Raw genomic sequence first — 139,964 nt, 5'->3', positions numbered from 1 at the left:
GCCTGACCACCCCACCCCTGACCCCCTCTCTCCTGCCTGCATCGCCCCAAGAGACGTGGAGGGTGATGGGGACTGGCACCGCAGGGGCCTCCTTGGCTGGTGCCTTTGCTGGTGGTCTCCGTGGCCTATTAGTGTCTTGCTATGGGCCTGTCAGACTGACAAAACAGGGGCCTGTCAAATTAAGCAGGGGCTGAATATCGGAGATATGTATTCAAACGCACCAAGGGGAGATGGTGGCAGGGAGGGGAGAAGAGAACCAGGATGAGGAAACCACCGGTGCTAATGTCGACACTAAGTGAGAGTGACAGGTTGAGAGCTGATCGGAGGGTGAGGATGGAGAGAGAGAACGAGAGAGAGAGAGAGAGAGAGAGAGAGAGAGAGAGAGAGAGAGAGAGAGAGAGAGAGAGAGAGAGAGAGAGAACAGTAACGGTAGATGATAATGGTGGTGTGGTTGTCCTGAGGAGACTTGTTAAGGGCCAGTCCAGACAGAGCCAGACAGCCACCATTCCCAAGGATCTGAACGCAGGTAAACTGCTCCAAGTTTGGCCCGAACAGCTTGGAGTTACAGCACTTCCACTTAATGAGATCAGACTGATGAGCTCCGTGTACAGGTGTATCTCTGTATGTGCGCCAGTGAAGCATCCCAAACCGCAGAAGTATTTACTGGAACAATAAGTACTTCCTCTGTTGGCCAAGCACATGTACCCAAGGCTCTGATGACTTTTTGTGAAAGACATGCACATGAAAAAAACAAGCATTTGTCAGGGCACCGAAGGCATCTTGCACGGTCTTTTCATATCACTGCACCGCAACTTAAACTTTTTGTCTCTTCACTGTTTGTGCTACCTTACCTCTGGAGACACACTGGCTCCACATGCTTCAGGCCAGGCCATTATGAAGCCATACATAGTTAGTGTACCTGCAATAAATCTCAACAAAAGTGTCAGAGTGTTACAAAACAGCTCAGCTCCGTCACTACACATGGAGTCATCCAGCTTCACTGAGAGCTGGGAATGCAGGTGTGCTTCATCTCTGGGCTTCATCTTGTGCTCAGCTCTGAGAAGAAGACACTGAAACACAGGAGCAGGTGAAAGCTCAGCAGTAGGGCCGAGTGTTATGGCAGTTGTATGACAAAGCCCCCGTGTGAGCATGCATGTGTGTGTCTTACGAGGGGAGCTGTGGCAGGGCCTGTGTGTTTCGGGGGAGAGCTGCGACTCTCCCTCTCATGTCGCTGCGCGTTGCTGAGACTGAGAGGCTGATGCACAGTGGCAGCTCCCCCCTCGCAGCCACAGGCCTGCCCAGAGCCACTGCAGATGATAGTTTTAATTGCTTTCAATCTTTCAGGCTAGTCCCTGCCCAGTGGCGCAGAGTGCTTGTGTGTGTTTGTGCATGTGTGAGATGGTGTTTCTGTGTGTGCACATGTGGTGTGTTTATGTTGAGCAGTTATTGTCTGTGAATGCTGTACACATATGTGGTGTGTGTTTGATGGATGTGTTTGTCCATTATGAGAGGAAAATTAACAGAGAATTAAGGCCTGGCAGTGATGCATCTGATGCACATTTCGGCAGAAGAAGACTGAGAAAAACATATGTTTATCAGACTGCCTCCGCTGTGAAGGCCGTGTAACTGAATGCACAAAAAAAGGTGAAAGGACAGAGTGGATGATTAAATAGATCCCCCTTTCCATAAAGGTTACATGCCTTAATAAATAATAAAGTTGAAGGTTTTCATGCAAAGACCTCAAAACACGCACTCACATCCTTAAAAGCATCTTAAACGCGGTGAACTACAAAACCATCCGATCAATAATTCAGGGCGAGCGACGAGATGGCAAAACAGATCACAGAAAACAGCCTGCAATTAAAACGGCAGTCGTTTATTCCATGTGTGAATTAAATCACTTCTTTACTACAACTAACACCCACAGTCAGTCACAGTGGATGTGGAGCAGCAATATTTGTTTGTCAGAGCGTGTGCACCGGAGACTGGTGGTAGCAGGTCACCCAAAATGTGGCAGCCAGAAAAAAACTGTGAACTGATCTTACCTTTCAGCTTCATCATTCTTCAACACAAGAGAATCAAGTTACCTTTTCATTTTGCTTTAGCTTTTTTACATTTCTGCAGATTTTTTTTGTTGAGCTTTTAGGAGAGGTTTTGTATGATCAGTCACATGTGACTGTCTTTGTGTGCATATGATATAACAGCTGTGTCTAATATGCAAACACAAAAAATGGTGCATAACTCAAGATTTTATTATATATTTATACGTGTATTGGTCTTCCATGTATCAATCTACCTCTCTGCAATATGATGAGATTTTACTGTCATCACAATTTTCTATTCATTCTTCCTGCACCATTTCTAAAGTTATCAACACTAACAATTTCAGCTTGTTGAAATTATGTCACTGAAATAAATTGCAGTATCAATTAGGCTTATTTTTATACTGAAGAAAAAAATTATTCTTTTTTTACATAAATTTAAATATATAATTTTTTTTATCTTCTTCTGTCGGTCTGTTTCAGCTTCTGTGATTCAACCGATCAAATAACATTTGATAAAATAATGCCCTGAATTGGTCAATTTTGGCCGACAAATATTCATAAAGAAGAGTGTGTGCCGCTGTATGAGAGAGCAGAAATGTAGGGAACATTGAGTGGTGCAGAGAAAAGATTGAGTACTGAGTGGAGTTAAAACATGTTCAAGCTTACTTCATAAGTCTATTGAAATGCTGTGTCTTCCTCTTCGGTTTGATGTCTTCAGTGTCTGAGGTTTAACAGCACAGCAGATTAATCAGATTCTGTCTTCTGGAAGTGAAATGTCGCTCATTGATCCTTTAAACCTGAAACATAACAAGGCTCTGTGTTATCACATCACAAATGATCTCATAATTCATCTCGCTAATGTTGAAATTTGAAAAATAAAATTTCAAACCTCTGAGCCGATTTAAAATCAAATGTGTCTGAACTGCCTCAGAAAATTCTCCCATATGAAACCACAATATCCTCCACTGACCTACTGCAGGAAACATGCAGTCCATTTACACTGGGGCACATGTACAACAACCCCTTTCCTCCCTGCATTTCCTTACACATCTACACACAGACACACACACATCTGGCCGGGGGGTAAATTAACTAACATTCCCACAGAGGCTAATCTCCATCCATTTAGGGGGCTGTAATATTTAATCAGGAGGCCCTGAACCGTCTCCCAGCGCCACACGCTGTGGCACGGCTCATATGTTCACAGCAGAGGCCAGCCCAGAGGCGACGGAGGGGAATTCACTGCTAAAAGCCACAGTGCATTTAACCACAGTGCCTCTCACTCCGTTTTGCGCTCCGATCCTGCGTTCCTGTGGGGTGGAGTAGACAGGAAAACAGTAAGATAGGTGAGTACCGGAATGGTAGATGTGGGAATTTCGGCTGCAATTTTGTTTTTTGCCGTGTTTTTTGTTAAATAAACTCATTTCACATACTGTTAAGATGAGTTCTTGACTTTTCATTTCAGTGTTTGTAAAACAACTATCCCCCGTGCTGTGATAACACTCTGCCAATCCATGTTATGAATATGACATGTAAAGAATCTTTTTTTATGTACTCACCACATCACATCCAAAACAATGAACAATGAAACTGAAGCTGCAACTGATGATTATTTCTACTATCACTTCCCTTCTATATTTCTTATGGTTTAATGTGTGTTGTCCAAAGAAGTTGTAAAGACTGTTCTTTGTAATTTAAAACTAAAGAAATTTTACAATGATATGGATCCAAAAAAAGAAGCTAATCTTCACATTTCAGAAGCTGGAACCAGTGAAAATGTTGCAGTTTTGCTCAATGAATGACTTAAACAATTATATCGAAAATAAAATGAAATCAATGGAAAGGGGTACTCCTGTGATTTTTTTTGTTGCACTTCCATAAAGTTTGGGGGACCCAGAAGAGACAGATTGGAAAAAAAGAGCAGTTAAAATCAACGCAGCAGACGCTGAGATATTCTGACTTTCATTCCCCAGTGTGAGTAAACCTCCAAAAACATCAGATCCTGTGCTTCCCATAATGCAATTCAGTGGTGTTTTTCAGATTAGATCCTCACTGCTCGGTAAATACATTTTTCAAACTCCACAGCCCACTTTGTAACACAGACTTTCTGCTAAAATTGTGAAGACACGGATCCACAAAAAAGATTGGAAAAGGGGCTCCCTAAACGGGTCAGTGGTGAAAAAGAAGAAAAGCGACTGAATGCAGAAAAAAATAAGGGAGCATAATCCAGAGTAGCTGCACCAAATGTGCCACTGAATGCCTGATACAACTGCTTTCACAGACTGTGTGGTACCACAGAGACTTCACACATAAAAATTTGTGTAATGCCCCTTTAATTTCCTGTCAGTTGACTCATCAATTAATTTAATAATCGTTTTAGCACTAAATGAAATGCAACAAAGCCACAAGTTTCAAGCTGTAAAATGATTTTTTCACATTTCATAAAGGTATTATTTACCACACACACACAGTGTTTCAGTGCTAGTCTTCCTGACACAGGACATGCAGTACAATACGGTGTTAGCCGTCCTGCCTGGAGGTATCGCACCGGACAGAGCCAACTGCTCCCACACTCACACACAGTAAAGGTCAGGTCTCGCACCATCAGCGTGAAAAGCCTGCACTGAAAAGGGTATCGTCCATCTGTTTTTAACAGTTCAGGACTGCTGATGATTGTGGGTGCGCATCTGTATGAACAGTACATACAGTGTGTGCTTGATCTGACCTGCAGCAAAAAAAAAAAAAAAAAAAAAAAATGCCGTCTGCTGTGATTTTGTGTTTTAGAAACATAATATTTGTGTTCTTAGGTGTCGAGTGATAAAAGTGCTATGTGTGTGGCCGTTGTAACGCCTGCTCCCTGATTCAGACTGACTCTAATGGGAAGGCCTGGTGAATTTTTCATACAGCCCAGAGGGGGAGGATGAGTGACCACACTGGAAGATTACAACCTCTAAGAGAGAGAGGGAAAGAAAGAGGGCAGTAGGGTGAAGGAGTAACCTGACATTCAGGTCGTAGCCTCACCCTCCATCAGGCTTTTGGTGAACGTTTGCTGAGAAAGAATTAATTGAACCAAACTTGAATAGATGTTAAAGTCATTTAACTTTTTTTTAAAATCACAATCCTCTAAAAATGCAGTCTTTATAAGTAACTGTAATTCTTTAGTTTAGTGAAGTTTCTAGTGTGACAAATGTTTTTATGACTCAGTTTGAAAAAAGGGACACAGTCTTCTGTACCCACTGCTGTGAGTATAGTACCCACTTTCTATGTCTATGCTGTGTAAATTTAAATTTGTAGATATTCTGTATTGTTCTTGATTAATCTGTGATCATCCATCATGTACTAAATCTAATAAACAAGAGCAACTTCATCCTGATGATCCTTTGTGGGCTTCATGAAGGAAAGCAGGCTGAATAATGCCCAAGATCCCAATTTAATGGGCTGAAATTTCTGCAAGAAAGCTCTAAAAAAATTATCCATCTGTTCAATGCACACATGCCACAGCTCAGTCAGATAGCTCGTAGCACTGTCTTGCGTATGCAAATATGTTTTGCCTGGAAATCTATTTGGAGTTGCTCGAAGGAATCCAGAACGGCCCTCCTTCTGTCTCCCCTCGCCGGCTCACGCGGGTCTCCCTCTTGCCGTCTATCTCCCCTCGCGTGGAAAACGCTTTTACCAGCTCCACACGCATGGACATACAGTCAGTGGCACAGCCTCACCTCAGACAGCTTAAACCACCACAGGCCAATATGCAGATCTCAGAGGCCCACACTGGCGGCCCTGTCCGCGAGCAGGACAAGGAGCCCTGCAAGTGTTTGCTCAGTTGGATAAAACATGCAATACTGGGCCACAGAGGGAATAATTATCCACTCTGTGAAGAGGCCACTGATTGTGTCCTTCTTTTAAGGACATGAAGTCTTTCTTTGGTGCAGAAACAGTAGAGTGTGAAGACCCAGAATACAACCTGTCTGCAAAAAAAAAAAAAAAGTTATTTAAAAGAGTTATTTGTCATGAAATGAAAAGGTTTCAAGTGTTAAAATATAATTTTATCCTGTGTTTACTTTCTACAAGATGTTAGTGTCTTTATTCATAAGGTGTTCTTTGATTTATAAAATACTACTTTTCATTCTTCTTAAATTGAAATTACTGAAACAGTGGAAGGACTCTAAATTAAACCTTTATACACAGACATTTTGCTTGCAGATGTACGTATGAAGAATTAGTACCCCTTTTGGGCAGAGATGCAAAAAGAAGGAAATAACAGACCGCGTGTGTGTGTGTGTGTACCAGAGGGCTGAGAAGCCAGGCTTGGGCAGATGGTCCACAAAGGTGTTACCACACAGTGAGTGGGCACTGCGATTGATGCATTGCAACATCCAAGAAGGTGGAACATTTGGCTGCTGACCCGCAGTCAGAACTCATTGGCCCTGCCTTCTCCTTATTTAGCTGCTGCGAGAGAGCCGACGGGTGATTTGGTCGGAATAAACACACTCTCGGAACGCGGCACTTTCCCACCCTCAAGGGAGCCTGCACGGGCTGTGCGCTGGAAACTTCCTCCCTCGTTCTCTGCAAGGAGGTCACGATGGTGGTGCAGGCAGGGAGGATGAGTGCACGGAGCCATGGAGACGGACAGAGACGGCACACAGGAACTTCGGGTTACTGTGTTACACTTGGATGGAGAAGATCTGACCTTGGGCTTTATTCTTAGGGGCCTTTGTTAGTGAAGCAGCTCCATATGACTTGATTTCTGCAAGAGACATGTAACACATCCATCTTATTATGTTTCTTTGCCATGTTTATCTCAAGAACAGAGCAGAAATGAGGAAAATCTGGAGACAAAGGCCCATGAGGACAGGGTGTAGAGGCTTTAAGTGACAGTCTCCTTCATTCGAGTTTAAAAAGGGTCTCCTGAAAATGGCATCACAAAATCAATAAAAATTACAAAGTGCATCCAAGAAACAGCTGGATAAGCCAAAATTAATTTGTGCTTTCTCAGTAAAGATTTGATTGATGGAAAGGTGGGAGCTTCCACCCCTTTCAGCCAAATGAGTGAAATTCTTTTTTAGAAAAAAATCTACAATTAAAATTCTATGAACAATAAAGTAAATCTAATTACTCGCTTGTTGGAATTATGTATACAAGTTATTATTTCTTTAAAATGTGTCCAAAAAAAGATGAGTATGAAAAGGAGGCTGCCAGAGCTCAAAGACAAAATATTCTCATTAATTACAAACAGTATTAGTCATGCACATGGCAAGATTTTATTTCAGACCCAAAAGCGTTCTTACATCAGTTGAAACATGGAAAATTCATGAGTGGGCCCAGTAACCAAAGGCAACATTATGGCAATGGATTCTAAACACAATAATTTCTATTTGTCTCTCAGTGCAGTTAAATCATTAAGTCTACTGTAGAAATAATACATCCCCCTGGTTTTTTGTTTAAATATCTCATTCATATTTTTATCATCAATATCACTGGGCAAACAACTAATGCTGAAACAAATGCTGACAAATGTCCAATGCATAACTGCAGGTTTTTGAAAAAGACTTGTTTTTGTTACAATATGATAGATTTCAACCAAAAAAAAATTTTTTTTAAGTGATAGTTTCATTGCAGTTCAATTTTATTTTAAATGCATCATATCAAGTCTATTGTGATTTGCTGTTAAACCACTGGTATCAACAGCAATGTGAGCTGATCACTTAGTTATTTGACATTATCTGCAAAATCTTAACCCTCTGCAAATAAAACCTAAATTAAATCTATTTGAACTGTAGCAATCAAACGTTTTTTCTTAACATTTTAATCTTTTATGCGTGGCCTCGGTTAATAAGCATAAGTATGTCACAACACGTCAGTGGATGCGTGTATGGCGCAGCTCTGTTCAACACGAGTTTCTGTTTGATGTGAACTAGTGCAGACTGCCACCCTATGGATGCATCCGGCACGTCAACATTTCGTGCTTGATCTTTAACCCGCCTGCTCTCACAACAATCAAAGGATAAAGCTTTGAGATACAAAGAAGGTTAGTATCACTTTTAAAAAAGGCAAAAAATAAAGGAATAACTGAGAGCATAAACTGAGTTACCATGTAGAAAAATATATGAGTGATGCATTAAAGATGTAAAACGACGGACAACAAAGTACTGGCTTTTGTTGTCAGTGTTAATTTGCAGTTGAAAATGGTTATAGCCTACTTTATAGACACAGCAGATAATGAATGTCCCAAACACTCCTGCTTTCTTCTGTTGGTCTTTTAGGGAGAACAGTTGAAGGGTTTTAACATAAAACAACCCTGAATCTAATAAAGGCAATCACACATATCAGTATCAGTCCAAGACAAATCTCTAAACCCTCATCCCTCCCTGCAGCCAACTCCTCTTCGAGTCAGTCATCATCCACCACCATCACATTCCCGTTCAGCTCATACTCTATAGTGGGCCAGTCAAAGATGTTTCCCTTGGGAACTTTGTGCCCATAGTGCCAGGCCTGGATCATACTCCTGGACAGCACAAAGTCCCACATATTCAGATCGGTCACCTCCCCTACAAAGCTCTGCGTGGCCTCTAAACCCCCCAGGTGCTTGTCCGGGTCCTGCCCCAGGAGGACTGTGCCTTTTGGACGGATGGTGTGCCCAGGTTTGTAGACCTGGTAGGTGCTGCGCTTCCCCTCCACCCAAAAAGCAGCCAGGCCAGTGCGAGACTCCCAGGTGAGACAGAGACTGGTGTGGAAGGTGGTGAGGGGCGGCAGGTTAAAGAAGGCGCCGTCACCGCTCAAGTAAAATGAGATACGCCCATCCTTCTCACGCCACACATTGAGTTCATCATAGTCAGCCGTGCGGTAGGCGAACAGGATGATCTGCCGGTCTTCTGGCAGCTCAGTGGCCACACGCATGCAGAGTGTGAAGGCTTTAAGCCCCATCTCTTTCTGAGGGATCAGGGCCACGAAACTGAAGTCTGTCTCATAAGGGAAGACCAGGACTTTGTCACTCAGACCCACTGAGGCAATACAGACAAAAAAAAAAGAAAGAAATAATAAGACACCAAATCTTGATCAGTGTGTGGAAAAACATAAAACACAAAGGTTTGAAAATCTGTGCAGAAATTCAAGTAAAATTATCATTTTCTCTAATGACATTTTGTTCTTGAAATCCTACCTTGTGTGCCAGTGGAGAGACTCAAAGACAATCCAAAGACACTAAGCAGAACCACAGCAAACATCTGCAAACACACACAAAATATCTGTGATCTTCTGAAAACCCCAAGGTGATATCGATCATCGGTCACTTCAGTCACATCAAAGATGAAATTAAGTCCAAAGTTACCACAGCAGACATCTTTTCTTACCATTTTGATGTTGTTTTGTTGTTCGTCAGTGTTGCTAACTCAGTCCCACTTTGCTAATGACCCGTGAACAGACCTCTTCCCTCCTAGCACCGGGCATGACGTCAGCTCTTCAGTGGATGCTCTGACAATAGGCCTGGTGTGCGAGGGCTGAGTGATGCTGTCCTGTGCATGTGACTGATGCAGACACACACACACACTATTCCACCTCCGTGAGTGTGTGTGTGTGTCCATATCACATGACAGGGCATTTACATCAGAAAACATTTGATCTGATCAAACGATGCAGAGATTTCTGGAATTTTTTTTTTTTTGTGATTAACAGCCTCTCGCTGAGATTGTTGAACATGGTGTTCACTTCTGAGCTTCACTTCTGTTGGTCAAAACTTTGAAAACTGACATTTGAAAAGTTCAGCAGAAGTATGTCTTACCAAAATCAATCTCCCTGGTTACTCTGGACATCCCTAGGAACAGTTTTCACAGGAAATACCTCCTTGAGTGAACAGACCTGACAAAGTCCTTGCATATTTAAAGAGTGCAAGTCCTGCTGACCCTTTACTTGCATCAGCGCCCATTATTTCATAAACATGTTAGGCGTTAAATATTTTAAGTTCAAGGTGACAGCTGCATTTGTTTAACATAACCTCATATCTTGTGACAGTGACACTTGATACACCTGCAATAATTACAACCTGTTTAACCTGAGTTTGTGGCTTTAGGCCTGACTAAGTGCTGGATTTTTGAGGTTGATAACAATAATATAATTTTTTTTTTTTTTATTTTGACAATCAGATGATATTTTCACATAAATGCATGAACAAGAATTACAGCGCAAGATACGGACTGAGTAGAACATTTTATGGCTGAAAAATAAACCATCTGGCAAACTACTGTGTATAATGGTGACACTTTCTAGTTACTTAGTCATTAACATATACACCAATAGCAAAATATCTGTGATAAGCTAATAACAGCCAGTAAATCAGCCTGGCTCATTTAATCGATCAGGCTCAGCTACAGAGGTCAATTCAAGTCTGAAAAGCAGTCACAGGAAAAAATTTGGTAAAATATCAGTTAACGGGACTTTTTGTTTTTACCAAACTACGGACTCAAAAAATAAGTCAAGTCAGATGACTCAGATTCTGAACAAATTACAACATTGCTTTTACCAAACTTATTATTTCTTGTTGGGCTCGTGTCATGAATTGTACTGCAAAGCTGTTATTTTGTTAGGTTCGAAACAACAAACAAACTCAAAGTTCACGGTTTAATTGGGAACAAATGAAAACTGAACCAGGCATTCATGTTATCAACATATCTACATTTAATACAGTTTCTCAAGCTCTAGGATTTCTCAAGAAAAAAAAAAAACCCTATTTTGTCAAGAAATAAAATCTGAGATACACAAGCAAATTATTTACACTGCCTGCTCCCCAACACGGACCACCGACAGGCCTAATTCACCACAGACGCAAATTCAGCAGAAAAACCTGTAAACTAACAGCACGGAACTGAAAATGTGTTTTATAGAGAATGCCAGCAAACCAGCATGCGAAAAACCTGGACTGAGGTATGGATGAGATAAGATGGTCGTAACTCTTCCAGCACTTCTAACGAAGAGGAGGTTGGTACAGGGGATGCTAGTGAACCTCAAATCCTTGTAACAGGATATTCCAAAACTTAAAGTCAGTTTAACACCGGTGAGTGGTTTATACAAACCGTGATACCCATTTACTTTCTTTCTTTTTTTCTAAGTGTGACACTGGGAGGAGAAGGTGCATAAAATGAACAGCAAAAAAAAGTGAGGAAAATGACAACCGACCTCTTGTTTTTTTGCAAAGCAACACTTCATGCTTGATGTGAGCATCCACTGCCATTCCAGGCAAACGGCACGAGCCAAACACAACGTCCGAGCACATTTTTGTTTCTATGAACGACACAGACAGCACAGACCATTCATCAAAGCAGATTTCAGCATCAGCCCGAACAGTTGATGTCATCTATCAAAATTCAAACATTTCAATATTTTCAATGAATATCCAGCAATGTGATAACTTTTTGTTTTTCCTGTGCAGCAGTCATTTTCATTCATTTTCTGTATCCAGTTCAAGGTTGTTTTTTCATGACAACCTTACATTGTCCTGTTAAAAAACATTTTGAATTACTGTAGGTCAAACCTAAAGAGTATAGTATGCATACATTCAACGTATTTCAATTGTCTGTATTAGGGTGTGATTGCAAAGATTTAAAGAAAAAAAAATACAACAATCTACTCAAAGTTGTACAGTATGGTGACACAGGTGGGTTTGTCTGGAGCGCCACATTCATGCCAGTTGACTCACAACAGGTTTAAATGCTAAGTGAAACAATTATCCTTGACTATTTTTCAGTTATCATCATGTAAAACTTGCATACAAACTAGTTACCCTAGTTGAAAACATGGTTTTGGCATTTTAGTTACCACTTCAGCAAATGTTCATTAAGAAGTCGGCAAATGCTCCATTCTTCAAAGAAAAAAAAATTATTACGAAACACTAGAGTTAACGCCAAATAGAAAGCCAATGTCTTAATAAATTCTGCAACCAAAACATAGATTTCTGTATAGTGGTGGTGTCTGCAAAACACTGGAGTGCAATGCTGATGCTTTCCAAAGGATTGTGGCACTCAAGAGAAAGAGAGAGACAGAGAAGAAGAAAGGAGGGAGCATGAAGAGACCTGAGAACATGGCCCCTTATTTGAGTAAAGAAAGGAGTCAGGGTTGAAAGACTAGAAACAGCATGACAGAGGAGAAGGGGAACTTAGGAGAGAAAGTATAGAAAAGGCAGAAGGAATAGGGTTTTTAAAGGGAGCAGCGGGCCATGAATGCCGAGCCTCAGAAAGTTGGAGCAGGAAGTTTTACAGCAAAGATAAAATGTGGGGAGGAGAGGCAGACCGAGATACACGGCTCCCATTTGGTAGTCCACAGTGTGGCTTCTCCCGCTTGTGTAAAGTACATATCCAGGCAAGGGGTGATCTGTTCTCTAAAGTCTTGTGTTGTCCAGGCTTTGTGTTGAGTATCGGGGTATGATGGAGAAATGGGAGGTGGGTGCCCCCTCAGTAGTCCTCCACCCAGCCGTTCTCCTGGATAAAGGCATCGATGACTTCCTTCATGGCCAGGTTCGGGATCAGCTGGTCCTGGGTCAGGGGACTCCTGGTGACGGGGTCAAAGTGACCCACCCGCTGTAGAGATTTTGGAATTTAACCACTACTTAGAAATTAATGTTGACATATAAATATCAATACAACCACACAATACCACACAAATCGAGATGGGAAAAAAAAAATCTGTATGACTAAATCAATGTTGTATGTAGGAATAAGAATTAGAATCATGTGCTTATGTGAAGGAGGCTCATGAACTAAAAACCTCTAAATTGCAAAATCAGCAGTCATAGGCAAAGTTATTAGACTCTGAGATAACGACAGTTCACCTGTAGGTGCTCTTCAATGTCCTTGCGATCATAGGTGATTCCACTGGGTGTGATGCAGGGCTCCCTCATCAGCTCGAAACTGATTTTCCCACAGAGATAATCTGGGATTTCCCGCTTCTGAACAGACAACAAAACACAGCAAGAGTCACACTGATGTAGTGCTAAGAGATATATCATAACTGCTACCGTGATGCTAAGACACAGCTTAAATCTCATCATTTCCTGGTCGTATAGGGTTTGATACAATCATATCCACATTAATGTTTTTTTTAATCTCCTGTAAAAACATCGCCCACTCCAAAAAGATCATAGATTAGATTAAACATTGCATGAAAGCACCAATGCTCACACTCAAAATATCATCAAACTGTTAAAATATCATATATCATATCATATCTATATAATGTCAGTATTTCTTTGATCAGGATTTACCAGCTCTACAGTTGAACCACCTTCTCACACATACAGAAGAGAAACACCCTGCACTCAGGATGGTGTCATTTCAACTCACAAATACATGACAACTAACTCAGTCAACAACTATCTATCGCAAGGATAATTAATCACCACAAGGCTTGGCAAACAAACAGCGACTGTTACTGTAGAAACAGCTTGGGCTGGAAATGAGACATAACTGTCTGCCTATAGTATAGGTGCATTTGTAAAGCATGCAGTCACAGGTGTTAGCAGTAGCGTGTAGGCTGAATGTACAACACAGGAACAAGGCAGAGAGAATGCACTTGCACCAAGGAAATACATTTGAGATGTGCCTCCATATCTGTACACAAATCTGAAAGTGTGTGTGTGTCTGTGAGAGTCTATTTCTGTTGTTGCTATGTCAACCATCAGAGAAGATAGTGTGAAGTAGGTGTGTGCTGTAAGCAAAGATGCATTCGTGTGGGTGAACGTGATTAATGCGAGCCTGTCTGTTTGTTAGCCATATAAATGGACTGGTGACCCAGCTTTTTGCTCACTGCATGATGGGATAGCCTCCAGCCCTTTCATAACAGGAATAAGTGGGTATGGCAAATGACTGAGTGACAGAATAAAATTTTCATACTTACTTTTCTTTTCTCATCCACTTGAGAGAAGAGCTCATCCATGTCCATTAGATACTTGTCCTAAGCAGGTCATATTTCTAAATGTTAGCAAAATGTTTCATGCAACCCGAATGTTCACATGTATTCATGAATATTCAACTTCTTATTAAAATATCAAATTATTTGTTAATTTAATGCATCACAGCTAAAACACATGCAAAGGCGTACATGTTTCGATGCAATCTTGGCAGCATCGCCTCCATTTTGATTGTCATCCTGTTTTTCTTTGTATTCTTCTAACTCCCTGCAAAAGCACAAAGTTATTAAAAATTCCATCTCCATCCAGAACAAAATGATAATGAAACCCACATGACAGACTCATTTCACTGATCAGCAATAATCATCAAGAGATCATTATCAGACAAATAACCATGCAGGGATTTTTGACTGCATCACCTTTCTTTCTCAGCCAGAATAAGTTTGGTCAAATAAGCATGTAACTCGTTCTCCTGGTTAATACGCTTCTCTTCAATGCTGTTCCAGCGTTTCTTCTTGGCAATGCGCAAGGCACTGGGGATGTCGTCTCCGAAATTCAGCCTCTGTTCTTTTGCCAGGTTATACGCTGTAAGAGAAAAACATCATTACAGCAACAGTGGTTTGCAGCTAAAATGTCTCCTTAACAATTTCTTTCTGACATCCCTGCAGATTTAAGAGGCGCTGTATTGTCAGTTTATTACAATAAGCACTTATTTGAAAAAGTTACAGCTGATTCTAAGATCAGCACATTAACTCTGAGACCATGGACAGCAGGAATGGGAAAATGAAAAAGGGCACATATGACATATTCAAGCTGCTATCGCAAACACAGCAATCGCAAACACAGCAAAAGTTTCATTTTTTAGGAGGGTGTTCTAACCTTTCTGCAGGTTGCCAATGGCCTCATCATAGTTTTCCAGCTCCAGGTGACACTGGCCCAAGAAGAAGTGGGCCTTGACTGACTGGCTGTCCAGCTCCAGCGCATGCTTACAATCTGCCAGAGCCTTGTCATGCTGCTGCAGCTTCACATGGCAGAGAGCCCTGTTGGTGTAGTACACTGCCACAGACGGATTACGGTTCTGGAAGACAGAACATACCAGACAATACACATACACAGCAGTATTACAGCACTGTGTACTAGACTTCACAATTACATTCAGGGGAAAATTCATCCATTCCATGTTTCTGACTAGGACGTAACAATTATTTAACGTGTGCTTTGGTGAAGATGTCTATGCATTATTGATGCTACTTCCTTTACAATGACAGTTACTTACAATAGCTTTGCTGTAGCATGTAGCAGCTTCCTGGTACTTGCGGCAGAGGAACAGCCGGTTCCCCTGCTCTTTCAGCTCCTGCGCTGTGGAACTCTTCTCCGGGCTGCCGGCCATTTTCTCCGCCGGCTCCGCGGGGCCCGCCTCGCCCTGCTTCCCTATCCTGTTCCCCGTCTCTTCGGCTGGCTAACTGACAGGTTCAAAAATGCCCTGTCCCTCCTGGATCTCGCACACTAAACCAGGGAAACAAAGCATGTAAAGTCAAGTCAACATTTACAAGCGTGCATTCGCTGCAATGCACCTGCAATGCGCGTCTTGGGTGAATTAGGTGCAGCCCTCGATTCAACACAAATGGGCATCCGTTTAATTCGCTGACTGTGCTCACAGCTGAAAAATACAGCGAGGTGGCTAGACGGCGAATTAACTATTCATGTGACGGACATCAGCGGTAACTAAATGAGCAGCACAGCTAGCTATACAGCCACCAGAAAACGTTAACACTCACGGTCCCTTCCGTTACTGCAAGGCTTTTAACAATGCTACAACACTGCTACACAGTGGTAGTTAAATGATGTAAACAAGCAACGTTCAAATGTTATTATCGTTTGGGTCACTAACATCTACCGAAGCCGCAAGACAAGAGTGACAATGTCGCTAAGTTTAGTTATCAGCAAACAAGAGATCGGTGCTCAGATGTTAGCCAGTTAGCTGAGTTAGCATGTTGTCGATTAACGCTTCGCCGGGCGGTTCGCTAATAAGAAGACAATTCTGCCCACTCTGCGGTCACAACATTACAAATCCAACCAGCAACTGAATTGGAATTTTGGGCTATAGCTATTATGGTCCAAAGTCTTTTCGCCCTTTATCTCAACATTTACTAATTTACTAATTTACTAGTGGCTAATGCTAGATTAGCTTGTGTGCTACACAGCCTATACTGCCTTCTGTTGTAACTATGCCAATGCAAGTTAGGGTTTGTTTCTGAGATCCAAGGTTTTCAGTCCTTACCTTATAGAGGTGATCTTACATACAGGTAAGATAGATTTAATATACTGTGATATCAAATCTTAACCGATTTTTTCTCCCCATACGAGCTGTCTTGACAGGTTGTTGTTATGCTGACGTCAAGCGCTTACGCGACGTCAACGGAAGCCGAAGGGACGTTTTTTTTTTTCCTTCACGGCAAATCGCCATTTACCACCTAGAATAAACTTTCTTCCGGAGAAAATATACATGGATTGAACATACAATGTATGGCAGTGTCCCTGAAATATGTGTAAAAAAATATGATTTGCTTAAAACTGTTGAGATTTGATTGTGATTTCCCCTTGTGAATAATTTTGTAAACTGAAAAAATATATATCCTTAACCTGCTCTTTATACTATATCTTTACAAATTATGTTACTGCCGCATACTGCCTTCTAGTTGCATCTACCACCACGTCTGACGGTAGGAGAGCAGAACACCGCAAAGTAACCACCAGCAGATGGTGCTCTATAATCAAAGTTTTATCCTAACACACTAAAGCAAATGTTCACTCAAAAAAACCTTTTGGTCTGATATTCCATGACAGTGATCTTTTCATCAGTGGGAGGCTTGCACAGAGAAACATCAGAATCAAGAATCATCAAGAATTTAGTATATATAACCAGGGCCATCCCACCCACAGAGAGATTCAGCCCCACACATACAGATCCGTAAATGAGCCCTGAGACCTTTAATAATAACATTCAAGTTTAGCCATGGAGGAATTAACAAGGCTGTGACAGTGGACAGGGTCACTTTCATCCCAGTGTGTTGGGGCTCTGTGAAGGCTCCACTAAAAGATGTGTGTGAAGATTAGGGCACATCCCCTGAGCAAACACACTGATAAATGCAAGAAGGGGGCCGCTGAGCTGCAGACCCACCAGCGTTGTGTGTCCCCAGCTGTGTTTACCTATCTCCACCAGTTTGGTCCCCTGATCCCCTTCTTAGAACACCCACCCACCAAACCAGCCCCCAGTCCAGGTTTTAGATCATAGATGCAGACTGATAAGGACAAACACACTAATACTGCAAGTTTTGATTCAAGGATGAGAAACTGTCATCAGTTTTTTTTTTTTTTTGTCTTTGTCAAACAATATTCCCATTCATCCCACCGTGCAACTGGAATTTAGATGTAACTATAATTCCATATTTTGCACAAGAAAAACACATCATGTCTGAATAGTCTTTTCATTAACCTCCCCATTTTGCTCATCATTTATGTGATTATTTCTTAAGTCTTATACCTTAGTTCCTCACATATGAAAGAAAAAAGTGATGAAAGTTAGACATAGATATAATTTCATTGCATTTCCCTGCCATAAAAAAAGGTTTTAAAAGCATACGAAATTCTACAACAAAATATTGTGTGAAGAAACTTGCATACCAGAAGTGGGGAGTAATTGGAGGGATTATGTGATTGTTTGATTAGGATTAGAAGAATTCGAAACAGAATACAAATATACACCCCACATTGTGATGGTTCATATGAATGCTGTTTGGAGAACTCCTTGCTTACATTTAAACTGCCTCTCCCTCTCTCATCAGCTCTCCGCCCACTCCAAGGTCCCAACCGTCACTCACCGCCATCCCCCCCATCAAACCCAACTGCTGCCCACTGCACCAGCTGGCTGAGCTTCCAGTCACCTTGGCAACAAGACCAGGAAGTTGCCTGGCTCCTCTGGCACAGCTGAAAAGCTGCCACTTCCTGATTGATTCTGGTCTTTCTTTCTGCCTGTGTAGTCGTTTTCCCATTTGGCAGTGGTCTCAGCTATTCAGCGCCAAAGTCCCTGAAAAGAGAAAAAGGGTGAACACACTCTCCTCTGCGTTAAGGGAAACCTCAGGTTCAAATGGGTAAAACAAAAGCAGTATTTACCCACAATGGTGGCCCTTTGTTTGGTGGGTTTGCTCATTTTGAGAAGGGGAAAGGCTCGTGGACTTACTGCATTTTGTTCAAGTGGCTCTGAATGCAACATGTACAAAAAAGTAAAAGAATAGTTCTGCTGTTTTAACTGAAAGACGATGGAAATGGAAGAAAAAGGGAGGTGTAAATCATTTATGTCACAAAAAAATGTTTGAAAATAGTTTCATACCCAATTCACACACAAAGACATATACGCTTCCCTACACACTCCGTAGTTAACCATCACACTGTGACACCAAAGAAAACTTCACACAAATGCGCACACATGCCGAGCTGTCAATCATGATTTTCACCCTTTACATTCACATGTTCACCCCTGTAATCTACTCTTGTGCCAAGTCACAGACACAAACTGAGACAAACTGGTATTTAAATGTCCCTCAAGGATTCAAAGCTGCTCTCTGTACTCATACAAAGTCCATCCAGGTGGGTCCACATGCACAAATCTTTTCATTTCTTCCAGTTTTTAATGATTAAACTCAACAAGACAAATACCAACCATGAAGAATTTAATTCCACCCGGTTGTGGTGTTTATTTTGGAACATTTTCAAATCACAAAAGGCTATTGATAATTACTATTAATGAGTTTTATTGTAAACTGCCCTACAGTTGTCCATTCATAAATGCTCACTGTTGACATTTGTACTCCCCACTATAAGCTATTTTAGCTCCAGTGAGGTACAGTCCTCCTTTCCTAATCGTTTCAACTAATAGGGATAAATGTTATGAGTGACCTGCACTGATTGTGACTGGAAGCGGCATCTGCTGCACACTCAACACTTTCAGTTTACATCTGATTATTCAGCAGAACTGTTTGTTCTGGTGTTTTTGCCCAGTCAGTTGTGGTTGCAAGTGTTTGGTAATTACAGTCTGTGCTGTGTAAATGAGCTTTTACATGCACATGCCTTAACTCTGAACAACTGATTGCTAAAGTGAACTTCTAGGTTAGGAGTTAAATGAGGATATCCTGAAGCTAACCTAAAGGCAAGTAAGAGATAGCCAAGAGGTCAAAGGTCATCCCCACACCTCTGCAGCCCTGATTAAGCTTCCTGACAAAAGAGAGGGGGCGGAATAACTCATCTTACCTCTTAAAGGATGCATCCATGTCCTTTATTCAGGCCTTATAGGCACATATACACAAACAGGGAGTCAACAAAATGAGGACTGTTATGGGGAGTTGAATATTCATTGCTCACATTTTAAAATGCAAATAAACAAAAATCCTGTGCAAAGGATCACAGAATTTGAGGAGATACTGTGATCAGCAACAACTCATACATGCACATTAAGTCATTTTAAGTAGTGGTTATATATTTTTTTTTTCTCAGACTGGAAGCAAATGGCACAGTATCCTAAGAGTCTTTCTCAACCTCTGCCAGTTTGAGACCTGAAGAAGCTTGAGTAAACTGAAATCAAAGAGTTTGTTTTTGAAACTCACAGTGTTAGTCCTGAAATCTTTTACACCCTGGGGGGTTAACAGCACTCTGGCCGAGACACCCCCACTTCCCAAAACACACACACCACCATGGATTGATGTGTGACGGCTGGGGGTGGAGGCGGCTGCTGAGTAGCTTGTATAAGTGGAGGAGGGAGAAGTGTTACAATAGAGTTTTTGGAGGGAAATCAAAACTCCTGCACTAACTGAGGGATGTGGAGGGAACCTCATCCTTCCCTCCTTCACCGCTGCATCTCTATTTATAAAATAGGGTTAACCATTAATACAAACATACCTACCTCCAGATGGAAACAACATTTGTTTACTGATTGTTATCAATTAAAGGCTGAAAAAGACAAGACTGAATTTTTTTTATAAACATACTGAGCTTTGTTTTAGTTCTGTCTCATCACATTAACAATTCAAAAGCAACTGTTCTGGTAAAGCTCATGCAATTTACTACTGATGACTAATCAGTGTGTTCTTCACTTAGAAAATCAATGGGGATCTTCACAGGAGAGAACTGAGCCAGCAGGGGCACCATGAAGTTACTTTCCCTCCCTGCATGTCGATGTCCCATCCCCCTGTCCTCACTGCTACTCCCCCCATAGATCCCCAAATGTCCCCTCGGGTCATGCTCTCCGGGGTCACCAAACCCCACCCAGCCACAACCCCAGACCCCTCCCCACCCCAATCCAAAGGAGCTAAAGCAGACATAATGAGCTATGGGCTAATTGTGTGTGTGTGTGTGTGTGTGTGTTGGCCAGACAGAGGCTTGTTTTGGGGGTGGAATGTGTGTGTGTGTGTGTGTGTGTATTTGTTTTTTAATTGTCCAAAATGATGATTTTTGTTTGTTCATAGAGCTTATAAGCACTTATTCCACACAAAGACCAAGTCACACTTCAATTAAAAAAAAATTAAATAAAAAAACCTATTAAATTAAACTGCCCAGTAGTAAGAAAAAAGAAAGAAGCTCTGAGACTCACTGGCTAGAACTTGCATGTTGTGGTTGGTTAGCTGCTATCTCACTAGTTGCCATAGTTCACCAACTCCCTGAGTCATCAAGCTGCCAGCTATTTCACCACGACCTGCAAATGACTTAAAATTGCACTGTAGGGTTTTCAGTAAAACCTAGTATCCTAGTAAGCAAAGAATCAACACCATGTTGATACTACAATTTTCACTCCATTTTTGGGGGCACCAAACAGTGAATGCATTTATACTCACATAAAATAACACGTTTAATTAGAGATGTGTTTTTGAAAACAGAAACTGTAGAGTTTTGGACATATATAAATATTGGCATACTTAAATGGTGAGCACAGAAGATTCTTGTGTCTGGATACTGTTAATCATTAGATTTGGACGGGATCAATCTGAGACATGTTTAGTTTGGATGATTCATTTGATGATTCATCTGTATATTATCCTCCTCTGTTTTGTGTCATCATCTTTTTTTTGTTGGCCCATGATTCAGTAGGAAATATGGCTATACTGTGTACACAAAACCTATTTGCGTCAGTTCATTAGCACGTACCAAGTTGGCGTGTATTCAAAGTTTTGTCCGTCTCACTCGCCTGAATAGAACAAATACTCGTCGCTTTACTCTTCCCACAACAATCCAGCTATTTGTTGTCATGTAAAGTTGCTGAAAGAAGCTCGTCTTGATCCTAAAAGTGTGTAGTCGGCAGATCCCAAATTGGACGGTAATCAGATCAGTGTGAGGAGTTTGACAAATGACCAATGACAAGCACTGGACCCTGGAGGATGGGAGGGGTTGCCAGGGGTCAAGGCTGGGGGTCAGAGGTTGGCTTTTCAAAACCGCTCAATCGAAGGGCCATTAAATCCCATCTTTGTGTGATTTCTCAGTGAGGCGCGGCGGTTCCATCGGATGCCCCTGATCTATGCAGTACATGCCCAGTTAAAGTTACATGTCCTGGGCTCCAGTAGTGAAGGAATGACCAGGGCGACGAGTTTCCTTCACCACTGGATCATATGCAATCAGTGGAATAGATTGCCTGTCCTTGCTTAATGTATATAGGTGGAAATAGAGTAACATGAACTGTTTAGGGCAAAGTGGAAGAGAGGAGACAGCCGATTTTGACCAGTTTACAGTCTAAAAAATAGTCAAGCATTCTGTGGTGCAACCCACGCCACACCGAGGATGAGCTCCATCCATAAGCTTGGGTATTTGTCTGTGCAGATTCCACTAACACTATTTCTGATCTTAGAACCTGATTTAAAAAAAGATGCTTTTCTGCACCAGTTCACAGAATTAAATCTACAGTCAAAATATTTTCTGAATCCAACTATTCTCTTATAATTTCTTGAAAGTGTCTGCAACAGAGTTCTTTATCAGTAATATGAATGAGAAAGGCTTTGTTATCCTATTTTAAGGTTTTTTTGGTAACTCCTCAATGTGTGTTATCTCATGTGTAAAGTATGTCGTCTCTGGGGCGTCTTGTCTCTAGCTTTGTTTTCCTACGCCTGCCGTCCAAATTTCCATCACAAACATCTCACCCTGAGTGACCCTTTGCTTTCTGTCTGTGAAGAGGCCCTGATTAGCCTGCATACATGTGCAGATAGGCCCAAAATCCTTGAGCTGGGGCTAGGTATGAAAGTGTGTTTTTGTGTGTGTGTGTCTGTGTGCAAGTGCAAGTGCAAGGAAAAGTATACGCTCATGCATATGTGTGCATGCATGAATGTGTCAGTGACAATTCAGGACTATACTCCATGCTCTAGTTATTCAGCAAGGTCCCTTGTCCGCTTTTACTTTGGTTTCTCACTCGTCTGCACTTCTCTGCAGAATGACACAGTTCACTGCAGAAAGAAACAACCTCTATTGAAGAGTCACTCAGTCAGAGGACAGACTCTGTTTTGTCTCTCCTCTTTTTTCCCCTCTATCAGCTTCCTCTGTTCATCAGTCTTGGGTCAGATGAAGAAAATAAAGCGAAACAACCACATGGAGCTGTGAGATAAATATTTATCGCCTCTGGTATGCTTTACAGAGTTCCTAATATCCTCAATGCATAAAAACAAGAGCTGCAGTAATGGCCACTTCCGCAGTGATGCCACAAAAGTCTTGTTTGAAACAAAAGGTTTAATAATAAAGATTGCTAAATGCTCATTAATTCCACTGCTTCATTAAATGAAAACTCATACAAAACAATGGTAAAGCCAACAAACAGCCACAGACTTCACTTTCAGCATTTATCCCACCTGTTGTATACATTCAAATACACCTGTTATCATGAGAACATCCAGCCTTGCACACCATTGTACCCCAAGGGATAGGTGATATGATACCCCTGAAGTAAAAGGAGTGTGTGTGTGTGTGTGTGTGTGTGTGTGTGTGTGTGTGTGTGTGTGTGTGTGTGTGTGTGTGTGTGTGTGTGTGTGTGTGTGTGTGTGTGTGTGTGTGTGAAGCTGGGGGTTGGGGTCTATTCAACGATGGAGCCAGGGAGACACCAAATTTTGGCGGTCCCCTCAAGGGTTCTCCCCCAAACAAAGGCTACCTCATTTGCAACATATGTATACATTTTCAAAAGACAGGTTCCACTGATGAGCCGGAGGACACTGAAGTGCAGGTGCTGAGAGAGCAAAGGGCTCGCGCGCAATGGCATTTTTAAAAAAATTGATCAAAAGGGGCCTCAGGGACGAGCTACAGGTCACCAAAAAGTCTGAATGGAGTTGATGAAAGATGGTGGGAGATAAAAGACGCTTTGGATTCAGATTTGGTGAGCAATTATGGTCCCACTGGGTCTCTATTCAGAGAGTTTAATTGTCATTTGGAGGCTGAAATGTAAAGATTTTTGGATTACTGCTAAAGTGGAAAGAAGGATCATTAAAGTGCATCTTATTATTCTTGTAGAATTACTCTTATGTGTATCATTTCATCTCTGTTAAACACTTTGCAACAATCGCAAATGAAACTTATTGCAAGTTGTGGTTTATGCCACAGTTTTACATTGTACTTGGAAAAGTAAGAAGCACTGACTTCAGATCATTACTTTACATTACAATGGTTTATGAAGCTCAGCTCCATCTTTGGTTACAAACTTCACAGCATCCAGCTTTGAAACCGTAACACATTATTAACTTTATCACTTGAAACTTAAGACATTGAGGCAACGCCGAGTGTAATTCCGACCACCGGCCAGATTTAAAAATCTCCACCATGACAGCTGAGATTCAGCACCTGTTAAGCTCTTCATTACTTCTATGATATGATGTGAAATGTGATATGTAAAAATGTAATCTGATCTGTCTTATTATTCTGCTGAGCGAGCAGGAGGGAGCAGGGTTTAAGGACAAACAGGGAGTTTTTTGTGCATGGAGAGATAGCCGTGGGGGTCATAGTATTGGCATGTGTCTATTGTGTGAGTGGGCTATTGTGTGTGTGTGTGGGGGGGGGGTTTAAAGTTTAAAGTCTGTGTATGTGTGTGCATGTGTATGTGTGGAGGCAGGCTAATTATATTCTGCACAGCCAAGGATGGCCTAGGCTGACCAAACTCATTTCACAGAGCAGGATGCCGTGCAGGGGAGGAGGAGGAGGAGGAGGGCAGTCAGGCAGCAAGAGAAAAAACTGACCATCCATTCTTGGTGTGAGTTTCTGATGTATGCGTGTCAGTTTTTAAAGACAAGCAAGAGAAATTTCTTATTATTTCTTAAGTTCTTATTAATAAGTTATACAGGATTATTGACGGAATATGACACAAAATTGTATCAGTATAAGACATTTTGTAATGTAACAGCAACAAGTGTGACCAGTGAATTAAAAGGATTCATCATTTTTTTTGTTAGTAATGAGAAAAAAGCAAAAAATTTGAAATGTTCATATTTCAAATTATTCCTTAATTCATTTTTTTCTCATTTTCACTCATTTTTTCCTCTTCTTCATTTTTTTTTTTTATATTTTTTTTTAGGCTGTGATTTTTTTCTATAAAAGGCTCTGTCCCCACCGTGGATGCTGAAGATTTTTGACAGACCTCTAAAATACTTCTTAAATGACTAAATTAAGCAATTTTGTCAGCTATAAGAAACTAATTCATCACAGCTGGAAGTGACAACATTGCATGTCCAGGATAACTTTTAGTTACTATCTTCTGTGTAACTGATGCAGTCAGTCGACACAGATGTTGACACTGAGTACACATCTGCATAGGCATTAAAGTTATGTTTCACTTGAATTCAAATCTATAAACTTCACAGCATCAAAAGTATGAGAAGTCTATCACAACAATTTCAAGAGCATGGACTCGACTTGGCCGCCAAACTTTTGCATCTTCCAAAGTTGACCGCCAAAACATAGTCCCTTTGTATTCTCTCCCATTGTATCCAAATAAGGGATATTCAAATGTGGATGTGGTTGAGAGCAACAACATCTGTCTTTCCTGTGGACATATGTAAAACACTATACCTATTGTCGGTTTTGGAGGGATCCTGCTTCTTGTTAAGTTTCCCTCCAAATTGATTCAGCCAATTAGAAGCAGTGCGGGGGGTGGGTGAGCAGCAAACAGCGGAGAACCTCTGTCTGGCCCCCAGCTGGGCTCCAACAACACTGCCTATCAAACTCACCAGGCCCGAGGCATTACTATAGCAACGCTGGGCTGCTGATGACAATACTCTCATCTGGATTACAAATAGTGGGATAGGGAGATGCAGCTAATTACAGCTAATGAGTGCCATAAACTTGAGGTGAAAGGAGCCGGAGATGTCGTCTTCTAAAGGGAAATTACCAAAGTGGGTTTCCCTCCAAAAACAAGACACACTAAACCATTCACAGGCCTAATTTTGCACACATTACCACACTCTAATGAGGGAATGCAGCATTTATAAAGGAGCACAACACATGCCTGTTTCAATCTGGCTACAATCAAAAGCCGCGGTGCTGACTGCAGATGCTTTGTACTCTAAATTTACCCTTAAACCTCATGTACCACAGGAAACTTCCAGGGCATTCTGCGGTGACTGCGATGTATTTTCAGTTGCTTTTTTTCATACTGCTCGCAATCAAGCACTGACTATCCTCTCAGTAAAATCCTCTCAGTTAGCAGTGGCAGCATTGTGTGAAGAACCACTTAAAAAGAGACTGGCCTGTTTACCCTTGAGCTAAACTATTCCCTTGTGTGCTTTTGAACGCTGAGGAATGTGAGAATCAACGCAAAGGACATCAAGGTTGGCTGCGCTGTTGACACTGTCCCTGTGTAAAGTCAGCCTCAGTTCAATGATACTGTCGTTATCTTCTCACTCTGATAAGAGATTGGATCTAAACGCTTTGTCAAGATAGGAGTACAATAATAATCAGGCTTTAAGGATGATCAGCACAGTGAGAGGGAAACGATTTAGAAGAGCTGTGAGGTTCGTAAACAGTGGAAATGAATTTTGACGTAAACTAAGTGAGTGAAGGAGAGCGGCAAAAGCTCAAGGGGAAACTGAATGTTTGCAGATGTATATGGAGAAGTTAGCTGAAAGAGAAACTGCAGTGTGGGATACTGGCATCTCGAGCTCTTTGCTGTGTAATCAGCGCTTCACTAAACTATTTCAAGGTTGAATCAGACCAGTCTTTTGCTCCAAATGCACAAACTGCTGTAGAACAAGTACTCAAATGTTGTAAAACCAACCAATAAAAACCTCTGCACTGAAGCGTACAGAAGTATAATTCAAAGGTAAAAGTACTTATTCTGCAGAAAACTGGACCCTATGAGTATTAAATTATTATGTATTTCATTAATGTATAATTACAACAGATGTATTAAGATGTAATTTTTATTTAGCTGTTGTAAGTAAGTTGAGGTTGATGCAGTGCATTTTATAGAATGAAAATTCTTAATCTGCATAGTAACAGGTAACTGTAGCTGTCGTTTTACTACATAGTAGAATATTTCCCTGTGAAACATGTTGGTGGTAGTCTGTAAATGTATAGTTCAACTCCACCCGTAGAGAAAAGATGTTTTAATGTTCCTCATTTTATATTGATAATTCAGTATATAACAAAGTATAATGCACAAATAATATATTTGGGGGGGCAAACAAGTAGAACTATTATAGGAAACAAGGCTAAAAAAAAAAGATGGACTTAAAAACTATTATTCATGATAAAGGACTTCCCGAATTTTGGCACAATAGATAGAGAAGTTCATTTTAGACACCTGCAGCCTCTTCCCTCCATTTTTCCTAATGAAAAGTCCCTAGGGCACCCAGCTGTGACCTCTGACCTCAGACACTATAATTAGGTTATATTTGGAGCTGCTGAATGCAAAAAAAAAAAAAAAAAGTGGATTGCTCAAGTGTTGAGCCATAAAGAAGATTGAAACAAACATCTTCAAAGCACTTCTAAAAACTAAATTTTTCCGAAAGTGCTTTAAAGAGACACAAACACAGTTGACAGCGATGGATGAGATAAAGCAAGGACAATAAACTACAGCAAGAGCATGTGATTGAGACTGTGAGTTGGAAAAGAGAGACAGAGAGGAAGAGAAGAGAGTTGTTGCAAATGTGTGAGGGATTACTGCAGAGCATGTGTAAACTGAACTGAGATTTGATCCCAGCTGCCACAAACAAATCTCTTGCGATTTGTATCATTCTGACCAAATCATGAGACAATTATTCTCAGCATAACGACACACAGGACAGAGCTTCATGCAAAATTTATGTGAGATCCCGACGGAGAAGATTAAAGCACACAAGGGCCGTATGAGAGTGTTGTGACAGTGCAGCTAAGTGATCTATTACATGTTTAGAAAAGCATTAGAGAGCATTCTCAGGGTGTCTGCGCGTTTCCAGCTGCGTTTGCTATCAACCCTCTCTGACTCTGTTTATCTGGTACGGGGCCCTCTTGTATTCAGTTTCCCACTGGGCTTTACACTAACACACACACACTCACACACACACTCACACACACACCCACACACACAGTCACACAAACTACACAAACCAAGTTGAGAGGCACAAAGAGAAATTTACTGTCATACAAACAAACACATACACAATCAGGATCCTGAGAAAGTGCAATGAGAGAGCAGGTGTCAATTTTCACATGAGGCTCTCATGGGGGCTCGGAGGGTAAATATCAGCAAGGAGTTTTTCCGAGCTTCTAGCGTTGGTTCTTCTCACAGCCTCTGGCCGCCATTCGACCAGGGACCCCTCTTCACCTGCACGGGGAGGTGGGAAAGTGTCAACCACACAGCTCTCACTGACTCATCACAACACAAAACTACAGTGGAGAACAGGAGTGGTTCAGATAGCCTTTTTCCTATAACTACATACACAACAATACAAAGGAAAAGGCAAGGATTGCACCTTCTTTTTATAGCCTCTGATGTTTTGCAGACCTTGTAGCTACACCGTAATTTTAGATAATGCCAAAAAATGTAAACAATGTAAAGGAATAGCCATCACGGCTACAGAATCCACGTGCTTTTAATATATTTGTATTTATTCAAACAGGTATCAGGTTTTCTTTTCCACTATTTTCAGCTCAAGTGTGTGTTAAAGAAAGATTGTCTTCAGTAAATGTATTCTATATTCCACCATTCAGAATATCAAGGTTTTTCTCATCTCACCCTAAGATAATTCTACAAGCAACTGCATTGTGTGATCCTGATTCCACAGCCACTTTAACATTGTTTTCCCATGACAGTCCTCAAACTAACCAGACAAAACATAGGACACAGCACAATCCTGTGACGGGAAGGGCATATTTTCTGCCACTGTGAACGCGGGCTGATTATCAGAATATCCTGTCAAGGTCTTAGATCTCATTACCAGCAGATAGATGACACTGTGCAGGAAAACAAACAGCAGCGATGTCAGATCAACTGGATTAGCACTGAGGTGCCATGGGAAGCGGCTGAAAAGTCTGGGAACGAGGACATCTCAACTTCTCAACTCAGATCAGGTCGTCCTCTGGTGTCATTTTAGATTTAGATTTTTAGATAACAAGCTGCTACACCGAGCTTGTTTGAATTATACAGAACCTCTAAACCCATTCAGCCTTGTATTTGGCACAGCACGTCATCTAAATGAGCAAAGCGTGATGCTCAGTCTTTAAATATCAGCCATGCTGGACTTATGTTGTGCTACAGGGACAGAAAATGTGAAATTCCTACAACTTTTTAACCAGGACGAAGCCAAAGAGATAATAAATCACTGGAATAGTTGAAGCATTTTGACCATTAATGTACTTTTAGCATGTTATTAGCCTCAAAATGTGTTTTTATCAATGCATCATCATTGTGTCTTTTCAAAATTAGTGAAATCTACTCCACTCCACAACTAGCAGGCTAAACTTTGACTGGATATTAGTTGTTGCATGGGTAACAATTAATATTCAACATAAAAGATTTGTCTTTCATGCGCCATCTATACAACTGTAAATTTCTCTGAACCCTGAAGGGATCAAACAGTGAATCTATATTAGGGTCATTGTTAGTACATATGAAAGACACTACCTGTTTAAAGAAAGTCTCTTGTATCTGAAGCAGCGAGAAGAGACGGCGAGAGAAAGTTTCACACAATGTCATGGTCCCATAAATACCAGTAACACCACACTGTCACTACATCCTCTCTGTGTTTGCACACACCCACACACGGAGGAACACAGTAGATCAAGTAAATAGACACAGCACTAACATATGCATGGAAACTCTCGTACGCGTACAGCAGCACCGTTTGAAGACGCTCTCATTGTCGGGCCAGTGAGAATGCGGAGAACACAGAGAGCCAACAACTTTACTGGAACCCGGTTCAGTGGTTAAAGTATGAGGACAAACAGAGCGTTTCATCACAGTCAATGCTGGCAATACAGAGCAGAAACAACAACCAGGTCAGAGAGTTCACACACTCGCACTGACCTTTAGCAGAAACAATGTTTGAATGTAGGTCAACACACTGACGTGTAAATTGTGATTTTTTTTTTTTTTTTAATGTGCACAGACTGACATGAAGGAGACACTGAGACACTAACCAGGCGGGCGAAGGATTCGAGTAATACCACAATTCCAATACCAATTCGCTAGTTATGCTGCTATAGGCCACGGCTGCTGGGGGAACTCCCATGATGCACTGAGCACTTCTTCTCTCTCTCCCCATTCATTTATATCACACTAATGAATATCATCAGCTTTAGCTTTTTTCTCATATGAACTGCAGACAATGTCCAGAGAATTGCTGGATTTCTCTCTCTCTCTGTAATATTCTAAGGTCTTGTTGTTACTCTGAAAAGAGCAGTAAGATAATGTATGTTGTGATTTTGGCATAAATAAAACTGAACCGAGAACTGAGAAATAACCACATTAAATAAGTCTAATCTCTCTGCGTTTGAACTGGAAGATCTAAAGTGCACTAAACAGCCACATGAAAGCATTGAATGCGATCCAGACTGGATAAGACTGTAGTTTGAGTCATACCAGGGTCGCAAAGAGTTTGTGCTATTGTTTCAATGGATACGTGTGTAAATACATGCACACTGACAGGTTTGACAAAGTATGTAAATTTGACTGTCCGCGTTTGACTTCACTGTGCACACGTGGACGCTATGACATAGCGTCTGAAGTCCATAACTAAGTTTAGGCATTAATGCATTCATTTTTCTGTGACTGGGTCACCCAGTCACCCACCCCACCCCTTGCTTGGCTCTTTAAACTCTGTTGCTTTGAAATGCCCTGCAGAAAACAAAGCTCTGTCCTGCTGCAGACAATAAAGCAGCTGGATTTCTGCACATGTGCCTTTGTGTTGGTCTGAGGCCTTGTCATAACTCCATCAGAGGGGCCTAGACCTTCATCGCACACAAACACACACACACACACACATACACGTATATCGAAAGTCACTGGCTCATGGAGACGGATGGCAGTGTTAGCACAAAAGAATATTTGATTTGGTTATAAATACCGCAACATGAAAGAGAAGCTCAGCGGGGTAAAGGGCAGAGGGCACGACAACCGGAGGAGGCAAAATCTTCATCATCATCACCATCATATATAGTGCGCCTGACAATCAGGTTAGCCTTAGTGAACTGTGACTCGTGTTTTGTCTCCTCTAGTTCCTACTTCATATGATTTAGGCTTTATTTAGTTCAACTCTCGTGAACATAAATATATTTTCTAACAGTTCAGAAGAAGCTTTTGAGGTTGTTGAATGAAGCCAGTGTAAAGTAGCCCACTGATCAAATCCATCAAAAAGGCAAGCACAGTCAATTATAATTATGAAGAAGGATTTTCTTTGTGTTTAAGTCTAACAGCCACGACTTAAGCAGAAAGTTGGTATAAAAGAAAAGTTACTGAATATTTTTGAAAACCAAGATACTTCTTCTATAAAAACCCAGCATCACTAAACAAAAACATTTTTAATCAGTGCATTTAAAGTCCCCCCTCCACTCAAAAATATCTTTTGCTCATTGTTACCTCCCTTAGACATTTGATCTTCACAGAAGATAAACTCTAATTTTAAGCTAAGTTAATTAGTACCCTAATTCCTATGCAGACATGTCCAACACAATAGTCAATTGTAACTTGGTTTATCTTTGCATACTGCTACTCATTCTGCAGCTCAGACGTACCTCCCCCTCCGCTGTGTGAGTGGTTTAAAGTTTCTGTAGTCGCGCTCTGATTGGTCCGTGAAGTTTTTCCGAGGGGGAATAACTTCAGAGCTCTGCGTTCCTTGACGCACAGCAGCCTGGAGAGTTTCAGAGGAGAGAGTAGAGGGTTTAACGGTATTCTCTTATCTTACACATCAGGGTAAGAGGATACAAAACTATGGAGATGATCAGAGATAGAATATGAGTAGTTTTAGAAAGGTTTAGGACATCGCAGGTTTGGAATAATCCTTTTCTGAATTTTTTCGTTTTACTTTGCATTAACCACTGTCGAAAATGTCTGGTCTGGGGGTTTGGATTAACGCAATCTGGATTTTACTTTTTGCCATTTTTGATGCGGCTCTTTCAAACTATTCCGAGGACCAGTGCAGCTGGAGAGGCAGGCAAGTGCTTTTAATTTGATCTGTGCTGTTTCTGGATATGACTAAATAAAAACATGATTCAAAAATGCCATTGTGAGATGCAACAGGTGCTGCAAGTTTTTTGTTTGTTTGTCTTTTTATTTGTTTGTTTTTAGAGCGAGTGGTAAAGTATAATGCCGGAATGCAACATGTTGAGACTTGCCATTAGGGCGCAATTGAAACGTTTCTAGAGCTCTGCTGCGATTCCGCCTCCGGGCTGTCTGCAGGAGGCACGGAGGGTCCAGACAGACAGGAGACTGACGGATTAATTCTGATACTTGGAGGAAACACACATTGTGCATGTAGTTGTTGAAGCGTAGCTTCATCATAGCTATATAGCAAAAAAAATGCATGCAGAGAACTTATAGTATTTATGTAAGTTTGGACCTAAGTATTATGCGCGGGGCCCATCCTTTCACAGAGCTGCCGATAGGCGGCGCCTTCTCTGGATAGTTCTTGATCTACTAAAGTTCCACTGAAGGTGGAGTTTTTGTTATTTCTAAATCATTTTGAGTTTCTGCTAGTTTTGGTTTAAGTTGCCTGTTTGCAGGGCTCACATTTAAACATGCTCAATCCTGCAGTTTGTTTCAGAGAAGTATCCACTGATGATGATGATGTTGGAGACTCAGACCAGGTCCAAATTCTTGCCTGGATTATTGACATGAAACCTGTACTAAACTTTGTTTCCCACTCTTCTTTCCTTCTCACAGTGGTTTGTCCCAGCAGCAGGGCAGCGTGGAGCAGATCTCCCTCCACTGCTCTGAGGGCACTCTGGACTGGCTGTATCCCAAAGGAGCCCTGCGCCTCACCCTCTCACCCCGCCTGCCCTCTGTGGCGGTGGGGCCCGGCGGCAGCAGCTCGGGCCTCATCACAGCCTGCGTCAAGCCCTCGGAGCAGTTCCACGGAGCCCAGCTCTACCTGGAGCGAGACGGGGTCCTAGAACTGCTGGTAGGGGACCGCCTGGAGTCCTCACCCCCGCCGAGGGTTCGGTGCTTCAGCCGACTGCCTGGGGAGAGGGTGGCCCTGTTCCTGCAAGCTACACCTCACCAGGACATCAGCAGGAGGATCGCATCCTTTCGTTATGAGCTGAGAGGGGACTGGACTGCTCGCCTGTCGCTGGACTCCAACACCATCAGCAGTGAAGGTGAGTCAGTGAGGCTCAAGTCAGCCATGTTGGTTTGAGCGAGGCTACTTAGGGTCAAATACAGGGAGACACTAACATTTTTTTGTTACTTGAACTTGTCTTTTCCAGTTAATAAATTAAATAGAAAGTAGAGAAGAACTTTTTACCAATTTTGTTTTTACCCTTTGCAACAGAAACTTAACCCTCAATACATTTAATTACTTCTCAGAAACAATAATCTTTGTTCTGTTGCTGTGTGAACACCCGAAGGTTCACACTGTTTCTATAAGGATGTTAAAAAATGTTCTTGGTCACATAAGTCTTTAAAAATAAACTACCAAAATGTGGTCAAAGCTCTTTTCCTTCCCTCCTGAGAAGTTTGGTAGATGCAAGGTCTTAGCCTTGCATCAGCAATGATATTGTACACCATAAAACCCTCCCTGTAGATGATTCATAATTCATAACAGGCCTCTGTGGGCTGGTTGGACTTTCCACGGCCCATGTAGAGAGCAGAGAGGAGGAAGTGGCCAAACTTTCCCCAGAGGCGTGCTGGTTTGGAGTAGGAGAAGGGGAGCTGTGGAGTGCAGAGGAGTGGGGAGGGGGGACAAAAGCACAGTATGTGGGGCTTTCTCCAGAGTCCAGAGCCCTTTGAATGGGTGCCGCATGAGTATTCTGGGATTACTGCCGTCGCCTAGGCGACAGGGAGGCCTCTGCCCAGCTGAGATGCTCCCCTCTTTTGTTGAGCTGCCTCTCTGTGGGGAGACTTGTCTGTAGGAGTACACTCCCCCCTACATCTCTGTCCCACACACACACACACACACTGATTAGGTTAGGAAGGGGGTTTGCTGTGGACTAGAGAGGAAGGAATCTCATTTATCAAGAGGTTTTCACTAAGAAGGAGAATGTGTGGGGTGGGCAAGGGGCCTCCAAAGAACCACAAGGAGAACTTTAAAAAATGCCAGGACATTTTTTTTCTAGCCACATTTCAGTCAAAGCAGGCAGCCAGAGCTTTGATGGTTTGGTTTTTACCTCTTTTTTGTGGCCATCTGCAAATCCTGCTACAAATTTCAGGAAGGGATTACATTTTTTTTTTTAAAGAAAACTTGTCAGGTGTTAGGTGAAAGGAATTTTTCTGGGAAGTGGGATTGTACTCTTTTTAAAATCTTTGAAGTCCTCCCCCACTCCCTCTCCTTGGCCCCAACCCAGGCTTTGATGAGGTGTGACTGTAGACACCCTAAAAGGCTTTAGGAGGGGGGAAGTTTCATTTGGCCTTTAAATCGTCTGGGGTGGACGAGCCTCACACCTTAAAGCTCCACTGGTCCTCCTCTGCCAACTGTAAAAGTAGCAGCTGTCTGTTAGAACTCAGCGGTTGGTCTCTCCTTTGTTGCTCGTCTTTGCACAGTTTTAGGTAGAGATTCACGTCTCACATTCCTGTGCATGAGATCTGGAAATGTCTTTGGTTTCCAGAGGCCCAGTATAAGTATTAGCATATAGGTGTTTTCGAACAGTTCAGAAAGTTTTGTGAGATCACCAACTGATTCGCTCTCTTTTTTCCTTCCTCTCTCCAGATGCCTGCAGACCCTGCAACAACACAGAGATTCTGATGGCTGTTTGCACCAGTGACTTTGGTGAGTTACCTCTTTTAACCCCTCCCTTCCTTGCCTATATAACATGTAAAACACAGCAAACTAAACCAAGAATGAAATCACTCAGAACAACCCCACCCCCCCAAAAAAACCTCAAATAGGATTAACATATTAAACCAGACCACCAAAAAGCAAGAAGTCCTTGCAGCAAATCTGCAGAACGTAATGATTTCTAGTCAGGCTCTACAAATCTAATCCCAACATCCCTAGAGAAGGAGCAGTGCACTAATCTCCAGGCCTCTGATTAAGCTGTAACAGGACTGAGGAAAAGTTCAGCTGGCAACAAAAGTTAGAAGGATTAGTGAGCAGGCCTGGGCCTTCGAACGGAATTGCCGTCAGTTGGTAGCCCACAGTGAACCACATCTCTATTTGAAATAGGAGGATGCAACATTTTGAATATGACAAAAAAACAGTAAAGCATTTTATGTTAACTTAAGTCAAAAGTGTATATTGTAAAATAAGCATAGAAATGAACCTGAATATTTTCTCAATCCACAGTGGTGCGTGGTAACATCCGGGCAGTGCAGGAAGACGAGAACTTACGGGCAGCGGTGATCAAGGTCAGTGCCACCCGGGTGTTCCGTCAGAAGTACGCCCTGTTCACCGGCAAAAGTCGCCTGACCAGCAAGGGTGAGATCAGGACTCTGCTGCAGTGTGGCGTCAAACCTGGGTCCGGCAGCTTCCTTTTCACCGGTCGGGTCCACTTTGGGGAGGCCTGGTTGGGCTGCGCTCCCCGCTACAAGGACTTCCAGAGGGCGTACTCTATAGCCAAAGCAGCCCAGCAAATACCCTGTGAACTGCCTGTAGACTGAGTTAAAAATTCTGCAACAGCTTGTCTGTAGCACAGAATCCAGGCTGGACTCAAAGCCAGGCCAAACTCAGCCCTGTTCCACGTTTTGGAAGAAGCTGCGATGTGCAGCTGTGGGTCGATGTCGTTGCCATCGTGCCACCGACGGATATTCCCAAAGGACTGAGGAGTGAAATGGACTTTGCCAACACCATTTCAGTGCAATATGCAGTCACCTGGTCCAAATGACCTGGTGGAGTTGTGACATGAGGGACATGGTGGAAATGAAGATTAGCAGCATTTGGCATTGGACTGTTTTACAAACAAACAGTGATGCCATCATGCTGGTTCAGAGAAAATCTTTTGAAAAGCTTTCCATTTGGGATAAATTAAGTTAAGCCATTAATTCAGGCCTATTCAGAGTCATTGCTTAGAAACTCAGGAACATTTATGAGAAGTTCTAGAGAAAGCTTACTGCCTTTTAGTTGTTATCCTGGTGAGGATACACTGCAGGCAGATGTGGTCTAAGGTTTCAAAATGGCTACCTTTGTACCACTGTGTTTTTGTTCAGAAAATGTCTAACCATGGGACAGTGATGTTTTTTCTTTGGCTACCCCTGTACTGGGGTCATCCTCAGTGTTACTATTATTAAGGAGATTATAAATTTAAAAAGTCCTCACAAAAGGAAATGTTAAAAAAAAATATTTGCACTGATTAAGGAAAGGGAATGATCTGGAAAGTGTGATGCTGCAAGCACTGAAAACCAAATAAAAAAGCAACTATATGTAGCATAGTGGAGCGACTGAGAATTTAATATATGTACAGACAAGAGCACATACAGTAGTAACACAAAGCTAAGGCTACCTGAGCAGGTTTCACAGCTCGATATAGTGCTGAAAGCACTTTCATATTCTAGCCAACTCTGAGATTTTGTTTCTGAAAGGACATGCAGGCTCATTTTTCTTTTGTAAGATATCAAATGTGGCAAGCAAAATTTCCTCAAAATTTCAACTAATTGGACTGAGTTTGAGTTTAAATAGAATTATTTAAAAATCTGTTGGTTGCATGAGTCTTGCCAAAGCAGTTACGAGCTTGGTTAAGCAGTAGTAAAACACATAAAACAAGCTAGTTTGTCATTAAACGTTCAACAACAGCCATTCACAGCAGAAGTCCGGGGTTATTTGTGCTAGATAGATGAGAGTAAAGATGGAAGAATATACAGAAGCAATGTAAAAATCACTACACTGGACAAGGCTCGCTCAAAAGAAACACAAAATATGCATTTAATGTATATAACTCTGTTCTGTAAAAATGATTTCATATCTAATGTGCACTATATCAACAAGGGGAAGGGGTTCATACCAAATTACCATGATGTGCTGAAGCGGTATGTCTTAAATGCGTACACTGCCATTTTTCTGTTTGTTATCTTTCATGTGAATTTATGTTAATATGAATGTGAATGTAAATATGTTAATAAGATATTCTAGAAACAACGGCATGAAAAAAAAACACCAGTGGAAAAAAAAACAACTTTGTCTCAGTATTGTGGATTATTTTTATGTTTGTCTGTGTTATTAAAATATACTGTAAGAAAAACACTTCCCATGTTTTCGGACATATTTGTTTTCTTCTCAAAGCCTTTCACATATATTTGCTTTGAACTGAGGCTTTTTAATTCCACAGGATCCATTTCATGCTCCATAATCGTTTGAACTAACACATCAAACAGTTTAACCTACATTAGAGTATGTGGCTCCAAAGGTTTCTACCATGGTAAACTTTTCTCAGACATAAGTCACTTCAAGTGCCCATGAATCAGATCCCTGAAAGCTCAGAACAAACGACATGCCAGAGAGAGGGATAGGGCCTAAAAGGCGGAGAGATTTAGGGAGTGTTTAGGACCCTGAGGGCATTTGGACAGGGAAGGAGGTAGAAAACAGTGGTTGGAATTCTGTTGTCCTCAGCCTCCCATTTTCAGGATTCAGGAAGCAATAAATTGCCATTAAGGGAGCGGCGTGGCACACTCGGCTGAGCTGAGGTGCCACACAGTCGCTCGCTTTATCCTGACCACGTGTACACAAGGACACAATCAAACCAAATCTGTTTACACTCAGCCATACGCCTTCAGTCTGGAGCAAATGCTTGTTTCCTATTTCAACTTGGATTTTAACTACAGCATCACATAACAAATCTGTTACCTGTAACAGCTGACTACGCCAAATTTTCAGATTGAACAGGTGAGGAGCTGCATGATAGATAATACAGAAACACCCATTTCACTGGAAATCTACGATAAATTCACCACCTGTTTCTCCTTGCAAAATCCTGCATAAAACACGTACAGCACACACCTCAGTAAAATCTCAGATTTAATGCTCCCAGTAAATCTGTACGAAAAAGAGCAGCTGGGGAATTAACATGGTGTTTGGGTTAAATGGAAAAGATTCACAAAAGCTCGACATGCTTCCCGTGTCTTGCCAGCTATCTCCCATAGAAACCCTGACACTGGTTTGCCACTGCATCAGTAGTTCATGCGAGTGAACCTCCAACCTCCCCAGCCATTTACTGCCTCAGTGCTCCTTTAAAACATCCCGTAGCTGGGGGCCCCGAGCTGCTCGACCCTGCACACAGACACTCCTCTGCCCCCTCCCTTCCAGTCCATCTGAGGTTACTGCTGCAGGCCTGATAAGCCAAAACAAAGAGCACTCAAATTATACACCCTCAACTAATACATCATGTGACATTTTGACAAAGCTCAACTTCCTGCATTGTTGTCACTTCTTTGTGACCCCAGCATGAACCCATAAAAACTGCAGTGTTCATGTCAGTGCAGCCACAGTGACACAGTTTGGTTTTGCACTTGCTAAATTAAAGTTATATTGTAGTTGCTGCTGTTGAAATGTACAAACAGAAAACAACTGGTAATAATGAAGCATGTACTCCTTCAATGTTGAGCGATCTTCACTGGTTTTGCAGAATGCTGCAGACAACAAAATAAAACCTCCCCCTCCATCCACCCCACTCCCCTCTTTATTCTGACTTGTGCGGCTGAGGTGAGGTATGGACACTGCAAAGCGGGAAACATTCAGGAACGTGGAGTCCAAAGTAATGGGAGAGAGAGTCGCTGGGTGTGAACTTCCGTCAGCCCCTGGGGGAGTTTGAGGGAAGTGGCCAGAGACAAAGCTCCCAGAGATGAGAGGCCAGACAGGACCTAAGTGCTCCTGGACACTCCCTTGTAGTCCGACACAACAACACCCCACCTAGCTCATAGGTCCTGTGTTTCCAGCAGCAACTCTCCCTGTTAGCCAACTATATAAAGAGTCATAAATCAGGTATGAAAAAACAGACTCAAATCCAAACTGACATTGGATTCGCAAGTTTTGTCTCACAGCTTCTCAGGCTTATCCATCGCTTGGCTCTCTCTCCTCTGGAATTGTCTTTACATGGCTTCATCGTCAAATCTTTCCCACAACTTGGTTCCACAGCTGCTTGGTGTTGAGCAGTTGTGGAACCAAAACAGTGGTTGCAATGCTCTGAAACACACGTCACACAAATCTCAAATCTCTCACCTTGTGCCAAACGACACTCGAGCTTTGGAAACGTCTGGATCTCTGCAGCTTTTCAGCTGCTTTATATTTCCAGTGATTCCTCCTTATTCCTCAATGGCAGCTGAGATTTACTCATGCAATTTGCATTATTAACTGTCCTTCAAACACTTCTGGGTGAGACATAACAATCCAAGCTTCCCAAGAAACACACACATTTTATCTTTAAAGCTCTAACCTAATTTTTAAAAAAAAGTTAATTTAAGAAAATTTAAACATAAAGATCAGTGTCTGCTGATTTGGTGCACATGGATTTAGCATATACTTTAAGTGATTACCTATCAGGCTACAGGAGGCTACAGGAGGACCCTGCATAAGCTGCATTAGTAAGAAGTGATGAAGAAACAGCTGTGCATTTCATCAGGGTTTATTTTCCACATAAACAAATGGTGGTAATCCAAATCGCTGCAACCAAACATCAGTGGCTGTGCATCCTGCTGCCTCCCCACCGGCTCAGCACCAGCTGAGCATGAGCATGACGTTCGTGACCACCACACTTTGGCATCCCAGATTCCCAGCTGACAATTTCTTGTTCCCACAACACCCTTGCACAGCTGGGAGTGATGATTCCCAAAGGGAAATTGTGAGTGTTCAGATCTGAGTACACACTCAGTTGTTATTCAGTAATTCTCAGGCCAGGGAAACATTAGTCATTACAAAAAACACACACACACTTAATGCCCTGCTCCTACTTTACCCTCCTCAAGTTTTGTAAGTCACAAACTTTTTGTAGTGACCAGTTTGTGAAAACTGATGAGTAAAGAGTAACCTCCATTCATGGAGGGGGGTGGCAGCAGGAGAGAAAAAAACGTGGTCAGCTTTAAAGTAGAGTGGGCAGTTTGGGTGGGTTGAGAGGTCAAGGCAGAATAGAGAACAAGTGTAGAGCGGTGCAAGAGCATGTTTATCTGGCCATGTTATCCCTCTGAAGTACTGAGGGGAGGAGAGCGAGGAGCCTCCTTTGTTCCTCAAGAGCCTGCAGATGGCTGTAATCCCTTCCAAAATGCGCACTGAAAATCAATCAAGACAGGGTGGACATGGTGTATGAGTGTGGAGGCGGGCGACACTTTTCTCAGGGAGGGGGTCCTGCAAAGAAACACAAGTTGGGTCAAACAAGCGTCTTTGGTGCCTTCCCGCCAAAAAAAGTATTGTGAAGGAAAGACAGAAGGAATGAATTGCGAGCCCCTCCAGTGAAGGCCCGCTCGCTACCCCTCCGTTTGAGCTCAGCACAGCTGCCATCTCCTCACCGTATCCTGGGGCTGACATCGCCTGCAGGGGGTTACAACCACAAAAAAACCTCCAAACACTGACATCATACTCTTATAAGGCTACTTAGAGACATTCACTGAGGCCGGATGAGGGGAAACAGGCTCATGACAAGCAGTAGAAAAATGCCAACCTCATGGTGGTAAGAGGAAAAGTCAGTGGATCCACATAGTGGGTAAGATTCATCCTCTGGAGACCATAAATCTCTGTACAAAATGTTATACTTAATGCAATAGCGCTTGTGATGTTTTAGTCTGAACTAAAGTGGTGGATCAAATGACTGGCCATTCGACTGACTGCCATCCGTAGAACCATTCATTAATATTTTAAAATATTAAATATCAACATATGGTCATTTCCTAAGCATTTTCCTATTGTTTTTTTTCCTGTGCTAAAATTCCCATCTCTAAGCTGAACTCTCTACAATACCATGAAACTTGAATATTTTTGTCTCGTTCCTTGTGTGGTGACGTGATCCCTCTGGATACTAAACCCCAGACTGAGAGTCTACTCTACCCACTACTAGGAAGCACACCTGTCTTTGGAAGAACTCTCCGACCCTGCCAATTAACCACCAGGATTATGGTCTACTGACAAAACCTGCCTGTTTGTCTACACAAAGGGGAGAAACTTCCCTGGCAGATCAGTTCAGTTCTTCTCTCACTACCTGCCACCCACCTCTGTGTTTTTCCAATCTAATCCTGCAGCACTGACGTACTGCCAAGCCTCCCCTCATGTACCTGTTTTTCTTTTTCTTTTTGCCTGTTATCTCTCTCCCTGCAGAAGCCGTTTTAAGTTACCTCCTCAGAGACATAATGCATTGTGCCTATTGTTGGAAATGTTTATTAAGGAAAGAGGTAGGCAGGAACGAAACTGCCACTCACAGTGGTTTTGTTATGTTACTAGTATCTCCTTGCATTTTCTTCCTGCATTTCACACCTTCAGGGCAAGATCTGTCAGCAGATACTCCCTGTGCGATGTGCTGCAAAAAATCTGAAAACATGATGATTTTTTTCTACCGTGCTTATTACGGAACCATTACAGGTGTTCATTTATTAGTATTAAAAGAAAAATATATCATTTGATATGGAAATTTTGTCAGATATTATCAGTTGGTAACTTATATATTCATGTTTGTAGTCCTGTTTCTGTCCAGCAGGAAAACTAAATCATGAACAGAGCTGTACGTCTTGGGTCCCAATTCCCTACTCAATGCCCAACATGTGTTTTAGGTCCATTTCATTCTGGTCTAATGAGGCTTCTGCTAGAAGAAAAAAATGATTCCTGTAAAATTGTTAACTTGGAGGTTTACAAACTCCTGAATAGTAAATATCATGATAACCTAACTGACCTGTCAACAGTTTTTATAGCAACAATTTCCATGTGACATTTAAATGTCATTTTCAATGCTTTAAGCACCATAAACAAAATTCCTGTCACCATTATAATATTGGACATCACCAGAAGACAAACCTTAAAATGTAAAGCTTAAACTGCTCATGACTGGATAGGTAGGTAAGAGGAAAACTTTTTGGAATTTAGGTGAACTGACCCTTTAATAGTGTGGGAGCGTTTTAGGTTGTTTTTTTTCTTTAACATTAATGAAATGAAACTTTTAAGTTACACGCTTCAGTCACGGTGGAATGTGACTAAGCAATGCTAAGTGGCTGCTAAGAGCACTTTTCATGCTGGATCGAGTGAAAAGAAAAAGAGTCAGAGGAACTCGTGAAGCCATTTATGCATCCGATGTGCTGACAGTCAGGCTGCATGTTTATATTCCAACAAAGTGCACTCACACATTGTGCATCAGCACCAGCCGCTGTGGCCTGTCTGATGTGTCAGAAGCTCCCGAGCTCTGCTCTCCCTTTGCTCTACGCTCATTCCAGGGGAACATGTGCGCTGGAATTCTCCCCCAATTAAGACAGGGATTAGCCGGGTCCACTGTGGGAACCGGCCTGAGTGTGGGAAAGCAGAGGGTTTGTCCCTCTCTCCTTCCCTCACCGACACTCAGCCTCATTTTCACTCGCTCTTGCTCATCGGGCTGCCTCCCTCCCCTGTCTTTCTCACCCTTGCTCGTAACTCTTCCTCCCCTCTTTTCTCACCCTATATTCTGCCTTTTCTCCACACTCCATTTTTGTCTTTCTTTTTTTACCTTTAGCAGCTCCCTCTGTTAACCCTCACCCCCGAGGATCCATTTTTCATTGTTTCCCCTCTCATCTTTATAATTATGCACACTGATCCCCTCTATTTTTTTCTTCTTTTCATTCTTTTTTTTCCCCTTCTTCGCAGCCACCCACAATCTCCATAGCTTTCAGTCCTAATTCTTCAAGGTTTTCTGAAGTGCACGGTTCTTCTGTGCTCCCCTCTCCTGCACCCTTCCCTCCTCCCTCTTAATGCCTCTCCAGCCTTCTTTCTGAAAGCTTGTCTGGAGGGAAGCTGGGGACTCTTGCATGAATAGTCTGAGACTGTCAGACTGAAAGAGGGGGCGAAAAGACAGCTCATCAGAAAAGAAAAGACAGGTGTCTCATAAAACAGAGTTACAGACAGTTTATGTTGGCATTTCTGCATTCATTAATTCAAATCAAACATAAAAAAAACTATATTTAACTAATCCTATCATTGGTATAGAGAACATGCAACTTGCAGCAAGCTATAAATGTATTTTAATCCATATTGGGATCATGGGAGGAGCACTAACTAAACATCCATGGGAACGTCCTGGTTAAACTTCATGCTCACTTTTCCATTGTCACTGCTTTTCTTTCTCATGATCAATACTCATATAGACCATCACATCAGATTCCTCTCCCACTGCTTCCACATTCCTCGTACTCATTGTCACCTTTTCTTCCTGGTTCCCACTCTCCCACTCCATTCCTTGTGTTCCCATAAATCCCTTCCCTGTGCACTCCTCCACACAAGGCTTGTCCGTTCCAATTACGACAGGGCCGTCCAGCCCCCGGCTCACACACTCTGCACACACAGGCCGCTCTCATTAAGCCTGTATCAATTAGGCATTAACCTCCTAAAACAAAGGGCCTCTTGACGAGCGGCCCATCGCAGGCCATGTGAGGTACTTCCTCTGCATTGCTCCACCCTGCTTCCCATCCTCAGAGCGACACATTCATCCAACCTTTTTCCCACTGCGCCGGTCACAAAACAAATCTGGGCCCAAAGTAACAACAAAACACATGAGAGTGGAGAGAGCGAATAAGCGTCAAATGTTTACTTGCAGTTGCAGAGTTGATCAGGTCAGGGCCTTACAGTACAACGATTTCACATCAATCAGAATGCTAATGTTCTGTGTATCCTTTTTAAAATCATTCACATTTTTAATAGTGGTCTGACTCAACCTTCCACTTTCACAGCTCAGCAGTGCTGTGACAGAGAGTTATCAATGTTATAATTCAATGTTCAAATTATAATTTAAAGTTTATTTTGTTGCCACATTTAATTTCTTAGACCAGCTGTATCTAATCTATTATCATTTTTATTATTTACAGCATAAAAGTGACCACACATGGTATACTAGTCAATAAACAGCTGTTCACAGCCTGAGAAATCAACTTTTCCAAAATGCCCCAAGTAGGGAAAAAAACTTTGACACAACTCCTTGGGGTCCAGCTGTGGTGCACCAGACAAACCCCTAATACAGTGCATTTATAATGTTACAATTTCCTATACTTTTCTTGATTTGTTTACTCAGAGTGCATTTAATTTGAATAGGTTTGCAGTGGCCCCGGCAGACGCATCACCTCTCTGTCTTTGTTGGCGGAGCAGCAGCAAAGAACAACCTGGTTTTGATTTTCCCACAGATCTGCCGGTGAGAGGAGTGGTCCCCAGCACCCAGCGCTTTGGCACAGTGACTATGCTGGCACAAACCCAAGCTGAACACCCCCCACCCCTTTTCCCAGGGCCCTGGGAGTGTAATACATTACTAACAAAATCCCACTTCCCATTCCTCTCAAACTTTCACACCCCTGCTACCCCCCTCCCATGGCTGGCATGCCCCCTGAAAAGGGGATTGGGGTGACATGCCTATGACTCTTTCCATCTCCTCTACTTTTCCCATCATCCCCCTGAGTATTTTTGCCTCAACTTTTTTAAACATAAAGCTTGTTTGGACATAAACTTACTGACACTGTTAGTAAAACTTTTCAATTAATGCCACATGTAGAGGGAGTTCCTATTTTTAAAGTTATGTCAGTTGTTGGCTAGAACATGAAACCCAGGCACCAAAAGACTTAGGATAAAAAAAATCAGACCCTTTCACTGTTAAAGGGATTTAAAGGGAATAGTTGCCTATTCAAACCAACGCTGAGGTTATAAATATGAACCCTCACTCTGGAAAAAGCCTGGCTTGTTTGCGCCACAGTTCTCAGCCCGGGCATTGGGGGAAAGTATTCACAGGCGTGTACGTGTCTGGGTAACATGTAATGACATTATTCTCACCAGGGTGACCCCTCATTGTCACCACGCTTTCTTCTCCCGAGCTCGTGAAATTGACATAAGCTTTACAAACATTCCAGGCATTTTTTTCTCAAGGCCGGATTTCTTTGGGGGCCTTTCATAGAGAAAACCACCAGTATGAGCAGCACCACCTAGTGACGGTGTAAACGCACCATAGTCACGCAGCATGTTTAAATGCTTAAAGCAGGTTTTTTTTAAAGACAGATTTATATGGAATATGGATTAACAGGAATTACAATGTCTGATTTATGTATGATATCACAGAAATAAATGTTTAGGACTACAGTTTCATTTTCAGATTATGTATGTGTCAGATTTTTTACTTAAAACGGTACAATCTAAATTAGTCCGCAGTATATGACTGGAGTTCAGATTTCAGTTCAGCTTTCTCACTGGAGAGATGAATTAGCACGCTGAGAACGCCCCGTCTCCTGTATCCCATACAGTCTGCGGAGATGTGTGATCTCCTCTTTATACCTGCGGGTAGTGGTAAAGCTCAATATCTTCTGAAATTAAACATTATATGACTTAGACGTCAAGTGACTTCCTGACCTGCCCAGGTGCTTGTCAATGTAGTCCTGCAACTCCAACACCTGCGCCTCTGCAACTGTTGCTCTGGTGATGAGCAGGACACGCTCCTTCTCAAAGTCCACCTGTTTGCAGAAAGAAAAGCTTCATCACATAAAAGACTGAGACTTTTCATCTTAAGAAAGCCATCAAACAATATGAAATTTGAATGGAGGAGAGTTCTATTTACCAGTGTAGAGCCTGTCATTTCCTTCAGCTGCGTCCTTATGTCCAGCCAGGATTCCTCACATGTCTGCTCCACTTTTGCCGGCCTGATAAAATTACATTTTTCATATTTTTTTATGGCACACTGCACAGCTGACCATTTTTTGTCAAGTGTATAAAATACAAAAATGGCACTCACTCCTGACAGCTTAAGTTTTGAAGAGGCATTTGGAGGGCAGCTGCCTGAAACACAAAACTCAGGGTGGAGTTCTTGAATCACCATAAACGCATAAATGTATGAAAACAAATATAAATAAAGCAACATAAATGAAGATTTTAAATGTGTGTCCCTAAAAAGTTAAACCATTTCTTTAAAAGCACATCGAAAATAAACAAAGTGACACCCACTGCTCCACCAGTCACAGGGACAGCAACCAGTTAATATCTAATATCAACAAATATTCCATCTATCAGTGATGTTACGTGACCTGAAGTCCACCGCGGCAACAATAATCTTTTATGTTGCTGTAGGATATTTTTACAGTTCACCGCTCACAAAAACAAATGCTCTTTGGTTTCATAATAGGGGAAGCATGCACACAAAGAAGAATCCCCACTGACCAAATACAAGCATTCACCAGACAAAACAAAAGCAGATCAATCCACTTCAAAGCAGCCCTCTTTCTGTTACACTACCTGTTCTTGGGCCGCCTGCAGCTGACCCTCCAGCCTCGCCTTGTCCTGACGAAGGTGCTGGAGCTCCTTCTCAGCTTCGTCTCTCAGCTCAGTGGGCTCCAGGCTGAAGTGGGCCTCTGGAGGTCCAGGGTCAAGACTGCTGTCCGCTTTGGCCAAGATCTGCTCCCTCTGAACCCTATTATCATTTTCTGTAGATATATGAGTCTGCTAATGTTCTATATTTTTGTTATTGTCAACAAATCCCATAAAAAGACCAAAACCAACAATAAATTGATCATTCTAACAAGTTCCCTATATACCTGATATAGTTTATTGTTTTTTTAAAAAATTCAACATTATGACATTGTATTTTCATTGCAATGTGCATGAGCAACAACTTTTAGCTAAACTGCACCAGGGTGGCAGTTATAGACATCTTCTGTTGTTACCTATAAACAGCCCACTTTATTTTTATTTTTTGTAATGAAGCAGACTGATGATCAAAAATGTCATTACTACACATCTGATGTTTCAAGAGTTGAGTCATCTTAAATCATATTGCCTCAGTTGTGTCAATTTGTTTTTGAATATGTGGATTAAGTTTTAGGATCGTGTTTATGGAGCGGGTGAATAAACCTAACCGTTGACAGTGAAATGAACAGAAGTGTTACCTGTATGCAATAAGGAGGGCATGATGGCTCTTGGTAATCTTCTGTAGCCTCTTCTTATAGGAACGAGCAGCAGAAGCGAGCTGTTCCTCCCTGGCCCTGTAGGATGAACGCACATCCTGCAGCATGCTTTCCACAAACGCCCTCATCTTTGTTCCTTCTGAAGGAGTTTTACCATTTCTGAGTCCATCGATGTAACCCTGGATTAAAAAATGTGCAAATGAATGATACTGTAAGATGCTGAAGGACTTTTTGAGAAATCTTTTTTTATATATAAAAATATTTCAGTGTTTTGTGCTCATTGTTTCTTACAGCTACGTCCTGTACGTAGCACACCAGCCTTGCACGATATTCCTCATTCAGCTCTTTGACTTGAAGCTGCAGCTTTGAGTTCTCTTCCTCTACCTCCTTCACTTGGCTCTGAGAGCACATCAGGGCCTTGGATGATAATTACACAAACATTTCCATTTGAGCACATTTCCACCATTTTGAACCTGTAACTGAAATGATTATAACATCCATTCAGGGGCTGCAAAACAGTGACAGTTTCTAAAATAACTTAAGTGAAGTCGTGTAAGTCAGTATCTGGGATTGTTCATGCTCACCGCATTCTGCTCAGATAGTTTCTGCTGGCTATTGTGGACGGCTCTCTTGTTCTCCTGGCGCTCTTTACCCATAGCCACCCTGATGACCAAACACAGGCTCAACCACAAGAGAGTATTGACCGAAATCCACAGACAGGCCACATCACAGGAGGAAGCAAAGAGACCACATCACACACACAGTAAGTAAAACCACAGCCTAAGAACAAAAAAATCAAAGGGGGAACCACAGAGCAGATGCATGTGGGATGAACACTGGGACATACATCCCAAAATGGGTTTGGTTGTTTGATGACTGGAAATGGAAAGATAATGATGTTTCATCTTAATTGGAGTTGTGCACGAGTGAACGACAAACATTCATGGGCCCCTCACACTTTCTCCTCCAGTTTCTTCTGCTGCTGCTCGTAACTGTTCTTCATTTTCTCCAACAAGTCTTTGATCTCATCTTGGTTTCCAAGAAGCTACAGATGAATGACAAGGTACGGGAAGCAGTTACTGATAGTTTACTGATATCTGTAAAACACATGTGCTGTTCCCAAAACATGAATTGTACTGTATTTTATGTAGAAATACTCACCGTTCTTTCCATAGTTTTTTGCTCCTTGTCCAAAGCTGCCAGATCCTCAGGCTGTTAACACAATGATATAAAATTGGACCCAACATTTCAAATAAATAGTGAAAATATTCAACCTTGAAGATTTAGTTAAACCCAAAATAAAAACCTTTAAGAAACCCAATGAAAATATTTTTATACAGTCTCACTGTACCCAAAAGGCATTATATTTTGTGCTAACAGAGCTTTGTTTGCAAGTAAAACACAGGAAATTGTGAGGGAAATGTTAGACTTTTGCACCCTGAGGTAAAGCATTTGGCACTGGTCGCACAAACTCTGACATGTTCTGCTTATGTTGGAGCTGTAGCTGAGTGTTAGACATGACTGTGCTTTAATTTGGATGTGAATAATTCCTTTAAAGAACAACCACTATGCCGTCTCACCTTGACTCTGTTGTGCGACATGCGGCTGATCAAGGCCTTCACCCTGTCTAGCTCTCCGTGAAGGCCCTGGGTGGTGGTCTTCACACTCTGCTGCTGCTCCTCCAGCTGCCTGCGGAGGGCGTCCTGGGCCTGAGCCAGTGCCAGCAGCTCGGCGCTCAGCTCCTCGCTCTGGGCCAGCTCTTTATCATGGGCCTCAGCCAGTGCCAAGTAGCTCTTCTTCAGAGTGGCATACTCTTCTGTCAGGTCTTGACCGCCCTTCTCTCCCACTTTCAGACGAGCCTCAGCGGACTGGAGATCTCTGGATAACTTGTCTCGCTCCATCTCAAGCTCTGTTATCACACTGTTTTGGTTCAGTATCTAACCAGGGGACAACACAGACAGCCTCAGTGATTTGAGATCACATTGTAAGCAGAGATGTAAAGACAGGTTAACCTGCAAAAACCCCTAAGTGTTTTTTACATGTATTAAGTCTTTTCCTAAAATGTTAGTATAGTAAGATAAATCAAACTTGTAGGTAGGGACATGTAGATTATAGGTGAAAAAAAAAGTGTGTTTGTGGAAATATAAGAAATGTTTGTTATTGTTGGTGGTTCTAATTACACGAACTAGAATATAATAGAGTATGCTCAGTTGAATTGAGCCGCTTTTTACACATTTGCTCTTACCAAGAGAATTTTAATTGAGTACTCTTTACTGAGAATTTATCTTATAATGATACTGATCAAATAGAGACTTTTTAAATGTACCACTACATCACTTTAAGCCAGCCATCACCTTGTTTTTCAGCTCAAACGTCTCTTCTTCAAATTGCTCTCTCATCTTGTTGGTCTGAATTTTCTCCTCCACAAGCTCCTTAGATATCTGAAAGATGAGACATAGAAAACAAACCGCTCTTGTGCCGCACTGAATATATACACTGAACCTCTGGTAAATGTTTAAAACAGTTTACCTTCAGTTTTTCCTCTTCACTCTGGACCAGCCTGCAGGACAGATCAGTGTTGGAGCTGGCCAGGTGGCCCAGCCTGCTCTCCAGGTAGCCCACTTTGGCGAAAAGCCGCTCATTTTTGTCACGCAGCTGAAGCTGAAATGAGGTTAGGAGGCAAAGGTACATTTCCCCCTTAAATTTTCTTCCTTGTTGACCATATTGGTAACACATCACTTTAAGCATATACAGCCCTTGGGGACAGTTTTGCTACAGCTTCCTTTTGTTCAGCATTACTTCATTAACCAATTTTCAGGAGTGAAAAGCGAAAACAACCCATGCACATTAACAAGATTGTTATATTTTGCTCACATTTTCCTGTGTCAGAGCTTGAAATTGCTCCTGAAGTTCATCTGAAGCTGGCTGGTGGTCCTGAGTGTCCATCTTTTTTCACTTCATTCAGTGGCAGCTTAAATTATGGCACGCTCTGTATCCACCAACAACATGTTGCCATGGTTCAAAAACACAAACAAAACCGGTCTGGAAACATTTAACATCGATGATCGCTGTTTATTTATTGAAACAACAGCACCAGTTTACCACTGTAAACGTCCCTCAGGCTCATTCCAACCACCGCCTGGCGTCTTAGGCCGAGCTTCCGCCTTGTTTCTGTAAAATGAAAAGCAGCCATTGCTGCTGTAAGCAGGGATCGAAGGCTGGTGAATTTCATTGACAATAGCGCCCCCCTGTGACTACAGCTGGGACAACTGCTGACTTCATGTAATCTCAAAATAACTTTCTTTTGAAGAGAAGTAAATAAGATTAGGTTTAATGGGCAAGTATGGTCACTGTATGCTCACTGAATATCAGCAGTAACAATGATTTACTGTTATGGTTAAATAAAATGTCTGAAGAACTAAATAGTTTAAATAGTACATATTTGGTCTAATACAGTGTATTACGGGCCTTTGAATACCACTACTGATACAAAACCTTTAAGGTCATACGGTGTGATTTAATCTTAAAAATATTTTGTTGTAAGAATTTTGCAATGTATAGGAACAGCGCACTGCAATATAAAACGCATTAATTCTCAATGTCATGTGCTAAGTAGAAACTGGCTGAAAGTTATCAAAAAATAGAGAACATGTACAAATAATACATCAGCTAATAAAAACATATCATACCAAATGCCTGTACACCACATACACTAGGTCTGGGGATAAATATCTAACCAGGTATAACATAAATTTTCCTCTTGAAGAAGCCAATAGTCTGTGTTCATCTAGAAGAAAAATAATAACTCAGGATTTATGGTAGAACAGAAGAGCTGCATTTTGGAATAAGAAATCTCCCTTTTGCCCATTGCTCAGAAAGATGTACTTGTGTTCAACATTTTGGAAAATGTCATCAAATAGTATAGAATTTAAATCTCTAGCTAGGCTCTGAATACACAGTCTCTGCATTACACTGAAAATGTGTGGAGGGTGGGATGTCCAGTATTTATTATTTAAATGTATATAAAATGGCCACTGACATATCACAGCTCTACAATTAGAGCCTCTAATATTGACTTCTTCCCTTGGTCCTAAGCCACCACATACTTTTGTACTTTAATGTTTTGAGGGTCAAAATGCTATTTTTTGTTTTGTTTTGTTTTGTTTTTTGGAGAAATAGATATCCTCTCAGGCCTTTATATGGCACTGTGAAAGATTTGTCTCCATTCCTTTTCTTGTCTTCTCATTTTACCAATGTGACTTTCATTGGCAACTAACACATTTGTGTTATTCAGGAATTCAGGACCAACTATATACTCACTCCCAGTCTGAGAAAATGTGGACTCTTGCATATTCATGCAGTTAAAAATACAGACTCTTCATACACACAAATAAAGAAACTATATAATATATATATACAAAATATTTTTTTCAACAAGATGAAAAAATTGTCAGCGAGGCTCATTTAAGACTAATTTAAATCCTCCTCCACTTCGTCCTCGTCCTTCACAGTATGCCTGCGGTCAGCATGATCCATGGGAACACCCATCTCTTTCTGGAGGGCCTCTAGACTGGCCTGGCTGATGTAGTACCTGACGTTCTGCGAAGGCAACAGCTTCTGGAGCTCCTCCAGCTTACGGTAGGCCTGGACAGTAAAGATTGAAAAAGACAGAGAGCTGAGTGTCCAAGGGTTTGGAGTCATACTTCACTTTAAAACTTCTTTCTGAATGGATACAGATTTTTTTGTTTTTGACCAAAATGCCATTTCACCTTTAAAAGAGGGAAAAAAAATGACACTTACCATTTGGAAGTTGCCTTGCTGACAGTGATGTTCCACCAGGAAACCAAATGCATCTCCAATCCTGACAGCAGAGTCCAAATCTGGCTCCCCCAGCAGGGTTTCACATAACCGCACCGCCTCACCGGCATCCTCCGCATACAACCTGCGGACAAAGGACACAGTTAACATGAAGACAACACCAAAACCAACAAAAAATGTTTCAGAAGGACAAAAGAGGTACATGCATAAGAGAATAAGTATGAGATCTATTCTTACCTGCGTGCATGGACAAATTTCTTGATTAGGGTGATCTTATGCTGCAGGTCAGCCAATCTTACTTCCTGTTGTCCAGCTGAGTCTTTCGCTTTTGAAAGACACTTAGCAGCCTCAGTCAAAGCATCTAGTGCCTTCTCATAATTTTGGTAATCATCAATCTCCACCTTGACAATTGTAACGAGAAAAAACTCTCTTACTTGCTTCCTCGGTATTTCAGCTTCTTAAAAATGTTCTAAAATATACTAGGTTTCCACAAACTTGTCATAAATAACACCATGAACCACAACAAACATTTTTCTCTAGGATACAAGATCATTGCAACATAAATACTACAACAACAAACCTAAGCTGTTATTTGGAAGACTTCTCCCAAAATATTACTGTAGATTTTTTTTTTTGCTTGGTATATTTGCCGTACCTGAGCACAGGCTTCATAGAAGCCACCAAGCAGGTCAGGTGCCCTGCCTTTAGTGTAGAACCCGATGATAGTCTTCAAGATCTCGGGATTTTTCCGCCAGTCCAGAGACTGGAGGTAGTTGGCAGCCATGATGAAAAGATCCTTCTGACGACAAACGTTGGCAAAGAATATGATTTTCTCTGTGTCACCTGACTTCAGGAGTGCCCTCATAGCCTGTTTCAAAAAAATACACTAAAGCTTCAACATTGTCATATTTTTAGCTCATATGTGCATGTGTTGTTGTTTATGTGTATGTGTTGTTGTTTATATGTGTTGCTGATGCAACATAACATCAGGGTGACAGACCAGACAGAGTTATCTCTTGTCCTTTCACCTAGATACATGCAATATGTTCTGAGCTAGCTGATAATATGTGTCCATACAGTGTTTACTACACAGTAGTAGTAGTAGCAGTAGTATTACCTTAAGTTTGTTGCCTGCCTGTGTGTATTTCTTGGTAGCCAGGTGGTAATTGCCCTGACGCATGCAGCAGTCAGCCATCCTCTCCAGGACCTCCTTGCGGGCCTCCTCAGACAAATCTTTTGAATCAGTTGTTGTCATTCTGTCTGCCAGCTCCTCTGTGATGGTCAAGTTCTGGGTCACACACAGCTCCAGGGCTTGATGATACTGTGTATGCAAAAATATAAAGGTGCACACACATAAGTACGCACATATGAACTGAAACTTCCATGTATAGGTAATAATGTGACACAAACAGGTACCTTTTTGGCTGCAACCAGTAACTCCACAGCCTTCTCATACTGGGAGTGTGTGATGAAGAAGTCAGAGCAGCGTGCCAGGATGGCTGGGTCTGAGTTCTCATTCAGATCCTCAGCGATCAACTGAAGTGCAGAGAACTGTTGGGTGGCAAAGGCCAACTCAAGAGCCTTGGAGACATAACCAGCCTACAATGGAGAAATCAGCAAAAAAAAAAAAAACATACTGCATACTCATTCACCCATCGACACAGCTCAGTTTAAATACATTACGCAATACTGACCCCTTGTGGACTGATTTAGAATTCATCAATCCCAGCATAATCTCAGCCATTCAGAAAAAAAACACAACACCGCTGTAATGAACCTTTTGGTAGAGTGTGACGGCTCGGTCCATGTGGGCGCCCTTCTCCTCATAGTAACAGGCAGCTTCCATCATGTCCTCTGGGTTACTGAGCAGAGCCAGGTTCATCAGCTGATCATCCAGACCATTCTCCTGTTTGGACACGATAAAAGCAACAACAACAGCAACCCATTGAGAGAGAGACTGAGACACATGATCATCATAAACAAGTTTACAAAACAGAAAAAGTTTTGATTCAAAAATACATGTATGAAGTACACAGCAGAGAGTTTTACCTTACAAAGTCGTATGGCATTGTTGTAGGCCTGGGCTCTTGTGTAAAAGTGGACAGCCTGTTTAATATCATCATGACCCTCATAGTGTCTGGCCAGGTGATACGATGCTGCTCTGTCACCTGTGTCATTGGCTACCTCAGACGCCTGGCAAAGAAATCAATTCATTATCACACTTGTGGACTTTATTTGAGGATGTTTATGTCTAAAGCCTTTTCATTATCCCTCTAATTAAACTCAGAACAAAAAGAGACTTAATCTTACTGTATCATTATCACAGTGTTTAAAGTAAAGCCATCCTCAAGAGCAATAACCAATATTAATGATTTAAAATTGTGTCCCAAAAATTTAATTCCAAACAATATAATTGCTATAATTGCTTGACTCCTAATACAAATGGACTCACCTTCTGGATGTTCCCCATGTAGCAGTGGACTCGAACCAGGGAAAGGTAATCCTGAGCACATTCATAGAAATGCAGCGCTGAGTCCATGTCTGACTGGCTCTCCAGATACTGGGCCCACCACTTGTAGATGTTCCTGGATTCATAAGACGATAGGACTGATGTTCAAATGTAATTTTGTGTATGCAAGTAGTATGAGAATCATTTGATATCCTCTTTAGGTAACAAGGTTTTTACCATCAAGGGAAAGTCTGGGCTTACTTGTCTTTCATTTTGTTAACGTAGATCTCAAGAGATGATGTGTCATCCTGGAGCATTCTGGGCACTTCAGCCCTGTGCGTGTCTGATTTCTCATAACTGCAACAAAAGCGCTGAGAATCACATTTTCTTTCCAGGGTAAATTTGGCCACACACAGAACGTCACAGATATGAAAATAAAAGTCCAAACTACTGAATCTTTAACATAAAACTGCAAAAGTATCTTACTATGCAAGGGCAAGGGTCTTGTCACCCATAGATTCCAGGTATTTGGCATAGTTGTAGTAGGTGGTGCGCAAATGGATGCGGTCATGGATTTCAGCTGTCTCCAAAGCTTGCTGCCATTGGCCAGAGGCCTGGTAGAAATTGTTCAGCAGGTCATAGCGTTGACAGCACTTGTACAACTTTTCTGCGTCTTCCTGTTGAAAGACAGGAAAAGATGATGGAAAGATAAATGCTTTTGGGTAGGAAAGTCCCGTGGTCTTTGTGTGGCGAAATGCTTAGACCTAAAAAGAGGACATGTTATTTGTAGCCAAAGGATGTGGCATTATGTTGGACTAGTGTTATTTAAGAAGGACAGAAAAAATATCCTCCAGAATGATTTTAGTGTTTGGAGTGAGGGGATGGCCATGCCTTTTTTTAGATGCAATATCAGTCTTATCCATTTTGTCTGCTTTTGAATTTATGGTGTTTTTACAAGTCACTAAAGTGTTTTTTTTTTTTTTTTTCCAATTTGAAAATGGTGTCAAATAAAGTTGAAGGTTAACTTAAATCCAAAAACACAGAAATAAAAAATGCTGACATTTTTTACGAAGTAGTCCAAAAATGAGGCAAAGAAAAATGAACACACGACTGTGAGTCACTAATGCTTGAATATCTTACCAGCATGCCGAGCTGAATGGCCAACATCGCCACTCGGGCCTCTGGTTCAGGCTCAGCCTCCGCCTCCTTCAGTGCTCTTACTGCCCTGGCATTTCCCATATTCCCAAGGCACACGCGTGCCACATCCAGGCGGCAGGTTTTCACACACATCCGTGCCATGTTTTCCCATACGGCTTTACTACAGAGAAAAGAGAAAGGGCTTGTTTGCAAGGGTGATGTGTGGCTCACTGCATTGGTATTTTATTATTCAACTGCGAAAACAGTTGTACACATGCACTATGTGCATCTCAGGAAATTCCTTGTTTGAAAAAAAAATACAATGTTGGCATATGTTAGAGTAATTTCCCAACTACATATAATTTAGTTCAGGTTTATACCCAAACCCAAACCCTGAGTATGCATGTAAAAATTAAATATTATATTATTATATTATTATTTCAACATTTATCATGATCATAACAAGAATCCACCACAAACCCCCTGCACACAAACACTGATACAAGCATAACCATACTAGAGTATGTGCAGGACTTTTTTCAATTCAAAACAAGAGGCGTGCTTTTCTATCTCTTTCCTTTTTTTCTTTTGTCTTGCTGACGCAAATCAACCCCTCTACCTCCTTTTCTTTCGCTTCATTTCCAAATTTAAGATTCCACAGCCATCTGGTCTCTATTTGCGTCCCCTCGCTCCTCCTTGCTTTAGCTGATACAGATGTGGGCTGTTTATTAAAGTTAGGCAACAGGAAATACCCCAAATCTTTAGGGGCCCTGCTTTAAGAGGGGGAATGGAGGCCAAGAGGATTAAAAGAAAGCAAAAGTAGTAAGTGTGAGCCAAAATCTTGCTATATATGGTCACAGAAAATCAACCCTGAAAACAAAAAAATGAGATTGAGAAAATGACTGAGAAAAGTCAGCCCTGCTGCTCACAGAGCGGCAAGATCTAGAGAGCCAGAAAAGGAAAGACAAGAGAAGGAACAGGTCTACATTTGGCCCCTCTTCCCATCCTCTTTTCCTCTCAGGAAACACATCCTGTTGCTGGCTGACTGCTGTGGCCAATATGTTTGTTGCACACGAGAGAGAATTTTAGCGAACGCCCCCTGGGCTCCAGACAAAAGAATACACAACAGTGACGTCTAATAGGGGTCTTTTGGACATTTTCTCACACAAACACACTGACATACACACACATTTAAAGAGATCATGGAGGAGGAGGGCTGTCTTTAAAGCTCGCTACATTTGTGAACTGATGCCTCCGACTATGACGAACAGCAACTCCCCCACATTTCAACTCTGACCTCAACGATTTGCAGAGAAACAGTAAGTGAGAGAGAGAGAGAGAGAGAGAGAGAGAGAGGGGGAAAAGACAGAGGGAGGTGGGCTTGAGGACTTCTTGTTCCAGTCAGGCAGTGGTGGCTCTTCTAGTTGAGAGACGGTCTTGGTAAGCTCAAGCAAAGCCACTGACGAGTCAGCTCCGAGCAGCACTGTCCGGAGAATCTAAGCTTTCTTTGTACCAATACTCTTTTCAAGGCGATGTGAAGTGACTGAAGAGCTAAGAAAGAAGAATAACAATCTACTGCCTACACAGAGAGGCCAGTTGCACACACAGAAGTCAGACCAGTGCAATAAGCAAAGCACTGAAGAAAGAGAAGATAAAGTAAAAAGGGAAAAACTGGGAGAAAACTAAGCAAGGAGGGAGATCCAAGAGTCAAGCTGCAGCCAGCCAGAGCCAGTGGAATGGACCTCGGTGCCAGTTGGATTAATCCCCGCGTACCCGCAGTGCTGTCTGAGGAGGAGGGCTGAGGATCGGCTGCAACAACAACAAACTCCTGAATGAGGATGAATGGAGATGTTCTTTAGCTAAGCCTGAAGAAAACACTCTTGCCAAATCCACCTCTGTGTGAGCTGGGACAGCACTCGCTAACAGCTGGAGGAGGTGGTGGAGGTGGTGGAGGAGGTGGAGGAGAGGAGCCAGGGGGCCCAGAGCACTGCTGGTGCTACTGCCCCAGAGGAGAGGCAAGGGAGCGGGCAGGACACTGAGGAGGAACAGGCTCCGGAGGAGGGACACGAGGGAGGGGGCGAGGTGGCGGGTGGCGGGCGTCGCATGGCCGTGCAGAGGCTGGTGGCGGCGGCGGTGGCAGTAGCCCTGCTGTCCCTGGTCCTAAACAATGTTGCAGCCTTCACCCCCAGCTGGGTCCTGCAAGCCCTAGAGGATGGACGCAAGCGGAGTGTGGGACTATGGAGGATGTGCCCCACTGGAGGGGAAAGGGGCCGTGATGACCTCCACACTGGGAGAAGGGGGCAAGGGACACAGAGGCAGTGTGAGGGTCTTGGATGGGGTTCTGAGTTTGCAGGCTACCAAGAGTCCCGCAGCACTGTCAAATGTAAGTTTTTACTGTAATTTAAATTTTACATTTAACAATTTAACAACACTGTTATTTATGTCTACTATCCAAAAAAAAAGTCAATATTAGCAAACTTCCAAATATAGCAACAAACAGAGTACTAGCAATATTTCTGTGACCGGAGTTGTATTGCAGTCATATTTGTTGTTTCCGTATGAAACACATTGCAGAAGAATTTCAATGTGAGTGAACTGTGGGTCCAGAGTTGATTAAATATATGTCAAAACCAAAACACTGAAGTCATTGGATTAACAGCACCACTTGATACATACAGTACATCCATAAATCAAATCTAAGTGCTTTACTTTATGTTTATTTCTTTCCAAGGTATTAGTGTAAACATTCGCCCATGGCAGCAAGCCAAGAATTTTCAGTATGTACTGCATTTGAAAGTCAAAATCATCTGTTTTTTTGGCAATTATGTTGCCAGCAGGGATTGAGTATAAGCGTAGTCTGGATGAACCTTAAGGCAAGGCACGTGTTGTGATGGATGTATTTACTTTACTTGACTAAGCTCCACTGAGAAATTCCCATTCAAAAAAAAGTCGGGGAAATGCTGAGCATTCACTCACCAGCCTTACTGGGCACAATGGGCAGCACTGCCTTGCAATGTCAGACGAACACGTGCCTCACCATTCATTATAAAATAATAAGCATGTCTACATCATCACCAGTACAAATGAGTACTATATTAAGTTTCCTGTTGCACTACAACAGTCAGACATACTATCAATTATCCTTACTTAAGACTTCTGATCAAGATCAAGACTTCTGATTTAGTCTTAATCCAGACTGTTGTTAATGAATTTGCAAGATCATGGATCATATAGTTGGAAACATGACACAACTCTTCTTCTGGTCCCTCAAGTGCAGTTTGACATGATGCGAGCATGTAACCTGATGGCAACGGTGGCCCTGACTGCTGGTCAGCTGATCTTCCTTCTAGGCCTGATTGAGCTGCCTTTCATCACACAGGAATCACAGTGGTGGGAGGAGGCCATCGCTGCACTCTTCCAGTTAGCCAGTGAGTACTAGAGTTCCTACAGCTTGTTTGTTTAAATTGCTTTGAATCAACAGAAAGACAAGTCTCAAAGAAGGACCCCTTTTGATGAAAATTCTACGTATCCGTGTTCCTAAAGTTTTACGCACATTACACTATTCTGGCAGAGAGAGAAAGAAATCTAAATGCTGCAAAGCAAAGTTCACATGCTGTCTGGTAGAATGCCAAAAAGAGGGGGATGAAATCACAGAGGGAGCGAGACTAGCTGACTCTCAAATACTGATCAGCCAAATATCACAGAAGGACACTGTGAAAACTTTCAGATATTAAAAAAAAAAAAAAACCCAAAAACTATTACTATACTATATGGCAACAATTGTCACCCCAGATACATAATATTTTTTTAAACGTAAATATAAATCCCAGGCAAAATGTAGACAAAAAATATGACAACAATCAAATGGTATTGGAAAAAATAACCTACTTTACATACTTTAATTATTTTCTTCTTAATTTTATTGCTTTTTTCATTTTAAAAAAAGTCAAATTTGCTGGAATCTGGTGAAGAAAGACAGTATAAAAAATTAATAAACTACAAGAGAAGTCTAACTAAGAGGGAAGAAAAGGGGAAAACCCTGGGGCTATGGGGAAACCAGAAAGCTGAAAGACTGCCATCCTTGTGGGACATGACTTTATGCAGTCATGGTAACAAAACCCCCTCATCCACACCCAGCACACATCCATCCATCCATCCCACTGTGCCACTTTAAAGAGTTGGCTGGCATGGCCTGTCCCAGTGTCCCTGCTGAGGAAGTGTGTTCTGCTGTGTGCAGTGGTCGCTCAGCCACTTGGTATCATTGTGGCAAAGCGGAATGAAGGGGGTCTGTTCTGGGTCTAAATTTAGTCCCAGTCCAGAATCCATGGGCCAGAGCTGCAGCGAGCCAGGGAGCGACTGTCAGGCGCCAGGATATCCCTGCTCAGGACGAGGAAATGTCTGTGACTACCTGTTATGCAAACCCCCAAGCTGAAGAAGGAAAAAGAGGGGAGGGGGGAATGGACGGGAAAGACAGTTTCGACAGGGACTGTGTGTTTGTGTCTGCACTGGCAGGAGGGATTATCCACATGCATCTTTGTGTATGTCAGTGTGTGTGTTGTGATTGTGTGTTTATAGTGTGTTTTGGTAACGAAATGTCCTGTGGTACACATGACAGCAGGGTGGGAATTGCCTCTGTCTAGATAAGCTGGCTTAGCTTTTATGTCTGTGTCTAGAAAAGGCCCAACAGCAGCGGCGAGTAAAGAATCTCCTTTTTATCGTAACCTTCTTCGGCACGCATTGCAGTTAGGGTGAGGGCTTTTATCTAAAGACCTTGGTGAAAGGATTGAGACCCACCCAGTGTTACCGTGTTTTCCAATATTAGAGAAAACCATCAACAAAGCTGAGGTGTAGCAAAATGACGTATCTTTGCAGATAGGACGTTGCCAACCAAAAACAGGATCCTGCAAAGAATATTAATAAACAGTAAATTGGACAAATTTGAAATTAGGCCAAATTTAGATTAAGTCTCACTGATTTGGTTTCTCTGTAGCTTAAAATGTCTCAGTCCCAACTGAAAGTTCTTACTAGCTTTTTCTATTCTTTAATGCCAGCATGCTAATATGCACACAGTGACAATGTCAAAATGCAGATGTTTAGGAATGCTCACCATGTTCATCCATCGTAGTTTAGGATGCTAACACACAAAATCAGTGTGTCGTTAGTTCTCCAAGTATTTACCATTAACCAAAGCATTTGACAGATTAAAATTTTTGATGGTGTAGAACCAGATAAAAAGTTAAGGGACTGCCAAAGTTATTGCAATTCATCCTGAGGAAAAAAAATAATGTCTGGATCAAATTTGATGGCAGTCCATTGAACAACAGTCAAGAAATTTCTTTCAAAACCACAAACGTCAAACTGCTAGTGGTCGCGAGTTAAAGTCAGGGGATCACCAAAATCATTACGATACACAGGGAACAGTGGATATCTGTACCAAATGTTACAGCAATCCGTCCAATAGTTGTTGAGATATTTCAGTCTGGGCCAAAGTTGTGAAGGAACCAAATGACCAACAAACGGACATTGCCATCCCTAGAGTCACATCATTAGCATGAGTAACAGAGATGCCAAAAATTCCCTTCCTGTAACTTCTCAAACTTGAGCATTTGCTTTTTACTTTGTCTCAGCTTTTCTTTGCCTTTGTCTGATAATAAACTCAATATCTCGTAGCTCGTTTCACTATTTAAACAACTGTTCAGACTGAGAAAATAATTGTCTGACTATAATAAAATGAATTGGTAGTTGCAACCTTACTAAGAATGCAGAATTTAAAAAAAAATCTTAAAAATAAGGATGCAAAAAACACGAATAGTGGCTTTCCTTTAACAAATTCAAGTAAAAGGGCCTGAGCACAGACAGGCCTCTAACATTCAGTAATCTATTCCCCATTCCTGCTTTAGACCTCCCTCACTGAGTCAGTGAATGAGCTTCAGGACTGAATGAATGAAGATATTTTTACCCATCACCCTCTTTCGCAGGAATGTTTTCATTTTCATACGTGCCAAAAAGGCTATTGCAAGCAGAGTGTGGAATAACAATATCCAGTTCTATTCAGTGATATTTCAGCAGTGTTGGCAGGTGCAGACTGAAAGCAAAATATTGCACAATTCACTCCTGGAGACAACTGTGGAATATGTTTTTTTTGAATGGACACAGCTCTAATATGTCAAAAGTCACAACTGCAGGTCACATGGCTCTGAGACACAGTTAATCAGTTTATTCTATTTATGCTGAGAAAATGCAAATGTGTGGCTCACTTCTGATCTGTTCAGTCTGGTTCAGAAGGGAGTTAGACTTTTCTCTGAAATCTCTGGCTCAAGAGATTCCTGGTAATAAGGAAGTGATACAGGTTTGAGTCAGATATCGAGGCAAAGTATTCATTCTAATGAATTTTGTGCCCTTTAGGAATAAACCAACACATTAGTAACTGTAAGGAAAACAAATCAGTTAAATGAATTTCCAAGACCTGGCCTTTAGATAAGACTTGTTTAGATTTCTCTGTGACAGATCATGTCAAATGTCCAGCAAATATATTAACCTCGAAGCTTAGGGTGTGGAGAGGAGGGAAGGAAGGAAGGATGGAAAGAGGAAGAAGGGGAAGGAAGTTTGAGAGATAAGTCTGTGCCAGAAAAGAGGTTCACACAGCCCACCCTGGCTGCAACCTGAACAGGAGATTATTCATTTTCTTGGATAAGGAGCCAGACAGGTTAAACATGAACAGATTGAGCAAACAGTTGCATTCTTATGCGTACACAGGGTTGTAGACACGCAATGATACACAGATACAATTGTTCACATCCTCACTTAAAACAATGACAACCACCTTGCTGTAGAGGTAAAGAAAGAAACATAAATGAACTCCCCCCCTTAGTGCCGCTGACTGCTTCAGGAAATGGACTGATTCATATCCTAAAGAACCAACATCCCTATTTCCAGTGATTATTTTTGGTGCCTGTATTTATACCACTGTGGATGAGGCAACATTTCAGACATGTATTATTGTTGAACTATTGAATGGCTCCAGACTACACTTGAATGTGGTAAATGAAGAATTCACTGAGGGATTCTTGAATGGCATTGACTTATGTGGACTTTCATCCACACTTCTAATGGTAAAGAATGAGGAAAGGTGTGGGCTATGGAGACACTAATGACGCTGATAACACAAAGTAAAGATCAAAGAAATAGCATGGAATTTAAGGCTATGGCTTTTTACCTTTGCATGCAAACAGGAGTTCCTCGTTGCGTGAGATAAACTATTGTGAATCAAAGAAATCAGGAGATAAAAGTTCTCAAAGGCTCCGAGCATATATTCATGCTCTGATATTTTTATGCTATTGAGAACTTTGATCTTGAGATCTTAGAAGTTCTTCCTAGGAGGAAACAGATTTCCAAATTCAAAGGCTCCACACAGAGCTCCTGCTGAACAGTGAAATACAAGGCTACAGGGGATGGATGTCTAAATGTGAGCATGTGTGATTTCAAAAAGCCACTTCAGGTACTTTATATTTTAAGTATACTCGCCACGTATTCAGTTAAATTACTGCATCTTTAAAATTGCTGAATATTCCAGAAATGCTGAACCAGAAATAGTAAAATACACACATAATCACAGAAAAGGAAACTTTGTTCTGAACATTCTTCTCTTTGCTCCGCCTCAAGAACATTTTCTTTTCTAGGACCAGCTTTTGGCTCCAAGAATGGCTCTATCAGTCTGTCACCACTCTGATCCAGATGGATATATATCAAAAACTAAACAAACTGACACTGCCTATTTGTCTAAATGTGACCCATGACTTTACTTAAACAGCACAGCAATCAGAAAACCCTGAAACAGCTACAAGTTTAATGAATATTTTGGAATGAAACTTCACTTTACAGTCAGCCTATGAATAAGAATGGGGGGTTCATTTTAACTGATTAAGGTCTTGTCTGTGCTCCTGTACAGGTTTTGTGCTGGTGATTGGACTTGTGACGTTCTACAGGATTGGGCCCTACACACACCTGTCCTACTCCTGCTACTTGGACATAGCTGCTTGCCTGCTGGCCACGATGGCTGCGGCCATGCTTATCTGGAACATTTTACACCGCCGTGATGACTGCCTCGCACCTCGAGTTATAATTATCAGTCGCTCACTGGCGTCACCTTTCAGCCCACGTCTAGAAAATGACTATGTGGAGTCGCCTTGTTGAGCCACGTGACCTCAAGAGCCGAGCCATTAAGGACTAAACCATTCATGTGTTACACCAGCTGGTGCCTCCAATATGACTCTGAAGAGAAGGGGACACTCCTGTGGCTCTACAACGGCTAAACTAACATGTACCTGCATACTCTATACTTCACAACTCCTACCACCATAAACTAAGATATCAGATGTTATTTTGCTGCTTAGTGCACAAAAGTCACAGATGTAAGATTTAAAATTAATGTACAAAGCAGCCCTAAACTTCCAAATATATATAAATACTGTATGATGTCTCAGTTATTCATGCTTGGGTGAGCTAAGTGGTAAACATGGAATTGGGACTATAACTCTCTTATAATCTTCTCATGAAAAGATCAAGCTGGAACTTGACCTATTTTGTTATAAGTGCACTTATTAAATGCCCTGCATAATTATAAATTGGAAATTATGAAAGATGTGTGAAATATAACACCAGAATACCTCATATTTGTTTCCATCCTTTTAAAGCTGATTACAAATTTTAATACATATAAATGTTAACATATGTGTTACAATTAAATAAGTAAAATAAGGTAAAAGCAGAGGAGTCAGTCAACCTCAGCAAACCTGTTGATAGGGCCAATCCAAATTACTGGCAACGAGAGGTGATATTCTGATCAAATGAACACGTACCTACTCAAAGATATAAGGGAATATTCTCTCTCTCTTTAAGCAGTATTTGTTGAATCCATGGTAACGGATGTTTTGGTGATGTACTGGGTTTTGAAATGACAAACATTTCAATACTTACGTTCATTTTTCATGATGCTTTTCGTATGAAACTCTGCTCGCTTGTGGTACATGTATACTTAAATTAATATAATATAGTTGTGTAAAGAATAGTGCTATCATTAGTAGCGGTATTATTGTGACCATATCATTCTTCTGCAAAGAACTCCAGGCTATCTGTGAATCATCCACAATGCCAAACATAGGGGCACATTAAAATAATAATATATCATATAAATTCAATAAATTTATTGGTAATTATTCAAACAGTGAATGTTGCTGTTTTGGTGTCCATCACTACCCCTAATACAGAACTTTATGAAAGTAATTTTTCAAATATTTTATCACAGATATGTTTTCCCAATGAACCTCCATGCTTAACCCTCAAGATTTGTTCGGAGTCATTTTATAGTTTAGTTATTAGTTTAGAGTTGCAACATACAGTATAAGGAAGGTGAGAGAATTAGAAAAAGTGCTACACATACTGTATATTGCTTTAGATGTCGTGTGCTACAGCTATTAAACCCAAAGAAACAAAGGACTATGTTTAGTGTGACAGATTTTGTTAAGTTGCATCTCACCAATGCAACTCCAAAACACTAACACTCCCAAAAACACTCTCATCTGCCATCATTATAAGTAAACTGACCAAAACATGCCAGGTGAAAGATAATACTAAAGCTACCACTGTTAAGATCCATATAAATATCTATATTTTGATGCTGATTGGTTTGAATGACGGTACTAATTTTAGTCTTTGAAGAATTACTGACGAACAATGGTTTCATGCAGTAAATCAAATACTTTCCAATGACAAATTACATAAACTGAGAGCATGAGGGTTACATGAACCACTGCCAAATTATGATGACATGATAAATCAGTCTCTGCGTCACCCCAAACACCTCCTCACATATTTTTGTTCCTGATGAAAAGGAGGAGTTTAAATACCAAAAGCAATGGCAGCAAGAGGAGGCTTGCATTCATATGGCCAGATAACCATGCAGCATGTCACCTAAAGTCAAGGACATCATGAATGAGAGGAAGTGGCACAGTCTGGACTGAATAAAGACATTCCAACCTGTATCTGACACGCTGCTTTGGGAGCCAGAGGCACTTTCACACTGAGAATATCTGATTTGGATGAAGTGAATAAATCGTTCATAATTTTCTTTATTTTATTCATAACATCCAGGGACAAGGCTGATTAAAGCCCCATTGATAAAAAGAAATTGGGCTCTAAAAACAGAATTCCCAGCAGTCCCAGGTTTCATTATCAGAGTGAGGTAGTGGATTTTGTTGTTCATACATACTCATGGCTCACCTACACATCTACAAGTTGAGTGAACTAAACCTTTAAGCTACATATGTAAAATGGGTGTATTGTCTCTAGTGTCTCCAACAGGTTTTTTAAAACATGACCTCAAATACAATGTACAAGATGAAATAAGATTGACTCCCATTTCGCTAGCCAATCTTAGACTTAAGTATGAGAACCTTTGTTGATTCAAAGATTTGCATCACAGAGACAAGTCCCAGATGATACAGGTTACTGCTGCAGGAAATGTATATTCCTGTGGGTGGAAATATGCGGGAATCGAACACAATACCAGTCTTTTAAAAAAAAAAAAAAAAGTGTAGCAGCAGTAAAAATAGCCATCAATGAGGAACTTAGTAAAGCTGTCATCAGGCCTATTAAACTCTTTGGAATATCCGGCCAGTGAGATATGCCATTTTCCCATTTGTGCAATGTTCGTACGTGCGAAAGTAACACTACAGGAGAATTCAGAACGAGTGAATCTCATATCTTTGATGAAATCGCATAGATTTTCCCTGTGACACACACACACACACACACACACACACACACACACACACACACACAGAAACGGACATACACACCCTTTTAGTGACCTGATTCAATGTTTGCAAGGACAGAGAGGGCACTTCTTTTGGACCAAACTGGCAGGGGGAACCTTGTGTGTGTGTGTGTTTGAGTCACAGTGTGTTTAGAAAAGTACATCCCCTCGGCACACACCCACACACTAACAGAAACAGTCACATATATACACATTGAAGATTTCCTTCCCTCAGCACAGACACTGAAAAAGTCCTTAATCATGTCCTGTGTTTAAAAATCTATTTCATGTACTTACATAAACAAATTGAAGCTTGGTTTTGGTGGATCTAATTTGATCATAGCATCATGGTGCAATTGCAATAGCAAACTGCTGAGTTTAGACCTATATATTATTATTAAATGAAGCACATGAAGTATTTAAAATGTATTAGTCCTCCCAAAGAAAGATACGTGGTGTAAAATAGTTCTTCAATGACCTGTCAAATGCCTAGTTTCAATTGTTCTTATTGTTTAGAGATAAGACAAGATTTAAAAAAAAAATAACAAAATAGGAAGTGTTGAGTCCCATGATCACCTGTCAGACTTCAAGAAAGCATATCAAAGTTAAGGTCAGAGAACTATTGTAGTAGTTTGACCTCAGTAGTCAAAGGTGCTGAGTGACATGATGGGTGAAGAAAAGCAAGTGGCAACAATACCCCATTCTGAACACAAGTCAAAAACGATTTGTTACAGCACCCCCAGTGCAAACCACTGCAGAGGATTCTGAGAAGACTCAAGGCTGAAGTAACAATGCTTTCCCTGCGGCCATTGCTTGGCTTTGAACTAAAGTCCCCGTGGAAAGGCTGGGGTATGTGATGACATGGTTCAAACAGGGGGATGTGCCCACAGTGGGCATGCCAATCTGCACGTCTCCTCTCTTTACAAACACCACTGAGTTGACACATGCAATGATGACATGTGCATACTGGTGCCCTACCTCTTGATGAGCTTGATAGACTTGAAGGCTTCATCCATATCGCCGATGGTCAGGTAGAAGCTGAAGTTGAGCATGGCATCTCGAGTGGCCTTCTCACAGTTCTCAAGGCCCACAAAGTCCCTGAGAGCTCGCCTGGACACCATATGGGGTAAGATGGCAGAGGCCCCTCTTGATGGCTGAGTCTGGTCTGAAGGTTCTGAAGTTGTGGCTGAAACCTCTGGTAACCCTGGATCCCTTTCACCAGGCTGAGGAGGGTTAGAGCATCATGATGTCAATATTGGTAGCCATGTGATTCAGAACCAATAATTAATGAAGCATTTTGGAAGCGGGATCATGATAGTAAAACAATCATGGGGAAAAGACAGGCATTGGGGAATGGGTAGGACATAGAGCAAACCAAACATCAACACAACATCACAGACCAAATCTATTCATCAAGACAAGCATTAGGAACTGGACACAGATTAGCGAGCTCTAAACAGTTCAAGAATGCTCTTGTGCTGATCTTGTGGCACCAGTATTTATATTTTTGCTTCAATGCAGCACAAGGCATACACGTTACCACAAGAATACTCAAGCTTTCTGAATGTAGAGACTGTAGGGGACCAATACTTACTTCTGGTCGAAAGACACCACCCCTCCAAAATAATAGCTGGGGTGTTTCACATGAGAACAGTTTCACATGAGAACAGTGATGAGTGCAAACAAAAACACAAAGAGTATGTTTAAGAAAAGATCAGAACTGCTAACCTATAACTTTTCAGAGAGAAGCCCTATAGACTGTGTAAGAAACCCCCCACTGAAGAGAAACATGCATGCAGAACAGTGCTCTCCATACGTACCTTGCAGCTGAAATAATAGTAGGGCACATCCAGAGCGAGAAGGGCCTGCAGGCCTGCAGGTTTGGGGTAGCAGTCCTGTAGGAGTAGCCCATGCTCCTGCGTACAGAAGAGCGTCACCACTGACACGTCCACCTAAATGGAAGGAAGACAAAGCACGGTCAAGCTACTTCACATTTACTTTAAGTTTATTAAAAAGATTTAACAAGTAATCACATTCTGACTGGTTGTCTAGGATAAATTAATGAATCAGCAATATATTCAACTGTTGCTTCTCACTTTTACCAACAAAAGTGTTGCATAGTAGCATGGGTAACTTTTTTTTTTTTTTTTTTAGAACACATGGTCCCAGGGGAAGTCAATGCTACCAGCAGTTTTGGCATCGCACAGCTGTACAGGACTCTCTCAATGTTGAACAATAGTCTTTACCATATCCATATAACTAGTCGATGATGATTCAGAGCTGATCGGCACTGTCTCACAGACAAAAAGACGAGGTTCACTCTCATCCCAGAAGTGAGATACCGGGCACCGACCGCTGAGCTCTGTCCCCTGAAACTGCTGCCTGAAACATAGACAGGACAAGTAGACTACAAAATAGCCAGAGGAGAAACTTCTACCTGGGAAGAATACAAATACAGACAAAAGCAACTTCATGTACCTTTCACCATCTTCAGCATGTGAGATACCACTGGAAGGCCTCCCAGTAAAGAAATCAAAGTGTGTCACAGTGTCCATCTCAACGTCATAAAAGTACACTTTGTGATCAGGCCGCCCATTAACCTGAGAGTAAAGAGTTACACTTAGTCAAGTTAAGAGAAATATTCAAATGAAATGGTGCCATTTTAAGATTTTGAGTTTTAAAAAAAAGCATATTCAGAAAGTAGAGGGTGACTGTTGTATGTTCTCCATTCACCTGAGAGATTAGGATGCTGACTTGGCTGCCGTTGGCGTTACACTTGACTGATCTCAGGGCTCCCAGATTGGCTATCTGCTCAGCCAGATTCTTAGCACTGCAGTGAGCTTTGGCATCTCTATAAAGACATACAGTGAGACTGGCATTGTTGGACTAGACAGTACTTTGAACACTGAACTTGTTAATACACTGAAATTTACAATACGTGGAAGTTAGCTGGCACTCTATATACTACTTTTTTAACCATAGAAAGTGATACAGACATTAACGTCATACCTTCGGGAGAGGTCAAAGACTCTGATGTGTGCTGTGTCCGTGCCCACAACCAGGTAAGACTGGCACACACTGAGTAGCATGGGATTGCCCTCTGCCTTGGAGAAATTCAGCAGTTGTTTCACGGTGCCCTAAAGAAAATAGAGGAAAAAAGATGGTTCAACAATGAACAAATGTCACTTGCATGTGTTCATAAAACTAATTCTAATTCAGCACTAAAAGGACATTTTCAGAGAGGCCTTTTCAACATGCACACTTAAACATCTGTCAGATCTCTATGTTAATAAAAATACTGGATAAGCAGAGTCCATGTTGGGCAAACAGACCTGTGGAGTGCGGATCTGTACCCTGTTAGGTTCCACAGTGTAGAGGTTCTCATCATGTACAGCTACTACATGGGAATCACAAGGAAACGATCCTGGGAAAACAGCAAGAGAGGAGGTGGAGAAAGAAGAGAAATGGAAAGGAATGAGAAGACGAAGGAATGGTTAGATGAAGAAGGACAGGACGGTTTCTGCGGTGTCACACCTAAATTGCTGTTTGAACTGAGTGTTGTACCTGTATTGCGCAGAACTGTCCCTGAAAGCTCGTACACAGTCACCCGCTTGCCACTCCACACTGTCACTGAGTCCTGTAAGTATGACAACATACATGCAGTTACCATGATTTTAGTTTAAATTTGTACTTCTTTTCATGAGCAAACCTTTACAGAAATCAATTCTACATATTTCTCTCCATATTTAGCTACCTTGGTCACACACACTCCCTTGATGTGTATGTCACACTGAAGAGCAAGGTGCACTCCTGTGGTGAACTGAGTGACGCTGAGCTGGGTTGGGGAAAGCTGCACTGCTGCCACCTGCTGGCTAAAGTGGGCTGACATCACATGTTCACACAGGATCAGCACTGTGTTCGAGTTGTTGGCCGCCAGCAGATTCAGGCTGGAGCCCCACTGAAATGGAAGGTCTGAGTGAACTTTCCCCGCAGGACTATTGTTAAGAATGTCAGTATAATATTCATGGTATGTGAAGATTTCCATTTTTAAATAACAGAGATATGGTGTATTTATGTTCGTCCAGAAAATACCTGTAGCTGAGAGACATTTCCCTCTATTTCAGTGGGTGTCTGTAGCTTCCACTGGGCCTTGGTGTCACCTTTGCTACTGCGTGGCTGTGCCACCATCCTCCAAATTGCTATGCGACCATGGCTGGTGCCAGCTGCCAAGATTTCTGAGGAGGCCACAATGTTACACAAAGGCAATGAGGCTTTTTGAGTTTTGCAACAAGTCTGCACTTGTGTAGAAAAAATGGCACTTTAATACTGTACATTTTAGACTATAGGACAAATATTTTGCAGTTACCTTTTCCTGCACAGTATGAAACACAGTTGATCATCTCTCCTCTCTCAAACCCATGGGTCTCATCTAGTGACAAAACATAGTTGTCGTCTCGCTCCAGGTCCCACAGCCTACAAAAACACAAAGAAAGGACATTATTCAGGTTTCAAATGGGTGTGTATGTGTGAAAAAACTGCATGTGTATACTGACCTGATAACCTGTTCTCCTGTTGCTGTAATGAGGAGGCTGCTCTCTGTCCAGGCAATGTCTACATTCTGTCCGGTCTTGCTGCTCAGCTTCACCTGTCAAGAAAATTTCAAAAACTGAGCTGTGTATGAGGGCTTTATATATAAATATATAAAAATGAATTCAAGAAAAATATACATAACACTGAACACTGCATCAATGTTGATTTTATTGACGAATTTATGTCATCAACAGCATCAAACAAATCTAGAAGGAATGTCCTGATCAAGATTTTATTAGCCTCCAATGTCGATCCAATTCCTTTAGTTTTCCAGATGGCCTTCACAAACAAAACTGAAGTATTTAATTCCACTCACTAGTCTTTTACAGTGACACAAAAGTATGATCATAACCCATTAAAAACACCACAGTTTTTAACAGAATTAAAAGAAATTGCATCTTCAATGATTTTAGTATACCTTCATGAATTCCTGAGCTCCTCCCTCTGGTCCCAGAGTGTACTGTGACAGCATCAGGGTCTCTGTGATCACAGCAAGTACCTCTCTCTTCTCAAGGTAGCACAGCTTCTTGATTGCACCCTCCACACTGAGAAACGGGCTTGTCTTACAATGTTCATCTACACTGTGGACTTTACCTTTATACAAGAGTCACAGGGTTAAAGATTTTAAAAAATGAAGATAACTATTGCATCATAACACAAACTAACTGATAACTGTAATATTTTGCCTGCTAATAATGACCTGATATTCTTTTATGAACATAGCACTACAAGTGAGTGAACAGCATTGCAACACATTCACACACAAGCCAAAAAACAATTATTGTTTTTGTTATTACATGCCATTATAGCTGTCTCACAGCTTTGTCATTGCTGGAAATCACTGGTCACAGATGGAGATTGTTATGAGCTACACAATGCATTTTCATGAAGATACAGTACCAAGGCAAGAAGTGACTTAAAAATTACTGAACCCAAACAAAAAAAACAAACTCTTACCATCTGCAGTGCTGACGTAGAAAGCAAGACCCTCCTGTGGGCCCATCTTGAGAGGTGCCCCCTTCCAGCTGAACATGTCCAGAGCACTCTGATCTCCGTTCACTGATGCGCGTGCTAGCATGGCTACATCACTGTAACAAGAGTTAGGTCCTACTATTAGCAACACAGTATTTAGATCATAAGGGTTTTCAATATAAGCTTGCTGCTAAGGACTTAAAAAGAAGAATAACCAACTACTTACTCCCCAGGTGAGGCGGGTTTGAAGATGCAGCAAGTTAAAGGTTTGCTGTAGTCATGCTTTACAAGATGGTTTCCTTGAAGTCTCCCTCTGGCATCTACCTTCCATACGGCTAGAGTTCCAGTCTGTCAATAAATAATTACACTATACTTATGCAGTGCAGCAGGAAGAAATGTGAAGAAATATCCAGATTGCATACATAATTGATCTAATTCATCCCTAGATTAACCCCTTAAGGCTTGTGGCAAATATGTCATCTTGATAATCAGAAAATGAATTTTTATCATGGTTGGTTATCAGGCCCATCCGCATATCCACAGACTATGAAAACATCAGTATGTAGATGTGAGCCAGAGTGTCTGTGTATAGCGTCATTACAACACACTCACCTGGTCCCCGGTTACCAAGCGGCTGCCAGAGCTGCTCCACTCTAGCAGTGTGATACAGGCTGTATGTGTGCTGGGAAGGACTGTTTGATCTCCAGAGGGGTGTGTCAGCAGCACTACCTCGCCATTCTCCCAGCCTAGTGCCAACACTGGCTTTGTGGGATGCCAGCGTAGCACTGTGGGCTGGTGCTGGCGTTCTACATGGCAGCTCTCCACATACTCTCCCTGCATAAGGAAAAAGGACGGTTTTAAGTGTGCAAAAGTGTTCTCTCTCTCTCTCTCTCTGTTAAAGTGCATCCTCAAAGCCCAGTGTTTACCTGCTGCAGGTAGAGGTCTACATTGCCTCCGGTGGCAGGGCTGATTGAGCCCACAGCCAGTACAGGAAGAGCCGAGTGCCAGGTCAACTGAGAGGGCACAACACTGCTTTCAGGGGCCTCAATACGGTGGTCAAAATACACCGCCATCTCCCCAGTGCTCCTCTCTAAAACAGAAAGAGGAATAAGGAGACACCAGCTAATTGGAACGTCCAATTTTACACGTGGTTATTGATCAGTACAGTTTTTGATTTCACGTTTCTCTATTAGTTGTGCAGCTTCATGTCTCGGTACCAGCTATTTACCATAGCTGTCTGGCTAATTAGTGATGTAGAAGCTCGGTAATCACGAGCTAATTAATTAAAGATCGTACCCTCAATTAGCTCTCGGTGATTCACAATATAATTTTACTTGTGTGACGCTAGTAGACGTAAAGAACGTTAGTTTATCTATTGGTTAAGCTACACAATGTAGACTGTAAAAAAATCGCCATAATGCTTAGCACTGTTAGCTAACATTAACGTTATATCATTTTGTGACAAACGGTTAAGTTAGCTTTAGCTGCTAACTAAGCTAGCCTAACGGATAAGTTAGCATTCATTGCTGGCCCTAGCTACCGTAAAAAGAAGTTAACCGTTCTGCTAAATTGCCTGAAGACCCACCTCACTGTCGTTTTCTCAGGTTAATTCCGACTTAGTTGTTCAAACTATAAACAGCTTAAAACATCGACCGTAACTTCCAATGTTGTTGTGTAGTCTCCTGTGTGAGAATAAAGCGTCTCTCCCAGTTGCCCCTGACAACCTCAAAGGCTGGACACGAGGAGGGGTTACGGAAAAAAACGAACATTACCCGAACTGTTGTCGAAGGTAGTGCTAAATGAAGAGGTCTAATCCCACCATGGGCATCAGAAATGCTTTTAAGCTGAACTATGTGATATTTCCTCTAACTCCAAACCCTGTTTGTTTAGTTGTCAAACAAACAAAGGAGCAAATGTGCAATGTGGTTTGCACAAAGGAATGTTTAACAATTTAATTTCAGTAAAAAAAAAAACCCACATTGTCCATGATTCTAGTGTCATTTACAAATTTAACCCAATTAACAAGTTTACATGTCAGAAAATGGAATTAATCTTTTATTCAGTCTTGTCAAACTTTGTCAGTCCTGACCAGCAATTTTGGAAATTCGATTACAATCTCATTCTCATTTTAGAAATGTTTTGTACAAACTGTGCATTGCTGCTAAATAAGAATCAATCATAAGATTATCTTTTGTACTAGTTATTCAGGGAGTGATAGAACAAAACATTACAGGGAAATAAAAATCAAGACCACTACTAATAAAAAGTATAAACAACTGTATATTTCAAAATGTTTCATTGTTTAGGAACATACAGATGAACACACATTTCAGGATGTAGTAGTAGTATTTCCATTATTTGCAAATGTGTGTATGCACGTGAATATTCACAGGATGTCCTTTGGAAACAAACAACCACAGTACTGAGAGATGTGCCAGTACAGGAAAGAGGCTGAAAAGGATATCCTCATAACATACATTTTATTGGTGGACAAAAATGGCATCCTATTCTACATTCAATCAATACTTTATCTGGTTCATAAATTATATACAATATATCTATCTAAACAATGCAGTATATTGAAATGTGTGTGTGTGTCTGTGCAGGATTGAGGTACGCAGAAAGATGTTAAGATGTTAAGAAGACATGTACCCTCCTTTTCCTCTGGTTGACTGTGTGTTTCAGGATATGAAAAAAAAAAATCTGCAGCACCTGCAACAAGCAGCTCTTGAGCTTAAAGGACATCCTTCAGTGTCCGGGATCATCTATTGCCACCAGGCCAACACCTCTGCCAGCAAATATCCGGAACACCATTTCCATTGACCTCCAAACTCTAGTCTCTAGGCTCTGTGAGGATGGTGTGTAGGTGGAGGCAAGGTAAAGCCCAACCCCACATCACAGAGACATGGAACATTTCATTCTAGATGCTGTGGTCATGATTCTAGACTAAGTGCTTGTGGATCTTGTAGCTGCTTCTTCAGGCTCTTATCCAGCAGCACCAGACTCTGTACAGCCAGACTCCGGCAATCTGCATCAGGATCTTTTTCAGCCACATCTATGGATAAAAACAACATAAAAAAGGATTATTAGCAGCTTTGGCAGTGGTAACATTAAAAAGTCTACATCTCAAGAACTGAAACTCGCACATAATCTTGGCATTTTCTTTGCACATTTAACTTAAGTCTTATGCAGAAGGAAAACATGTGTCCTTTGCACTTCATCTCCATGTCACTCACTGCGATGTGAAACTACTTTTATCCTCAGAGGGGAAAAAAAATCCAGCTGTTGATGAGCCAATCACGTCACGGACAGTCTGTGTATTACAGGACATCCTGGTTCCTCATCTACTTCCCAGAAATGTTCAGTCCAGCTGTGTATGGGTGTACTGTATGTGTTTGTGTGTCCATGGATATGAGTAACTGAGGGGACATCCCTGACAGAATTACATTATGCAGGTGCAAGTCCATTTACAAGAATCATGTCTTTTAAGGTTAATCTATTATTAGCACAAATGTCAAAACTATTTATGGCTTTGTTGATGTGCAAATTTTATAATAAACACTAATGAAAATGTGATTCTGGAATAATTTAAAGGTAGAGCAAATGCTCTGCCTGACTTTCACTTTATAAATAGAGGTTTTAATTTAATGTATCTATAGCCCATAAAATCTAATAATTTCTACGTCCAGGTTCCATGAATGTTGTCAACAGCAGATTTTTTTTTTTTACCTGCCAGCCACGTTCTGGTCTCAAACAGTTGATCACTGAGGTCCAACAGGAGGTTTTGACTGGGCATGCTCAGAAACACAGAACAGACGGCGAAGAGGACGCCTCGTCTCACCATCCTGTTAAACACACATATGTCACATTACAGCTCAGTTTGAAATAAGTTAAGAAAACATGCTTGTTTGTTTTTTTGTCTAACTGTGGTAATTCTGAAGTGACCAAGTGACAAAACATGTTGCTAGGACAGGGATGCAAGCATAAACACGGTTACCAAATTAATGTTGATGGCAAAAAGCCTGGTTAGTAGCAGGAATTGACAAGTGTCCTCCTCAGATTCACAGTTCAATTTACACTGAGAAAAACTCTGATAAGCATTATACTCACTGGTCAACATGGTAGCGCAGTGCCCAGACAAAGTCCAGCAAAGCATGGCCCATCTGTGCAGCTATCTAAATTACAAAAAAAAAAAAAAAAAAACATGGGGTTGTTGTAATATTATGATATACTGAGATATACAAAATATATATTTAAAAGTATATGAACTAAAAGTGCTTTAGCTGCTGAGTAAAAAGAATGGTGTATGTCTCTCACTGCTTGACCATTAATTCTATTACTGATTTTTTTTTTTTATTAAAACGGATATATATTGTGTAACTGCTTCAAGAATCGTACCTAAAATATTGGCACATTGATAGTGATACCAAGCTATATTGCAATCATTTAATTAGACCATTCTAGCAAGAACAGCTGGATAAAACTACCGGTGCATTGACAGCCAGATGCATGAAGAGGCCCAAGGTGTGGATCAACCTTCCCAGTACCAGGTGGTCGCTGCCCAACAGGTCAAAGGTCACTTGAGGTCTAGCAGAAAAATATTACATTTCATGTTTTAAAATGTCTGGTGTACACTTCATCATAAAAAAATATAAATGTTCACCTTTTAAACTTGCAGAAGAGAATGCACTTACTTGTCATAATTCCTGAGAAGTGGAAAAAAGAAGTGTCCAGCAACAGCTGCATAACGGTTAGGGGTGGCCTTAGCTGGAGGTTGTGTGGCACCCTGAAGCAAGGAGAGAAATCAATGTAGAGCTCAGGAATGAGTCTTCAATCAAATACTGAAAATGCAGATGGACAATGTCTGTCTACTTTAAGTACCTTACTGAAGCGTTTGGTCTTGCTTTGAATCCGCTTCTCTACTACTTGCCGCCAGTGGGCGGGGTTGTCACCAGGGTATGGAGTCAAATCAGTGCTGGCAGCAGTGCCAGCGGATGGGTCTCTCTTTTCAGTGATTGGCTTAGAGAGCTCTTGAGCTGCCAGAGCAAGGACCTAATAGATAATCAAAAGAGATCAAGTCGATCAATACATTTATTTGGTGAAGGTACACAGATATTATCAGAAGCGGAGAAGCTCTTGTTTTCACCTCCAACATGTCCAGTCGCTGGCGAAGACTATAGTTCAAGGAGTAAAACTCTGTGGTCAAATACTGAGTCACCTATCAAAAAAGATGAAGAGATATTGTGGGGGAAAAGGACAAGATGGATATTTAAAACATAAGATAAAAGCTTTGCGGTAATGAAAATTCTGTTGAAACTGAAGTGGAAGATCATACAGGGATACAGTCAGTGGCAGTGAGAGCCACCATAGTTGCCTGTCTGAGACTGAGGAAGCCATTTATGCTGTATTTGTCCTCCATGTGAAGAAGCACTTTGGTCAGTTGGACACTGATCTGAAAATGGCATAATAAATAAACATGAATCATAATATGAAAAGTGATCTGTAATATTGGCTTTAAGAAAAAATAAAATACTGGCAGAAATAAGAGACATTCAACAGTTCTGGTGTTGCCGTCATACCTCTCTGGTTGCAAAGACGTTCTTCCTCACCAAACTCTCAGCAACTCTCAAACTGAGCTCCACACGCACCGCGTCCTCAGACGAGGTTAAAGCTGGAAGGGTTGACAGATAAGAAAACACTGGAGTTGGAACAAGTCGCATAACATTTTGAAACAACTGCATTAGATGGTCGCTTAAGCTGAGGAGATTAGATCTGTGAGGCCGTACTTTCCAGACAGTCTCTCAGGTAGCGAGGTGGGGATGCTTGACTGATCTCTTGGTCTCCAGACATATCGTACGGAGTGAGCTCATCATCACTGGATTGATAACAGACTCAAGGTTAGCAAAGCACTTCAGTAATCCCTTCAATACATACAAAAAATGATCAGAATGTTATATTAATATAATATTATATGTATTATACTTACCTGTCCAGGTCAGACTCTGGATCAGTTTTTGATGCCTGAGGTCCTGATTTATTTTGAGATACATTCTGAGGAGATGGAGTCACTTCACTGGTCTCTTGCGGAGCATCAACTCTGAAGATGACAGACTCCATTAAATAAAATCAACACCTACAGATACGCAGTGACTAGGTTTTATGGGATCTGGCCAATTGTTCAACACAGTCATTAAGTAATGGGAATACTAGAAGCTAAGATTGTCTAAAGTGTAGTGTGTTTTCTTTAAAGTCGATTTTCTACACCGGTTTTCTACAACACTATAAAACTGAAGGCTGGTCGTTCTTCAACAGACTTCCAATTTTACATTTAAACTATTAAATATCATTCACATGATGCGGTTAAATGTATTTTCAGGTGAACAATCTGCAACACAGTGATGGTGTAACTTCTCATTTCCCTTTCTATGGAGAAAGTTACAGTGATGTTTGACACCTACCCATTTACAGGCTCAGGCTCTGGTTCCTCACCATTGACGGGAGTCATGAGAGAAAGCAGCTCTTGAGTTTCGTCATCCTGATCATACTACAACACAGCACAATGCAAACTCAGACACAGGTCTAACACAGGCACTTCAGTGAAGTTATTCATCAAATGTTTTGAAGGAAGCTGAGCAGCTGTCACAAGCTTCATCATCGATTCTTATTAATTACACACTGACTGTACCTCAAATTTGAGCTTGGTTCCATTGATATCCATGCGAGAGCTCAGGCACTCTCCCACCACCATGCCCACACGCCTGATCTGCACCACACTGCTGTCCAGGTGACTCTGCATGCCACCCAGCATACACTGAAGTAACTCTGAAAAAAGAGGCACACAACAGTAACATCTCCATCTCCATTACTTCTGCTGGTGAAAACCTATAAACTCCTGTTTGGAGTTAAATGACAACACAGTTAGTGAGAGTTGTACCTGAGCGTAGCTCCTGTAGCTCAGAGTCTCTCAGGAGGCTCACACTCAGCAGCAAAGCCTTGCTAACATACAACTGCTGCTCTAGAGGTGTGTGTTTCACTGCACTGGGATTAGCCCAAGCCTGGGACACAGACCGTAACACCTGAAAACAGACACAAATACATGTAAAGTCATCAATATGTTTAACTTGATATCATTAACCTGCTGAACATGTTGTACACTCACCTGTATGAGCAGTGGCCTTCGCTCTCTGTCTGCAGCGAGGTAACCCAGAACAATTCTCAAGACTTGAGTCTTGGGAAAAAAACAACAACATATGTTTCATCTGATATTTACAAGATATACATAAGATTTACCGTCAAGCTGCCAGTTACCTTCTTACCTTATACTTATACTGTAGTAACAGCAGTTTATGAGTGATGACAAACTGGGCCTTTTTATTCGTTAACACTAGGTTCCCAGTAATCCGTCCGAAGGCATCAGGGCTAAAAAAAAAAGAGACAAGAGACTTGGATCATTGTAGGCAGACAGAAAAGTGACATTCTGGAATCCAGATTAACTGCAGGCTGTTAACCACCTCACCCACTGACAGCCTGCACCAGTCCAGTGAGGACGCTCTCTATCCAACGCTGTGGAATGTTCTCCAGCAGCTTCCAGCAAACCCTCTGCCACACCATGTCTGAGCGTGTGCAGGCCGACAGCCGAGGAGCCATAACTGCCAGGACCACATCTACAGGGAGAAAAAAGGCCAGAGGAGGCCAGAAGGGATTCTTTGTCACTATGGATGCTAAAATAAATAACCAGGAGTCCATTCATTCAGAAAAACAACATTCATGTGTGACTGATACTAAACTTGGGAGAGCTAAAAATGTCTGATATAACCAAACATTTCACCATAAGAAGCTGTCAACAGCTAAAAACTAATCAATGAATTGTCTTTTTGTACACACAGTAAATAAACTTACCGCTATGCCCCTGGATACACACTTTCCCAAGTACCTGAGCCACAAAAGTTAAGGAACAGTCTGTGCCATCTGTCACACACAAACAAATTGAGAAATTACAGTTTATCCTGGGACATGATATGAAATCTCTCATTATTGCTTTGTGCATAACAGATGTTTCCTCACCTCTGAGGGCCTGGCAGGTCCGCTCCAGGGAAGTGAGCATCTCTGTGGCAAGTAAGGAGTAATACCGCTGAGGAAGAAAGAGGGGCTTGTTGTTGGGATGTAACTTGTTTGCGGTGAGGTCTGGCAGTGCCACTATACGCCCCAGCAGAGTCTCTCGGAACTGGGGGGAGTCAGAGGGAACTACCTCCAGACAGTGTGACCACAGCAGGTCAGCTAGGCGACCACTCTGAAGGAACGTCTCAGTGATGCTGACCAGGTGGTTGAGATTTGTACTCGGGCTGCAGAAGGAGAGAAAACAAGTTGTTAATTAATGGAGGTACTAAAAGATTAACATGCTTTACATCCCTATTCCAGCAGCACCCACCTTAACGCTCCTATTCCCTCCATCAGCACCAGTAGAGCCTGATCTGGAGGGCCATGAAGGAAGAGGCCGTCCCATAATTCTGTGCGCTGGGCTGCCGTGAGGCTGTGCACCCAGTCTGCTTGGATGTTGCTGACAAGGAACTGAAGAGTGCGAGTGTAGTGAGCTCTCCTGAACTCAGCCCGCTGAACTGAGGTGGCTGCACTCTCTGGTCCTTCATTCAAGTAAGAGTGGAGTGTTTGAAGGGCAGCAGTGATGTCTTTGACATCTGTGGACGTAGTGACTATCCGGAGACACTGGGCCACCATTAAACGGACCTCAGTGTTAGGGGTGAGTGATTCCATTTTATGGAATTAGCTGGTAGCTCTACCTCCAAGACAAAAAAAATTAAAGGGACAGCGGTGAAGTTTCTATGAAGATGTCCATCTCAGTACAGTCTCCACACAGACTTCACAGTGGGTTATAATAAACAGCCGTTTGTATGAGCATATCACTGCAATAGTTTCAACATACAGAAGCTGTCAATGTAAATAAACACGCATCTCTGATGGAATTAGCTTAAACTGTTAGCCTGTCAAAAGTGATACGCACCCGGACAAATTTACATGGCGACTGCGGACACTGTTTACAGCCACTGTGGCATTAAAACTGTTCGTTTCGAGCTGAAATTTACAGTTCCTACTCTCAGTTCAAGATAAGGCAAGCATGTCCCCCGTGCTGCTTAGTTCTACTGGTGCTCCGTCAAAATACGTTCGTACTGCGCCAGAAGGAGACGTAAGGTTCCGGGGGACAGTCAGTCCGGGTGTGGCATTCAAGAAGCCAACGTTTTTAGTAACACTTTTTTTACTAACACTTCTAGGTCTCCTCATCCTAATCGTGTGAGAAAAATAAGGCATTTCCTTGTAATTATACTGCCCCGGGTTAAAAAAAGAACATTATTGTTATTATGAACTGCGAGTTATGAGAAACATTCAGGTCACAAAACGTTATTACGGCTTCTTTAACATCTGGAAAAATTTAGACAGTAGCTTAAGTGCTAGTAATATAGATAAATCAATAGAAAACCATAAGCAAAAGTATAAATTGTGTTTACTCTTACTATGTCTTTTTTAATAAATGTAAATATTATAAATATTTTATAGGTCACCACTCACTCATCTATGGTGATGGATGTTATTATATGTCAAATAAGTAACTCATAGGTTATTCATTTTATGATGTTTTTTCTCTTGGTTATTGATTTACTAGCTGAATACTGATTAATACAAATGGGCCCCCATAAATGTAATACACAATTTAGTTGAAAGTATGTCTTCATTATTACACAACTATACTAACATGGTTTGTATTAGAGGAGCCAGAGAGGCTTCACCCTTTCCTTTCAGGGCTATTAGTTGTGGGAGTTCATATGGTGGCGGACATGGGAGTTATGTAGATAATTATAACAGGACCATAACACTGGGTTTGACCATGCAAGGACTGGTTGAAGACCCATGCAGGCGGGGTAGAGGGACAAAGAGATAGAGAAGGTGTTCATAAACCACAATGAGAGAACCAGAGCACCTCCACGCTCTGACCTTAGTGTAGAAACTCATACAGCTTACACATTAATGAGAAAAAAAGTACTTTTAGGGCATCACTTGAAACTTGAAATTACTTACCATGTGAAATCCTGCCTGTCACAGTTAAGGAAATGTGTTGATACCTTAGGTTTTCTTCTGTCAAATAATTGTGTTAAAATAGTTTTAACACCATATATAGTGTACAGTAAAAGAGCAAGTTTTAAATACAATTTTCTGCGGAAAGCATCAGAATCTATACAGTACATGTGCAGAACACACAAACATAAGGTTAAAAAAACAACACAACAAGCACAAGGTCATTTTATTCATTTTATTTTTCTAATCTTACTTTCACTGCTTACCTTTAAATTTTCTCTTTTTACAATGACTGAAATTAAATTTCCCCAGTAACAATTAGGATTAGATCATTTGGGGATCTTCAAAAATAATATACAGCTGTAACCAATACTGTTATAATTTATACATTTATTTTTGAAAATAGGAATAGATTTAACTTTTACAATTTCTCTTTTCTACAATATTCTCTTTTTAATCTTCCCATGTCACATAATGGCAAGCCATGCACTACGCCAGTAGTGATGTTTGTGCCACGAGCAAACTTTCTTTGGACACTGGAAGTGAGCGTGAGAGAGAGGGAGAAAAAAAGTTCACAAACATGACAATTCATATTTACACTTTAGGTTTCATTGTTATAATTTAACAAACTGACAGTCACATGGTCAGTGCTTTTCCCAGGGCTCATCATCAGGTTAGTTTAGAGGCAAAGTTTGAGACACAGAGGCACAGTGTTTAGACTAGCAGGCCAGTTTCTTTGCTTTTCTTTCAGGGCAAGCTGAGAATCTGTCAATTTATGATTTGTTAGACCAAGGAAAGTGTTACCAAAAGCTTGTTCACAGACCCTGATAGATAAAAAAGATCAGTTTAAGTTCAAACGTCTGTCTTTGGTCATTTTGAAATCAGGAGTTAAAGTGGAGAAGTTGGATCTGGTTAAAGTGCAAACACCTTTAGCTCTGCTAAGAGGGAATGTTTTATCAAGCTCTGTGGTCTCACCTGATGTCTAGTTATTCTGTTGCCAGCCGTGTTAGTCCTCAAACTATCTGTCAGAAGCTGACAAGAAAATATGAAGCAGGGAGAGAATCAACTGTAATATAGCCTGCTGTGTTCAGGTGTCATTTCTTTGTTGTAAAGCATAAAATGATTCATTACTCTAAAGAATTAAACATTAAATCTGTTGGGGCAAAACTCCAGTTACACTAAAAGACAGGAAGCTGAACTCAGCAAGCCTGGATATGAGGTTTTAGGTGTCATGTGCTGATATTATGAGGTCTCACAACCTACAACTCCACTGATGGATATTATAGCATAAGATTTCTCAGTCAAAACATAGGGCAAACAACTGAACAACTGAGATATACAATAAAAATCTGTGTTTCCATGCAGTACCTGACTCCATCTGGGGAAGACAACAGTAGAAACTGCAGACTCTGCCATGTGTCTAAATTCACAACCCTGAAGAGGTCAAAGCCACATCAGCATAATGGAAAAGTGCGACAACCTCAACAAACGACCGTACTGAGCAGGTCACATTCAAGCCTTCGTACACGATGGAGACTCACCCAAAGGACAATATAACTTTGCTTTAAACGTGTCTCTCAGTTCAATAAAGTCTCCCACAGATTCATTCACCGTGAATTAGTGATCTCCCCTTGTGAATTCAAAAATGTACAAATATATTTTCAGCAGAACAGATCACAGAGTGTGAGTTGTCGTTTGTGTTGAATGATGAATAAATATCTTCATGTGATTTAAAATGAGGAAAAAAAAAACAAAACAGATACTGTACACGCTACATGCTAGAGAAGAATACAGGCAACTGTCTCTCAGCATAAGACGAGAAAAAGAAATGTTCTTTTCTTTTCTGGCTATAAAAATACCTAGAATCTAGAATGAGTGTAGAAAAAACTTTACATGTACAAGTCATTTACATCCAAGGCCATTTTTCCATATGGAGTGGCAGGTGAAGAAGAGAAGGTGAGTTAAGATTTAGAGGTGAACAGGGTGAAAAATAGGAATTCTTCTTAGCATAACTGGTGCTGAACGCCATGCTGTTTGGACAAAAACAACTTCCCCCGACTTCAACTATGAATCCGCCAAGATATCTGGTAGGCAAATCCCACATTTATGTTCAGTTTCTGAGTCAGAGAGCAATGTCCAAAAGTATTGAGGCTGCACAGTACCGATAAGCACGGTCAGTCCAAAAATCAGTCTCCGAAAACACAGATGTTGCTTCAGCAGAGGAAATAAAGAGCAGGTTTGTTTCGTCTGCCCTCCACCAATGTCCCCTTTCTTGCCAAGCATTATTGCTACCAAAGTCTGCCATGTCTCTCCAATATTATGCAGATCAAGTCTGGAAAACAATAAAACTGGCCAACAGCCAGCAAAGAAATTCATATGAACTTCTCGATGGCTGTAAAGAACAGTATTTAAATGAAAACTATTCTTGAGCATTCTTGAATATTCCCAATTCAATATGGCATTGTGAATAGTGTGATTTTTTTTTTAAGCATGAGCAGGATGTCTGCAACACACACTGGCCCCAACTGTGCTGTTGGTGCTGGTGTGTCTATAGCAACGTGCTATCACCTTCAATTTTACATTTGATCCCTTCACAATAAACAGTTTTCTATCAACAAAACAATAAAGAAATCAAAACAAAACTTAGTGCAAAGTACAACCATTTGATTCTTCACATACAACCTCCCAAATGTCAGCATTTTTCAGTCTCAACATTTTTTTTTACTGACAATAAATCACTTGTGCAGCAAAGAAAAAAAAAAAAAAAAGGTTGGTAACCTGAATCAGCTTGCTCTCCGTCACTTTCACTCAGCAGAACACTGGGATCAGGTGGGCTGTACTTGTAAAAATAAAACTACAATTCCTCACACTCACTCATCAGTTTCCCTTAATGCTTGAATCAAGTGTTTGGAGAGTTTACAAAACAATGGGGCAGTTCCATTTTATCAGTTACGGTCAGTCAGTCTACATTTAGTGAGATAAGGTTGAGGTTCGTGCCAGGGAGTGATGGGAAATGTAGCTAATTTCCATTTGAGGTTTCCAGCCCACCTGAGCTCCGGGACCCTGTTTCATTGTAAAAAAATAAATGAAATGAAGCACAATATAAACCAGCCGCTTCCTTCATTTGGGAGACTGAAACGTTCAAGAACAACTGCGTCATTCTTGCCTTCTAGTGTCACCGAGCTTTTTTCAAAACCTTTCAGTAAAAAAGAGGAAAACACCCCACAAACACACACGCAAAATACCCTCCGGGCATTTCTCATACTTGACCCCTAGAAATGTCCCTCACTTGGGTTCACTGGAAAGACAGCTGAACTTGGTTAAAGGACAGAACACACGGTTATAGGGCCTGGTAGGCAGCACAGCAAGCTTTTAACTTATTAAAGACAAATTCTACCTGACCAGAGCTTCATACGGCTTTCTCTCTTGTGGTTAAAACACAACTCAGCCTGGATCAGGAGATAACAGCCCACTGAATGAACTGAGGCATGTATGGTATGTGTAACTGATGTATCCTTTGATCACCTTTCTTTTAAGGCCTTTAGGTATAATTGTCTGATCGTTTTTTTTTTTTTTTTTTTTAGCTCAATCAAACATTGACACTTTGTTTTTCAGAAAGGAATGGGGTAGATTTCTACTCCGAATGATACTGACCTTTTGTACACGTTTACACATTCATTCACACAACGGGGGAGACTCAGGTCCCTCTAGCCAAATACATGGACGTCACCAGAACCCAAGTGTTTTCAGGAGGGCTAACGCATACATTCACAAATAAGTACAGACTCGAGGGATATCTAACTGAAAATAGCTTATTTTTCACAGCCATGGACTTCTTAAAAATCTTAAATTCTTTTTTCTTTTAGATTTGGTGGGGTGCGGAGGGGTTGGATGAATTGAGTGCGTTGTTGTTGTTTTTCTTTTTTCCTACCAAAATGATGTCAGAATATTTTTACATCCTGTTGGTAGTTTTCTTTTAGCTAAGTCTCTAATAATTTTTTTTACAGCCTGTGGAGTCACTCCAGTGGTCCTCTGGCTGCATGGTCTCTATTTGACCTCTAGGATGGAGGGGTTGGACTCCATGATGGCCACGATGATTTTGTCGATGTAGTCCTGGAGTCTGTAGTTGATCTCCTCCTGCTTGTGGATAGCCTCCATCAGCTGGGAACAGAGAAACAGATGTCAGTGGAGATAAAAACCTGCCCACTGGAATAAAAAAAAGGTGAATTGTTGATGACTGTGTTCTACAATTTTCTTTCATGTTTTCTAAACATACCTCTGTGCGAGACACAGAGTTAATCTCAGCGGCCAAAGAGTCGGAGAAGGAGGCCGACATCAGGTTCTTGGCTCCCTGGATGCTCAGGTTGATAATCTGGCCATTTAACTCGTCATTCTGCTCCTTCAGGCTGCGGTTGTCCTGGAGAGGTAAAGTCAAATGTAATGCATCATAAAACATTATAAGCCCAGATGCTAAATCATTCTTCCACGTCAAAACAGCCTGGTAAGAGTGATAGAACGAGAAAATGCTTCACATATTGAGTGAAGAGGCAGAGAAATGAGAAAACTCAGATCGTATGTGCTACCTGTTTGAGTCGTTTGATCTCTTGCTCCAGCTCAGCCTCGCGGGTGCGGGTCTGATACTCCTGCAGCCCTGCGCCGGGTGATCGCCCTCTCTTTGCTTCAGCTTCTAACTTGTATAGCTGTAAGTGCTCAAGCTGTTTACGTAGGTCTTCAATTAGCTGAAGTAGAAACAAATCACGAGACATTAGTCAGTAAAGTAATTAGGAATCATGAAAAATGAGGGGTTAAGTGAAAAAAACACTTTCAAGTAATGATATAACTAATACATTTACTTTTGACAAATGACAGTGATGCTGTGTAACACTACACTGTATTGCTATATTTTGTACACAGAGTATTGTTTATTTTGTGCATAGAGAAACCAGTTCCACCTCCTGTGTGCACTCCTTCTCCTTCTGGCTCTGGTGGCGCTCGTGGCTCAGCTTGTCACCCATTTTCCTGCGGGCCTCCGTCTCTTCCTTCAGCCTATCAGACATGGCTTCTGTCTCATCCTGCAGCTTCCTCTTCTCCTGAAAAATAAAAATAAATAAATAAAGAAGGTGAGAATGATAAGGAGTGTCGAGTTTGGTAAGAAATGGAACTTGTGAGAAAGACTGGAGTATCAGCCCAAGGAAGGAAAAACAAAAAACAAACCTCCTCTAGTCTCTCAATGTTTGCACGTAAACACGGGACACAGGACCGAAGCTCACTGTTCTCCTCATCCAGCTGTTGCAGCCTGAGAAACAAACACAAATCTTTACATCAAAAAAAGCAAAAAGTAACAACTGATAGATCAGCATTGTTTGCTAATGGTTGACAGTGTTATACCGTACTTATGTTCAGTGGCAGACAAATGCCAGAGGGTGGCAGTATGGAAGCACTATTCCTCAAACAAACAATATGTCAGCCATTGGCTTCACAGTGAACCAATGTGTTTTTAATGTACCATTAAATCAAGTACAACAAACACACCAAAAAAAAAAAAAAAAAAAACTAGAAAAACTATCGAACACATCCAAGTGGCTGATGACAATTATATATTGTTACAATTATATCTTGATTTTGATTTTTCGTGCTGTCACCAGAGATTTCCTCATGTGCTCACCTGGCCTGCAGGTTTTCCAGCTCCAGCCCCCTCTCCCTCTCCAGCTTGCTCAGGGCCTCTTTGTGGCGACGGGTCTCTTGCTGTAGTTGCTCATCGGCATGGAGCTCCTGCTCCTTCAGCTGCTCCTCCAGGGCATTGGCCCGGTGCACCAGCTGAAGGTTCTCCTGGCGCAGCCGAGCATGCTGCTCTCCCGAGGCCTCCGACTCCTTCTCCAGCTCCGCCACTCGACGCTCAAGGAGAAGCACCTGGGAAAGGTAAACGTTTCATGGTAAGCAAAACAAAAATTAAAATGTATTGTTACAGTAATGAACCATGATGTGTTGTAATTGTCAATATGAAATGTTCCTCCTTCCTTTAACAGGTGAAAACTGTGACAGCTCACACGTATGAATGTGTGTAACCAGAGGGATGAAACGGCTGTTTTTGAAAAAGATTATCAGGTAACTTTGTCACCTTGTCTGTGATGTCATTGTCAGCGAGCTCCAGGATGTCCCGCGTTAAGTCGCTCATGGTGTCCAGAGTCATCGAGCTGTTCTGGAGCAGATGTCTGCATGTGAAGAGGAGGGGAAAAAAAAAGGTAACTCCCTGGAGCCAGTTCACATTTGATAAACTGCAAAATGTTTACGCCAAATGCAGCTATCTATTACAGTCACACAAGAAATAGGAGACCTTGCCTACTGAACACAGAGCTACTTTTTAGCTTACCTTGCTACTTTCTTGCTGGATAGCCTCTTGCCAGCGCTGGATGGGGAGACAGAACAACAGGAAAAATGGTCAGGAAGAGAAAAAGGATAGAGGAAAGAGACACCATCTACAACTGGTCCTCTTATCTACCCCCGCTCTCTCTCTTTGCTAGCAGAAGAGCCCCACTAAGGAAAAAAAGTGGCCTTGATGGGGTTCTTTACTAGTAAATCACTAGATTTTTGACAAAACTTAAGCTAGAAAATATTCACACATCACAGCAATCTAACGCAAACAGAGCAGAGAGTATAAAGCTATACAAATTCTGATCTAGGATTAGTTTTGTTTAACAGACCTGTAACAGATTGCATTATAGAAACTTACAAAACTGTATCTCAGTTTGGAGTTTTATAGATTTCCAAATTCTTTTGAAGTTGGTTATATTCTGAAGTTTTTAAACCATCCACGATATCAAATTTACACAGTTGAAAAACAGATGAAATAGGATTTCAGAGTTAGTAAGTTTCTGTAATACAGCTACTGGCCAGTAATCCTGGATCAGGAGGTTTGTTCTGATAAAAGCAACTTCTTTGAAAAGCTTTTACTCCACTACCAGCTGGCATTTTGCAACAAACTAAATGAAGCATGAAGGTAATGACATGAAGAACAAAAAATACAACACCACTCACCTGCGATACCCGGGGCCATTGTTTCATTTCATTTCTACAAGCTCTTTCATTTAACTGAACATGTACAATCAATCTATTAAGCTTATTTCAGATGAGCAAAATGTTTATTATGTGTGAGTGACAAATCATAATTTGTACAGATGGTAACAGTAACAATGGGAAGGAACTGGCTACCACCATGTAAAAATTGCAACACGGGCAATGAAATTCATTAACTTTGTCCAAGTTTTTCCATCAATAAATGCTAAACACTAACAATGCAACTTAATAACAAAAAGAGGATGAAAAAAAGTTTGGGAACAGTGTGAGGTATGATGGGTTTAAAATAAACCTCCAAAAACATGAGATAATGTGTGTGTGTGTGCACGTACAATCCACAACAAAACGCACACCATGTTGTTGCAAGTCCAACACAGCACGCACACATTATGCGAACATGCGTGATACTGTATCTATTCAGCACTGCAAACACATTCACACAGCTTACAGTTGGAGCGGGTTGTGAATAATGTGTTACCTAGTCATCTCTAGGAAATTGAGGCGGGTGGAGAGGTCCTCGAGACGACTTATTTGTTTGTGACACTGGCTACAGAAAAAGTCCAGCGCCTCCTCCCTGAGGAAGCTCTGAAAGCAGTCAGGGAGAGGAGCAGGTGCACTGGAAAGAGGAAAAAAGGAGGAAGAGGAGGAGGAAGTGGTGAGTGGCAGACAAGAAGGAGGAGGGAGGAGGGGGGGAGGTGCACTGAGGTGGGACAGGACACCTCGGAGGGTGCAGGGGGTGTTAGTGAAATCCAAAGAAGAGTTTGAAAGACTAACGTGTGAGGGCTTTGTTGGGAGGGAGATGTGAAACAGACTGTGCAGTGTGTTTGTGATCTGTTTTCTGGATGGTGTAAGGAAACAAAACATTCTGAGAAAGAATGTGTTGATCTCTCTTCAGTGCTGATAAGATTTTTTTTCCCTGCTGCCCAGCATTCTTGTCTGTTCAACCTTGATGTCTTGGCAGAGAGCTCAGGCGACCTACAGAACACTTACTGTTTTCTTAAATAAATAAAAATAACACACATTAAACACGTAGTCGCTTATTTCATTGTAGGGAGTTTGTCCCCTCTCCTCACACCACCTCTATCAGCTGATTGTTCATTCAGGAAGCGAGTCAGGTCTGAGTTATGCAACCAAACTGGCACAGGTTCTTGTTAATGTAGGCAGAAACGCTGCGTTACATGGCAGACTCCATATGAACTGTGGTACGGAACCATTTTATACAGACAGCGTGAAGGATGACTTCGTCAAAAAATCAAAAAGAAAAAACAAACTGCTGTAGAGATGTGCGTTTGTGCAGAACACAGGCAACCCAAGTGTGTTTGCATGTGTAGTCAAAGTGCTGTAATATGTAGATAGATAAACGAGGGGGTGTGTGTGTAGGCAGCGCTGCTACATGCGCCAACGATGAGCACGAATGGCTCAAAACACGGTGACGCATTCACACTGAGTGGGTGAAGTTTGTGGGATGCTTTTTTTTTTTTTTTTCTTTTGGTATGATTTTCGCCCTAACAAGCAGACAGATTTCTGCTCAACTTGTATGTGTTGTAATCTCTCACATAACATTTCAAAAATATTACATAAAATGACATAATAATAATTCAACTTCATTCATTTATGATTTAAGGATTCTAAGCTCTTACTAGCAAATGTATATTTAAAGACGTAATTGACATATGAGGATCATTTAAGTTAATATCCAAGCATCGTTAGCCTTCCTGTAATCACAACAATGACTCCTACAAAACAGTAGGAATAAACAGTGGGGCTGTACTTCAGTGATCAGCTTATTTCCATATTGTCAATGAGCTACAATAAATGGGCAGTTAGCTGTTAAGAGCTTCCTGGCAAGGCAAATCACAAAAATATCACCCAAGTGGGAATTACGCATTATCCGGCTTAGAGTCTCGGGTGAAAACAGAGGAGGAGGGAGGAAAAAAAAAGATGACTGAATGGCTGGGAAAAGGCTACAGTAGGGGCTTCTACACAAATGAATTGTGCCATTAGGAGGAGTGTATGTGTTGGCTGTATTTTGGTGTTTGACAGCTACTTTACGCGGCTTGTTAGATACTCATCAAGGTGTTTGAACTCAACGCAATAAAACATCCACCTTCTGCCTGTCCCAGAACATTTGGCAACAGACGCCATCCTTATGACTTCCAACAGTTTGATTGTAAAATATTTACTCTTTAGCAGCTTTAAAACAGAATTTATCCCCATTTTCAATGTATTTTGAAAGTGATGAGAGTAGGGAGCAGTGAGAGTAAGCCTGCTGGAATGATCTTTGTATTCACGCCATTAATCTTGGAGGCAGATAGGGGTGGGAAGGACGTCTCCAGATAGCCCTTATCAACGTTTGACCTCAGTGTCTTTGTTAAAAGAGAAACATTTTCTCTGAAGAACGCACACAGGAGCTTTTAGGGCCTGGACAATGCAGCTGAGAATGCAACTGTGTCACATCTCTTATCGGAAGCTAAGCTGAGGTCTCACAGTCTGGTGCAGTCTGCAAGTTTTATAAATATTCACTTGGGCTGTCTAATTTTGCAGGAGGACTAAGTTATTTTTGAAATACAGAGCTCAACACATAAAATGTTTTGTTATGTTCCTGTCAGAATTTGTCAAAACGTGACCCTGTGTAGGGAACACAAGCTCGTACCTGGGAGAGAGAAGTGAGGAGCCATTGACATGCTCAAGCGGCTGATCGAGAGGGGACTCGCCCTCCCCCTCCGTCCCCTCCACGCTGCTCTCCAGTAGCAACTCTGAGGTGTTACTTTCACCAAAGTCCTCAAAGTGCTCCTCCTCTCCACCGATGACCGTCACCAGAGAGTGGTTATGGAGCTCAGAGTTCAGGGAAAACCTGAAGGACACATAAGAATGGATTCCTGTGTTAGCGTGTGTTCACTTGTGTATACAACAACAGCATAGTTAACTTTAGATCTGGGACAAAAATAGAGGAAAATATGGCAAGTTTAAACTGGATAAAAATGTGAAATCGTCTGGGTATAAACAGCCACATAACCATCCATTTCAAAAACCACAACCTCAGCCAAACCAAACAAAGCCCATATCCTGACTCCATTCAAAAAAAATATATAAACATGCCACAGTGCTTGAGCTACAGTATCTGAGGAACAAGATCTAAAAAGGCTCGCTGAGTGTTTGGGTGTTGGACCCAGAAGCCTGGAAATAACTACAGCCTACTGTAAATCCCAAACAAGCACAATTAATCTTCCCCACAGGAAGAACTGCAATCTGGACAAGTTCAACGATCACTTCTCTTCAAAGGTAATCTGTTAATTCACATTAATCCCAAAGGCTGCTTTGGCAGAAACAAAATGTCTTGTGCCTCTCTGGTAATGCAAAACTACGACAGCACCACTTAAGTCAGTAAGTAAGCAAGAGAAGCCTTTGTGGGGTCTGATGTGGGTCAATCTTGACTGCGCTGAGAGAAAGGGCCCGAGACTTTGGCTTTCATAAGTGGCTGGTTATCTTATACAACTGAACAGAAATCAATTGAGTGGATCTGGAAGTCTCTGCTGTGAATTTGATAGAGTTACAAGAGCTTAAACTCCTTGATCTTCAATTGTCAGGAAAGCCAGCCTTTCCTGTTGTCCAACAGGATATGTTAAATGTCTTAAGCACGCACAGGACGAGGATGTCCAAATCAGCAGAAAAGTCTGCTTTCTCAGCACACAATGACAAAGCCCATTTAGGTTGTTTACAAGGGAAACGGCATCTGTCTAATTCAGAGCTAAAACATCACCTTCATTTGCAGCGTGAAAACCTAAACTCACAAACTCTTACACAAAGAAATCTCATTAAATCAGACAAAAGTGCAGTTTTAGTTGCAGTAATGCCCCGAACAACCTGGTTAAACAGTAGAACAACCGTTTTTGAAGCCACTTACCCTTTATTCAGGTTTTTACTGCTTGGCCCCATACTGAGGTCCCTCACACAGAGGGACGGTGAAGAGAGAGAACGCATCTTTAAACGCCCTCCGCTGCCCTGGCGTGAAAGCCGTGGAGCAACTGGAGTTAAAACCCCAGACAACCAGAGTGGAATCCTGAAGTTTCACAGGTTACACCAACTTAACAAAACCAAGACTCTCCGGTTTGGAGAAAAAAAAGGCTCTGGCCTTTGAAAACGGCCAAGTCCGAGATCCTAATGGGCCGCCGATCTATAGCACCGCATGGCTGATGGTGCATTGTCTGTGCCACCCAAAAGACTTGAGGCCGTACCAGAAAGGGTTGACTGTGAGCGGGTTAATCTGATTTGAGGCTAAGCAACTGCCAACAGACAGTGCTGCTGACCTCCTAAGGACCAACTGTGTGCGGGGACACAGGGGTAAGACAGAGGAGGGTGGGGGAAGCTAATCCTGTTAGATTCTTAATCCACAGTCGAGTGCGTATTCTCCTATCCTGACTACGTCTTATGTGGCTGCAGGTTGCAGCTAGGGTTCAATCAATTAACCAAGCTGCATGGTAGAACTTCAGTTAAGTTACAAGACTTTTCATTTATTTACTCACAGTGAATACTGAATCACTGTAAGAAGCATACTGTTTTTGACTTGGAAGCCCCCTTAAAAAGGTCTGGGTGTGAGAAACCTTTCTTTTTTTTTAAATAAAAACTTAATTCGCAGACTGACAAGATAATCACTGGAACTGATAAAGTCACAGACAAATCAGCGTGTTTTCATTTTAGGAGGTGGGTCAACAATGAGTTTCCAAGTTTTTACTGAACAGACTGCTGAAAGGAGAGAATATAGACGTCATAGAGTCATACAGTGTGAGTGTTAGGTTCCCGTCAGCGGTCGACTTAGCGGGGCAATGGTACGAGTGAGTCGAAGGGAGAGAATCAGATTAGCCCATGCCAAAGAAAGGGAAAAATGGCAAAACAACAAAAAAAGAGCCAACTCAACACTTCCTGGAATTCAAGGCTCAGTTGTGGAATGGGAAGTCCAAACACATCCATGTCAGGCAGACCACTCCAATCCGTCATCAAGCCGGAGAGACAGGTCACACAGTCAGCAGATGAGGTCTCACTGCTCTGCATTTCCTCCCTTGCATTTGCCCTCAATACTATTTCAACAAAACTCCTCGTGCAGATACATGGGCTTCATCTGCAGCAGCTACCTGTCTTTAAAAGCTGATCAAACCACAATAAAGAAGCGAATTTCTTTAGCCCATTAAAATGAGAGGAACTGATTACATGATCATGGTCTGATGTGTACTCCAAAATGTAGAAAATGTTCTACTCTTCCTACTCATCGGATGAAAAGAGTGGACGGCAGAGGTACAATCAGAGACAGTTTATTACTGTCCTTCTGGTCCAGAATGACTCACTACTATGTTCATCAATGACACATGTTACAAATACACTATACTGTGGCCCTTCTTATCTTTTACTTTGAATTAAATTCAAGTGGCTGAGAGACAATACTAAATCAAAAGAATCAAAGAACCCAATTTTTTTCCAAAGCCAAAGACTTTAAGCCAAAAACACAAGATAAATGAATATCACTGTGACAAAACTTCCCAGGAAACGCATCAGGCTCTTCAATAATTCGTGCAAAGTCTGGAAACATAAACCATTAAAAATATTTCACTTACTGTTATCATTAACAGCTTCTACCATAACTTGGAAATTCAGAGAAGATGAGCTGTTCTCAGTCTTTTTTCAACCGATACAAATGACTCCACTTAGACAAACCGACACTGCTAAATAATGGTGGGAGGACTTTGTGTTCAAGGTTTCTCGTGCTTACACGATGCACATTTCAAGTTATCTCTGAATGAGCTTTCCTGTTCAGCCTCACAGAAAAATATCAACAGTGAATGCCCCCGCTGACTGTGTGAAATGCTGCCTCGAACTGCCTGTGACAATGGTGTACGACTACATGATGAGCTGCCTTTAAAGGGCAATTAAGGAAAAAATGATGAAACCAAACACAGACTAACTGTAAAATACTGTACGTCTGACTGACTTTCTATAAATTGGTGCATCCAGACAAATTAAAGACGCTTGGTCAATAAAGTTGTGGCCGGCTATTGCTTCTGTTTAATCTGCCTGTCTGGTGACCCAAATAGAACCCGAGTGATCCAGCGCCGGGCACGTAAGACTAGTAAACCACGTGACTTGTGTGAAAGGTCAATGCAGGGTAACTCCAGGGCAAACCCTTAGCTGGGGATTTGACACACATTTGCGGTAAATTCTATAGCCAGCAGCGATTTCGAAAAGCATTATGATGCAGAGCTGGATCTGATAACAATTGGATTACAATTGATGATGCATAACAGAGGTCATTCAGGGTCACTACCAGCCTTCTCATCGCCAAACGCACAGCAGAGGACAAACGTGTCCAGGAAACATGAGGATAATGGCGAAAATTGAAATTGAAATATTGGCAAAAAGTGAAACATATACCAACCTATTTCGGCCATCTTCAGGATCATGGAGCGTGGCCTCGATGCCGCTGTCCGTCTCCACGTCCTCATGCATCTCAGGGGGTACGAGGGCCCCTGTGTCCTCATCAGTGAAGGTCTCACACTCACTGTATGTGCTCTCGGAGCCCAGGTATGCACTGTCTGTCACCTCATTTTGCTGCAGTAACAGAACAAGAACACACTTATAATACAGTGCCCATCAAGCAGTAAATCGATATAATTCATCAAGGTAAAAACAAGGAATGAACGTGAACGTGAATGGAACCTACTATGTACAAACTAAAGTGGATGCTGTGTATACCGTATTCTCTAATTAAAATAAAATCTTTAAAAGATTTTTTCCAATACAGCAATACTGCACCAAGAAGTAGTGCTCAACAAGCTGTAACCATCACTCAAACAAGACTTTGTACAATATTTTTTAATGTGATCAGGTGCATTTGAACTCAGAATTATTTTACATTTATTAGACAGAGAAAAAAAATGACAGCAAACCTATAGGTTGATTAAAGAGTGCGAAAAACAGCAGCTATTTTTGAATCTTCAAGTCTGGCCGGTTGGTGGTGATGCCAATTACACCAACAACCAAACAAAGCATGAAACATAAACAGACTTCAGAGACAGTTGGCTGTTCCAAGCAAAACCTGCTGCATCAACACCTCAGAGCAACAAGTTCAAATAAAATGAGCAAGCTTAAGGCATTCCCAGCACTAAATACCAAATGCTCAACATAAAACTCACAGACTGATACAAGCCAAAAAAAAAACAACATCTGAGGCTGTCAGTGACTAGAGACACATTATCAGGTATCACAACTATAAAGCAGCAATAAAGAGAAAACAAGTGAGTCATGTCGGAAAGCATAACGTACCATTAGAAATGAAGCATCAGGAGAGGTAGGGCCCAGAGGGCTATCCACCATGCCCAGAACCATTCTCTCTGTCCGGTCTCACTGACAGGAAAGCTGGCCTGCCATGAGAGCCTCCTAATAACTCCTACTAATGCTTCTTCACCTTCACTCTCAGAGAGAGTGAGAGAGAGAGAGTACGTTGGAAAAATGGAAAATACTGTAACACCTCGTTCAGCTCCACTGGGTGGTCAGAGGGGTGGAGACAGAGACAAAGTCCAAAGAGCAACAGAAGTCAGCTGTAATGCTCAATCAACTACTACCAGCTTTCAGCCCAGAGCCAGAACAGCACACGATCAGCTGAATAACTGTTTAATCTTTCCTGGCTCTTAGGAGCACCACTTCCCAGCCCAGTGTGACGGTATAAATCAGTAAGCCATGTTCTACATGTCGCAGGCTGCACAGTGAATGAGGGGTATACTGTACATCACAACAACCTGCCATAACTGTCTGGCTTTGTGCCAACAGAAAACAAACATGCATAACGAACATCTATAAAAACTCCCTGCGAACCTGTGTGAGCTCGCACTAAAGTTTTGGCTGAACAATACGAAAAATATTTGTTATAACAACTGGAAATGCCACTATTACTGCTTCGATGTTTCTTTTTAAGAATTAAAACGTGGGATGGAAACATGAACGTCAGCTACGGCAGAAAATATTTAGTAAGGGAAAAATGGGGTGGATGGGGCATTGATTTTCACTTATGCCAGGCCTCAGCTCAACTGCCTCACCTTGCCTGTTTTGAAAGCAAACAGGGCTAGAACAGCGCAGCCATTGAGAGAGAGGAACCCTTTTTCTGCCAGAAACCCAAGGGGAAACAAGGCAATGAACACAGGTGTGGCAACTACTTCAAACACACACAAACTTCCCCCAGAATTCTGCTTAAAGGTTCCAGTAAACAGCAGCAAAAGCAATGAGGATATTTTGTGTAGAAAATACTTTATAAATGACTGGATATATCACACTGTTGGTTCAGGCTAACAAAACACTGAAGCACACATAATATTTAAATAGAAGACCTTATTAGCACAAAAAGAAAACGGCAATTTAAAAGAAACCCCATAGTTCAGGAACACAAATAAAACAGTTCAGCAAATGGTCACATGTAACCAAACTAATATAAATAAGACCTCAACTGAAAACATTAACCTCAATAGACACTCATTTATATTTGAACATTAATAATAGTCTGACACCTGAAGCATCTCAACACCAAGTCACTGAGGGGTATCACACATCATTTCGGCGCCATTAGAAAACCCAGGAGAGGAAGACCTATTTCTTGATTAACTCACTTGGACACACACTGTTTAATACACAGACTATTTAACATCTTCTGTAACTTCAATTATCTAAATTTCACCCTCAGCTTGATGATACTCTACCAATTATAACATGTGAAAGGTCTGTTTTTTAACTGTCAACTTGTAACAAAGCCTGCCTTTATGTGCTGCATCAATTATCAACTTATGCTGCCAGCAAAATGGACTGAAGTGCAGGGAATCCATTTGGCTCAAGTACAAGAGCCTGCACTTCTACACTACACCAACAGGGGGTGCTAACACTATGATATACACAACACTAGAACAACAACAGTAGGCCTGCAATTCTTGAAGAGCACACAACAGCAGAAAAATTAAAAATTTGCAGAGGCCAGCAACAATGATGGTTAAATATACAAGTTGAGTGCACAAGAGGAGACAGGAATTCCAGATATGCTAACCACAACTGTAAAAACATAAGTCCACACACATGTAAAAACTCCAGCACATTCCAGCTAATCCAATATTTGTCAAGGAATACTCAAAAGCCTGGCCTGCCAGATGGTATTTAGTGTCAGCCAAACCAGGGTGTTCTGTCGGTGGAACATTCACAGAGTGGTAATGATAGCTCTGCAAGCCACTCTGTGAATTACAGTGGGAAGAGTGAGAGTGCACAGGGAGTTCAGCCTGTGACCCTCACACTGTGATGTTCTGTGCACCAGTGGGAACTGAAGGCACAACAACCGGACCACATACGCAGCTAGATCGAGGCTAAGCCTGTTGTGCAGCGCCTCACCTCATCGTATTCCTCTGGACAGCCCACAGCTCCATCCCCTGGACTGTAGTTTACATTGTAGAGTTGTGGCTCTGGACCTGCAGATGTGAGAGGAAGAAGACAGGTTTAATGTGTGCAGAATAAACACATTTAGTCAAACAGCAAAGGAAGCTCGGCAAACACAAGACTGGTGTGTACAGCACCAAGATCCCTGAACAAACAAAACAGCAATGATGCAGAGGGAGAGGTGTGACAGCAGGTATATGAAACACCAGAGGTCAGTGGGGAAACTAATCAAAGTAAATTCTTTATACAGTAAAAAGAAAAATACAGTATCATGACAGTTCTTATGGAATTTGGCGCAGGCAAATACTTAGAGATGCCTGAAAATTCAAATGAATTTTCAACCTCAAATATGCATTAGGTGTGATCAAATTTAATTATTAAATTATCAATTATAATTTCGATTAGACAAGGGCTAGGGTTAAGGTTGGATTATGTGATTATGTGACTTAAAAAAATCATTTTTGGAATTGAACTTTCATTAAAAAAAAAAAAAATTAAAAGTATGCTGTCACATTTTTAAGCAAAGTTTTTAATTTCTCTTTATTTTGAAAACAAATACGTTTGACTCCACCATTAACACCAGTGACCGTAAATATCAGGGTTAGGGTTAGTGGACAAACTGATATTTCTGCCCTTAATGTGTTTACTCAGCAATGTAATCAGCACATTCAAGACTCTGTGTCCTAGCTGCCCTACTCTGATATATTTACAGTCAGCAAGTTAAGCGTGATGTGACAGTAAACATTATGTAACATTTCCACTGCATTTCAAGGGCTGTAACGTGTAATGTTAGAAGGGCACGGGAAAAATAAAACAATAAAAAAGGACAAGAAGCAACTCATATCCAATTTAAATGTGTCAATACAGGTCTCTGTTGAAAGCACTGGCAGATAAGCAGTGTAACCTGAGACAGACCAACAAGATGGAGTCCCACCAGTCACTACGGCTCCTGTATCTAGTAAACAGAGATGTGAATGGCACTGTACTGAGAGAACAAAACACAAAACAAAACCAGTGTTTTCAAAAGCTGCCAGCAAACCCAGTGGTTTTTTGTTCGCCTTGCTCCTTTTTATCCTCTTGCTCTTCGAGGCTCATACACGTTGCTGGCACATTTAAATGAAAGGAGTCTGTGCCGAACGGGGCTGTGCAGTAGAAGTCGGCTTCTGTTTGTCCAACACACCTGCAGTCTCCTGGTATAATGTCAAAATATCAGAGGACACATATTTTCTAGACCAACTTTTGTTTTTTCTTTCTTTTTTTGGCTCCAGACATGCCAGAGCCACTACGCAGGAGACAAAGCATTTCCATAGCTGGCAGGCCTGTCTTTATAAAAACATACAATTTTCACAAAAAAAAAAAATGGTGCCAAAATGAAACAAATAAAACTGAGTTCAGTGAAAACATTTATTGAGTTTCTGTGAAACCAATTATTCCAGATTGCCTATGCTTGCCTATGTTTGACGTTTCCATATATACCAATACATATGTGGTATGTCTATGTTTTACCAATCTGACAACACAGTGTTGCAACTTGTGATCAGTAGAAGAGGAAGAAAGAGAGGACAGGGCAGCAAGAGGATGGTAAATAATTCAGGTGAATATGACTCTCTGCCCAAACCCCATCTCCCTTCCACTCCTGCTCTGAAAGCTCGCCAATCAGCCCATGTGTCTGTGCATCATATGCCTTCCAGTGCATGACTTATTTATGGTCTGAGTAACCAGAGCCGTGCAACCCAGAAAGCCTTGGGAAAGACTTCCACAAATCAATGCACTACGTGGACTGAGGAAAACAGCGCACCACTGCGGTGACATCACCACAACCTGTGCAGCGTGTCAACGCAGCCGGCGTGTGCCGTAAAACTGCCGATCCATCGTGTGTCATTCACCGGCTGTTATGACCACGGAAAACGGTACAAATTTAAAGTCAGCTCAAGATTTGGATTAGATTAGCCGAGGTCAGGCCAGAGAAACCAGGACCACTCGAAGAGAGAAACACAGTATCTGACTCCTTACAGATTACAGCAGTTTTTTAATAGCTTATAAAGTGGAACAGGAGGGCACCAAAATGGTTAAAGGAAGAATAACAGCATATTGAGTCCAGTTACAAAGAATTTGGGTCAGTCTTCTGCCTTTCTGTTCAAAATCCCTCACCTCAGCTGAACGATGGATGTGAACATACTGTGTTGACAACAATATTTGGCACCGTGGGGAATGCAGAGAGATGGGGCCAGATGCTCGAGACTAAATGTAGGTGCAAGAATCTGCTGCTGAGGCACTCTTCACAGCAGAATTAGGTTAACAGCAGGTTAGCCAAAGTAAAACAGGAGAAGAAATTGAAGAAATAAAAAATATGGGATGTTTTTACTTCAGTACTTACAACATAGATTTAACCATGCCTTGCATTTACTACACTTGGCATAAGCTAGACATATTATGTCCAAATATTTTTAATGGGTAGGTTTCACAGTTCATTAAATGTGGAAAGTCAAAAGACAACAGGTGGATTGAGTCCGCAAAAGGTGATATTTAGTCAAGAGTTTAAAGGGAACATCAATGGGGAGGTTTACTTACTACACACAACATACCAGGTTTGGAAAAATATAAAGTTTAAACAACTATAGACACACACACGGTTTTAAATAAGTGAATCTGATGACCCACCTCCATTGCTAATTGCAGAGATTCCACGGTGGAAGTCTTCAAAGCTGATCACTCCCAGTCCACTGGGATCCAAAAACTTGGTCAGATCCTTCACCTGAAAGAAAAACACAACAGAAAATTGAAATCCAATTTTCATCATGGCAGCAGAAACAATCTTTCTACTATAAAGCTATCACTTAGGCTGCCCAGATGATGTAATAAATGATGTAAGGGGAAGTTTTCCAGGAAAAAATACTTAGCTGCAATGTTTACATACTGACTTCAGTGGAGAAACATACCACAGACAGAACAAAGCAGTTCATTATCTGAACATAAGCTCCATAAAACTAAGTGTTACAAACTACTAATTCCTAAGGTCACTTCACTCACATGACAGGCAAACTGCAGAGTTAGGTGAACGTCAAGGATATTTTGATTACAGATGCAGAAAAATCACCAATAAAACCCTTCTGACCTCCAGAAGAGAAGCCATTTTTGCAGATGTCAAGTGTTTCTGACTTTATTGGATTCAGGGCAATAGGGAGTTTACAAGGATTTTACAGTGAATATAGGGCACTGTCTTTTTTTATTGTTTTCAAATGATAAAAACAACATGAAAAAATGAAGAAAGAGAAATGTTACTGAGAGACTCTGCTATCCAAACCTCAGAAAAATCCTTACACTAAACGCACACTTATTAAAATTTATGCAGATTCATAATGAGAGGAAGTATAGCCTTTTAATAGCAGAGAAACGCTGCTGCACTCAAGTGTTAAATGGGTTACGTAAGTGTACCTACACACTGTATATCCCTACAGTCAGTAACCTGGCAACAAGAGAATGTGCGCTTCAGGAACCACAGGACCTCAGAGAATAAAAAAAAACACAACAGTGCACCTTAGATCAACAGTTCTTTTAGACTGAAACGTGACTCCTAGTGTATGTGAAATGAAATCTAAACTGATCTGTGCTGAAAGACCCTTCATCGGTATGAATTCCATGGCTCCCTGCACCAGTTAATGCTCACTATCTAGTCAGCTGGCTCCTGAGAGCTAACCTGGGAACTAGATACATGCCTCTATCTGCAGGATTATTGCTGGCGCCGTGCAATCAAAATCTATTTACACAAATAATAGACTGAGTCAAATGTCGTCCATCACAAAATTACACTAACCCATTATTACAGCATAATTTCAGGCGTGTATCACTGACAAAATTAGCTGGGAGGGAGCCTGAGAGTATGTGAGGTTGAGGTTTCTGTGGTTTTCGACTCACTTATTCATTGACAAAGCGCACAATGTGAAAACGGTCATTTTACTGAGACTTTCGTTCTGTGTGCCGACTCACTCTTCTACACTTTTTATATCGGTTACACATAGAAAACAAGCTGATCTGCTTAGCAACGCTGAGCTCCAACTCAGGAGACTGAGAGAGTTGAAACTCCTAATAAAGTGACTCTGACAACCCCTGTGGCTTATGATCTGGATTTGCTGAACTAGACCCAGCTGGATTTAGTGAGTGGAGGGGAGTGGTTGATCTCACTGCACTGAATGGTGGTTAACACTGTAATGTTAGGTTTAGCATGGGGAATCAAGGTACATCCAACTCCTATGTCTGTTATGGTAAAAGCTCCCCATGCAGCGTATTTGCTAAATACTGGTGAAGAAGCAGGGTCTTTCAAAGTTTGAACTTGTAAAAAAGAACTCTGTGGGTGAGGCAGGTTTTAAGTTTTCTGTTTCACAGTGGTGCGTCACAGTTCACAGGAAATCATTTTGTTCCATGCAGCTATTCAGAAACACCTCAGCTGAGTGAGGTGAGAAAACTGAGGTGCGAGTGGGGAATTAACTGAGTGTCTGTGGTCCTGATGACATTTTTATTTCACGGTTATATTAAACAATGAATTAATGTTAAGTTACTGCTTCTGCAGTAAAAATCTGAGCGTAATAAACCACCTATAAAGACTTTGACAGCCAAACCAACTGGAGCAGAGTAAATCTACTATACAGTGGAAGTTATCCATGGCCTATATCTTCTGAGCTGTTCAGTCTGCACAGCAGTGCCAGGCCCCTCAGGTCTTGTGAACAGAGCCTGTTAGCTATTCCTAGGTCTAACCTAAAAACTAAACGGTGACTTTGATTTCAGTTCAGTCGTTATTTGGCCCCAAAGACCCTGGAAATGCCTCTCCACAGCTGTTTAACTGGCAAAATTTAGCAAATTAACCAAAACCTGTGCATTCCTTTAACATTCGCCTGATTTAATGTTGTTGGAAACACTGTGCTTTAAATACTTGTTGTTTAATTTTTTTGACTGCTTGGGTTTCTTGCCATTCGATGCTTGATTTAAAATGTTAGCCTTTGTTTTTGAAAACGTAATTCACAGTATTATCATTAATGTTGTATTATGTAATAACACACAAGGTTACACCTAACAAACACAGCCCCGAGAGACTGTGGTAAAGCCAAGATAAAAACTAAACTCAAATGCAACTGTCAGTTCCAGTGCTTAGCAGAGCAGTGAAGGCACTGTGGTTTTTCTGTTTCCTCTATTTGTGTCTAATCAGTGCCGGGGCACGCCTGACCGCCTCCACACAGACCGCTGTTGTACATAACCCCATGGAGAAGAATACCCTTTGGTGAGAGTCTTTCCTGGAGGGGATTTCACAATAGTTCCTGAACAAAAACTCTGATAACTATGATCATAAGCCTAGTGGGTTGGTAAAATTTTTTTTTCCAAAATGATCTTTGAATATAAACCATTAAAACACATGCACACTAAAGTGAACTCAAGAGAGGGGACGTTTCAGGGCATGGGACATTCCATTGTGGATTAGAGGGGCAGTACATAAAAGCAGCGGGTGAGGGGTGGGAGGCTGGCTAAAGACAAGGGAGACTCCAACACAATGCAGTTCAGTATGGCTTTTGTGAATCAGGGTCAAAACCAGAGGTGGTTAGAGAGATCTTTTCAATAACTAAATTCCCACATTTGGTGCGTGCCTAAACGACATTTCACCCGAGAGCGATTTTTTTTTTTCCCCCCAACAGCAGGACAGCACTAACTGCTCACAGCTGGATGCTACAGTTCGTAATGCTGTTGAGAAACAAATCAGCCTTCAACCAGTAAACCTGTTTCAAAATTATTCTCTAGGGAAATATGTGTCAGCCAGAAAGGTGGTAGAGTTGGCACCTGTAAATTAATATAATGAAAGAGCAAGTGTGGGACTTCAGAGAGGATCATGTGATTCAACTCAGATCAGTGAGCATGTGTCTTGTTTCTGTTCTGAAATAAGTTCAACATATGACATAAAATACTGTATTTTGTCTTGTGCTTTAAGATTGTACATTTTATGATGCTCACAGTCAAGCCACACACAATGCAGTGCGTGTGTGTATGCACATGGTCACTATCATGTCCTGGAATAATTCTGGTGCAAACATTTGCATGCTTAGCATCCAAGCGCCGGCTCAACATGCATGCAAATACCCCATGAATATCTTTCCTGCAGTCTCTGACGGGTTGCTGGGACATTTGCAAAGAGGTACAGGATAACTCACATGCAAAGCCTGCTCCTAGCCCTCAGCTAAACTGTGATAATATAAATACAAACACAACATCTTGCTGAAGAATGCCTGTTGTACAAAGGCTTGGCAAAGAGAATACACACAGGAAAACAGATTGATCTATGAAGCCTGTTGACACGATAAAAATTAATAACAAGACCAAATATTGTTTATAGCACTCAGAAATAATTCCATCTGATAAACCTCCCTATGACATCCAGTGTTAACCCTACCTCCACTTGGCTTACATCCTTATTTAACCTTTACATTTTATTATTGAGTGTTAGTTATGGATGTCCTTTTAAATCAGTATAACTTACTGCCCTGAGGTTTTCTCCACCACACTGCTAAAATACTAGTGTTACCACCATGGTCCACAGTAAAATTTCGCTAATCGGAGCCTCCCAGGCGTGGAGGCTATTCAAACCACTTTTATCTCCAGATGACTGAAACACAAGGACATATCAGGGTAAAGCTTATTCAAATATGAAAAGCACTTTCACATGTATTCCAGACTGATATGAGAAGAGAGAACCATTTGCTACCTCAGCAAAGTAACAATCATAATGTGTGTGTGTGTGTGTGTGTGTGTGTGTGTGTGTGTGTGTGTGTGTGTGTGTGTGTGTGTGTGTGTGTGTGTGTAGACCTTGTTAGATCAGACCTGACTTTCACACTGATCCTTGAATTCAGCTAATGGATGCCAAATCCACTGAAAGGTTACAAGCATTATATAACATTCCACAAATTTTCAAGATAAGTATCTGCTGTCTGCTAACTTATTGTAAATGAAAAAGGCAAACATGCCAGAGCTTCAGCTTGCCTCTGATCACGAAAGAACAGAAATCTGAAAGGAGTTTCAAATGTAATCAACCTGCACAATCGAGTTAGCAGTCCAAGGATTCCTTTAAGAAGCTGAGATCCAAAGAAAACTGCTGGAATCTTGATACTTGGGAGGATATGTCCACCAGAAACCAAAGTGTGTGGAATAACTTTAAAAGAAACCACACCTATGAAACAAAATCAACTCCCAGTGTCATGTAATTGTATCACCTTTAGTGCTGCCAAGCCCCAAAAAGCAGGTGGAATTGATTTAACATGACAAAAGCCCTGCTCTGTCCTTCAGAACAAGGCCACGAGCAGTTAGTGGACTGCACCCAAAACCATGAAGTCCCTCTGACTCAGGAAAAAACATTTTACTCTTAATCCTTCACAATTCCCTGCCTGGGGAGCCACAGATATCTACGGCTAGACACAGGACAGATCAGGGGCAATAGAGGCGCTTTGAACTGGGAGATAAGGGATTAAAAAACATTAGTGAGCCAGAACCACGCTGTGTGTGTGGAGTACCAACAAGTACCCATGCTCACCCAAAGGCCTTGATCAAAGTTCATCAAAAACAGTTAAAATTAAGCTGGTTAATATTTTCTAAATTCATTTTGTTGCCTGAATCTACCTCACAACAAAATAAATGAAAAAAAAAACTAGAGGGGATGTATTCTAAAATGGATTATAAAAACACTTAATATTATGGCTTCTTAAAAAAAGAGTCAAAATTAGTTGTGAAAAAAAATAATAAACATCTAATAAAAGGCTCACTGGGGTACACTTGGCAGTTATGCTTATTTACGTTACCAGTTAGGTTACTTCATCGTTTGCACCCATCCTTTTACTGTTATTTGCAAATGGTGTGATCACTTGCTGAAGCTCAGCCTGATTCTTGTAAACAGTTGGACAAGCACGTCTGACAGGAAAAGAAACTCTGGTCAATTTTGCTCTGTGTCAAATGTTTACACTTGCGAGTTTTACTTTCGGTTAAAGGCGAGACAACAATTAAACCTACCGTGCTCTAAAGATTTAAGGCTAGTAAGTTTTAATATTTTAGGAATTGCATCTTGTCTTTTTACTTGCAAGTAAAGTGAAATCATATGTTTCAAAATAATGCTAAAGGCCTGGTGTATAGGGTGAGATAATACAACTGGGTGAGGGTCATGGGTGGAGTGAGACACACAGCCATTTCACAACAGATTATCCCCAAACCACAGGATATGCAAATGGGAAGATGAGTGTTTGTCATTTGACATATGGAGGACTTCCAGGCCTGATAGAATTCATTACAGTCAATATGCTTGATAGACTTATCTCAATGATAACCCAAATCCTAGCTCTTGAACGCTCACCAAATAAAAATGACAAACTAATCTAGGCATGGTTTTGACAATATGTAGTGGTATTAGCCAAATCTATTACACCGAATGTTGAGAGCTGCTTTAGTGGGAAACGCACCAGCACTCAAGCAGGGATCATGTTCCCGCTGCTTCATTGTGTGTCAGTGCAACATAAACCTGATGCAAACTCATGACTGAGGCCCAGTTTTAGAAACCACATACATGTATAAATTATACCAATAAAACAATACTAATCTGTAAGTGAAATTTTAAGGCATTTGCACAGAAACCTATCGACCAAAATGATTAAACTTAGCTATTTTACTGATTTTACTTCTAACAACAGTGAGTTTCAAATGGATCTGGATCCAAAACAACTTGAAATACTGCAAAATGACATCAGGATGAATTTCAATTGACTTGAATCAGGCAGACTCTTTGCAGGAAGCTCTCTGAGGTTTAGCAGAAAATCAATAATAAATCATTTACGTATATGGAGCTTTATATGGTTTTACACAGAAGTTCACTCCGCATGCATTACCCAGTTACCCAGTGGCTGCCTGCTCAACAGAGGGAAATCAACAGAAAGAGATTCTCACCTGATCAGCCCCATAGGCAGCAGCAAACTCCATGAACTCCTCAATCCGAACAAAGCCATCTCCATCTTGGTCTAAAGCATCGAATACAGCTTTTAGAGGGGAGACATCTTCCTCCCTTGTATTCACAGCTGAAACCATTGGCAATGAGTCATCTACCACCATCTTAGAGAGGGAAACTGTCTCCACACTTTGCTCACTAGTCCATCCAGCCTCAGGAGAAGAAGCGTTTAAGTCCTGAACTGAAAGATCAAGAGAGACTACTTCATGAGAATCTGACCCCTCGAGCTGGTTAGTATCTGTCACTCTCTGCTCTTCCTCTTGATCAGCGGCTGGATTGGGAACACTTCCACCCTGTACATCCTCCTGTGGTTTCGAGTCCCAAGTTTCCTCGTCATGGACATCATCAGCAGTCAGGCACAGATCCAAAGCCATTGCCTCATTCCCCTGATTTTTGGCTTCAGAACAAATTTTGTCTTCCATCAAATCCTTGGAAACATTCTCCACAGAATAACTCTCACTGATGAAATCACCCTGGATGAAGGCATCTTCAGCCAGAGGCACTGTCAGTGATGAACGTTCAGCTGACAAACGCACAGCAAATGAGTCATTCTCACCTTGTTGCTCTGAAGTCAGATTTCTAATTACAGCATCCCCTGCATGTTCCCCCTCTAACTCTGTTGATAAATGTAACAGCGCACCTGTGCTGATAAGAGAAACAGGACTGGCTGGACACAGGCTCAGGCTGCCGTCACAATCTGGAACCTCTAAATCCAACAAAGGCACAGATCCTTCAAAACACTCCACTGGCGTGCTGACGTGGTTTTGTGAGAAGCAGTTCTCAGGCAAACCTTGCAGGGTAGCGCTACTGGTTACAGGCAGATCAGTCACTTGATCAGGGAATAAACCTTTGTCTCCGGTTTCAGGTGACAAAGTCTCCCTGCTCTGAGAGGGAGGGAGACCTGCCTGGTCCCCTTGTGACAGGTCTGCCAGCTCTTCTCTAACACCCTCTGGGCTGAACTCACCTGAAGACTCTGGGGGGAGACCAGGGAATTCATCTGAGAGATCTACCAACAAAAATGGATCCCCTGTGTTGGTCTCAGAATCCCCTGCAGAACTCTTTGATGGAGAGACAGGTACACCAAGGCTTTTTAGTTCAGCCTGACTATTTGAGCCCTCAAGAGTGGCCTCCTGTGTCAGATTGAGTTCCTCACAGGCAGAGTTTTTTCCAACCACTTCAGTAAGGTTGGGAGGAAATAGCCATGATAAAGCACAGTCACTGATTTCATCAGATTCCTTGGATTTTTCTGTGTAAGACGATTCCTCTAGATGAGTACCATGGAGAGAAGCTTTGGAAATTGTGGACTGATCAGCCTCAAACAGCAAGTTTCCACAAGAAAAATCAGTGCTATTTATAAGGCTGTCCAACTCTACCGGCTTGTCCTGGCAAATCTTTTCTTCTTCACTTTGTTGGGATGTTTGATCCTGGTCACTGTCTCTGAAATCCAAACCTGTCTGGCCACTCTTGTTTTGACAGAGCACACCTCCATTGTCTAAATCCAGTGTATGAAATCCAAGAGGAAATGGCTGGTCTGACTCCCACTGTGTGTGCCCCAAAGGGCTAGACAGAACTGTCGGTTCCATTTATATTGGTTCCCTTTTGCAAACTTGAGAAAGCTGGTGAAGTCTTATCTCACTGCTGTCGTCAAGATCCAGTTCTTCAATTTTAATGCCATGTTTTTAAATGACAACACACGTTGTCAGTGGATTCTTTAAACAAATGTGTGGGATTCCTACAAGCATTGTCCTGCTCTTACATTTAAAAAAGGCTGGCAGGTGTTATGAATTTTACAATATCTCCACAAAGGTAAATTTGCAGGAGTACTTTCAAGGGGGTAGTTTGTCTTATTAACAATGTCAGTCAGCCAACGGATTAATAAACTGTTGTTTTAACTAAAGTGGCTGCCTTCCACATCTCGACAAGAGCGTTACCTAAACTCAAAACTCATATTAATTTCTTAGCTTTACAGAATATAGTACTGATGTAAATGTGTTTTGACTCACTATGTCCCTCTCTGTCATGGCAGATCCACTCCCGGTTGTTGCCAAATCTTTCAGCTTCAGCACATCCAACGTCAACATGCTTCACATCGGCCTGAAAGCTGGAAAAATCGCCGAAATAAAGTCTCAGAGCTGAGCTGACTCACACGACTGACAGCACCAGATAGCGTGATGGAATAAAAATTAAGTTTAACTTTAAGTCACCAGTGTTTGTCAACATTAGCTTTCTTAGCCGATTATCTAATCTTATCCATCGCAAGCTAATTTCCAGAGGAGCAGACAGTGCGGCGAGGAACCGGTGAGACCAGCGTTACTCAAACCCGAATTAACCTCGAGGTGTAGCGTTGATGTTAAAAAAAAAAAAACTCTCATTACAAGGCGGCCTGCTAAATATATCACCGACTGTCTTTCCTCATGCGATTTTATGCTAGCAACGGACGTTAACTCCTCCTTCGAGCATCCCAGTTCTTTCGTGCCATTGGCCAGGGAAGCTGCTAACTGACTAGCTAGCGAAATTAGCCTATTAGCTAGCTAACACACCAAACGGTCCACCCCCCCACCCCTCTCAGTGAAACTAAACCTAACGACCTCCTCAATATTCCACCGTTTAAGAGGTAATTACGGGACCCGTTGCCTCTGTGATAGTCCAGTATTATGTCTTCATTTCGATGCCGTTTTCCAGCGGCAATCCACCTGTGTCAGTCACAAGACAGGCCAGGCGAGTGACGAGACGAAACCTCAAATTCCTCTTATTATTCTCGCCTCAAAACCACATCTGGGCGAGCGGCTCTCGTCGATACCCAAAATGAAACGAAAAGCGGCGTTAAATAAGACCAAAAAGCTCCATCATGTGGCAGTCGCTCCACCGATGTTGATCACAGACACCGAAAGCTCTCGCATCAGCATCAGCAGTGTCCCATCCTCCTCCTCCTCCTCCTCCAGCCGCATACACACCACTGACGTTTCACGCAAGCGTACAAAATACCCCGCAGTATCATTGGTTTTATGGCAGCTACCACCTGAGACCGTACGATTTGTGTTTATGAACAAAACCCGTAGCTAATGTACAAATCAGTCACCTCCGCTCATGTGACAGACAACGACGGTGTTTGAACTAAGCGTGTTCACTTATTCACACATAGGTCAAAGTTCAGGGTCAGCCGGAGGACCTCTCAGTTTATAGAAATAGGGGTGTCTTGCTCAATGACACTTCAGCAAGGTGGATGTGGTCTGTGAACCCCTCCAGGTCCACCAACGTGAAACTGCTGCTTCTTTAATTTCTAATAACTCTTGGTATAACAAAAAAAAAAAAAACAATATAATATTTTTGGGCTACTCATGTGGACACAGGAGATTGATCATTTTGAGAAAACAGAAATTGTCTAATGGATGCAACTGTAATGTTTTGGCGCCCCCATCTGGCATGCAGCGGTATTGATTATCTTCAGATTTGCATTTGTACTACATCATATTCAGTGGCTCTCAACCATTTTCTTGGCTTACATCACTTTTAGAACAAATTACTATATACTTACAACCTATACAGGATTTACAGCTTTAATGTGGACAAGTAGATCAAGATCAAGCAAGTGAATCAAGTTTTTCTTGTTTCATTCGTAGGATTTTCAGAGATCTGTATGCAGTATTTCACAAGGAAAAAACAAAAAAAACAGGGAAAACTCAGGAAAAATAATTTTGTGTAATACTATTGTTTAGTTTTGCGTTTTTTTTTCTCCTTCAGTCAACTTATGACACATGGAGTTGTGACCCCCAGTTGGATACCGCTGAATAAAAAACATCTCACTAATATTAAAAACAGTCTGCTCTGTTTTACAGGTACAATCCAAGCTTCAGCAACCAAGGAAGTTGGATCTGTGTAAGCAATAGAAAAATGACATGCAGTAGGAAATGCAAACTGAAGTCATAAAAGTTTTATTAATAAAAGAGAGGTACTGAAAAACCACATGAAATGGCATGTGGTAAAAACAACCGTACATGAAATGCATGATGGTAATACACAGCACTGTAGCAGGTGAAAAATCCCTGAATTGTTATGCAGGTTGATCCACTACTAAGATTGTGAACACATATAATACAGTAAGTATTGTATGTTAGTGTTCAGCTCTTCCAACCACTTTGCAATACTCTCTTGAGAGACAGCTGTGGGTGGGCCCCTAAATTACTCTTTTGTTTTCAGCATTTACTTGTCTCTTTTCTTTTCAGATGACCAATAACCTGAAAAAAATAAGAGAAACAAGTGGATTAATATGGGTCATACTGTATTCTTGCCATTTAAACAATTTCTTTAACTTTGATGTGACACAATCCACTGCACAATCACTTAATTCTCTCCACATGGACCTCAAGCTGCACCTCCTCCTACACACCTGGGTCAGGAGGAGGACAGGAGAGCCCTTGTTCAGAGTTTAGCGGATTTAGAGGAGGCTATACCCAACAGCATGGAGACGTCATTGGCGGAGGTCAACCACGACCCACCATCCGCCACTAGGATGGCTCCAGTCACGTAGGAGGATGCCCGGCTGGCCAAGAAAAGAGTGCAGTGAGCCATCTCTGTCTTGTTGCCTGCTCGCTGCAAAGGAATGGACTGGAAGACGCCAGCGGCCTCCACTCTAAGGCCACCTGAGATATTTGAAAAAATCCATGCTCAGACACTCTTAGTTACACTGTTCCCAGTGTTTTTTGTGACATGTCAGATGAAATCAAGTACCCCTTCACTAGCACCACCGGAGACCCAAAGCAATCTGTAGGATGAAACATGTTGTAATTTGTTTTTACTGAATGCATAAATATGCTGGGGTATTTCTATTAGTAGTTTCTGGTATAGCTCAGAATGACTTTCATCTGGGATATCAGTGGTGGTATTTTACATTAACCATGAAACAAACATGTAAATTTGGTATAATTAACCAATAACGGCAGCCCCAAAACGGTCAGTTCCTGGACAACCTCCCATCTGTTTCTGAGGGTTGTGTATGAAATTGTTGTCTACCGTAAGAGATCAAACCACTGGGTATAATAAGGACTACTCATTTAATATACAACTGTGAAATAAGCCATTTCGTGAATATTGTGTTCACCTAGTCTGCGGAATCCTTCTGTGCCAGAGATAGGACCAGGAGCCACAGCATTGACTCTCACCCCACTGGGCCCCCACTCCACAGCCAAATGTTTGGTCATGGCATCTGGAGACAGCAGAGGGAGCACAGAGTCGTTAGATTCTCATTTTGAAATCATTACATTAACATCAAAAACGGTCTCACCATTTGCAGCCTTCGCAGAGCCAGCATGCACCTGGAGGGCCTGCCCCCTGTATCCGAGGGTTGCAGAGATGTTTACAATGTTGCCACCGTGATCCTGCACATAGAAATGAAGGGAGACTCAAAATCAATGTGATGAGTAAATGATCGAATCAGCTTCAGAGAGCAGAGGCCGCAGTTTAACTCCCATTTAGCTATGAAAATGCATTCAGCAATCCGTGATCTTTACTGTCCTCTTTTGGTGATCAGGGGAAACTACAGAAAGTGAATCTTTTTGAAAGTTATTGATCATAAGCCCAATTATCTTCCCGCAGATACTGTATTATCATTAAGTGCTGTGGGGAAGTAAACAATTTATTTAAAGCTCTTTAACTTGACAATAAGAAATACTATGTCACACAGAGATAAAATGCGTATAGTACCTTGAACCACTTCTCATAAACCACCTTGCTGGTGTTGAATGTACCCATAGTGTCTATCTCCATTACTGTCTTGAAGGCATTGAAGGAGAGTGCAGTGGCTGGGCAGAGGAAGTTTCCAGCAGCATCTGTCAAAAACAGCAACATGATTGTAAATAAGGCCAAAATTATGACACACTACTAAGCAAAAAAAAAAATCCTATGCAAGACAAGTAAAAGAATCAAATTTTTCATTAATGCTTTATAAAATGCTTCATTAAAGCAATAGAGATCACCTTGCATGGGTCTGAATTTGATTTGACAACTAATAATCCTGTCATGACATAACAGTTTATAACAAGGACTAAGGTGCAAAGATAGAAGATAAAGATAGATCAGCAGCATCAGAAAAGTTGATGATTAAACCAAAACAGTTCACACTTGAACCTTTGTTCAAAGTACATCTGCTCTCACTCTCTCTACAGACACCTTCAAATGTATTTTCCCATGTTAGCAGCATGCATTGTAGAATGACAAATAGTGAAAGCACGAGCGACCGATCCCACTACAAACTCATTAATCATCAGCACAAAAACATATATCTTTTTTAAAGTTGTGCATAAGAGGTCACATACTGTTAATGAGGATGTCTATACGGCCCAGCTGTTTCAGTGTCTCATCCACAGCTGCTGCGATGCTCTCAGGCTGCCTCACATCTACACACAAAGGGAGACAGCGGCATCCTGACACAGCAGACAGCTTCTGAGCTGCCTAAGGGGACACACAGTCATATTACATGAGGCCAACACTTTTAACATTTGGTCCTGGCTTAACATATATCTTTAAGGATTGCGAAAGATGTGTGAGAGGAGTAACCTCTTTGAGTTTGTCCATGTTCCTGCTGGCAATCACTGTGTCACACCCATGCCTGAGAGAAAGAAAAGAGGAAGCCAAGAACAGAGGCTTAGTCTTGGAGGGGGGCCATTAAGTCCACAAATCTGGCTGCCAGCACTATACACAGCCAGGGCACCAATTTACAAGGTGTGGCCTTGATTTTTTTTGGATACATAAACTATTTCAACTTTGTCACACAAGTAAGAACAAAATGATGAAAGTCTGACTGTCAGATAACACAATTAGAAGGTGAAAGGTTAAAGTGCACCGACAAACTATCTCCCTCACACATTTTACTAATTTAGACAAATAGTAATGACATAATGCTGACACAGCATTGACTCTACATGTTACATATTTACTCTTTTACTATACATTCTCCAATGAATATAATAAGAATAACATTTGGGTAAATGTTGATATTCCTGCAAGATCTGGACACACTATGGAGAAACAAGCAGACGCTCCCCCTCACCTCATGAAGATTTCAGCTATCCTGAGTCCAATTCCAGATCCCCCTCCTGTGATGAAAGCAACCTGATCCCTGGAAAATGAAGAGCAAATCCTCAAAGGTCACCTCATGCAGATATCAGAATGACAAGCTATTCCACAAAAAAAAAATCATGCACAAAGCCAACTACAGTCAGCTGAGTGAAATGAAGTAAATGAATAATGGTGGTGGTAAATTCATTTAAAAGCACGTTTTCATGCTTACTTTAGTAAATCTGGACTGTAGATGTGCGTGTATGAAGTCAGGCAGTCATCTGTACCAACATCTTCGGGCAGCAGTTCTCCTTTTCTCTGCGGCTCTGCCATGCTGATAAATAATGCATGTTAAATAGATGCAATCACACAGGCTTTACTATAATCTGAATCCAGTAACTGACTGGTCTGTAAAAATAAATAAATGCAACACAGTGGTCTGCCGCTGCAGTTTGGACCTAGTTAATAATGTTTGTTTTGTTTTTTAGAATTTAAATTCAACTCAGAGGTTATTTTTTTCTGTCTTTCAGTGGTTGTTCATCCGAGTGTACTTGTTCCTATGTTTACTCTTTTATTTTGAAATATTTGTGAGCACATGAGGACATAATTTTTGTAATCCTGCAGCATTACTGATTAAAATCACAGCAGTTAACAGTGGCAGAAAGTGTGAAAGCTATGTAAAACTGAATACCATTTGGCAGTATATGTCAGCCACCAGTAATTGTGTAGATGAGTTGTTAAGGCTGACACATGGGTTCATGATGGCACTTCTACTTAAGCACCTTTAAGTTTGTGGCGAGATGCAGAGTCGCAAAAATCATGACGCCAAACAGAGGAGAACTTGCATTACCAAAGACCCTCACTCAAACTCACTGAAAGGCATTTTGATTCATAGTCTAGCGCTTTCTACTGCACACGGTGAAGTCGATATCATAGGCTTTTAACTGTCAGGACCGTGCTCTGAAGTTCAGTTGACATCCAGCTGCTGTCGTGTTACCTGCTGAAGGAAACAAGCGAGTTTTTGTAGCCGTCTTCTTCCGCTCTTTGATGAAACACGCACACGAAGCAGCTGTCTAAATCTGACGAGGTTGCTTCACATTTATCCCCTCACCCATGAAGGGTTTCTATTTTTCCCTGCAGGAACTATTTGTACCTTGGACGCTTACTTTTTCGACGTCCTGCAGTGATGCATTATGGGCAGTGAAGTCCGTTGTGCGTGTTCAAGAGCACAAATATCTCGCTGTCCAGACGTGTTATCGTTTGTTTTATATAGAATATGTTATGATAAGGATGAATATACAAATAAAACAGGGTTGAAATACAGAAAATATCGCGAGTCCTAAACTTTAGAGGTCAGGATTGATTTGAATGCCAGAGAAAGAAACCAAATCAGATAGCAACGTGCTCAAGGGACTGTAAAGGTCTAGTCAGTCCAGAGAGCAAAGGAAAATCCAGATTCTGTAGCTCATCTCCAATACCCATCATCTTCTAAGATGGCACCAGCAAAGGTCCTCCCCGGTAAACTAACACCAAAATAAACGATCCAGGGTATATCATTTCAGGTTTGAGACTGATCAGTGTGCACTGGAGCAGAGACTGGCCCATATTGATCTGTACTTTGGGATTTACTGTTGGAAAATGCCCTATGCAATGGATCCCTTAAAGACTTTTGGGATGGATATTTTCCTCTGCACTTAGGCTGCATGAAGGCAGATACATGCCTGAGAGGATGAGAAATGTAAGATAAGTGCTTTTGTAACTTGATTTGTTTTTCAAGAGGTATGAGTAAACAAGAAAAACAAAGGCGCACGTAGAGGTAAATGGCAGTGGATGCACTTTAAAACACAGATTTAATTTTAATGCCAATATTTTGCACTTTAGCGCTTTAGTTTGAATAAGCTAAGTCAATGGCTTCCACTGCTGGAAAAACACATTTTAAAAAATCTAAAAGACAACTGCACACCAGGAAAAATGGTCAGCACTAATGTACATATAATCTGTACAAAAATAAAAAGAATATGCAAAAAAAAAAAACTTCAGTGGTTTCATTAAAAGGTGCTCTAAGGCACTTGTATTTTAAAGCTTGGCAGCCAGATGGCGCTAAGCATCAGCATTTTCTGCTTGAATCCACAAAGATAAAACCATCTGGAGCAGTCTGAATGTGAACCTACAGCAAAGCTGCAGAAAAAAGCCTCCTTCTATAAATACATGTGAACTTCAAATTTACTGAGTCTGGATTCATGCGTCTTCCTGCTGTCTATGTGTGAGAAAAAACAGGCTAAATACTGTCTGTGCTTGTGTGTGATGCGATTTTCCGAGGAACACTTAAACACCAAAAGTACATTAATTGTTGGCACACAAATAAATTAGGAAAAGCTGAATTAGAAACCTCCAATGTCTATTTAAAGTTTGTAAATGTTAAGTTAGTCACCATAAGCTACTGGTCATACCAGACCATGTAAGGCTGTATCAGCAAAATCCCTGAGTGGACTGAACAGAGTGTTTGTTTATCAGCCTTTCATGTGTAAGACAATGAAAGTGCTTCGTCTTTCAAAACATATGTGGCTTCACTTTTTTTAAAGAAAGAGTCAAGTCCATTGTCAAAGGTTTGTTACACCTGTTTTAAAGAAAATATCCTGATGCAGGAACATAAAGGCATGTACAAAAGACTGCCATTATACAAACAACCATAATCACAGACTCAGACAGTTAATTGTTGTTAATAAGCCTGGCACAGCTCAAATCTTAGAGGTCCATTATCCCCTGCTGGGCCAGAGGCCAGAGCAGACCTATAGCCCCACAGCACTGACAGCTGGTCCTGGGCTCTGTCCATGTTTTTGAGCTGGGTCTGTCTGCGCAGCTTTGCTCTGGCCTTCCGCTGGAGGGTTTGACTTGACGGTCTGTCCTTCCTCCTCCAGACCCACCAGCCTGCTGCTGACCTCCCACAGCTTGCGAGCTATTTCCTCGTCCAGGGCCTGGGGCGCCGGTTCCTTTTCTGTCATCACATCATAGTAGCGTCCCGTCACACCCTCCATCTCCTCGGACACGGCCAGGTAGATGCTGGGCTGGGCCCCAAGTTCTGGGTTCTTCACCAGCAAGGAGAAAAGGGGACCTGTGTGGGAGGAGATTAGAGGCCACAGAAGGGTGTGACAGTGTTGTCTGTAGTGATAAAATGAAACACTTCCATGAAGTTGCATCAATAATGTGTGTTCACATCTAAATCTGGAACACGTTGTACTGTGGAGTTTTACTATCTTCTTCACTGACTGTAAATGATCTCAGTACCAAACACTTTTCTCCCTACAGTGGAGGATGTTTATTACCCTAGAGTGTATCCTGTAATTAAAAAAATGCTCACTGCAGGGCAGAAAAAAAAAAAGAAAAATCCATCCACCAATTCCCAGAATGAGTAAGGAGAAGCCGTAGCAGCATCAGCATTGGGGGCACTGGCGAACTGGTGAGTTCAGATTTCAGAGGTTTTATTTGAACTGTAATATAATATCTCTAAGGGGTGGTTGGGGGTGATGTAGAACACGCAGTGAAGGGAAACTCTTGTAATGCTGATTTTGGTGATTTTTGTTTTAAATTGAGTTGAGGTATCACACGCTCCTGTCGTGGAATGGAAAATCCAAAGTAGGGGAAATATTACAATTTTTACTCCACAACATTTATTTCACAGCTTTAATTAGCTGTAACTTTACACATTATGATTTTACATTAAAAAAAAAAACTTTTATGAGCTTATAAGCAATACATTGACTTGAATGAAAACATCCAACAGTTTCTGAAATAGTTAAAATAACACTTATGTACCATTTTCAGTACAGGGCTCTGACTTGTATGGGAGTATTTTTATGTTTTTTTTGGCTACTTTCACTTATATAAAGGATCTGAATACTTCCTCTACCACCGCACAAAATCAAGAAGGTGACCTAAAATCAAACAGTACAGTCACAAAGGTAAGGGCATTTTTCAGTCATAGTTATAAAGTTGAAATTTTGTGGACAGGAACTATGAGGAGTGATCAGTTATTTTAGAATTTCTTCTTATTTATACAGAACACAATGATAAAAATAGACATTTTGCAGAGACCAATGCCAAATATCAGAGTCTGTACAGCCAAAGCTGACTGTTGCATTTGCATTAGGTAAGCAGAACCTGACTGGATTTATTGACTTCTCTAAATTCAGAATCCAATACGGAAGCAGGATACTCACTGAGTACAGAGCTCGAGAACTGTGATTGGTGCAGGCCCGTGTGCCTCCCGAGCTCCGTGGCAACAACGCCTGGGTGTACAGCATTCACTGTGACTCCTGTGCCTGTTAAAAACACGCACACACACACACACAGCATTGTTTAAAAATATATATCCAATGGCCAATTACAAACAAGAACATAGGCCGTACTCCCTCCCACACATGCCCACATATGCAGCAGCCAGTAGACTCGCCTTGTAATCGCTTGGCAAGCTCTCTGGTGAACAGAACATTGGCAAGCTTGCTCTGACAGTACGCCTGCTTGGTATCAAACTTCTTCTTCTCCCAGTTCAAGTCTTCGAAGTCAATCTTTCCAACGATGTGGGCGAGCGAGGCCAGGTTGATCACTCTGCTGGGGGCGGACTCTTTCAACTTATCCAGCAGAAGATTTGTCAGCAAGAAGTGGCCTGGAGGAAGAGAGAAGCTATCGAAATCAGGTAGTGATGGAGAAGGGGAGAGTTTACTAGAACGTAAAGACAGTTCAGATTTATTTTCTTACAGAGAGTTCAGAAATTGCCTGTTTTTCATTCACCAAGAACAAGTACCTAAGTGATTAACTCCAAACTGCATGTCGAAGCCATCTTCTGTCTTCCATGCTGGACATCTCATAACCCCTGCATTGTTTATCAGCACATCCACTCTCTGTTCCTCTACAGGACAATAAAGATTTTATTGAACAAACTGCTATAGAGTCTACTTTATTCATCACACTGAGCACACAATATGTTTTGTTTCCTCACCCCGCTTGATTCGGTCTGCAAACTCCCGGATGGATTTCATGGAGGCCAGGTCGAGGCGGCACGCGGAAACGTGAGGATTCAGGGTCTTCCCTCGTATTTCCTTTGCAGCTGCCTCGCACTTCTCCATATCCCGACACCCCATAATGATCCGACCCCCTGATAATTTGGGAATAGGAAGAGGAGTGTGTCAGCAAGAGCAAAAATAACTGCTTAGGATTTTTTTAAATATATATTGTGTCTTTTTGCACAAAATCTGAGAGACATATTTTCTGCACACCTCTCTTGGCCAGCTCTTGGGCAGTCTCTTTCCCGATGCCCGTGTTGGCTCCTGTTATAACCACAGTCTTTCCAGTAATGGTAGCCTTACTAGGACACCGGCCTCCAGTCACATGGTTCCTATGGGAGGAATTAAAACAAAGTACAGTGTCATCTTATTTAGGCACATAAGATTGCAGCAGAGAAACAGCATGGGTGGGGGGATCAACAAGGGGGGGCAGCTCATTTTTGCTTCTCACAGATTCATTTGGCCATGACTCTAGATTTTATGACAGATCTGAATTAGAGAATTTTATTGGCTACACAGATGCAGGGCTGTTGTGTTTTGTGTGGATTAGATATCTGTGTTCAACATACTGTGCCCAAGCTCCAAGTCTTACTTTTTTACGTGCATGTTCGTATCAGCACATAAATACAGCGTAAGATATATAGTTACATCATGACACAGTGGCCTTATGTCACATTATGAAGAGTTACTCACTTCAATAAAACAGCGCATCCAAACACTGTCCCAAAAACAGAAACCGGTAAAATGTATTTACTCATGACTCCGGAATAAAGCTGAAGTCAAAATACACCATACAAACGTTTTAACGCTGTTTCCGCGGCTGATTTGATAAGACTGTGCAGCTAAAAGCACAAGGTTACGTGCGCATAGTTTTAGCGTCATCAACTGGTACTGGCCAACCGCAAGGAGCAAAGACCCAGTAGCATTATGGGAGATGTAGTCCTATTTTGAAATCCACCTCCAAAACAAGCAGTAATAGCTCACTTTATTGATTGATTGATTGATTGATTGATTGATTGATTGTAATATTGATGGATGGAATTTGTACGGGACTGTCGTCTGTAACTCAATAGGCACATAAACACAATTCAATTACCAAATCAACCTACTACCACATAAACGTAGCAAGGGTTAAAAGATTTCTGTCAAAAACAAGATGCAGAAAAACTTGTTCATGCGTTTCTTTTTAGCAGGTTAGACGATGGCAAATCATGCCTTCACAGTCAAATCAACCAGACAGACAGCTGCAGCTCATCCAGCTGCTAGTGTCCTCACTAACACCAAGAAAGTGGAACGCGGCTCTGGCTTAATGTGTGCTAAAGGATAGATTTTAAAATCCTATTACTTGTCTATAAAGCACTAAATGGTCTTGGGCCTAAATACATCTCTGATTTACTTGTACATTATGAAGCATCCAGATCCCACAGGTCATCTGGGGACAGGCTTACTCAGTGTAACCAGGATCCAAACCGAACAAGGCAAAACAGCTTTTAGGTTCTATGTTTCCCACCTGTCAAACAGGCTTCCTAAATACCTGAGGTCTGCTAATACTGTTGGTTCATTTAATCCAGGTAGTAGCTTTCCAGTAAATTAAATACATAACTTCTTTTTACTTTTTTTTTTAAAACTTATCTTTAACAATATAGTTGCTTGTCTTTGCCTTTGCTTCTTTTTTATTGTCTTTTAAATGAGATTTTAATGTTTTATTTTTTATGTGTTTTTGTCTCTGCAAAGCAGTTTGAATTGCCTTGCGTTTGAATGAAACTATATAAATAAACTTGCCTTCCCTCGCCTTACCTTAAGACTTATGAAACTACATTAAGACTCTGCATGCTCTGCTGAACAAAATTACTTTACTGAAAATCAAATGTGAACTGGTTTGTGTGTGTTTTCTGATACTCTTTCACAAACATCTCTACTATTAACTCTGACGGCTGCTTTTACTTTTGAGATGTATGAAAGTGTTGAAAGCTCAGGGAATATTTTGCATCTAATATATATGTTATTATTTTTTTATACTGAGATATATATTCTATACTGGAAAAATCCCAAACTGCAATGCTAAAACCAACTTAATCTCTCATTTGCATTTATATTTGTTGCATTTGGCTTCATGAGAATGCCCTTGTGATAACATTTTGAAAAATGATTAAAATGCCATGAGAACCAAATGAAAAAGGAGCCAAGGATGAAATAATAGGGGGTGTTATAGGAGGAGTCTGCGGAGGAGGAGAGCTCTAAATTCAGTGGGAGACTGTGATGTAGTTGTGAGTTGCTTTTTCTGTTTTTGGACTGTGAAAAAAGATGCTAAATGACTCTGCTGTTGAGACTGAAATCGGAAAGTCATTCTACCATGTGGGAACCAGGTGAGACTGAAAAAGTGAAAGCAGCAGAGGGCAGAGAGAGCTAAAGTAAGACAGAAAGGGGATGTTATGGGCCAGTGCCTGGAGATGTGAGTGGGGGGGGGGGGGGGGGGGGGGGGGGTATAGTTTTTGAATTCAATACTTTTTTTTTTCTGCCTAAATGCTACTCCACACTTTATGTGCCCCATCTGCCTGAGAATTTTGGACCTACTCCATTTTTCTCCCACTTCTCCAAATAACGACATCATCTATGACAGAGAGGGAATAAATGTTTAATCTAGCTGTGGTCCACAAAAGGCTTATTAGTCCACACATTTTAAGAGACCCACTCCCCTCAACTTGAGGCCCTATGTAAATCCCCCCACTATGACACTGCAGTTCACAGAGCAGCTGGGACACAAAGTAACACTGAACTCTACATGCAGATAAATTTGAGGACAGTGAAAAAAAAAAACAAGGCCACATCCCTGCAACAAGAGGTGGAAAACTTGAGGTGACACATAAAAAAGTAAAAACTAGGACATGAGTCTGGTGTCTGAAAAAGAAGTGAGAAGTAGCGGGAGGAGCAGCCCTGCTCTATTTGTTCACAGCTCAGAGGTGCGTCCCCCTGGTGCGTTTGACCCTTGGTGCTCTCTGCTGTCAGCCCACAGTGCTTGACCTTCCCAATGATTTATGACAGCTCTGTTCCCACGATAACCCCGAGGAAACTCTTCGCCTCATTGCCATGTGCTATTTGAGACACCTGAATGTCTTAGAGGTGCTGAAGATGCAGCTATTTAATATCTGCCCTTCTCCTCGACGAGGATAAAAACACCCCGGGTCAAATGATTTTGTTCCAGAAAATCGAAAGATCATATTCCCCTCTACTTACTCTTTTACTTCATTTTCCAAGGCTTCATTCATTCTCTCTTCCTGATCCGGGACTCATTTTTAAGAAACAGCTTATATTTCACCGTAGTCTTGTTTCAGTCCGGGTATGGCCATCACTTGAGTTTATAGGAGCAGTCTGGAGAAAAGTGAAAGTAGAAGGGTACAGACAGAAAAAGTAGATGCAGGAAAGAAAAACAGTATTAATAGAAATATAAGAAGAAAATAAGTTGCTCCTTGTTGTTTTTGTTGTATGAAATTTGAAGTCTGAGGTAAGTTAAGTGCGGCAGAAAGTAACACAGAAACATATTGGGAACTTTTTTTCTTATTAATGAGTTTTCATCCAATGACTTCACCTCTCCAAACACACATTCCCTCACTCGATCAGTGGTCATTGATGATGGTGATGATGATGCTACTAAGGGTCATGTCTGTTATGTTGATGCTGTTTTCTCAGTCCAATCTGTTCTGGTTGGCAAACATGTCTGGCAGGAGGCCTGTTGTTAAACATGTACAGTAAAGGGGAGCTGCCAGGGCAGTGAATTAATTGAAAGTCTTGCCTCGCTGTTACCTAATAAGGACAGTTGGCAAAGTCACCGTGTGAAGTACTTGAGGCCATAAGCTGCTGAATTATGCAAGAGTGGAGCAGCTTGTTCCTTCAAAGCGTGAATCCAAAGCAAAAAGCTCCTGGACGCACTGAGGTTGGATGGTGGTTGGACAGGGGAGTCCAGGCGCTAGGACCCGGGACACGTGAGCGTATTAGTTTGCCAGAGGGTGGAGACGGTGAACAATGAAGGAGCTGACTGGTAGGACCAGCAGAGGAGCCACATCTGAGACCAACCCCCCAGCCCCCCACCCCCCTACACACACATTCACCCACCCCCCCTCAGACCCAGAGTCCCGCTGGACCGACGGACAGAACAGACCGGCGGACAGTAACTGCAGGATCCGGAGCTCAGTTTAGAGGGAGTGGGAACGTGTAGATTTGTCCATGCAGGCTGCAGAGAGCAGAGCTTTGCTGAGCCCCCTGTGTGGATGTGAATGAATGAGCTCGTTTCAGTGTGTGTGGCGCTGAACTGGGTCATGCGGACCACTGGAGGAGCGAAAGATAAACACGCACCCTCCTCCCGCTGCTTGGCAGGTTGAGATGGTGGGCGCTCAGAGGAGGGATCCCAGCCTGTGTCCTCATCTCAGTATCCAGCCTCAGATGATGCTTTGATTTAATCCGCCTCCAAAGAAAGTCACAAACTGCAGAGCATCTCCAGAAACTAGACAGGAATCATCTTGGGCGGGCAGCGAGCAAAAGCGCAGCGAGGGACCTCATCCAGGCTTTGAACAGCTGTGAAACTGCAAGGTTCGGAGGTTTTGTTTTGAAGGACCTGCACAGTTTTCTGAGGTCCTATAGCTGATCGATAACTTCCTTCAGACCAGGAGAGCCATCCATCAGTTTTCTGCAGACCCCAGCGGATCATTGCTGAGCAGAGCGCAGCAGCTCTGCTCGCCGAGCGGATGCAGGACCATGGAGGAGAGAGACAGGTCGCCAGCAGGTGAGTGAGTAACACCTAGATGCACCCTGAGGTGCCTGAAACCGGGTCAGTCCACGGGATACTGTAACCTGCAAAGAAAGAAAGAAAGAAAGAAATGAAGATAGGAAGAGAGACTAATATATGCACAAGCCTGTTAAGTGTTGAAAATGTGTCATATTTGCTAAAATGGATAATTAAAAGCCAAAATGTTCGACTTTCATTTTTAAAACAGTCTGTTTTGTTGTTGTTTTTGTTTGTGGAATCGCTCAGATTTTACACTTAATTCTGATGCAGCTTTACCTCCTGAGTAAATCTGAACTTTGACCCATCTCAGTGGACAGCCTTAACATTATGCATAATAAATTCGTCTGCGAAAGCCCGCTCTACAGTAATAAAACCTCAGTTTCAACAGTTATTGTTCAGGTCTGCGGCTTTATTTACCATTAAGCTATGATTAACTCTAACTAGTGTTAATGGCCGAGCTGCAACTTAATTTGTATTTTCAGCCCACATTATTCGTGACACCCGCACCTATTTGTTTCCCACTTTGCTTTTGTGATTCAGTCTGTGCTAGATGGATGCGGGGGCATCCGGGGCACTCCACTTTTAATGGCCCTTTTATACTTTGTCCAGGGCAGACAGGTGATATCTCATCCTTAATGCCGTCTAATGCATTTAAATGACCAGCTGACTTGATCGAGCAAACCCCGTAAAAGCAAAGCCTGGAGGCTGGTAATGGACTCCAAATGAAACACAGCAGCAGCCAACACACATGGATTTGCTTTTGTCACAAGCGTTGTGTTGGTGGAAAGAAGCACCAGTAATGGTTGGGATCCCTGCCTTGACAGCGCTGTTTCTTTAAAGGAGTTGCTCATAAGAAAAACAAATAAAATTCATCTTCAGGTCTGCTCTACCTGAAGCGGGTGATGTTAATATTAAGTTAAGTGACAACTTGACAGAGTGTTGTCATTGCTTTATTTTACATAAACAACAGAAAGTATAATATGCATGTAATTTAATCCTGATATCAGGAAATAATCACATGGTGATCAGCACACAAACCCCCCCTTTATGGCAAATGCATACAAGCACGTGTTCTTTAATGAAACTGAGTTCAGCTGAGATATGAACAGGACCACTTGCCTGAAACTCTTCACCTTGAATTCAACAAAAACATTGTAGGCGTCCACATAAATGTCCCAAACATGGCTCACAGAACTAGGAAGATACCTGCTGTTACTGCAGACAGATAAAACAGCTGCAGTACAAAGGTTTTATGTGACCCACTCCAACAGCTGGCACAGACAAACACCAACTAAACCCATCATGGCCCCTCACATAGCCTCGAAACTCTAAGAAATGAACATCACTGATGATACACGCATTGTATTACGCCGACAAAAGAAAAACAGACTCAGCAGCCTCAGTTTGGCCATAGATGAGCTGCCACAGGAAACCACGGCTGCCCAGAAAACAGAGGACTCGAACATTGTCAGTAAGGACACAAAGACGACAGGAGGCAATATTTTTTTACTCTCTTTTTCACGCGTCTGTGCCCTGCTGCGCAGAAATGAAGAAACACCAATAGCTGCAGATTACATCCTAACCTGCCATCATCTCAGTGAGAAAACAGAAGCTTAGTGTTCTGTTACTCAAGGTACATACTGCATACATGTATGTGTGTGTGGATGTGTTCATAGTATGAAGAAGCAGTGTACACAGCATGCAGTTTGCATTAAAGTTTATGTTTATAGTATCTTATGTTCTCCATTTGACCTGTTACAGTTATTCATGATTATTTTCTTGTTTGGTTAATCAGTATTTGGCTTCTGTACACTATGTTCTTGTTTTTGATTATCTCATATTTTACACTGTGCCTTACATTTGCCCTTGCAGTGCTGGCTAATACCATTTCATGCAATTAAAACACAGTTGAATTAGAATTTGAGAGAGAGTGAGAGAAAGAGAGAGAGAGAGAGAGAGAGAGGTAGATGGGTGAATGCAGCCTCAGCAATCAACATTAGTGCGCTGATTGTGGTTAGAGGCTATTGTGTATGAGCAGGATCACAAATCCCCATATACTGTTAGCTTGCCTTGAAGTGGAAGGAGAAATGGTCCAAAAAAAAACCAAAAACAAAAGCAATGTCCCCTTTAGCGGTGCTGTTACATCATTTAGCCACGCCCCCCGTTTAGACCCCATTTTACTGAGCTCATATTAGAGTCACATTTCCCCATGTATTTGACATCAAAGGGACACAGTGTATAGCATGTGGTACAAAGGGAGGGATGCTTCACTTCAGTCTCATTGGATTTCCCCAATCCCGCTCTCCCCCTCTCTCCCTCACACACATCACATGAAGCCTCCCGATTGGAACTTGAGGCTACTGGATAGTGATAGAGTGGGGGTTAGGTACAGTATGTTCCCTGGGTAGCTTATTGCAGTGATATTTCAATGCTGAATGATTTTCTGCAGGACATGATTACAATGAGGGTGATGATGACATTGATTTTGATTGTCATTCACATGCAGATGCTCTGGAGTATCTTATCAAAGCCCTAATACTAAATTACAGTATTGATGGCCTGTGCAGTGCAATGCTTTGTTTATTTTTGACTTATCACTGTGCCCATTTTTTTAAATTGTGACAGTCATATGTCGTCAACACTAAGACAAATGTCCTTGTATTATCACCTCACATTGCTAATCTCTGCTCTCAGTCACTGTTTGGATCCATTGAACCTTGGGTTATCCCTGCCCGGGTTCTAGGTCATTCCACCAGGAGGCCAGTAGCTGGAAGTGTTTCCACCAGGACCTTTCAGCATGCGTTAGCTCCATGGGGTAGGTGACATGCAGGGGAGAGAAAGAGGGATGATGGGAGGGAGAGTAGAGGCAAGAAAAGTCAGGAATGGGTTACACAGCAATCGGCCCCAGCAGGGATCCTCCATGTGGGCAGCAGGGCACAGCTGAGAGCAGGTGATTTGTCAAAGCGAGTGTCCGTGGCCTGGGCCGTTGGTTCACCTATCACAGCACAGTGGGAGCTTTCTTCAACCATGTGTTGACGGAGGCACTAAACCCACCAACTCACTGGCTCTGATCTTCTGTGCTGCTGAGGAAGGTGATTCAGTTTTTTTTTTTTTTTTCTTTTTGCCTGAGTAGGGAACAGAGTGTCCTGACTGCAACTGGCTGTCATGAGGAAGCCCATTTGGTTCTTGGTGGAATGATAGATTGTTTAGGAGCACAGTGATTTATTTAGTTATTTATTCAACTCATCCACACTGAGACAACAAGAAGATGGACACAGAACACGCATAGCATCTTTGTGTGTCTGTGCATGCAGCTGGTTTATTTTGAGACACGCAGTGAGAGAAACCCCGTCAGTCACATCATATTTCACTCACTGGTTTCTCTTTGACCTGGAGGCAAGACACACTGGGCATTTTGACAGTAAATTGGACACAGGAGATCAGTCTTCGCCCGTAATGACTCTTCTGCCGAGAGCAAAGCAACTAGTCCATTAGTAATGGAGAGAGGTAGGGACGTGAGGCAGGCTCAGCAATCTATTTCTTTCATTAGTCCCTTGTTTACATTTTCAGTAACAGGCAAGAGAGAAAGAGGAGCGAAACAAGGCAGGAGGAATGGACTAAAAATGACACTGTGTGTAAAGCTGTTTACTCTAATCCCTCCCTCACTTTATTGTAAGCCTTGTGTACAGTAAAATACAGTCATTACAGATGAAGGTGCAACATCAACTTGAATACCCATCATCTTTTGCACTGCTAATTTCCAAGATTTGAATCTATATTCATGGCTGAGACTCACCTCTATAAAGTTTATGTGGTCATGTCACAGTTCATTGCAACTGTATCACTCACAACGTTTACACCGGGAAAACCAATAGCTCAGTGAATACACAATTATTGTCCCTGATGAATCACATGACACAATGACTGATAAGATTTGTCCTCTTGCAGGCTCTGATTTCCAGTGGCAATAAACTGGTAGTTGTTCTGTTAGGCTTTGGAGAACAAACAGCCCTGTTATTGAAGCTAACCTTGAATTGAGACAAAAGGAGTCATCAAAGTCATTACAACTCGTCCTGAGGGGACCATGAATGTCTCAGGTCAAAGGTCATGGCAGTCCATCCAACTGTTGCAGAGACATTTCGCTTAGAACCACAAATGTCACCTCCGTGATAGCAAGAAAAGTCAGGATATCACCAAAGTTATTTGGATATATGATTTAGGAACCATAAATGCCTGTCCAAAATTTTGTGCCATTCCATCCAGTAGATTTTGAGATGTTTCACAGGATAAGTGAACAGACTTAAAAAGAGAGAAAGAAAGATTTTCAAAAAGTGTGAGCCTCAGAGTTCAGAGGCGAGGTACACACCAGACAAGGAACCTAGCAAGAGCATTCCCTGAGGCTGTAAGTAGGCAGTCTATAACAAGGGGACTGGTTGCCAGTGGTATCACAGGGTTCACCTCTGTTTTCATTTCCAGCTAAGCATTTATAGAAGGAAAGGTCAGCTGTTTCTGCAGTTTAATCTCATGTGGGGACACGTGCAGTCAGCCACAACAGGGTTCCAGACTGGCGAAGTAGTTATTAGGACGTAAAACTGGATGATTTGCTTTTTTCAGGAAACAACCCGGTTTTTAAGGTTAGGGTTATACTGTGAATGCACTTATCTCAATTTGAGTAATTGCTAAATGGAGCGAGATTGTCAATCTGTAGTTTAGGGGAAATTAGTAGCTGGAAAATAGTGTGTTGCTGAGGAGAGAAAACCCTGGATCTCCATGTTTATACTGTGCATTTTTGAGTTTGTCCATAGAGATTTTCAACAAGTTTTCATGTAATCAAATGTCAGTGGCTTTTTCATCAAAACCGAAGCATGAAAATCACAAATATTGAAGTTACAAGGTCTTACCATAACAGCAGTGATAAAAACAATACAGGAATTAACGGGCAGCTCAGGGATCTGCTTTTAAAAGGCTTACAGATGATTATTAATGAGTTGGCCTGGCTCAAAAATCCAGGGACAATAAAATGCGTCTCAAGCCAAATCCTCTTCTGTATGTAGAGCGTGTTCATGTTACCTTGTCTTTAGCCGCCTGAGGGGACAGGAGAGGAGCAGAGTGGCAGCATGGGAGATCATGGGCCATGTTGAGCACGATTGCTGAGTCGTGCAAGGCTCACATCTGCTCCCTCTCAGAGGTATGAACACAAAGGTCCTTTGATAGACTGTCAGTGTGCGACTGATATACCAGATCGCCCCGACCCCACTCCAATCCCAAACACTCACACACAAACACTCTCACACACAATCATCTCCCAGAAACCACATAACTTCATCTCCACACCTCGGAGGCACTACGCTGCAGTTTCTGGTTCACGTTTACAGCGTCACTGCAGCTGTGGTGAGAACCGTCTCCCAAACACTCATCACATTTCAGAACTCTTAATCCAGTTCTGCAAAGGAAATGAGCACACAGCATCCTGCGCTGTTGGGTGGGGGGGGGGGGGGGGGGGGGGGGGTTGCTTTTGTCTTTGTGGGAGCTGAGTAATGTGATTAAGATCCATGCTGGAGTGCTGCACATTCTACCCATGGAGCTAACTGGAAGGAGTGCCAGTAAACAAGCACTCCCTTCGCTCTGCTTCGTTCTCACTGATAGAGGCTATGGGGCCATGCGAGGTGGGCGGTCAGAGGAAATGTGCTTCCCGTCTGTCTGTCTGTCTGTCCTGTTTAAATGTTTAATCACCAAAACCTGGACCACAAACTGGTCTGGATAGGGATCAACGTTTGTGTCGACTCGCTGAAGGCTATACAGTGGGCACGCTCAGCATGAGTAGGCTACAATATTCATAGTCTCTTATATAACCATCGCCTTATTTATGATCAAATCAAGAGGCAAGTGTGCTCTGTAGATATACATATGGGACACAGGGCACTCTTTCTATTTGTAGTGTTGTTGTTTTTTTTTTTTTCTTCGACAAAACGCTGAGCCAAGAACACAAGGCTGCAAATGGTCGCATCCTATTTTAGTTTCCGCTGTCTAATAGTTATATTTATCACACTCTTCCCACAAGATAGCTGAGGAACCTCAACACCTTCAGAATGTCGGAACAAAACTTCCTGTTCCATGTTTTCATCAATTGTACATCAGTGCTGTGCATTAACTCAGCTTTCCCCCCCTACCTAATGTACCTAACAGCCAACACACAAACACGCTACACACACACACGTTTGTGATGCCCTTGTTTAGGTGTTTGCAACCTAGTTTAAACCTGTGGGGCTGAGAAACTGGCTTCAGGGAAAGAAGAACAAAGAGCAAAGCAGTTGTCTTTGAATGATGGATGAAGAAGGCCATCAGCAAAATTGTTTGTGCTTATTTGCTGCCTATTAATGCGTGTGTGTGTGCGTGCTGTGCATGATTGGATGATTATTATTTGGGGGAAGCGCGGTTGAAGAGAGACAGAGACAATGGATAGGATCATTAGTGTGATCCACTTCATTTAATCAAATGCTCCATTTTGTGCAGTTTGCTCAAGAGTTTTAGTTTTCTTTAATTTTACTCACCATTTGCTCAAATGCTATAACAGAAGCTCACGTACACAGTCACTCATCTCTGATTTTTAATTTGTTATCAGTTGGTACATTTGGTGTGGCTGACTCCATCTGAACTTGCAATTAAAACAGCTATATTTTTGCCTCCTAGGATCAGTTTGACCTATTTCATACTTGGCACTTCTGAAAATCAGCATTAACTTTTCTGTTGCAGTATTTTTTTTTTCAGCTTCAGCAATATGACCGAAATACTCAGAGCAACCTCTGTGAAAATCAAATGCATTTTCCATGCAAAACTTAGCAACCCCCTTTCTTACAGCTACTGTATGGTCAGTGTATATTTATAATCGCCTCAGTGTGGTCACAGATGATCTGCAGCTTGCCTTACCAGCATGTATACAGCCGAAGCTGTCAGCTCCTGCCATTTATTTCCATTTGTTAGTCCTTCTACCTGGTCATATTGATTTCCCCATTGCTGACTGCCAGTAAGTGCTGTCTGAGACCATATCTGAAAGCTGGCCAGAGTGATCTAGAGGGACAGCAGGAAGTCCAATACATTTACTGAAAGCACTTCCCCTGTTGATGCCTCCCCTGAATTGATTGTATGGAAATGAAGTTCTGTTAAATCCTTCCTGATTTAACCACCCACTGGGACATGCTGTACAGACAAGAATATATGGATATGCGCCAGGAAACATAAAGCTACTGAAGAGCCTTCTGTCATAAACACATTCATGCATAAAATTTATATCACCTGCTATCATCACAGTGGAATAAAACCTGACTGTAAGCAGTGTTCTCTTCATTTAGTCTGCCCCACAGCGTCAAGGCGAGCCTGTCTCTTTCTCCATCTGGGCCGGGACGGGTGGGCAGCGGCGGGGGCTCCCCTACATCCAAGATGGGCTACTGCGGAGGGGTGCCAGTGGAGGACATGCAGGCCCTGGCCATCACGTCTCTGTCGGCAGCAGATGTAGCCAAACAGTATGAGCACATCCGTGAGCTGGGGAAGGGCACGTATGGCAAAGTGGACCTGGTGGCTCACCGAACACAGGGTGAGTTGGTTAAGGCATCGACGCCTCAAAAATCCTCAGTCCCTGTCTTATTAGTATGTCTTGACTGTCAACCATCTTTTATCATTAATCAGTCAAGCATAAATATGAAAAAAAAATTAATAAAACAGATTGTTCAGATCTCAGTATCCACACTGTGCCAGCATGCCTCACAGCTGATGATAACCAGTTAAGGCAGATCAGAGTGTTATAAGTCCTAAAGCACTGTGCCCAGAAATTAATATCAGCACAGTTAAAAGGGGTTTGTTAAGGATTTTTTTTTTAGGTCTACTGTTTAATCCCAAGAAAATCAAGGTTAGAGAGATGGCTCAGTCTGAAAGCAGTATAACAAAACATTGTAAATTAGTGCACAGGGAGGCTGAGAGGCTGAGAGGGTATTCAAGATTAAGAGTGCCGTGTGCTCACTAAAGAGCCTCTGTGTTTCTGCAGCTATAACCGTGAGCAGCTGGTTGTATGTGTGTAATGGGGGTGAGATTAATTCACTGTACATGTTTATATGAATGAAGTCAGCAGCTGTTACAAGACGGGCATGGGTAGTAGGAAACAGCCTTTAAGAGCTTTTGGGATGACGCTTGGAATGTTCTGGATAGTAAAATATTGGTGTTTGATTTGATAAAATATACAGGTTTAATACACCAGAGTTTAATTATGTCCATCCATGTCTGCTACATGTTTATTTGATTTTTGAAGGCACCAAAATGGCGCTGAAGTTTGTTACCAAGAACAAGACGAAGCTGAAAAGCTTCCTGCGGGAATACAGTCTAACAGGCTCACTTAGCTGCAGCCCTTTCATCATCAAAGTCCTGGACGTGCTTTTTGAGACGGAGGACAGCTACGTGTTTGGACAAGAATATGCCCCCGCTGGAGACCTTTTCGACATCATCCCCCCACAGGTAACGCTATCATCCTTCCCTCCGCCAATCACCATCTTCACGCCGCCTGAGCTGCTCCAATCCGTCGCCGTGTTCAGACACGGCGGTTTTAACAAGCTCTCCTGGGATTGGAGCCTTGTCTTCGTCCTGGTTTTCTCTCCGCGCACAGCTCTCACTTTGCTTTAGTGCTATGCCAGTTGATGTGCAGGGAGTGCTTGACTTCAAGCTTCTTCTAAAGACTCATTAAAAATGGTTGCAGAAATCAGAACTGAGACTCTTTTGTTTCAGTTTTCCTTTTTGGAGTAGCATATCACTTTTCACACTGTGCTTTCTTTCCTCCACTCAATATAGCCTTCACCTATTCTTTTTAACAGTACTGTAACCTCACCACGAAGCTCTCACCTCCTGTAGCCTTACCTCCTACAAAGGACACTGTATCTATTAGAGTAAATTAATCGAAATGTCAAATTTTCTCTCTTTCTGTCTCCCAACTCTTCTGTTCCTCGTTCTCTGCAGGTGGGCCTGCCAGAGGAAATGGTCAAACGCTGCATGCAACAACTGGGCTTGGCCCTGGACTTTATGCACAGTAAAAACCTGGTGCACAGGGATGTCAAACCTGAGAATGTGCTGTTGTTTGACCGCGAGTGCCGCCGCATCAAGCTAGCAGACTTTGGAATGACTCGACGCGTGGGCTGCCGCGTGAAACGAGTGAGTGGTACCATTCCCTACACGGCACCGGAAGTGTGCCGCGCCAGTCGTGCCGAGGGTTTCCTTGTGACCACCAGTCTGGATGTGTGGGCTTTCGGCGTGCTGGTCTTCTGCATGCTGACGGGCAATTTCCCCTGGGAGGCAGCGCTGCCGGCCGATGCCTTCTACGAGGAGTTTCGCCGCTGGCAGAAAGCAGGTTGTCCTGTGGGAACGTACCCGTCTCAGTGGCGCCGCTTCACTGATGATGCCTTGCGCATGTTTCAGAGGCTGCTCGCTGCTGAGCCAGAAAAACGCTGTGGAGTCAAGGATGTCTTCTGCTTTGTCAAGTATGAGCTGGTCAGCGAGCTCAGGCGCAGAGCATCTTGCCGAGCCAAGAGAGGTGAGAGGTCAAGCTCGGGAGTGTGCACTGGCAGTTGCACTTCCTCTTCGTCCTCCACTACATCGCGCTCCTCCCACAGACACCCTGAGCCCTCCACCCCTCCGGGAACATCTTGCCTGCGGCCGGCGCCACTTAAACGTAGTGTGCTCTCTGACCCGTTGTCTCCCAGAGAGGAGTCTGGACAGCACCAGTCTCCAGGCCGAGACAAGAACAAAAGCCAGATGGTGATGGCAACTGCCATCGAAATCTGTGTGTGACCACACTAATGTTAGTGCTGGAGACTAGATGGTTTTTCACAGTAATAACAAGCTGTGAAGAGGTGTTAATGACTACCACAGAGACTCCAGTGAAAAAGGAGAGGTACTTTAACCATGAAAGAGAAGCTCAGGATCACATCCACCGCTGTGAAAGTGGACATCATCAGTCAGCGGTACACACTTGGACAGCTTATCATTGGCACATGCCGTTTAGGTTTTGATTTGTGACCAAAGACTGCTTCCCATGCTGAGAAGCCACACAGGCAGCGCTTAACAGTCCGCTGATGACGCTCCTCTCAGCAGCTCATTCTGCCATCCAGACATTTGTGTTTTCTGCCCATACACTGTGGTGGTGCTATTGATACTATAATTAGATACTCTGTCTTTTCTCACTCATCAATCCATGTCTCTTTACTTTAGTGTTTATTTGTCTCAGAATAAAAGCTCCAGGGAGGCCAAAACGTCATCTGATCAGGCGATGCTGTTCAAGTCGGCGGCTGGTGATCTGAGGGCAATCTACGCAACCACATTCGTCTGCCATTTCCCAGACCTCCTGCCAACTTCCAATGCATAAAATTTGTTGTAGACTTTTTAAAGTGAAAGTGTTCTAAAGAAAAAAAAAGGACAAAAAGAAAGCTTAATGTAGCAGTTTGTATGAGACATCTTTTCTCGCTGTCGGTGTCTAGATTGAGATGCAGATTCTCAGTGATAGACATCACCTCAGGACACTTCAGTGGGCCACTTCCTGTTTTATTTTTAATGGAAATTAATTGACTGGCTGGAAGACACATCTGCCACTTCTGAACTGCTCTCAATGAGATTAATTTCCAATGTAACAGTAGAACACAGGGACTGAACATTTTCTGAGTGAAAAAGGTGACGGAACAAAGATTATTGTTTCTTTTCTACCTGCCGTGTGTGTTTGGACGTGTATGTGTGTGTTTCAAACGCTAAAGCACAAGATTTTTGTAAAGGAGAAGAGCTCTTAGAGAAAACTATAACTCTTTATTGTAAATAATTTGATATTTCTAGGAGTGCACCGTAATATCAGGTAGTTCAACTATGTAGCTGTACTAATTTTCTACAACCGGAAAAGGGGTTTTAGGGTTTTACATTTACTGTCGGGGCAAGGCATTGTATGTAGCAGCAAAATATGACAGAATGTACAGTCACAAGAAATTCAATATATAGAGTTATGATCTAAAGCCTATCACAACGTATAACATGGTAGCAGCTGCTGTTCTCCATTTTCTTTTATAGTTTTGGGTTTTATCTGAACTGGACCAAGTTTTCTGGACCCAGGTAGGACAGACAAAGTGGTGAATAGACATCACTCATTTCTGCATCTTCTTGTCACCGTAACCTTGTCACGAGCAACATCCATTTTCCATGTATAATCATTGTGCTTCTTTGTTGTCAGTGAGTACAGCTCATTCTGTCTTCATTCAGTCAGTTAAAGCTCAGAGCTGCTTTGCGGGTTTGACACCTTACAAATTAATTTTCCAGCATCACAAAAGGTGTTCCGATATTTCATTATCAAGATGCAACATTAAACACACTGCTCAGAATATGTTGTTGCTCACCTTTAATTTAATCTCCCTGCCCCGCTCTCTGGGAATCCATCCAAATGTGTCTGTAGAATAGCAGAGCCCAGGTGTTTTTTTGTCTGGAGGAATGACCTCTGTGTCAGCCATTAACGTTCTGCAAGCTGTTGATTGATCCTGACCAGCACACGGCTACATCTTCAGCTGTATTTATGATTTGCTGTAATTATGAAAGCATCTAAAAAAGCTCAGTATGTTCAGTGTGAATGGTTGAATGCGTGCTCATTATCGTTATTTTGCTTGCTTGAATTGCTTTACCGTTATGTCAGTCAGGTGTGTGTGTGTGCGTGTGTGTGTGTGTGTGTGTGTGTGTGTGTGTGTGTGTGTGTGTGTGTGTGTGTGTGTGTGTGTGTGTGTGTGTGTGAATGTTCGCTTGTCTTCACTTTTCTTATTTCCCCACTCCGCCCATGACAGCCCATCAGCTCTGTCGCTATAGCGACAGTGCCAGTGCTCCTCTGGTTTGGCTTCTGTCCTCTTCTTGAACATCAAGTCTAATTGAGCCCAAATGAAACAACTGGTCTCCAACCCCCCTCCCAGTCATCCACAGCTCCTCATGGTAGTTGCTGAGCTTATTATAGTGGATGATAAATCTCTGCAGATACACATTTTCCTGTATTTTATGAGCCAGTCCACAGACCAAAGTCTTTATCCAGTCTCATCTGACATAATCGAAGCTGCTGATGGTCCCTATCAGTTTTCCTTGTCTCTTCAGATCTTTACTCTTGATTCTGCAAAGGTGACCTGATTGAGGCTGAAGCCTTGTCAAAGGGATGTATTGTGTGCTTAGATGCTGGCTGCCTCATAGCATTTGTCAAAAGGTAATCAGTCAGTCGATTGTAGCGGGATGTGAATCAGCCCTGCCTTACAACAAAAAGACAGGGATTAGATGGACCTTCATATCATGGGTGTAAGGTCAGGAAATGCAAGTCAGCACAAGGTAACTTAAGAAAACATAATATAACATAGGGTGGCATGACGTTATATTATTGCAAAATATAGCGCAACAGAACGTGACCCAACATAGCATGATTTATCATAACATGACACGATGCAGCAAAACATGATGCAACATAACAGGACAACATGGCATATCACAACATGACGTATCATAAGTTATGTATACATGTAGCCCCCAACTTGACAAGTTGCACAGTGTTCTGATGTGAGCAGCTGTGACTATATATATACTTAAACATCATAGCCATAATCATCATTAGACTGCTGTGTGCACTGTTGTTTCTCACGGACTGTTATATGTCAAGTTTAATGATGAGGTGTCAAATTATGTAAAGTTTAATTGAAGCTCTAGAGAGTAGCCTTCCTCTCACCCAGTTTATCCCGATCAAATGATCAAATGATCAAACAGTTTTTCTGCCATGCAAGTGTTGTTGTAGAATCTAATGTATATACTGTATGTCCTGTGTCTTTAACAAAGGAAAATAAAAAAAAGAGTAGACAAAATGTTAATATATGTTGAAATAAATTTATGCACCACACTGTGGCTCCTAGGTGTTTCTGTGGGTAGGGAGAAATACTGTGGTGGTATTTTTTTTCTGCCCGTGTTGGCAAAGCTAATGCAGCCCAGCTTTGTATGGTTCCCAGACTGCACATTAGACGAAGGTCGGCTTGAATCACATGTGATTTCCTGAGGCTTTGGTCGGCTTCGCCAGCGAGCCCCCAGACTACTTTAATATGCTGACTTCCTTCTGAAAGCCCAATTAACACATCTGTAGATAGGAGTTATCTGCTGCCCTCAAAGAGCAAATGAGTTCAAGGGCGGTTAGAATATTGCACCGAAGATGAGAACAGTTATCAGCCCAACACCCCTTCAAACTGCGTCTCAGCTGTTGTGTCAGAGTGGAGGAGTTTGCTCAAGTTGTTATCAGACTGAGTTTAGACAGTGGCGGTAAGCTGTGGTGTATCTGCCACTGAGCAAAGCTAATCAGTTCAGACAGTGCAAGAGAAAGGAAAGGTCAGCCATGACACGCAGGGCTTGTGTAGTGAGTGGAAGCTTGTCCTTTGTGATAGCCTGTTCTCTGCCCTTAAAGGGCTACAGCAGCCTAGTGGCAGTGTAACAGTCCTAATTGTGTTAGCTCCAATGCCCAGCTAAGAGGATGGAAGATGCTGAACTCAGGCATTTAATGCAAGCTACACTTGAATTTAAAACATGAGGTCATCCAAATAGCAAAAAGCACACATTTCCCTCATTAATCCCAGTGATATCTGCTCTTTTCTGGTTAAAGCATCACAAAAGGGCATTTTACTCAACAGCAACTTGAGCAGGACAGTTGGCGGACATGCTGCTGTTGCATTGTTCCCACATCTACTCCACAGCTATGTGCATGGCTAGATACTAATAGTAAATAAATAATTTTCTGATTGGGCTGAACTTGCCCTGTGAAGATTCAGCAATGCTGGATTATTCCTTAGCTGCAGCAAATTGCTTCCCAGGACTGAAGAAAGCTAGATGTTAAGCCTTCAGTAAGTGGTCCAGGAGCATGGACAGCTAGGAAAGTGATCTCCCTGGATGCAGCTGTTTCCATGAGATCAAGTGTTAAATCCTCTTCGGTTATGCTCTCTCAGTAGGGGCTAACGTCGGCAACATGAGGTGACTGCACGACTGACAGAGACACCTCTCACTGTCCTGATTTAAGTCAGCGTATCTCAAATGTTATTTTCCAGGTTTCAACGCTGTCTCTATGACGTATCGCTTGGATAAAATTTCATGTAAGTGCCAGCAGAACTTTCACAACAAGAACCAAAAAAAAAAAAATCCCACTCTCAACTTGATGTTATCACAGCACGAAATGTTTGGAAGAAAAAAGAGGTTGTCAAATCCTTGTAGCTTCACCGGGATGTATGAATGAAAGTGAACTCGGGGAACAATAAATAATTCAGGTGTACTTGCAGCACATACTCCATGTGTAGCTGAACATTTTAAAGACACACACTGATCCTAAAAGTTTTTTGTGGCTTTTAAACATGGACAGAGAAGGTTCAGCTCAAACATCTGGCTGTAAATGTAGCTGTAGATTCTGTCTGGGAAATACTTGAAAATCTTGTATATCTTTTCCAAAGCTGTTTCACAGATGAAGATGAGGACACATTTGTGCAAATGGAGGTTACAACCATGTAATTACTGGACATTTCTGTCTTGCTGGTGAACAACAAAAAGATGCAGCTGTTGTGTCTTTACGTAAACCACCTATTGTGGTTTTCTTTAGTGGAAATTTGGCCGTGTAAGTGGGCAAACAAGTACAGGCTAAGCATTCTTCTAGAGGTTGTATGCATAGTAAACAAAAGAGGGTGATATTTTTAAGTGTTCTAAGTTGCAGACTGCAGTGTAATATTATTTTCTGCTCATTTTAACACCACAGGGAACATACCATACAGTATTCAACCTCCTGCGTCACCTCAGTTTCCTGCCTCTGCACCTACAGATGAATCACTCTGCAACCATCGGATGCACCATGAACTATTCTTCTGTCCCTGATGTGTTTGGCGAAACAAGCTGCAGGCATTACGCTGGAAATGCAGCCGAAGATTCGAAAGTCAGAAACTCAGATAGTGATCGAGATCTCAGCAGGGGCTGACTGTGAAGGGATGTTCCACGCTCCCTCAGATCTAGACTTAGGCGTCATGTGAAAGACTGTGTGATCACAGCTGGGGAGCTGAGAAGAGAAAGGAAACAATAGGAAATTGGGGGGGGGGGGGGCGGGGGTATGACGAGGAAGGGATGTGTCAAGTGGGACAAATGTGTTTGTGTGTCTGCTAGAAAGGGAGTCACACAAGGACAAAGTGAGTGGACGCCATATAATATATATTCAGCGCAGAGGAGTCACTAAAAAAATATCCTTGTTTATCCTAAATTTGTGCAGTTTTTAGGTCGCTGCAAACCTGTACTCCATCAGAAGTCTATTTATGTGAACTGTATGTGTGTTGCCTGAGGTATGCCACTAAATTTTGTCAGTGCCAGACATAAACTCTCAGACAGTGTGTGGTCGTCTGCCACCATTGCTATAGCAACCGAGACAGTGTCGGTTTAGGGGAGCTCTGAAATTTTCTTCTTGTTTTAGAAACCAGTACCACATTCCTTGCCTGTGGAGGTACCACACGAACACTTTCTGAGTATCGGATTGTGTGTTTTTGTGTATTTTTGTTGTCTGTTTTTTTTTTTTGATACTGACACATTTTGTTCTTTATGTTAGAGTGGGTGTTCTGTCCTCAATACGGATGGTTCATCAAGCTGGAGGATGCCTGTTTGTGCTGCATTTCACCCTATCTCTCTCCCTCCAGACACATTTTTTTCTTTTTTTAATTTAATTAATTTGTTTACAACTATTTTTCAAAATATCTAGTTAAGTACTAAGCAGACTGCCACATGAAATTTACTAAAATTTTAATTTTGATCAAATCTGCTGTGAATCATAAAGTGTTTTTGTGACCTCCTGGTCTTTTCTCTACTGCCACAAAACAGGTCAAAATATGTCAAGACAAATCTAAATCTAATTTAAATCTAAGGAAGATTGCTAATAGCATTCCAGCCACCCTCAGGCCAAAATGTTAATTTAGTACATAAAATATTATAATCTACCACAGTCTAGATTGCAGATTTGTTCATATAATAAAATTTTAGATGCACTGTGGAAGCA

General features: G+C 41.8%; 11 protein-coding genes across 19 annotated transcripts; 3 read left to right on the top strand and 8 right to left on the bottom strand.

Moving 5' to 3' along the window:
• Positions 1–8,225: 8,225 nt before the first annotated feature.
• On the bottom strand, positions 8,226–9,439 carry crp1 (C-reactive protein 1). Its single transcript, XM_041029228.1, has 3 exons — positions 9,392–9,439; positions 9,202–9,265; positions 8,226–9,043 (listed from the first exon to the last, which is right to left on the bottom strand). Exons 1-3 carry the CDS (start codon positions 9,392–9,394, stop codon positions 8,433–8,435), a joined length of 678 nt encoding a protein of 225 aa, XP_040885162.1. The 5' UTR covers positions 9,395–9,439; the 3' UTR covers positions 8,226–8,432.
• Positions 9,440–10,641: 1,202 nt separating this feature from the next.
• On the bottom strand, positions 10,642–16,345 carry stub1 (STIP1 homology and U-Box containing protein 1). 2 transcript variants are annotated; one of them, XM_041029226.1, is made up of 8 exons: positions 16,217–16,345; positions 15,212–15,441; positions 14,815–15,013; positions 14,355–14,520; positions 14,127–14,202; positions 13,923–13,979; positions 12,859–12,975; positions 10,642–12,607 (listed from the first exon to the last, which is right to left on the bottom strand). In XM_041029226.1, exons 2-8 carry the CDS (start codon positions 15,323–15,325, stop codon positions 12,482–12,484), a joined length of 855 nt encoding a protein of 284 aa, XP_040885160.1. In that variant the 5' UTR covers positions 15,326–15,441; positions 16,217–16,345; the 3' UTR covers positions 10,642–12,481. The 2 variants fall into 2 exon arrangements, with proteins under 2 accessions (XP_040885160.1, XP_040885161.1); XM_041029227.1 differs by having other exon boundaries at positions 12,470–12,607; positions 13,919–13,979.
• Positions 16,346–31,278: 14,933 nt separating this feature from the next.
• metrn (meteorin, glial cell differentiation regulator) lies at positions 31,279–36,740 on the top strand. The gene is made up of 4 exons (XM_041029626.1): positions 31,279–31,571; positions 32,300–32,733; positions 34,281–34,340; positions 34,857–36,740. Exons 1-4 carry the CDS (start codon positions 31,465–31,467, stop codon positions 35,168–35,170), a joined length of 915 nt encoding a protein of 304 aa, XP_040885560.1. The 5' UTR covers positions 31,279–31,464; the 3' UTR covers positions 35,171–36,740.
• Positions 36,741–43,240: 6,500 nt separating this feature from the next.
• Positions 43,241–51,188, bottom strand: ccdc78 (coiled-coil domain containing 78). Its single transcript, XM_041066978.1, has 16 exons — positions 51,174–51,188; positions 49,685–49,753; positions 49,457–49,571; positions 49,112–49,243; positions 48,937–49,023; positions 48,163–48,519; positions 47,744–47,794; positions 47,539–47,627; positions 47,167–47,245; positions 46,874–46,999; positions 46,565–46,761; positions 45,915–46,089; positions 45,418–45,461; positions 45,244–45,325; positions 45,039–45,139; positions 43,241–44,963 (listed from the first exon to the last, which is right to left on the bottom strand). The coding sequence occupies exons 3-16, from the start codon at positions 49,526–49,528 to the stop codon at positions 44,876–44,878; spliced, it is 1,680 nt and encodes a 559-aa protein (XP_040922912.1). The 5' UTR covers positions 49,529–49,571; positions 49,685–49,753; positions 51,174–51,188; the 3' UTR covers positions 43,241–44,875.
• Positions 50,654–73,069, bottom strand: ift140 (intraflagellar transport 140 homolog (Chlamydomonas)). Its single transcript, XM_041066977.1, has 30 exons — positions 72,947–73,069; positions 72,288–72,451; positions 71,974–72,195; positions 71,588–71,709; positions 71,347–71,477; positions 70,808–70,983; positions 70,353–70,444; positions 70,166–70,272; positions 69,892–70,034; positions 69,554–69,757; positions 69,364–69,436; positions 69,132–69,223; positions 68,809–68,936; positions 68,533–68,650; positions 68,278–68,399; positions 68,046–68,181; positions 67,620–67,751; positions 66,778–67,022; positions 54,990–55,167; positions 54,336–54,526; positions 54,111–54,206; positions 53,853–53,985; positions 53,450–53,593; positions 53,178–53,306; positions 52,817–52,999; positions 52,518–52,721; positions 52,056–52,268; positions 51,638–51,801; positions 51,383–51,524; positions 50,654–51,226 (listed from the first exon to the last, which is right to left on the bottom strand). The coding sequence occupies exons 2-30, from the start codon at positions 72,432–72,434 to the stop codon at positions 51,053–51,055; spliced, it is 4,341 nt and encodes a 1,446-aa protein (XP_040922911.1). The 5' UTR covers positions 72,435–72,451; positions 72,947–73,069; the 3' UTR covers positions 50,654–51,052.
• tmem204 (transmembrane protein 204) lies at positions 56,175–64,336 on the top strand. 2 transcript variants are annotated; one of them, XM_041066979.1, is made up of 3 exons: positions 56,175–57,369; positions 58,259–58,414; positions 62,935–64,336. In XM_041066979.1, the coding sequence occupies exons 1-3, from the start codon at positions 57,090–57,092 to the stop codon at positions 63,177–63,179; spliced, it is 681 nt and encodes a 226-aa protein (XP_040922913.1). In that variant the 5' UTR covers positions 56,175–57,089; the 3' UTR covers positions 63,180–64,336. The 2 variants fall into 2 exon arrangements, with proteins under 2 accessions (XP_040922913.1, XP_040922914.1); XM_041066980.1 differs by having other exon boundaries at positions 57,069–57,369; positions 58,264–58,414.
• A 554-nt stretch (positions 73,070–73,623) lies between the features above and the next one.
• On the bottom strand, positions 73,624–80,534 carry telo2 (TEL2, telomere maintenance 2, homolog (S. cerevisiae)). 2 transcript variants are annotated; one of them, XM_041029633.1, is made up of 21 exons: positions 80,469–80,534; positions 79,790–80,152; positions 79,426–79,703; positions 79,261–79,329; positions 78,878–79,025; positions 78,678–78,780; positions 78,521–78,589; positions 78,296–78,437; positions 78,047–78,183; positions 77,820–77,905; positions 77,348–77,458; positions 77,148–77,236; positions 76,941–77,032; positions 76,697–76,813; positions 76,508–76,579; positions 76,243–76,413; positions 76,056–76,147; positions 75,849–75,948; positions 75,472–75,536; positions 75,091–75,206; positions 73,624–74,416 (listed from the first exon to the last, which is right to left on the bottom strand). In XM_041029633.1, the coding sequence occupies exons 2-21, from the start codon at positions 80,128–80,130 to the stop codon at positions 74,295–74,297; spliced, it is 2,520 nt and encodes an 839-aa protein (XP_040885567.1). In that variant the 5' UTR covers positions 80,131–80,152; positions 80,469–80,534; the 3' UTR covers positions 73,624–74,294. The 2 variants fall into 2 exon arrangements, with proteins under 2 accessions (XP_040885567.1, XP_040885566.1); XM_041029632.1 differs by having other exon boundaries at positions 79,790–80,505.
• Positions 80,535–84,965: 4,431 nt separating this feature from the next.
• Positions 84,966–109,893, bottom strand: rab11fip3 (RAB11 family interacting protein 3 (class II)). 5 transcript variants are annotated; one of them, XM_041066916.1, is made up of 14 exons: positions 106,933–109,893; positions 100,633–100,726; positions 97,927–98,003; positions 94,943–95,115; positions 91,172–91,372; positions 88,997–89,134; positions 87,815–87,850; positions 87,563–87,656; positions 87,110–87,354; positions 86,659–86,740; positions 86,397–86,534; positions 86,028–86,183; positions 85,721–85,861; positions 84,966–85,605 (listed from the first exon to the last, which is right to left on the bottom strand). In XM_041066916.1, the coding sequence occupies exons 1-14, from the start codon at positions 108,571–108,573 to the stop codon at positions 85,492–85,494; spliced, it is 3,330 nt and encodes a 1,109-aa protein (XP_040922850.1). In that variant the 5' UTR covers positions 108,574–109,893; the 3' UTR covers positions 84,966–85,491. The 5 variants fall into 5 exon arrangements, with proteins under 5 accessions (XP_040922850.1, XP_040922848.1, XP_040922846.1 ...); XM_041066914.1 differs by lacking the exon at positions 88,997–89,134 and having other exon boundaries at positions 106,933–107,003; positions 108,994–109,893; XM_041066912.1 differs by lacking the exon at positions 88,997–89,134 and having other exon boundaries at positions 106,933–109,091; positions 109,195–109,893.
• Positions 109,894–110,914: 1,021 nt separating this feature from the next.
• Positions 110,915–115,208, bottom strand: decr2 (2,4-dienoyl CoA reductase 2, peroxisomal). 2 transcript variants are annotated; one of them, XM_041067382.1, is made up of 10 exons: positions 115,041–115,099; positions 114,276–114,377; positions 114,036–114,104; positions 113,543–113,594; positions 113,302–113,437; positions 112,691–112,815; positions 112,272–112,365; positions 112,089–112,193; positions 111,442–111,630; positions 110,915–111,225 (listed from the first exon to the last, which is right to left on the bottom strand). In XM_041067382.1, exons 2-10 carry the CDS (start codon positions 114,374–114,376, stop codon positions 111,191–111,193), a joined length of 906 nt encoding a protein of 301 aa, XP_040923316.1. In that variant the 5' UTR covers position 114,377; positions 115,041–115,099; the 3' UTR covers positions 110,915–111,190. The 2 variants fall into 2 exon arrangements, with proteins under 2 accessions (XP_040923316.1, XP_040923315.1); XM_041067381.1 differs by having other exon boundaries at positions 110,917–111,225; positions 111,378–111,630; positions 115,041–115,208.
• Positions 115,209–116,645: 1,437 nt separating this feature from the next.
• Positions 116,646–119,949, bottom strand: LOC121201508 (retinol dehydrogenase 13-like). The gene is made up of 7 exons (XM_041067380.1): positions 119,797–119,949; positions 119,317–119,435; positions 119,040–119,195; positions 118,845–118,949; positions 118,494–118,706; positions 118,261–118,362; positions 116,646–117,155 (listed from the first exon to the last, which is right to left on the bottom strand). Exons 1-7 carry the CDS (start codon positions 119,859–119,861, stop codon positions 116,833–116,835), a joined length of 1,083 nt encoding a protein of 360 aa, XP_040923314.1. The 5' UTR covers positions 119,862–119,949; the 3' UTR covers positions 116,646–116,832.
• A 3,893-nt stretch (positions 119,950–123,842) lies between these two features.
• On the top strand, positions 123,843–133,708 carry sbk1 (SH3 domain binding kinase 1). Its single transcript, XM_041029142.1, has 4 exons — positions 123,843–123,880; positions 131,233–131,474; positions 132,183–132,385; positions 132,881–133,708. The coding sequence occupies exons 1-4, from the start codon at positions 123,843–123,845 to the stop codon at positions 133,706–133,708; spliced, it is 1,311 nt and encodes a 436-aa protein (XP_040885076.1).
• The last annotated feature ends 6,256 nt before the right edge of the window (positions 133,709–139,964 follow it).

This window comes from Toxotes jaculatrix, chromosome 21 (assembly GCF_017976425.1).
Source record: "Toxotes jaculatrix isolate fToxJac2 chromosome 21, fToxJac2.pri, whole genome shotgun sequence".
NCBI classification, from domain to species: domain Eukaryota; kingdom Metazoa; phylum Chordata; class Actinopteri; family Toxotidae; genus Toxotes; species Toxotes jaculatrix.
This window is presented reverse-complemented; position numbering and strand designations above follow the sequence as displayed.

What these genes read in the sequence shown, in the direction of transcription:
- decr2 (XM_041067382.1), bottom strand. Translation starts at nt 114,376, where the DNA reads ATGGCAGAGCCGCAGAGAAAAGGAGAACTGCTGCCCGAAGATGTTGGT. An exon ending in ATAGCTGAAATCTTCATGAG is followed by an intron (nt 113,595 to 114,035) that starts GTGAGGGGGAGC and finishes TCTTTCTCTCAG; the next exon opens with GCATGGGTGTGACACAGTGA. An exon ending in TATAGACATCCTCATTAACA is followed by an intron (nt 112,816 to 113,301) that starts GTATGTGACCTC and finishes TGTTTTTGACAG; the next exon opens with ATGCTGCTGGAAACTTCCTC.
- telo2 (XM_041029633.1), bottom strand. Translation starts at nt 80,130, where the DNA reads ATGGAATCACTCACCCCTAACACTGAGGTCCGTTTAATGGTGGCCCAG. An exon ending in GAAGGCCACTGCTCATACAG is followed by an intron (nt 78,438 to 78,520) that starts GTGAGTGTACAA and finishes GTCTGTTTTCAG; the next exon opens with GTGTTACGGTCTGTGTCCCA. An exon ending in CCTGAGAGACTGTCTGGAAA is followed by an intron (nt 77,033 to 77,147) that starts GTACGGCCTCAC and finishes CAACCCTTCCAG; the next exon opens with CTTTAACCTCGTCTGAGGAC.
- ift140 (XM_041066977.1), bottom strand. Translation starts at nt 72,434, where the DNA reads ATGGCGGTGTATTTTGACCACCGTATTGAGGCCCCTGAAAGCAGTGTT. An exon ending in TCAGCATCCTAATCTCTCAG is followed by an intron (nt 68,400 to 68,532) that starts GTGAATGGAGAA and finishes CTTTACTCTCAG; the next exon opens with GTTAATGGGCGGCCTGATCA. An exon ending in AAATTTGTCCATGCACGCAG is followed by an intron (nt 51,525 to 51,637) that starts GTAAGAATAGAT and finishes CTTTGTCCGCAG; the next exon opens with GTTGTATGCGGAGGATGCCG.
- metrn (XM_041029626.1), top strand. Translation starts at nt 31,465, where the DNA reads ATGTCTGGTCTGGGGGTTTGGATTAACGCAATCTGGATTTTACTTTTT. An exon ending in CAGTGCAGCTGGAGAGGCAG is followed by an intron (nt 31,572 to 32,299) that starts GCAAGTGCTTTT and finishes TCCTTCTCACAG; the next exon opens with TGGTTTGTCCCAGCAGCAGG. An exon ending in CAACACCATCAGCAGTGAAG is followed by an intron (nt 32,734 to 34,280) that starts GTGAGTCAGTGA and finishes TCCTCTCTCCAG; the next exon opens with ATGCCTGCAGACCCTGCAAC.
- crp1 (XM_041029228.1), bottom strand. An exon ending in TCTCTCCACTGGCACACAAG is followed by an intron (nt 9,044 to 9,201) that starts GTAGGATTTCAA and finishes GTATTGCCTCAG; the next exon opens with TGGGTCTGAGTGACAAAGTC.
- LOC121201508 (XM_041067380.1), bottom strand. Translation starts at nt 119,861, where the DNA reads ATGAGTAAATACATTTTACCGGTTTCTGTTTTTGGGACAGTGTTTGGA. An exon ending in TGCAGACCGAATCAAGCGGG is followed by an intron (nt 118,950 to 119,039) that starts GTGAGGAAACAA and finishes ATTGTCCTGTAG; the next exon opens with AGGAACAGAGAGTGGATGTG. An exon ending in GTTCTCGAGCTCTGTACTCA is followed by an intron (nt 117,156 to 118,260) that starts GTGAGTATCCTG and finishes CCTCCCACACAG; the next exon opens with GTCCCCTTTTCTCCTTGCTG.
- rab11fip3 (XM_041066916.1), bottom strand. Translation starts at nt 108,573, where the DNA reads ATGGAACCGACAGTTCTGTCTAGCCCTTTGGGGCACACACAGTGGGAG. An exon ending in CTGCCTATGGGGCTGATCAG is followed by an intron (nt 100,727 to 106,932) that starts GTGAGAATCTCT and finishes TTTTTCTTTCAG; the next exon opens with GTGAAGGATCTGACCAAGTT. An exon ending in ACATTGAGAGACTAGAGGAG is followed by an intron (nt 86,535 to 86,658) that starts GTTTGTTTTTTG and finishes TTTATTTTTCAG; the next exon opens with GAGAAGAGGAAGCTGCAGGA.
- sbk1 (XM_041029142.1), top strand. Translation starts at nt 123,843, where the DNA reads ATGCAGGACCATGGAGGAGAGAGACAGGTCGCCAGCAG. An exon ending in GGTGGCTCACCGAACACAGG is followed by an intron (nt 131,475 to 132,182) that starts GTGAGTTGGTTA and finishes TGATTTTTGAAG; the next exon opens with GCACCAAAATGGCGCTGAAG. An exon ending in TCGACATCATCCCCCCACAG is followed by an intron (nt 132,386 to 132,880) that starts GTAACGCTATCA and finishes CGTTCTCTGCAG; the next exon opens with GTGGGCCTGCCAGAGGAAAT.
- stub1 (XM_041029226.1), bottom strand. Translation starts at nt 15,325, where the DNA reads ATGGCCGGCAGCCCGGAGAAGAGTTCCACAGCGCAGGAGCTGAAAGAG. An exon ending in CATGCTACAGCAAAGCTATT is followed by an intron (nt 15,014 to 15,211) that starts GTAAGTAACTGT and finishes TCTGTCTTCCAG; the next exon opens with AACCGTAATCCGTCTGTGGC. An exon ending in CATTGGCAACCTGCAGAAAG is followed by an intron (nt 14,521 to 14,814) that starts GTTAGAACACCC and finishes TTTCTCTTACAG; the next exon opens with CGTATAACCTGGCAAAAGAA.
- ccdc78 (XM_041066978.1), bottom strand. Translation starts at nt 49,528, where the DNA reads ATGGACACTCAGGACCACCAGCCAGCTTCAGATGAACTTCAGGAGCAA. An exon ending in TGTCGCACAACAGAGTCAAG is followed by an intron (nt 47,795 to 48,162) that starts GTGAGACGGCAT and finishes TTGTGTTAACAG; the next exon opens with CCTGAGGATCTGGCAGCTTT. An exon ending in GCCCTCCTTATTGCATACAG is followed by an intron (nt 46,090 to 46,564) that starts GTAACACTTCTG and finishes AAATGATAATAG; the next exon opens with GGTTCAGAGGGAGCAGATCT.
- tmem204 (XM_041066979.1), top strand. Translation starts at nt 57,090, where the DNA reads ATGGCCGTGCAGAGGCTGGTGGCGGCGGCGGTGGCAGTAGCCCTGCTG. An exon ending in GTCCCGCAGCACTGTCAAAT is followed by an intron (nt 57,370 to 58,258) that starts GTAAGTTTTTAC and finishes TGGTCCCTCAAG; the next exon opens with TGCAGTTTGACATGATGCGA. An exon ending in TGCACTCTTCCAGTTAGCCA is followed by an intron (nt 58,415 to 62,934) that starts GTGAGTACTAGA and finishes GCTCCTGTACAG; the next exon opens with GTTTTGTGCTGGTGATTGGA.